The sequence below is a fragment of the Capricornis sumatraensis genome, chromosome 11, assembly GCF_032405125.1.
Source record: "Capricornis sumatraensis isolate serow.1 chromosome 11, serow.2, whole genome shotgun sequence".
NCBI classification, from domain to species: Eukaryota; Metazoa; Chordata; class Mammalia; order Artiodactyla; family Bovidae; genus Capricornis; species Capricornis sumatraensis.
This window is the reverse complement of record NC_091079.1, coordinates 41,177,095-41,321,273: the sequence shown is the minus strand read 5'-3', so window position 1 is coordinate 41,321,273 and position 144,179 is coordinate 41,177,095. Positions and strand designations below refer to the sequence as shown.

The window sequence follows — 144,179 nt, the reverse complement described above, 5'->3', positions numbered from 1 at the left end:
ACAGTAACAACAACAACTGACCTAAGTAACTTCAGAATGAGTGGAGTCTATGAGACAAAAGGCAAATAAACTGTATAGAGTAGTGTCCTCTGGTAACGTGGTTCCACATGGAGGTGCAAGCTAAAAATTCTGATGCTGCTATACACGTACACTGGAACTGAACGATTAAGCAAGTGGAGGTCAGGCAAGGGGACATGGCTCTCACTGCTAGAGCCAGAGTTGACAGAGAAACCAGAGGAAGGCACGGGAGTAACTGATGTGGTGATATAAGGAAGTTGGAGACTTCAGGATGAACTCACATTCAGTTTCACTACAGGTACAGACGCTCGCATGGAGAAGTGCTTACAGATATATGTACACACACAGCTTAGTGTACACGTGGCTGCTTCCCTGCTCTCTCAGCTAAAAGGACCCATAGGCAACGAAACGTTGATACCAACAAGCATACCAAATGCCTGGATCCTAGCTTCTGACATCTCTCACCAGTACCAGGAACTAGAGCTTCCGGGAGAAACAGCTGCTTCCAGGAGCCGTGGGGTAGGGGGAAAATGAGATAAGTCTGGAGTATTCCATAACACCAGGAAAGAAGGAAATGCTTGAAAAACAAAACACCAAACCCACATTGATGGGAATACTCTAAAGGAGCCCAGTCAAAAGCTCTGGTGGCAAAAGTTTGAACAATTTCAACCATGAAGCAACACACAGTTAATAGAAAGCACCAGAACAAAAAATTTTTATATGAAAGGATAATAGGGGATGTTGTTTGCTTACTGAAGTAACTAATAAGTTCTTTTCCAGAGACTTTGATACTGGCCAAACACCAAACAAAACAAACCACCAGACTCAAAGGGCTTTGTTAGATACAGTATCAAATATTGACCCAAAAATAAGATGATAAAAAAATGTTGAAAGTATTGATCCCCTGTCCAGGCTCTGATGGCATCACAGATAAAAAGACATCACCCTCAGAAGAAGGTCCAGAATCCAGGAGAATTTTTTCCCTAAACTTTAAACTTTTTAATTTGTATTGGGGTATAGCCAATTACTTCCCTGGTGCGTCAGAGGGTAAAGCATTTGCCTACAATACAGAAGACCTGGGTTCGATCTCTGGGTAGGGAAGATCCCCTGGAGAAGGAAATGGCAACCCACTCCAGTACTCTTGCCTGGAAAATCCCATGGATGGAGGAGCCTGGTAGGCTACAGTCCGCAGGGTCTCAAAGAGCTGGACACGACTGAGCGACTTCACTTCACTTTCACTATAGCCGATTAACAATATTGTGGTAATTTCAGGTGAACGGTGAAGGGACTCAGCCATACATACACATGTTTATCTATTCAGGTGAATGTTTTTAATGAGCTTCCAAAAAAAGACTCCAAAGCTGATGTGGAAAGATTTTGCACATAAAAAATAGAAAGTAGAAAAAGCCTTGGAGGAGGATTTTAGGTAACAAAGACAAAAAGTCTGGAGAGACCATGGAGAAAGGGGCTTAAGGGTGAATAGCTGACCCAGATGACCGGCTCTGTTACCCAAACCCAGAGCCGCCCAGCTCGCCCACTCCGCTCCACGAGGAGCTGTCTTCTCCTCTGCCCCTGTGAACCCGTAACAAGATTTTTTTAAACCCACTAATTTCATCATCATTTCTGGCTCTAGTTTCAAGGCTGTTTTCTAGGAGACTTGATTTTGGTTTTCAAGAGAATGACAGATACACACGTTCTACTGAGGATCCCTGACTGCCTCCCAGGAGAGACTGTAAGTGTTCCAAGAGAAGAGTCAGACGTAGAATAATCAATTCGAAAGTGGGTGAGATACTTCCAAAATCCAGTCAGTAAACATTGTCTTCCTTTTTTTTTTTCTTTTAACTAAATAACATAAAAGGAGGGAGGGGAAAAGTTCCACAATTCAGTGATTCCTAAGATTTGACAGACTAAAGCCCGCATTTCATTTCCATCTAAAGAAGTCTTGTTAACATTTGCAGTAAATATGAAATACTTCTATTTGATAGCAGTTTCAGGATTTACTCAGGTTCAAAATACCAATTTTTGCCTTACAATGGAGCAAAAATGGTACATCAACCCTGAGAAAAAATAGACCTAAACTAGAAAAACAGTAACAAAACCATAACAACAACAACAGTTGAAAATGAATAAGCTGCAGTCATGAAAAAGAAAATTTTCTCTCCCCGTTTCCTACACACTCACTCCACATTGACAGCATGCCTTTTTTAGCCAGGTGGCACTGGTGGTAAAGAACCCTCCTGCCAATTCAGGAGACATAGGAGATGCAGGTTCCATCCCTGGGTTGGGAAGATCCCCTGGAGGAGGGGATGGCAACCCACTCCAGTATTCTTGCCTGGAGAATCCCATGGACAGAGGAGCCTGGTGGGCTACAGTTCACGAAATCGCAAATAGTCGGACATGACTGAAGTGATTTAGCTAGCATGCCAGTCCCTACAGAGGTAAGAAACATCTCACTGGGGCAAACTAAATCCCACCTAAAAGTAAGCAACCAGCTTCTGAAACCTGGAACTTCTGCTCTGTGTGTGGCCGGAGCCCCTTGTTTCCCTCCCAGGCCAGTGGTGATGGTCATGCCTCACCGAGTGCTGGGGTAGGAGGCTGGAAGGGCAGAAAGGTCCCTGGGACTGGAACAGGTATGACAGGTTTCCACGGGAACCACCACAGAAACAAGGCACCCAGAGTGAGTCACATCCCAAGGACCGTGCCTCCGGGTCTGGATTTTTAATAGTTCACATTTCCTAATATTTGCAGGAGTGAATGAGCGCACCAGGCCTAGAGCAGGGGAGGCAGGAGAGGGCAGGCCCCCTGTGGACTGTCTTCCTGGACTACGTGCCACAGTTCCCCAAAATGATCAGTGACTTCTTCAAGAAGAGGTCAGATCCACTGGAGACTGTTTAAAACCCAAAGAGTTCTCACCATATTGTCAAATGTTTGATGCAGAGGCGGGGAGGGGTGGGGGTGGGGTACAGGTGGCGATTAGCCAAGCCAAGAATGGAAACGTCTTTAGAAGAACTGAGCACCGTGCCTTGCAGGCTCTAAACAGAAGTCTTAAGATTATTAACATTAGTCTGGATGAGTTGAGTACCTGGACCAAGTTACGGACATCTCTGCCCAGGAAAGCACAGGGCAGTTCCTACCCAGGCATCCCAAATTGGTTTGGAATCAAGGCAAACTCTCCTCTGGCCAACCTCTTTCCCACCCGCCTAGCCTAGTCCTAATCCTCATTGTTAAGCTTCATTAGCAGGATTTAAACTGTCTACCACCCTTTACTGGGCGGAGACTGCTCTCTGCAATTGCCTTACACAAAATAAGCCTCCATAAATGTTTGTTCTAAAGGTCTATCACATGGTATCTGATCCCTAAATGGTCCTTATCCTGCCTTCATCTCTAGCCAGGTGGTGTGAAAATGGAGTGCCTTCTCTTTGGAGGTAGAGGGTCCCTCCAGACAGGCAAGGCTGGTTGATGGATGATGTGGAAAGGAAGCATCTTCAGTGGGGACCAGAAATCTGCACCTGCTGGGGCACTCCTGGGAGTGCTTGCTTTCCAAATGGGGCTGGGGGGAGAAGTGGAGCGGGGGGACTCTGAGCTCCCCTGTTCTCAGGAGCCCTGGGTTGATTTTTGCAAGCCTCCACACCTTGCAAAATCATCTCTTCATCTTGCACTGTAGCACATTTCAAATTCCATTTCTGAGTGAATGAGAATAAATAAGGAACTAAAAATCATCCAATGACAAGGAGACCAGGGAGAACAGCATTGTTTAAATCCAGAGCCCTCAGAGGTGCACGTCTCTGCAGCCTGTAGACCTGGGGCCAACATGGGTAATGTGGGCCAAATTGTGAAACCAAAGAAAAGCTTGAAAATGACTCTTAGATAATAACCTAGAATAATGGAGATACTGTAAACCCCAGTGCTTTGCCCTCCAGAGAGATGCTAGAGTGCAGAGTGCAGGGGTGAGAGCAGCTGGCAAACTGTCTGGGTTCAAGTCCAGTCCTGCAGCTCTGGGGCTGTGAGTGGCGACACATCACTTTGTCAGACACACACACACACACACACACACACACACACACATACACACACACACTGTCTATAAAGTGAGAAAAGTGGTGGTAGCTGTCCCATAGGTTTGCTGGAAAGATTGATCAAATTAATATATGCTAACCATTTAGAACTATGACTGGCATTACCTGTGTTTGGCATGCTAGCTTTTTAGTCTGTGACCTTTGTCTACCTGAGTTCTTAATCTGTTACAGGCAACCAGTGTCATTCCTTACGCTCCCAAGACAGCCCAGGTTGCAGACAAATACATGCCTGGAATCACAAATCTGCAGCCAGTGAATTGGCATGAGATGTATATCTTTCCCCAATTCTCTGTTCAAAAATACACATGGATCATATGTGGCTCAGCTATAAAATGACCCTGCTGAAGCTCAGAGATGTGGGAGGAGTGGAGGGGGGCGTTGGTTCCTGAGCAGGAGGGGTAGCACCTGAAGTCTTTAGAGACAGCAGTGCTGGGCGATGGCAAAAGCCCCGGGACTAATTGGACAAGGAGCTGGAAGACGAGAGCTCTGTTACTCTGTACATTGACCTGGCGTAATGACTGACCTGAACCCTAGAAACTTGGAGAACAGACAGAAAACTTTAAAGTCTAGCCTTTTGGTGTGTACAAACACAGAATTTTTCAGTGGGAACAGTTTTCCTCTTTGACTTCACAATCATGCAATTGGAGTTCCACTTTAAAAAAATAACCTCTTTTCAGGGAATTTATGAACTCCTTATTGCCAAATTCAGGTTTAAATTGAAGAAAGTAGGGAAAACCACTAGACCGTTCAGGTATGACCTAAGTTAAATCCCTTACAATTATACAGTGGAAGTGAGAAATAGATTCAAGGGATTAGATCTGATAGAGTGCCTGAAGAACTATGGACGGAGGTTTGTGACATTGCACAGAAGGCAGCGATCAAAACCATTTCCAAGAAAAAGAAATCCAAAAAGGCAAAATGGTTGTCTGAGTAGGCCTTACAAATAGCTGAGAAAAGAAGGAAAGATAAAGGAAAAGGAAAAAAAGGAAGGATACATCCATCTGAATGCAGAGTTCCAAAGAATAACAAGGAGAGATAAGAAAGCCTTCCTCAGTGAGCAATGTAAAGAAATAGAGGAAAACAATAGAATGGGAAAGACTAGAGATCTCTTCAAGAAAATTGGAGATACCAAGGGAACATTTCATGAAAAGATGGGCATAATAAAGGACAGAAATTATATCGACCTAACAGAAGCAGAAGATATCAAGAAGAGATGGCAAAATGCACAGAAGAACTATACAAAGAAGATCATCATGACTCAGATAACCACGATGGTGTGATCACTCACCTAGAGCCAGACATCCTGGAGTGAGAAGTCAAGTGGGCCTTAGGAAGCATCACTACGAACAAAGCTAGTGGGGGTGATGGAATTCCAGTTGAGCTATTTCAAATCCTAAAAGATGATGCTGTTAAAGGGCTGCACTCAATATGCCAGCAAATTTGGAAAGCTCAACAGTGGCCACACGATTGGAAAATGTCAGTTTTCATTTCAATCCCCAAAAAGGCAATGCTAAAGAATGTTCAAACTACCACACAATTGCACTCATCTCAGACACTAGCAAAGTATTGCTCAAAATTCTCCAAGCCAGGCTTCAACAGTACATGAACTGAGAACTTCCAGATGTTCAAGGGGATTTAGAAAAGGCAGAGGAACAAGAGACTAAGTTGCCAACATCTGCTGGATCATAGAAAAAGCAAGAGAATTCCAGAAAAAAAATCTACTTTTGCTTTATTGATTATGCCAAAGCCTTTGACTCTATAGATCACAACAAACTGTGGAAAATTCTTTAAGAGGTGGGAATACCAGACCACCTTACCTGCCTCTTGAGAAATCTGTATGCAGGTCAAGAAGCAACAGTTAGAACTGGACATAGAACAACAGACTGATTTCAAATTGGGAAAGGAGGACATCAAGGCTATATATTGTCACCTTGCTTATTTAACTTATATGCAGAGTACATCATGCAAAATGCCAGGCTGGATGAAGCACAAGCTGGCATCAAGATTGCCAGGAGAAATATCAATAACCTAAGATGTACAGATGACACCACCCTTATGGCAGAAAGTGAAGAGGAACTAAGGAGTCTCTTGATGAAAGTGAAAGAGGAGAGTGAAAAAGCTGGCTTAAAACTCAACATGCAGAAAACGAAGATCATGGCATCCAGTCCCATCCCTTCATGGCAAACAGATGGTGAAACAATGAAAACAGTGACAGATTTTATTTTGGGGGGCTCCAAAATCACTGCAGATGGTGACTGAAGCCATGATATTAAAAGATACTTGCTTCTTGGAAAAAAAGTATGGCCAACCTAGACAGCATATTAAAAAGCAGAGATATTACTTTGCCAACAAATGTCCGCCTATTCAAAGTTGTGGTTTTTCCACTAGTCATGTATGGATGTGAGAGTTGGACTATAAAGAAAGCTGAATTGATGCTTTTGAACTGTGGTATTGGAGAAGACAGTAAGGAGATCAAACCAATCAATCCCAAAGGGAATCAGTCCTGAATATTCACTGGAAGGACTGATGCCAATCCTTTGGCCACCTGATGCAAACAACTGACTGATTGGAAAAGCCCCTGATGCTGGGAAAGACTGAAGGCGGGAGGAGGAGGGGACGACAGAGGATGAGATGGCTGGATGGCATCACGGACTCAATGGACATAAGTTTGAGGAAGCTCCAGGAGTTGGTGATGGACAGGGAAGCCTGGCGTGCTGCAGTCCACTGGGTTGCAAAGAGGTGGACGTGACTAAAGGACTGAACTGAACTGAGGGAATTCCCTGGTAATCCAGTGGTTAGAACTTGGCATGTTCACTCCCGCGGGGCCCAGGTTCAATGCCTGGTCGGTGATCTAAGACCCCACAAACTGCATGATGAAGCCTAATAAAGAAATAAATGCCTCTTCCCTTGTCGCTTACATGTGGAATCTAAAAAAATACAACGAACTAGTGACTATAATTAAAAAGTAGCAGACTCACAGATCTAGAGAACAAACTAGTGGTTACCAGTGGGGAGAGGGAAAAGGGGAGGGGCAATTTAGGGGTAGGTGAGTAAGAGATACAAGCTATTAGGTATGAAATAAGCTGCATGGATATACTGTACAACATGGGGAATGTAGCCGATATTTTATAGCTGTAAATGGAGTTTAAACTTTAAAAACTGTGAATCCTATATTGTACACCTGTAACATATAATATTATATAGCAACTATGCTTCAATTTTTTAAATTAAAATAAAAAAATAACCTCTTTACTCTGGTACATTTTCTCTCAACTGGTAAGTGAAATAGTTGAGATTCATTCCAAAAGAATCCTTATATATAAATTCACAGTTTTGTGTATTTTGAAAACTATTTATTAGAAATTTCCCACATTGGGGGAAAATTGTTTCTTTGCCAAAGTCAAGCCTTATCATTTGATGTAATGTAGTCATAATCATGTCTATCAAGGTGCTTGTTTTCTTTACAAAATTATAAAATCTTAAAGTCCTTTACTGGATGCAGCTAGCTACATTTCAGTTAGTAAACATAAAGTGAAAATGTATCAAAGATACTTGAAATAGAGGTCACAAAATAGGCAAAGAAAATAGAGCACTGGTCAAATTCTCTTATTTTATGGAAATATTGCTGCACCAACTATAGTTCCAGTAAATTAAACATTTAGAAATTGGAAGACTTCTCTGGGGGGCCCAGTGGCTAAGACTCCAAGTTCCCAAAGCAGGGGGCCAGGGTTCAACCCCTGGTCAAGGAACTAGATCCCACATGCCACAACCAAGACCTAGTATGGCCAAATACGTAAATAATTTTTTTTTTTTTAATTAGACATAGGAAATGTAGTGTTTGGAAAGGTGTGTTGTTCACAGAGGTGATGCACACGGTGATCTCTCAACAGTTAGGCAGCACCTGCTAAGTCTCCTCCTGGGAGATTCCCGCACACCACAGGTGGGTCCACCCGCTCGCCACAGGTGGGTCCACCCGCACACCACAGGTGGGTCCACCCGATGGGGACATTGTATGGAGATGCAGAGCTTACAGAGCAGGGCAAGCCCATTGTTCGACTCCAGCTGCATCCCAGCCGGGAAACCAGGATCAGACAGCCATGGAAACAAGACCCTGCACAATAGCCGTGAAGAGGGGGGAAGTTCACAGGGAGAAGGAGAGATGGTCTCATGGCACCTCCAGCTGAAAGAAAGGTAGATGCCAGCTGCTTACCAGGCCGTGCTCCGCAGCCGCCTTCTGGTTTCTGTGATGGGGAAGCATGGTGACACAGTGAAGTTCAAAATCACTGATGACCGTGGAGCTGGGGATATCACTGGGGTCCTCACAGGCGGGTTACACAAGTGTGGCAAGATCAGCCCCAGATTTCATGCTCAAAGATCTAGAAGAATGGTAGAAAACCTGCTTTCATCTCTTCAGTGTGGTTTCACTGTGCTAACAACCCCAGCTGGTATCATGGACCGTAAAGAAGCAAATCGAAAATATACAGCAAGGGGACTCCAGGTGGTTACGGCTCTGCACTTCCAATGCAGAGGGTTCAGGTTTGATCCCTGGTGGGGACATTAAGATCTCACATGCCTCACAGTGTGACCAAAACATAAAAGTTAGGAAAAAGAACCCACAGGAGGGAAAATCCTGGGATTCTTTTTCTAGGGATATAACACATATGAGCAAATAAAATTAAGTATCTCAGTGGAAGATAAACAAAATTGTCCAGTGTAAGCAGCACCTCCCAACTGTACACAGGTTGTTCACGGAACAGTCTTTCCCATTGTACACGGGTTGTTCACAGAACAATCTTTCCCACAAAATTTGGCAGGATTCCAAGCACTTAGGTAAAACACCTTGGGGAACATAGAGAATAATATTTTTCCAGGTCATATTTTCCTTGATATGAAAACCCTTCGGTATTTCAAAGAAATTATATCTTGTCTCTTCTTAATCCATTTCCCGCCCCCCCTCCCCCCGCCAAAATCAGTAGATTTCTGTTAGTGTCCCAAGGCTTCACTGCTCAATACTATAGACACATATATGGGCTATTTATACTTAAATTAATTAAAATTTAATATGACTTTGAATTGTGTTCCTCAGTTGTGCTGACTGTATTAACAGTGCTGCTCCTGCTAAGTCGCTTCAGTTGTGTCCGACTCTGTGCGACCCCACAGAGGCTCTACCATCCCTGGGATTCTTCAGGCAAGAACACTGGAGTGGGTTGCCATTTTCTTCTCCAGTGCATGAAAGTGAAAAGTGAAAGTGAAGTCGCTCAGTAACTGTCTGACTCTTCGTGACCCCATGGACTACAGCCTACCAGGCTCCTCCGTCCATGGGATTTTCCAGGCGTGGCTAGTGGCTACCATATGAAACTGAACGGGTATCCATCAGAACAGAAAGTTCTATTAAATAGCACTACTCAAAAAGCAACTTCTTATGTTTTCTTCTTCTTTTAACCAGAAAGTTACATTTTGGTATGAAATAAATAATTTTCGAAAGGCTAGAGGTTTTAAATTACAGATTCAGTCTCAAAATCAAAACCAAAGTAATTAGAACTATCAGTTTCCAGAACAAATGAAATGAAGTGAAAACAGTGAACTAATACAAGACTTCTCTGTCCTTCTCTGCTGGTTGAGTACCGAGTGATCTTTCAAGGCTTTCACCCCCAAGATGCTGTTGGTTAGTCACTCAGTTGTGTCCCACTCTTTAGTGACTCCATGGACTGTAGCCTTCCAGGCTCCTCTGTCCATGGAATTTTCTAGGCAAGATTACTGGAGTGGGTTGCGATTCCCTCCCCTAACGGATCTTCCCAACCCAGGGATCGCACCCACGTCTCCTGCATTGGCAGGAGGATTCTGAGCCACCTGGGAAGCCATAACAAATACAATAAAGACTTTTAAAAATGGTCCCCATAAAAAAAAGATCTTAAAAAAAAAAAGAGCATGGACGCTTGATCATTATCCCCCCAACTCACACATACCTAGGAGGGACGTAATGAAAATAAACCAAGGCACTACTACACCAGCCTTCAGTTTGTGCCAGGAACAGAACTAACGCTCATTTCCAGGGTTGCGAGTTCATTACAGGAAGTAGACCCACCCTCAAGGAGCTCATAAGCAGGCATTTACTTTCTTAAAACTGATTTAAATTGCTGCTGGCTTGGACAATAAAGAATCTGCCTGCTAGGCAGGAGTCCTGGGTTCGATCCCTGGGTCGGGAAGATCCCCTGGAGAAGGGAATGGCAACCCACTCCAGTATTCTTGCCTGGAAAATCCCCATGGACAGAGGAACCTAGAGAACTTACAGTCCCTGGAGTCACAAAACAGTGGGTACAACTGAGCAGCTAAACAACAGTGACAGTGAAAAGTTCATCATTTGAAAATGTTGAGAGTGTTGAAGTCAGGAGTGATTGGACAAAACGTTAAGTTGGTGGAACTGGGGAGGTCTTGGGTCTCCCACTCAGAGGTGCACGCCAGTCTCTGGGGGAGTGTGTGGAGATGCTCCAGCAGGTCTGGGGTGTAACCCAAAGGTCTCTGCCGCAAGCTCAGTGATGCTGCCGATGCTGCCCCTGCTGGTCCCCAAGCAGCACTCAGGGCTCTGCAAGGACCAAGGTGGGAGCCCTTTAAAGCTTTGACCTTTGGGGCTGCAGTCCCTGCTCACTGTCCACAGCCACCGGCGGGGACCCTGCCAGCTGCGCTGCTCTCTCCGGAGGGACAAACCTGAACTGGACCTGTCCCTACGGGCACACGTGCTCCTGCACACATGCACACACATCCAGGCACACAGACACACACGCACACATTTCCCTGGTGGGCTTCCCTCCCTGTACACCTGTTGCTGCATCCGCAACAGGTTCCGGGTGCTGGAGTGAGGCAACCAGACCTGCTGCCCAGAGCCCACTGTCCACAAGAGGCCAGACTGATGGCGACCCAGCACCCTGAGTAAGATGGGGCAGGCAGGGATGCTAGAACCATGTGCTGCACATGCCCCTTTGGTCCAGGAGACTCAGTCTGTGCCAGGCCATCCATGGCACCCAGCATCGTTTGCCAAGAGTTGAGTATCAGCGTCCTCAGAATTACTCTGCACTGCCTAAAACTGCGTGAATACAGAGAATGTTTCATAGTGTAGGGTGCAGATCTGTTTGAATTGAATAAAGATGCAAATACTTTGCCTGGCATCTGTTCAGTTATCATAGGAAGGGGGAACCATCCTTAGCAAGTCCCGGGTGGTCAGAGAGTACCCCAGAGAAGTTGGCCTTGAAGCTGAGAACTGAACTGCGGGTGGGTGGCACCCAGTGTGAGCTAGGAAGAAAAGGGCTGGAGAAAGCCTTCCCGTGGGGAGGGATGAGCTGCTGTAGCACCTGGAGGGAGAGATGGGGGGACCTGATGCCTGTAGCCACCGCAATACAGAATTAGAAAGGCCAGCCCCCAGGTCCAGTCTCATCTCCCCCACATTCTCACTCATCAGCTCGGTTCACAGTCATTTCTTCTTTGACTAAATCTCACATCAATTAACTTTACAGCTCATGTGTTACCTGGATTTCATGATTTTTGCAAATGTCTTACATAGATGGGAAGCCCCTAGAGGAAAAGAGGGTGCTCTATTTTTTTTTATGACACCAACCTCCCCTCGAGACTGTTATCAGACTCTCTGCTTTGTGCCATAAGATGGCTTCAGCAGGCTTCTTTGCCCTCGAATTTCTATTTCGGCTTGGCCTGTGGAGTGGGACAGAGGAGCGGAGTTGAGGGAATGGAAGAAGAAATAACCGTGAACTGAGCTGATCTGTAAGAATGTGGATAACTGTAGCAGCTTTATTCATGATTGCTAAAACTTGGAAGAAGCCAGGATACCCTGCAATAGGTGAATGGATGAATAATAAATGGTGGTTCATCTGGGAAATGGAATATTACTCAACATTTTAAAAAATATAAATAAATGAGCTCTCAAACCAAGAAAAGAATGGAGGAAAACTTACATGCCTATTACTAAGTAAAAGAGGGCTTCCCAGGTGGTGATGGTGGTAAAGAACTCTCCTGCCAATGCAGGAGACATAATTAGACATGGGTTTGTTCCTTGGGTTGGGAAGATCCCCTGGAGGAGGACATGGCAACCCATTCCAGTATTCTTGCCTGGAGAATCCCATAGATAGAGGAGTCTGGCAAGCTATAGTCCATGGGGTCACAAAAGAGTCAGACATGACTCAAGTGACATAGCATAGCATGGGTAAAAAAAGCCAGCCTGAAAAGGCTACATATTGTATGATTCCAACTACATGGCATTCTTAAAAAGGTAAAATTATGAAGACAGTAAAAAGATATTTGTTTTCCAGGGGTTTAGGGGTGAGTAGAAAGGGATGAGTAGGTGAGCACAGAGGATTTTTAGCAGAGTGAAAATACTCTGAATGATATTGTTATAATGCATGTATGTCCTGAGACATTTGTCCACAGCCACAGAACACATACCGCCAACTTGAATCCTGATGTGAACTGTGGGTTTTGGGTAATTGTGATGTGTCAGTATCAGCTGTAACAAATGAACCAGCTGGTGGGGAAGATGGATAATGGGGGAGCTAAGGCATGCCAGGGCATTAGTATGGTTAGGATTATGGGGAAAAAGGAGTGAGTGTTCAAGACTATGGTCATCACCAAGCAAAGACAAAATCAAGAATAACTTGGAGAATGGTGAACAGATAAAGGTCTGGTCCAGGGTGGGTTCCTGTACCAGCTGCTGCAAGAGAAATGCCCTTTAATGGATTCATCGCTCTCACAACAAATCTTTATTGTGCCCAACGTGTGTCGGGCATGGTACCAGCTGCTGGGCTGCAATGATGCTCTGCCAAGGAGTCCACAGGCAAATGGACAAGAGACCACAAGACAACGGCAGGCAATCCGCTCGGATTTCCTCCTATTTCCACTTACTGACCCCTGACCCCAGAAAAGAGCTGATCACAGGTTAGGCTTTTAGAGATGTTTCCTCATGAAGTCCAAAATAGCATTAAGAGGATGACAGGACTAACACAAGACTGAGCCCCGCTTGCTATGAAAACATCCGGGGGTGTCTCACTCAGTCTTAGGGAGGCAGGAAGACTTCCCAGAGTGGGTGGCTTCAATGGACTTGAGAGAGATCAAGTTCTGTGTCTTTTCAAGTCTAAAATGGACACTTTGTTACTTTTTGACACACCTGAGATTGGGATATATCTCAAATTCACAGTTGAATTGGAAACATGTTTTCCTTTGTCAGAGGCATACACATTTATGGGGCACCTTGTGGGCAGTCACATTGTGAGCTTGTTGAGATGTGATCCTGAAGCCAAGCCAGAGTCCTTCCAGAAATCTGCATGGCCATTAACATCACGAAATCTCAAATTCCACCTCCCTAAGGACCTTGTGAGGGCTTCCCAGATAGTGCTAGTCGTAAAGAATCCACCTGTTAATGCAGGATTCACAAGAGACGCGGATTCGATGTCTGGGTCAGGAAGATCCCGGAGTAGGAAGTGGCAACCCCCTCCAGTATTCTTGCCTGAGAATCCTATGGACAGAGGAGCCTGGCGGGCTACAGTCCATGGAGCAAATGATCACACACAAGGACCTTGCATGAACCCACTCCTCACCAGCCTCCACAGTGGACTCTTCAGCTGCTGGTTCTGCTTCCTCTGAACCTGACCGTGTGCTTTCTCACCTTCTAATTCCCCCTCAATCAGCCACAACTTTCCAAAACCAGGTCTGCTCAGGTGACTTTCCTTCATGACAAAATCATCTCAGTAGCAGGGTGCCCAAGTCCCTTTGAGACCCGGTCTTCACCAGCTGCCTGTTTCTCCACCTCCCCCACTCTTGAACTTGGCTGACTCCCAGCTAATTTTAAGGAATCTAAGATGCCATCAGTGGTAAGTCACACCTTCATTTTATGGAACATTAAGAAAGAAAAAGAGACACTTAATCAACTGGTGACGTGCTGTCTCAGGCCAGGTCCCCAGGAAAAAGCCTCTGAGGAGACATGAGTGCAGGAGGTTGACAGGGAGGGCTCCCCAGAACAATAGTGGTGAGCAGGTGAGGGCCCAGGAGGCTCAGCAGCCCCACAGGGAGCCCAGTGGCAGGTGGGGAGCAGAGGCTGGAACCCCACGTGGACTAGGCACTGAGTGTGGGGGGCAGCCTGGGGTCAGGCAGCTCCCTCCCTCCAGCTGACAGCTGCCCTCTGTCAGCCCCTGAGAGATGAACTTGACAGGGGATGTGGGCAGAGCCTACCTCATCCACTACAGACGCATGCATCGTGAGGTGGTTTCTGATGTGATGTGTTAGGAGATGAAAAACTGGGCATCTTCCAGTTAAACATACTGTGTGGGCAGTTGATTCCTTTTCTACTGACGGACGTTATTTGGTGTTAGTTTTGCTGACTTGCAACAAAGAGTTTTCATAATCCAGGGTAGGAGGGGCCACAGGGGAAAATGATACACCTGTTTTTTTTCGTAACATGGCTGTTGCTGTTCAGTTGCTGCCGCTTCAGACTCTTTGCAACCCCATGAACAGCAGCACGCCAGGCTTCCCTGTCCTTCACTCTCTCCTGGAGTTTGCTTAAACTGATGTCCACTGAGTCAGTGATGCCATCCAACCATCTCCTTTGTTGCCCCCTTGTCCTCTTGGCCTCAATCTTTCCTAGCACTGGGGTCTTTTCCAATGAGTCGGCTCTTCCCATCAGGTGACCAAAGTGTTGATAATCAATTTTATGTATATAGTTCAGTGATGTTAGGTACATTCACCTTGTTGTACCACCATCATTGCCGTCCATCTCCAGAACTCTCTCATCTTGCAAAAGTGAGACTCTGTTCATTAAACAAAAATTCCTCCACTCCCACCCCCATCCCCTAGCAACCACCGCTCTACTCTGTGAATCTGATACTCTAAGTACCTCCTAGGAGTGAAGCTGTACAGTATTTGTCTTTCTGTGACATTTCACACGGCATAATGTCCCCAAGTTTCATCCGTGTGGTAGCATGCAAGAGAATTTCCATCCTTTTCAAGTCTGACTTATATTCCATTGTATGGACATTCCACCTTCATTTATCTGTTCATCCATCAATAAACATTTGGGTTGCTTCCACTCTTGGTATTATGAAAAGTGCTGCTATGAACCTGGCTATGTAAATATCTCCTTGAGATTACTTTCAATTTTGGGGGGTACGTGCCAGAAATAAGATTGCTGCTTCATATGGTGATTCTGTTTAACATTTGGAGGGACTGCCACGCTCTTTTCCATAGAGGTTGCACCATTGTACAATCCACAAACAGTGACAAGTTGGCTTTTCCAGTTCTCCACATCCTTACTAACACTTGCAATTTGTGTGTGTGTGTGTGTGTGTGTTTGATAGTAGTCATTCTAGTTAGTGGGCAGTGATATCTTACTGTGGTTTTATTTGCACTTTTCTGTTGATCAGTGATGTTGAACATCTTTTTCAAATGTCTTTTGGCCATTTGTCAATCTTCTTTGGAAAAACTTCTATTCAAGTCTTTTGACCATTTAAAAAATCAAGTTATTTGATTTTCTTTGCTTTTGAATTGGAGGAATTCTTTATATATTCTGGATATTAACTTCTCATAGGATATATGATTTGCAAATTACACCATCAACACTTGAACTTCATACTGTCCTGCTGCCTCAACAGCTCCACAAACAAGCTGTGACACTCAGCCCAGGAGACAGGTGCATCCGTGAGATAAGGCTGGTCTCTCCCTTAATAACTTTACTTACCTTCACTGTGACCAGTGACCTTCACATGCACCAAAGCCTTTCTCTTGTGTACTCCATGCTGACCCCAAGTAGTCTACTTGGGGTCAGTAAGTAGACACACTTACTGTATCTCTCAGCTCTCCACTTGCACTGGTTCAACACAAATATTTCTCCCATTCCATAGGCAGCCTTTTCCCTCTGTTGATAGTGTCCTTTGATGCACAAAAGTTTTTAAGTTTGATGTGGTCCCATTTGTCTATTTGTTCAAACACCCATTTGTTTTGGTGCCATATCTAAGAAATCACTGGCAAATCCAATGTTATTAAGATGTCCCGTATGTTTTCTTCCAGCAGTTTTATAGTTTGCAGTCTTATGTTTAGATATGTTTTTTATTTTGAGTTAATTTTTTATTCTATGTAAGAAAAGGCTCCAACTGCATTCTTTTGCATGAAGACAGCCAGGTTTCTGATCACCATTCATTGGAAAGATCATCATTGCACAGATGAATGATCTTTGCAGCCTCATCGAAGAATATTTGACCATAAACACAAAAGTTTGTTTCTGGGCTGTCTGTTCTACTCCATCAGTCTATCTGTCTACATTAAGTTTATGGTTCCTATAGCGTAGCCAAAACCTGTAGGTAGTTGGTTTGGAACTCAGAAAGTACAGAGTTTGGGACTGACATATATACAGGACGATGTATAAAATAGGTAACTACTAAGAACAGTTAGAACTGGACATGGAACAACAGACTGATTCCAAATAGGAAAAGGAGTACGTCAAGGCTGTATATTGTCACCTTGCTTATTTAACTTATATGCAGAGTACATCGTGAGAAGCGCGGACTGGAAGAAACACAAGCTGGAATAAAGATTGCCGGGAGAAATATCAATAACCTCAGATATGCAGATGACACCACCCTTATGGCAGAAAGTGAAGAGGAGCTAAAAAGCCTCTTGATGAAAGTGAAAGAGGAGAGTGAAAAAGTTGGCTTAAAGCTCAACATTCAGAAAACGAAGATCATGGCATCCAGTCCCCTCAATTCATGGGAAATAGAAGGGGAAACAGTAGAAACAGTGTCAGACTTTATTTTTTTGGGCTCCAAAATCACTGCAGATGGTGATTGCAGCCATGAAATTAAAAGACACTTACTCCTTGGAAGGAAAGTTATGACCAACTTAGATAGTATATTCAAAAGCAGAGACATTACTTGGCCGACTAAGGTCCGTCTAGTCAAGGCTATGGTTTTTCCAGTGGTCATGTATGGATGTGAGAGTTGGACTGTGAAGAAGGTTGAGTAGTGAAGAATTGATGCTTTTGAACTGTGGTGTTGGAGAAGACTCTTGAGAGTCCCTTGGACTGCAAGGAGATCCAACCAGTCCATTCTGAAGGAGATCAACCCTGAGATTTCTTTGGAAGGAATGATGCTAAAGCTGAAACTCCAGTACTTTGGCCACCTCATGTGAAGAGTTGACTCATTGGAAAAGACTTTGATGCTGGGAGGGATTGGGGGCAGGAGGAGAAGGGGACAATCGAGGATGAGATGGCTGGATGGCATCACGGACTCGATGGACGTGAGTCTGAGTGAACTTCAGGAGTTAGTGATGGACAGGGAAGCCTGGCGTGCTGCAATTCATGGGGTCGCAAACAGTCGGACATGACTGAGTGACTGAGCTGAACTGAACTGAACTGAACTGAAGAACAGAGCACAGGGAACTCTACTCAACAGTTGTGTGGTGACCTAAATGGGAAGGAAATCCAAAAAACGGGATATATGTATACGCATGGCTGATTAACTTTGCTGTATAGTAGAAACTAACACAACATACACAGCATTGTAGGGCAATTATACTCCAATAAAAATTTTAAAAATAAATTTTAAAAAGGAAGGCACTCATTAAAGAGCTTTGGGATAATTCTGTGAAAAATAAAATAGGTTAGGAGGGTAATAATTTCACACATCAAATTATGTAAGCTAGGCATTCTTATAGGAGCTTCGCATGCACTGACACATTTAATTAATGGAGCTATGAAGTGTGCTCTTCATAGCCCTGTTTTATACAGGTGGAGATGCAGGCACAGAGAGGCTGAGCAACTTGCCCATGGTTGTGCAGATGCCAAATGGTGTTTGAGGCTTGAACACAGTATGTTTGGCTCCAGAGTCTGTGCTTTTACTCAGGACGCTGTGACATCTCTCCCGTGGGAGTGGAAGATCATGGAAAGCTTCGTGGAGGAAGCGGCATAGACCATGAAGCCATGGGCAGCAGGGGATAATAAATCCCAAAGGAAGAGAAGCTTCTGGGTTGTCAACATTTGTCTTACTTCTCTTGTTCATCCACAGAGTCTATGCCCAGTAGTTTTTGTTAAAATCATTTGAGCTGATTCTCCTCAAAGAGAAAAGATAAGACTTTGGTAAATTTGAGGGAAATCACACTCTGTGAAGCAAGGCTACTGCTGCTGATAAGTTGCTTCAGTTGTGTCTGACTCTGTGCAACCCCACAGATGGCAGCCCACCAGGCTCCCCCATCCCTGGGATTCTTCAGGCAAGCATATTGGAGGGGGTTGACATTTCCTTCTCCAATGCAAGGAGGAGGCTCCTTTTCACCCTACTCCTTCCATCTGACCTGGGTGCTATACCCAGTGCCCAGATACACCTGGGCAAGGTTGCCCAGGATGGGCAGCCAGCTGCCCAGACCCACCGAGGTCTGAGGACACGGCCCCAGGACCTGCATTATGACCCAGCTCCCCAGACATTCTTCAGCAAATGAATATTTGAAAAATGTTGAACTAGAGCAAGTAAAAGTTTTACCTAAAGGAATTCAACTCAGAAAATAATGATCACCATAGAATAGTAAAATTCTTCCATAATTATCAACGTACAATCAGATATTAATTCACATAGTGGAGCATTTTATGAGTGTAGCACATGTTGACTGTTCCTAAGACTCTTATCTCCTCATTTCTATTTAGATTTTTTAAATGTGAAGCTCATTCATAAAAAAATACAATCATACAAATCTGCCTTCACTGTGCTACTTACTTTCTCTTTAAGACCGAATAAAATTCCCAACCATGTTTGATACCGTGATTCTCCTACTTGGGAAATCCTTTACACTAACTGTTAAAATCATTAAGCCAATGTCCTCGATTTAATCTTTAAGGTTGACCAGCCAGCATTGAGTCACTGTAATCTTCTAGGTCAGACAGGAAAAGAATTGACGTCGTTACAAAGTACCACTGCGTAAGCGTCTTTGAGAAGATGGCAGCCAAGTGTACACAGTTGGTTAATGAGAGGTGATAGCTAACAGTCCCTGGGCAGGTGAGTCGGAGGGCCTGGCCCCGGGCATTGCAGCCCTTGTGGGGGCATCTGTGACACACTTTCTCTGACATAACACATCTCAGGGAGGTATCAAGATGTTTCCTCTCCACAGATAATCCGCCAGCCTACGAGGTTTGATGGTTTGGCACGTGCTATGCCCAAGGGACTGATGCAGTAAGGGATGTTTCATACAAAGGGACTTTCACCATGAGCCAGCAGTGTTGATCTGCAGCTAAAAACAGAGATGCATAAAAATAACCCTTCAACTTCTCACCCTGAACAATGAATATGTTTTCCAGAGAAACACATATGATCCAAACAAGCCTCATTTCTCCAGCTTTTACTTTTTAAAAAAGGAAAGATAAAAAAGGAGATCAGCTGACCTCACTGGTTTGCCTCACTCATCTGTGACACGGACCACCCAAAAGAGAATTATAAACATGCCTGAAAGGTCTTGTCACATTATGTCTAGCTTTCAGCAATAAACAAAGAAGTTGTTCCTAGCCATGAATTTTAATATCCTAGTTAGCATAAATACTTCCATGTCACAAGTTAATGTGAGTATTCCTCTCAATTTTAAAGAGAGATGCCAGGAACTCAGCTCCCTTCACACACCATCCTCTCTGTCGCCCCTTCTCTTCTCCCAGCCTAAGTCAGAGGGAGAAGGAACATGGGGCAATTTTTGGAGAACAGAGAGGTAGACAATCACAAGGTCCAAATCACCCAGGACCCGTGTTGGGCAAGTCCAGGAGCCAACAGCAGCCTAGGGGACTGAACGCTAAAGACAAGGCTAATGTCAGGTTAATTCTCATCAAAAAAAAAATTTTTTTTAATCACTCACTCCACTCCAGGGTCCTGATCATAAGACAGGAGGAAATGAGCCTGAGAACCAGAGTTCTGTCAGAGTGAAAACTGTGGTTAAAGAAAAACAGAGAGAGAGCCCCTCGAGGCCCCAGGCAGTGGGGGAAGGACGGGGAAGGTGGGCACCTGACATTTGGAGCAGTGGCCCCCCTGCTGCTCCACGTGAGTACACAATGTCCCCGTCACTGCCACCCTCCTGCCGGTGTCCCTAGACCAGCTCCATCGCAATAAGTTTCCCCAGCCCCGTCCAGTTTCGTACATAATGTTTATACACGTCTGCTGTAGAGACTACATTCTACTCACACCTTCCTTCTTTTTCTAACCATAACCAATCCAGATTCAGGCAAAGACAACATCCTATGTGTCTCCAAGATTCGGTTTTTTGGGGGGAGGGGGCTGCGCCAGCTTGGCTTGCAAGGTCTTAATTCCCTTACCAGGGATTGAACCCAGGTCCCCTGTGAAAGCAGAGTCCTAACCACAGGTCTATCAGGGAAGTCTCTTTCAGCCACTGGTCCCCAGGGGTTGGAAGGTGAGGTTTGTCCTGTTTCCCCTCCCTCAACCGTAAATTCACCCCCTACACACACACCCCAGGCCTATCCACAGTGTGAAAGCTCACACCTAGTTCTCCTCACTTCCCACCTTCCTGGGGGCCTCTGACCAGACCTGTGGGTATCAACAGAAATAATCAATAAACAGTCAATCAAAGCAATAGAACAGAGCTTGAAGAAAGTGAAGTCGCTCAGTCGTGTCCGACTCTTTGTGACCCCGTGGACTGTAGCCCACCAGGCTCCTCCGTCCATGGGATTCTCCAGGCAAGAATACTGGAGTGGGTTGCCATTTCCTTCTCCAGGGGATCCTCCTGACCCAGGGATCGAACCCAGGTCTCCCGCATTGGGGCAGCCACTTTAACCTCTGAGCCACCAGGAGACCTTAGTTTAGACCTTAGACCTTAGAACAGAGCTTAGTTTGAGCCAAACAGGGACCCTCTAGCCTAGGAGACAGAGACTCAAGACTTGAGCTATATTGTACCTGAATACAAAATGGGGGTAGCTTGTAATAAAGAATCTGCCTGCAATGCAGGAGACCCAGGTTCGATCCCTGGAGAAGGAAATAGCACCCACTCTAGTATTCTTGCCTGGGGGATTCCATGGACATAGAAGCCTTGCAGGCGACAGTCCATGGGGTCACAAAGAGTCAGACATGACTCACTGACTAACACTTGTAAAGGCAAAAACCATAAAAGAAAAATCAGGTAATGTAAGTTGTTTTTCAAGAATTACACTTGGAGCTAGGAAGAAGCAAGGGTGCTTATTCAGGAAGGATGGGGTGGGGTCTGAAATGGTTACAGAGCCTGGGAGGGACCTTGGGATCATGAGGTGGCCGCAGGCAGCTGGCCACATGCACTGTTTTGAGAGCGGCTAGTGGTGTCCTTTGATACAATTCAAAGTTCAAGTTCTTGGGGAAGCAGGAGTGTGTCTTGAACCCACATCCGCAATGACCACCAGCCGCACACTGGAGTAACTACAGTTACTCCATTAAATATATATGAATCTATTTATTTTTGGCTGTGCTGAGTCTTCATTGCGTTCGGGTTTTCTCGAGTTCCCATCTGTGGGGCCTGCTCTCTGGCTGTGCTGTGTATGGGCTTCTCATCGCTGTGGCCTCTCTTGCTGTGGAGCACGGGCTCTGGGTGTATGGCCTTCAGTAGCTGCAACTCCCAGACTCTAGGGCACAGGCTCAACAGTTGCAGCACAAGGGCTTAGTCGCTTCCCGGCATGTGGGATCTCCCTCGATCAGGGATGGAACCCGCGTCTCCTGCCTTGGCAGGGGGATTCTTTACCACTGAGCCACTATAGAAGACCCCACAGTTACTCCGTTTTGATTTTTAAATGCATTCTTCTCTTTCATGGTTAAAGCAAATGTATGATGACCATTTAAAAGGTCACAAACTCTCTAGTTTGTTGGCATAAAGCCTGAGTTAAATTGTGTACAAGCCAGAATGACTTCCCCATCCTCAGTGTGTGAACATTCCTATTGTGTCAGGGACAAAGGGAGACAGCAACCACTGGGCCCATCTTCAGTTCCAGCATAGCTCACCCCTGGCCATGGCTCTGCGGCGTGTCTGTGCTGGTCGGAGGCCACGGGAAATGATTCCATTCCCAGGGCACTCTGCTCCTCTGGAAATCCCGGCGCTGCCCGGGGCTCAAGGAAGCTGGGTGGGCAGGAGAGAAGGGTGGTGACTCTACACAGGGAATTCTAGGAAAGCAGTACTTGGGGACACCCCTAGGCAGTGTCTAGGCCAGAACAATTGTCCTTATCAGTGTTGCAAGAATATGAAAGCTATAGTGGCCCTGAAAGTCAGAAACACAAAATGCCAAGTGTCAGATTCCTAAGACTGTGACTCACAACAGCCCATTTCTCCACTCTTATTCATTCTCTCTTGTTATTTTCTCCTCGGTAAACACTTGCTGGGCACCTGCTCAGTGTCCAGGGTCATGCTTTGTACTGGTTGTAGTGGCTTCTGTGACTTACTTCAACTTGTTTCAGTACAGTCAGTGTGCAAGTGTGTGTGTGCGCATGCACACGCATACCAGCTAGTTGCAGCTCGAATTCACACATATGTGATCAGGAAAGCATGCCCGGGGGCTGTCCACTCGCTCGCTGCACATCCTAGACACCCCCCCCAGAGCCAGTGCTACCAGGCTTCAGCCTACAGATCTCAATTGACACTGAGGATTCGCTTTTCAGCATCCTGACCATCGAAAATAGATATCGGTTGCAGCACTAGTGACTTACTAGTTATCATCATGAATGTGAGAAGGGGCTTTGTACTGGTGAAAACATCCAAGACAGGGAAGATGGTGTAAAAGGTTTAGACATTCAGTCTGGGGAGATGGAAACACGATAGAGGTGGACGGTGGCTATGGTTGCACTGCAGTGGGATTATACTTCATACCACCAAACCGCACACTTAAAAATGGCTACAATTTAACTTTCATGTTACACATCATTTTTGCATTTCAATAAAATGCAGTGCCTTTTATCACAAAATTTCTTTAAGGTTTAGACACTGCCCATACTTTCATGATGGCTTCCCTGGTGGCTCAAATGGTAAAGAATCCACCTGCAATGTAGGAGAACTGGGTTTGATCCCTGGGTGGAGAAGATCCCCTGAAAAAAGGAAAGGCAACCCACTCCAGTATTCTTTCCTGGGAAATCCCATGGACTGAGGAGCCTGACGGGCTACAGTCCATGGGGTCACAAAGAATCGGACACGACTGAACACAACTAAACAGCAAAAAAATCTTGGGGGTCGAGCGGTCAGACAAGGATTTCTGGGCGGGATTATCTGGAAGGATGACTTGGTGTTCAACCAGCAGAGAGGGACAGAGAGTCTTGTATTAGTTTATTGTTTTCATTTGCTATGGAAACTGATGATTGGAATTAATTTGGTTTAGATTTTGAGACTGAATCTGCCATTTCAAACTATCTGGTAATCTCTAGCTTTTTGAAAATTCATTTATTTTATATCAAAATGTAACTTTCTGGTTAAAAGAAGAAGGAAAAATAAAAAAGTTGTCTTTTGAGTCATGCTGTTTTGAATAATGTTACTAAACAGAAGCAGATTTGTAGACATAGAGAACAGACTTGCAATTGCCAAAGGGGAGATGGAATGTGGGGCAGAGCTGGGGTGGGAGTTGGGATTGGTAAATGCAAACTATTACTTATAGAATAGAGAAACAACAAGGTCCTACTGTAGAGCACAGGGAACTCTATTCAACATCCTGGCATAAACTATAATGAAAGAAAGTATATATATCCATTTGTATAACTGAATTATTTTACTACACAGCAGAAATCAACCTGACAGTAAATCAGCTATACTCACCAAGTGAAAGTCACTCAGTAGTGTCTGACTCTGCGACCCCACTGACTATACTGTCCATGGAATTCTCCAAGCCAGAAGAGTGGAGTGGGTAGCCCTTCCCTTCTCCAGGGAATCTTCCCAAGACCTGTTCAACCCAGGTCTCCTGCATTGCAGGCAGATTCTTTACCAACTGAGCTATCAGGAAAGCCCATACTCACTAAAATAAATTTTCTAAATAAATAAATAAATAAAAATAAAACAAAGCATTCTGCTTTAAAGGAATAAGACCTACAAGGAGGTAGAAATGAGTTTCTCAGAGCGGAGATGGGAGTGCTAACTTTGTTTCTCTAGGAGGTAGTGGATTTCCTGGGGCGCGGGGGGCAGGTCGGGGGCAGGCACGTGATGGACATGCTAAGTTGTTTCAGCTGTGTCCGATTCTTTGCGACTCCATGGACTGTAGCCTGCCAGATTTCTCTTTCCATGGGATTTTCCAGGCAAGAATATTGGAATGGGTTGCCATTCCCTTCTCCAGGACATCTTTCCAACCCAGGGATCAAACCCAGGTCTCCTGCATTGCAGGCAGATGCTTTACCGTCTGAGCCACCAGAGAAGCAGAGGTGAGCTTAAACCCCAGAGAAAATCACTGTTAGCTTATGTCCGTAATAAGTTTCAGGCACTTCCCTCAGAGAATCTATCCTTTAACACCTTTTTCGGTGAACTAGAGCTAAAAATAAAGGAAGCCTTTGTATTTGTTTATTTGTTTTTTCCCTCCTACTTGCCTTAGATTCCAGAAATGGGGAAAATGTATATTGCTGGTATTTCTTTTTGGCACTTCTGATATTCTGGGGCCAGACATTCAAATCCTGGCTCCACCACACACAAGCTGTGTAACCCAGGCAATTTTCTAGTTCCTCTAAGCCTCAGTTTCCACTGTAAGATGGGACTGGCTATGGGGTGAAGGTTGAGAATATCCACCAAAAGCGCCTAGCATCATGGTTTCCTTGACTGTTACCCAGGCTGGCACCACCCTTCCGGCCAGGGCACTGGCTGTTCGGAGTCCTCCCTGGTGGAATGGAGTGGACTTCACTGGAGACAGAGGAGAATGTGCTCTTCGTAAACATATTTGGGGCAGCTTGGTGTATCGTGGGAAGAATGTGGCCTTTGGAGCCCACACTTGGGCTCACATTCTTGCTGTATCTGCTCACTGGGTGACCTTGAATATTAATTAACATCTGAATCCCCATTTCCCCTCCTCACAAATGAATATCTAATACTCATTGGATTGGAGATAAGGCTGGTAGGGCATTATCTGGATGGACTGATTCTTGTTAATTTTCTCCTTCCCCCTTGTAACAGCTTCACAGGAAGGAGAAAAGGTAAGCCTCTCTCTGGGGCCCTTCACTATGCATTCCAGGAGTCCTGGGTGTGTCCCCAAAGTCGGGATTGGCCCTTGGTCCTGGGAATATGGTGGAAGGAAATACAACTTGCAAGAGTAAAGCAGTGTATCCCATGCAGTGAACTCGATTCCAGACCCTTTGAACAAATCATCACTCCCGTGGGAACCGTCCTCTTATTGGAACATTCTTCTTGATAAAATTATTTCAAATGTTAAAAGTAAAGATTTTTAAAAGCCATGATTCTCCTTCCTGCTACAACTATTTTTTGGTTTTAGCTATTACCTTGCCGTCTTTGGCTGGGGCTTCCCAGGTGGCACAATGGTAAAGAATCGGCCTGCCAGTGCAACAGACTCAAGAGATGCAGGTTCGATCCCTGGGTTAGGAAGATCCCTTGGAGAAGGAAATGGCAACCCACTCCAGTATTCTTACCTGGAAAATCCCATGCACAGAGGGCTACAGTCCATGGGGTCCAAAAGAGTCTTTGCCTACCTGCTGATACGGTTTATTGTAGCTTCTGTCAATACAGTAATATTTATATTCTACTTTTAGAATATAAAATACGGTATTATAAACTATTTATTTTTTACTTTTCTATGTAATACTATTCATTTGCTAGCACAGATTTCACATGATTCTATAAAATAGCTACATAATAGACCTACGTTGTAAAAGTTTTACAATACTGGATATGAATATTACATGACAGTTTATGCTACAATGGCCTCTTTATGACCACAGTTTAATCTTTCTCATTTTTCTCCTTGGTAGATTATATTCTTTGCAAAAAATTATGGCGGCTTTGATGCATTATGGGCCTCCCTGACAGCTCAGTTGGTAAAGGATCCGCCTACAATATGCAGGAGACCCCAGTACGATTCCTGGGTCAGGAAGATTCACTGCAGAAGGGAAAGGCTACCCACTCCAGTATTCTAGCCTGGAGAGTTCTGGACTGTATGCTCCATGGGGTCGCAAAAAGTCAGGTGCGACTGAGCAACTTTCACTGATGCTTCATGTCTGTAAAGCAGTCCCCTATAAAAATGAGAAGAGCTCTTTGTTACCAAATAGTAGATTCTTCATCCAATTACAGCCAGGAATTTGTTTTGTTTGTTTAATTTTTATTAGAGTATAGTTGATTTTCAATGTTGTATTAATGTCACATGTATACCAAAGTGAATCAGTTGTACATAGACATGTACCCACACTCTTTTTAGATTCTTTCCCCATATAGGTCATTACAGAGTGTTGAGTAGAGCTCCTTGTGCTATACATTAGGTTCTTATTAGTTATCTGCTTTGTATATAGTAATGTGTATATGTCAATCCCAATCTACCCAATTTATCCCCACCTTTTACCCCTTGGTAACCATAGGTTTTGTTTTCTACATTTGTTGTTGATATGATACCTGACTCTTTGTGACCGCATGGACCGTCATAGCCTGCCAGGCTCCTCTGTCCATAGGATTTTCCAGGCAAGAATACCGAAGTGGGTTGCCATGCCCTCCTCCAGGGGATTCCTGACCAAGGGATCAAAACCATGACTCTTTCATTGGCAAAGTGAAAAGTGAAAGTGAAGTCGCTCAGTCGTGTCCAACTCTTTGCGACCCCATGACTGTAGCCTAACAGGCCTCTCCATCCATGGGATTTTCCAGGCAAGAGTACTGGAGTGGGTTGCCATTTCCTTCTCCAGGAGATCTTCCCAACCCAGGGACTGAACCCACGTCTCCCCCATTGTAGGCAGACGCTTTACCCCCTGAGCCACCAGGGAAGATCTGCTTTCAATGGCAAGCAGATTCTTTATTGCTGAGTCATTGGAAACTGTTTTCTACATATAAGTTTCTATCTGTTTTGTAAATAAGTTCACTTGTACTGTTCTTTTTAGGTTTCACATATAAGTGATATCATATGATGCCTGTCTTTCTCTGTCTGACTTACTTCACTCAGTACAACAACCTCTAAATCCACCCATGTTGCTGCAGGTGGTATTACTTCATTCTTTTTTATGTACAGCCAGGAATTTGATCAGTGGGCTGATTTCACACTCGGAGAAACTGGGGTACAAACACATTCTAACAGATCTGCCCTTAGAATCCATACACCAATGTACTTATCTCTCTCTCTTTTTTTTTTTTTTTTTGGATCATGCAGCACAGCTTGAGGGATCTTAGTTCCCTAACCAGGATCGAACCCAGACCCCCAGCCATGGAAGCACAAAGGCCTAACTACTAGACCACCAGCAATTCTCTCATCTCAGTTTTCAGTGACAAGGAAAAGCAACGATGTACATTTCAGCAGTGGGTCCCTTGACAAATCACCCGGCATTTCCAGAGAGAAAAACCACCCTGGACTCCCTGGAAGTCTGGAGAAGAAAGGTGATGGGGGAGGGGGGAAGGAAGAGAATTAGGACGAATAATCTGTTACACATACACTGTGTGCAGCAAGAACAAACTGAAAGGGCGCCCAGCCTGCCCCAAGGCACAGGATGTAGCTGTCCTTCTGAATGGCTCTTCTGTCCTATCGAGGTCCATTGTCTCATGGAACCCAGGCCTAACAATGTCCCATTGTGGCCGTGCAAAGACAAGGTGGTTAAATCCCAGTTTTCCAGCTATCTGTCTTCATTTTCAGTCTCCCAGACTGGTCCCCTGAGGATGGCTCTGTTCCACTGCCTGGGCTCCACGCTGCCAGCCATGTAAGTAAGGATGATTTACAGGCTCCTGGATCTGCCTTGAGGATAATTATAAATCTCTCATCTTGCTCTGGCTTTTATAAACATGTAAAGATGATAGCACACGTTTCCAGGGTGATAACAATGGGAGAAACTGTCTCTGCATTTGCCTACCCGGAGCCTGCTGTCCATCGCAAAGCCACGTGTGTGGAACCATGCGGATGCTTCCCATGGACAGAAGATGCTCTTAAGGGCTTTATACAAATCAGTGACTGGATCAATACTTTCATTTTAAAGGAAATTTAAGGACCAACTTCAGTTGCAAGAGACTGTTTTGCTTTAAATAAGCCTGGAATGAGTGTTACTACCATGTGGATTTTAAAATCCCTACACTGAAACAATTCCTAATGGCAGCCAACTGTTCTTGTTGCCCCAGATTCTGGGTCATGTGACATCTCTGCGTTGCCACCGGTGTGGAAGGACCGCATAACCAGCCAGCTGCAGATGGTTAATAAGGAGGCACTGGAGTGATGGAAAGTTCCCTGGAAATCACCTGCTTCCTGTGTCACCTCCCAGATGGAGAAGGTACTGGCTTGCTGACGGTGTCTGCAGAGAAATGAAATCCCAGGTGTTTCAGAGAAGGCGAAGCATTGTCATCACCATATGCTCTGTGGTCCTGCCTTTGTCTTTTCCTTCCTTTCTGGATCAGAGGGTCTTGGTTGATGGACTTTGCTCTAAGAGCCCAAGCAAGAATGCCTGCTGGGTATGGAGGTGCACAGAAAGAAGAGGCTGATTCCTTGGAGAGGGATGGGTTGCAGGGTCTAAAACGTTCTCTTCTGTATACTCAACGAGTCTGTGGGCTGGACATGGAAGGAAAGCACCCCAGCCCTGACTCTGCGTGCACCGGGCAGCCACAGGCTGGCTGCCCCATCACTCTGCTGCCTCCTCTCCCGCCCGTAAGATGGGATGACTGCTGTGCCATCCTCACCAGATACAAAGAGCTTTAATGCAGGCAGAAGTACCTTATGAAAGTAAGTTCCATCTTTTGTGTGGAGTAACAAGCAATCAGGGAAGGCTGGTACTTGGCTGTCACCAACAGTGTGTGTCTTCAGGAGCTTTTAGAAACAGGTGTACCTCTTTTAGCAACTCCCCCCACCCCTTTACACTGACTAGCTGAGAACTGCTTTCCATATCTGTGAAGCTGTATTTCCTTCTGTCCTCCGCGGGGGTCGGGGTGTCAGGACTACTGATAACTTGTTGGGGCTTAGCAGGGAGCTTGTTAGGTCTAAGCTCGGGGTGAAGAGGGAAGGGGAAGGTGGAAATAGGCTGTGGGGGAGGAGGTTTGGGAGACAAACCATAATCCACATTTTTTCCTAACAGGATATTCATCAAACCTAATTTTGGATAAAAGTGACATAGGTGACATTTTCTAAATTGTGTTACAAATTTCTTAACTTGAAATGCCTGCTTTTTACATGTTTAGCTGTGCTGTGTGTTGTTAAGACTCTTTGGATCCAGTTTGGGGATCTAAACTTATCCACTAACATTAGAGTGTTGTCCTTTTCCTAGCTGACTGTAAAAGAAGAGAAATATGTATTTTATTGGAGAAGAATGGATACATATATATGTGTGGCTGAGTCCCTTCGTTTTTCACCTGAAACTGTCACATTGTTAATCGACTCTACCCTGATACAAAATAAAAAGAGAAAAGAAAGAGATGCATATTTTATCTCAGTGGGTCTGAACCTCTTCACCAGCCTCAGTGAATACTTAGCGGGTGGCGTGACTGAAGGTTGCTTGGAACCTCCGTCACGAAGTTCGTCATAGAAAGAAGTAAGTTTAGTGATAATCTTTTCTGCAGTTTGTTGGAGCTCTGTTTCCCAGTCTGTGAAATAAGAAGCTTAGATTAGACGCTCCCATCTGTTAGCACAGAGTAAACAGCATCCTTTCAGGACGAATTTCTCTGCTCCTGCCCCACCTTAACCTTGGGGCCTAGTAAATAGTCAACCCATCCACAGGGATGGGAAGGGGAGGGGTCCTCAAGGGTTCTTCTGGTCCACTCTACCCTCACCCACCATTCCAATATCTACCAGCAGGAAAACCCAAGCTTTCTCCAAGCCAGTTGAGTTCAGTCAGCAATCCTATGGGGACTGATGTACGAAACAGAATCTGTGCTAGGTTCTGGGAATACAAAGCAAGTGAACGCCTGTCTTCCAATGGTTTTTCCATCTTGGTGCGGCGGGGGCGGGGGGTGGGGGTGGGGGGTGGGTTGTGTGGGGAGGACAGAGCCAGGGAGACAGAACAGTGAGATAATAAGGTCAGGGCTCTGCACAGTATGAGCTCAGGTGGGGAGGAGCATGCAGGGGAGGAAAGAGTCCCCTGGATCCCGCCTCCCTGGATGGATCACACAGTAACTCAGAGTCAGGTCTGTGGGGCTCTGTGGTCAGCTTAGACCACCAGAGTCCACCATAATGATCTCACCCTCTGAAGACTACGGAGCCACTTCCAAACATTCTAATATAATCAGAGTTCATCTGTCAGAGGTGAGAGACCAGTGGCGGGAGACCCCCCCTGCCTCCATCAGTCTTCACACAATGGGCCTGATAAAGCCCCCTCTTTAAACAAAGTGCTGGCAATCACTTTATCAGATGTAATTACATTTTCTAATCTCACAGCAACTTCCTTGAAGCCACTGAGAATCTCAGGTGAAGGATCTTCCCAGAGGTTATCTGTTTAGGTTCTGTCCAGTTTACGTCTGCAGGTCTAAGCTTTATTAAGCATTGTCCTGGCCCCGCAGGTGGTGTCACACCTAAACCCAGACAGACTGACCCCCAGCACTAGGGGCCATCGACTCTAAGTCTGTCTCTGAACCATGTCATCCCTGAGGCACCCAGGCCTCTCCCTCCTGCTTGGGAGGCCTGAGAATGATGGAACCTCAAAGGCATTTGGTGAAATCCGGGCTGAGATGGTGCCTGGTTCATTCAGTGTGATGCCCTGAGTGACACACACCTCACAGGTGAGGTCTGGGTTACACCTGAGGCTCTTGATTGCTGGACCCAAGATTTCATGTGCAAGGAGGCTGTCAGTGTGATGGGTGATTAAAGACAAGTGGTGCAAAAACCCGGTCTGAGATTGTATAAACATCATAAGTAGGGAATTCTCCAGCAGTCCAGTGGTTAGAACTCCAAGTTTCCAAGGCAGAGGGCACAGGTTTGATCCCTGGTTGGAGAACTAAGAGCCTACAAGCCCGATGGCGAGGCCAGGAAAAAAAAATCATAGGTAGACAAGTCAAGCACACAGGTGCAAAGAGACGACTTATTAGAAAAGAACCCGATGCTGGGAAAGATTGAGGGCAGAAGGAGAAGGGGATGGCAGAGGAAGAGATGGTGGGATAGCATCACTGACTTGATGAACATGAGTCTGAGCAAACTCCGGAAGATGGTGATGGACAGGGAAGCCTGGTGTGCTGCAGTCCACGGGGTCGCAAAGTCAGACACAACTTAGCAACTGAACAACAGCAAAGACAAGTGGCCAGTTTGTCATCCAGGTCTTCTTATTTGTAACTTGATTAAAGAGAAGAAAAACTTGGGGTGGGGGCAAGGAGGGACAAAGGTGGCACATATTATCATCAGCCCTAAATGCCTTCAAGTTCCTCATGTCTTTCAGTGAGTTCTTCTCTTTTGGGGGGAAGTATTTTCCTAAGAGCTTTAGGATTTCTCATCTCTGACTGTGCTGCTTGCTGAGGACTGATTTGGTCACAGGTTCCCTTATCCTCTCAGCAAACAGTACAGACAGTTACCACCGCCCCACCCCCACCCCCCCCCCACCATACCTAAGGCTACGATGCCATAAAGCTCAGTTTTTCTCTCTTGTCAAGTTAGAACCTTGAATGTCTGTCTGGTTAAACAGTATAGCTGTGTGGGTACGTTCTTCAGAAATAACTGTGCAGTACTTCCATCCCAGGCCCTCCTTGAAAAGAGTTCTCTGTGATTGTTACTAATTTGCCCTTTTCCGAAGTGATAAATGCCCATTAATTCAAGCACCAAGAGATGGTAAACGGTGCAACAGTATAAATTAACCACTTGGTCCAGGTGATCAGGGAAGCCTCAGTGGCTCAGAGGTAAAGAATTGGCCTGCAGTGGAGGAGAGATAGGTTGAATCCCTGGGTCAGAAAGATCCCCTGGAGAAGGGAAGAGCAACCCACTCCAGTATTCTTGCCTGGAGAATCCCATGGACAGAGGAGCCTGGTGGGCTACAGTTTTGGGGGTCACAAAGAGTCAGACACAGCTGAGCATGCACATGCACCCCAGGTGATCAGAGGAGCCACCCCTGAGGCAGGTGGGGAGCCTGGTATGTGGGGAACAGCACAGCCAGAAAGCTCACCACAGCCCTGCCTGGAAACCAGCTCTGTAACCAGGGGCCCCTCTGCAGCCTGAAATCTACCTTCCCCTGAGGGACCTGCTCGTCCAGCAGGAATGGTCCCTTGCGACACCAGGACTTGATCTTGCGCAAGGAACATCCTTTCTCTCTTGTACCACCTTTAACCCATAAGAACTATTTAGTCTGGTCTATTTAAAGAAAGTGGTGCAATCATGCCAAGGTGAAGACTCTGCCAGAAAAAACAAAATCCTAATCACTCCTTTAAAGTTATATGTATTGCAAGTGCTGGGTAAGCCGTTCACAAAGCACCACAAGGTTAGACCTCACACCAACCGCACAAACAGGCGTCACACCCATTTCTGAGATGCGGAAACTGGGGCCAAGAGGTTGGGAAGGTGCTTGGGTCACTCACTGCTACACAGGGCAGCAGGGAGGGATGAAGCCAGACCTCATGTTCTTTACTGTTACTCTTGGCAACTGAACTCATAGAGCTTTGAAGAGCATCTTGTCTGGTCAGACACAGCACATGGGGCTGGGACTGGGGCTGACCTAAAATCCTCCTGTGTTTACATGAACTTGAGTTTTAAATCTTTATTTAAATTTCATTTTACTTCATTTTTCATTTAAATTTCACTTTTCATTTAAATTTCCTTTATAGACTTCTATAGTTAAGTCTGTACGTTCTTGAATGAATCAAAAGAAATTTTAAAAAAAAGAAGAAGATGGAATCTGTCTGTAGGACATATGTTGTTAGTTGCTCAGTTCTGTCCACGGCCTGAAGTCAGCCATGCACCTCTATCCCTGGAATTCTCCAGAAAGAATACTGGAGTGGGTTGCCATTTCCTTCTCCAGGGGGTCTTCTCGACCCAGGAGTAGAACCTGGGTCTCCTGCACTGCAGGCAGATTCTTTATCTCTGAGCCACCAGGGGAGCCCAGAACAGATATTATTAATACAAAAAATGTATTCCTATATACAGTTTTTCTGTATACAGCTTTTCTATACACAGTTTTTATATATAAATGTATTGCTATATACAGTTACAAATAGATGGGGGAACAATGGAAACAGTGAGAGACTTTATTTTCTTGGGCTCCAAACTCACTGCAGATGGTGACTGCAGCCATGAAATTAAAAGACGCTTGCTCCTTGGAAGAAAAGCCATGTCCAACCTAGACAGCATATTAAAAAGCAGAGACTTTACTTTGCTGACTAAGGTCCATCTAGTCAAAGCTATGGTTTTCCCAGTGGTCATGTAGTCATTTCCTCAGACATAAAGCTGAGGGCCAAAGAATGGATGGTTTTGAACTGTGGTGCTGGAGAAGGCTCTTGAGAGTCCCTTGGACTGCAAGGAGATCAAACCAGTCCATCCTAAAGGAGATCAGTCCTAAATACTCATGGGAAGGACTGATGGTAAAGCAGAAACTCCAATACTTCGGCCACCACATGCGAAGAACTGACTCACTGGAAAAGACCCTGATGCTGGGAAAGACTGAAGGCAGGAGGAGAAGGGGAGAACAGAGGATGAGATGGTTGGATGGCATCACCGACTCGATGGACGTGAGTTTGAGCAAGCTCCGGGAGTTGGTGATGCACAGGGAAGCCTGGCGGGCTGTAGTCCATGGGGTCACAGAGTCGGACACAACTTGACTGAACTGAACTGATATACAGTAGGTACGGACAAGCACTGTTTGATTCCACTTATACGGGGTGCCTAAAATAGTCAAAATCAGAGTCAGAAAGTACACTGGGAGATGCCAGGGGCTGGGAGGTGGTGGTCGGGGGAGCAGTGGGGAGGGGAGATGAGGAGTTAGTGTGTGATGGGGACAGTTCCAGTTTAGGAAGGTGAAAAATTTGGGAGCAACTTGATGGTGAGAGTTCACAGCCATGTGAATGTGCTTGGTGTCATTGAACTGTAGAGTAAAATATGGTTAAAATAGTATGTCTTATATTATGTGACTTTTACCACAATCAAAAACATTTAAAAAATTAACAAAGCAGAAGAAAATGTCAAAGATGCTCATGAGAAGAGGAAGAGTGAGGAATATCACAGATGGTCAGAGGAAACGATCATTTTCAAGCTGCTTGAATCAGCTGAATTGCCCTCTATTTGTACAACTCACGCTCCTGTCTTCAGGGCGTGATAGTTGTGTAGGGTCGGTTCCTGAAGATGTTTTAATCATCCCTCCTGCCTCCACTGCCCTCCTCCCCACAATAAGGCAAATCAAACCGGGGATCCAGGACCCGCCTCTGTAACACGCAGAAGTGGGAGAGAGTTGCATGTGAGCCAGCGAGCTATGCAAGGAATTTGCAGAGGACACAGGAGTTCACGAATGGAATGGCCTCCAAGCTCGCCAAAGCATCTCGTTCCTAATCTTCCTCTGTGTTATCGGACTTGGGTGGAAGCCCACAGCCAGCCAGTGTGGAGAGACAAAGCTCATTCTCCAGGAGGGAGGGGAGGGAGGGGAGGGGAGGGCCCTCGCCCCGCCCCCCGCCCCGTGAGGCCCCTTCCTTGTATTCTTACAAGACGGTGAGCCGCTGGCCCACTCAGCGTGCAGTCTCCCTTAACCGCCTGCTGGCCGCCCTACCTGGCAGCCCACACTGACCTCTCTGATGCCTCCTCTTGTGAGGGAGCCACGGACAGGCGGCCAAGAGAGGAGGTGGGAGGGGAGATTCAGGCCGAGGGAGTCCTTGTGCAAAGGCCAGGGAGGCGAGAATAGGGAAGCAGCTCAGGGCTCTCAGCGGAGGTCCCTCCAGTCAGGGGGCTCGGAAGGTGCCCAGGCTCACAGGTGACCCTAGATTAATAAACAGGACCTCTGCGGTCAGGACACAGACACCCGCGACCCCAGAGGCAGCCATGGCTGAGCACCAGGGGTGCCAAGGTGAACCCAGAGAAAGGCAGGGGTGAGGCCGAGGGCTGGCATTGGGAAAGTGTGCAGAGTGGATGGTGGGGTCTCTGGTGAACCCCCCATTTCTTAAGCACGAGGAGCAGAATCGCCTGTGAAGAGACTGCTATGGCTCCCAGACAGGAGACTGTGATGTCGGCCCTAGTTCTGGATGCAGGAAGGACCCAGAGCACGGGGAGGGTTTCAGAGATCAGAGGGAGTTAGGTGGGGAGGGTCAGGGGGCGGGGCGGCTACGTAACCAACGGGACGCAGAAGCGGGGAGTGGTCAGAAAGGCCTCTCTGCTTTTTATGGGAGTATGAACACAGGGTATTTACTTATCTATTTTGGCTGTGCTGCATGGCTTATAGAAACTTAGTTCCCTGACCAGTGATTGAACTCACACCCTAGGCATAAAAACGTGTGGAGTCCTAACCACTGGCTGTGCTGCTGGGCTCAGTCACTGAGTCGTGCCTGACTCTTTGTGACCATAGTCCACCAGGCTCTTCTGTCCATGGGATTTCCCAGGCAAGAACACCAGAATGGGTTGCCATTTCCTACTCCAAGGGATCTTCCTGACCCAGGGATCAAACTCTGATCTCTTGCATCTCTTGCTTTGGCAAGCAGACTCTTTACTACTAGTGCCACCTGGGAAGCCCCCTAACTCCTGGACCACCAGAGAATTCACAAAACAGGGTTTTTAAAATACGACTATTCTGGAAAACCCTAGAAGTATAATTTCTGGACTCAAATATTTCATTGTTTTGTTTACAAAGTATTGTTTACTCTGTAAAAAATAATTTTTAATGTTCATCAAAAAGGAGTACATCAGTGTCTGCAGTAATGAGCTTTCTTATTCTTACAAATAAAATCAGAAGTGGTCCTCAACATAGCCACCCAACTTAATTCAGCTCCACTCTGGGCTCTCCATGGTATTTTTCATCACTGGCTTAGTTTTACAGAGGGAACATCAGCATCACCTTCTGAAGTCTTTCAGAATTCAGATCTACACAAAGTTGTTAGGAGAGAGCAAGAGAGGCGAATAATAGAGGAGTATGGGGAAATGATAAAATAAAAACAAAGTCCTATGATTATGTCTATCATAAAAAAATTTATGTTATGAAATAAAGCTATGAGGAAGATACTCAGGCCCACAGTTGCAAATGTAACTAAGCATTTAGCACTCGATCCATTTTTAGGTTTATTTCAGTTGTAGACACTGAACTGCTTTTCCACTGTGGTGTTGGAAAAGACTACAAGGAGATCCAACCAGTCCATCCTAAAGGAAATCAGTCCTGAATATTCTTTGAAAGGATTTCAGCTGAAGCTGAAATTCCAATACTTTGGCCACCTGATGAGAAGAGCTGAATCATTGGAAAAGACCCTGATGCTGGGAAAGATGGAAGGCGGGAGGAGAAGGGGATGACAGAGGATGAGATGGTTGCATGGCATGACTGATGTGATGGACATGAGTTTGAGTAGGCTCCGGGAGTTGGTAATGGACAGGTAAGCCTGGCATGCTGCAGATCATGGGGTTGAAAAGAGTCAGACACTACTGATCAAATGAACTGAACTGCTGCTGCTGCTGCTGCTAAGTCACATCAGTCGTGTCCGACTCTGTGCAGCTCCATAGATGGCAGCCCACCAGGCTCCCCCATCCCTGGGATTCTCCAGGCAAGAACACTGGATTGCCCACTGGTTGCCATTTCCTTCTCCAATGCATGAAAGTGGAAAGTGAAAGTGAAGTCGCTCAGTCGTGTCCAACTGAGCTGAGACACTGGTAAATCATGACACAGAGCACAGTGGACAGAGCACTAGTTTCCATGGCCTGGCTGTGCCTCCCACTTTGCCTGGGACCCCAGCTGTCCTGTCTCTGTGGGCCTCAGATGCCACTCTATCTCATGAGCCCTTGGAATAAGGAGTGTTTCTCCACCCAGTTGCCTGTTAGAATCCCCTAGGAAGAGTTTACACATCAACGCCCCTAGAGATTTCTGGTAGTAGGTCCTTGACATCAATATTTTTTTAAAAAAACTCCCCAATATATGGTTTAATAAAACAAATATTGTATTTTAACACATATACGTGGAATCTCGGAAAAAATGGTACAGTGAACCTATTTGCAAAGCAGAAATAGAGACACAGACCTAGCGAAGAAATGTATGGACACTAAGGAGGGGAAGAGGGAGTGGGGTGAATTGAGAGATCGGGACCGACGTATGTACACTACTATGTACAAAGTGAAAGTGTTAGTTGCTCTGTTGTGTCTGACTCTTTGCGACCCCCTGGCCTATAGCCACCAGGCTCCTCTGTCCATGGAACTCTCCAGGCAAGAATAGTGGGGTGGGTTACTACTCCACTTCTCCAGGGCGTCTTCCCCACCCAGGAGCAAATCCAGGTCTCCTGCATTGCAGGCAGATTCTTTACTGCATAAAATAGGTAACTTAATGGGGAACATGGTGGTGACCAATATGGGAAGAAAATTTAAGGAGGAGAGGGTATATGTGTACGTGTGCCTGATATACTTTGCTGTGCAGCAGAAAACCACACGACATTGTAAAGCAACTAAATTCCAACAACGAAAAAAAAAAAAAGAAAAATCCCCCCAAGTGGTTCCAATGCATTGCCCAAGCTGGTAATTATTGGATGATCAGGACGATTTCTATGCTCTCTTCTAAAAATCAGGTTTTTCAAAAACCTAATTTCATGGGACACTTCTCCCTCAGTCTCTCATTCCAAAAAGAAAATCCAGAATAGCACAAGCTTCCTTTTGTTTCCAGGGAGCACACACAGGCAAAGACGCAGCAGTCAAGACCAAGGTTTAAGTATGGCCTCAGCACTGGGATGGTTTGGCTGATTTTAAGGAGAAAGTCTCCATAGCTTCTGAAGGGGGGGTGCTGTTTCCAGGTGCACTGAGAGGTCCCCAGGTGAGCAAGAAGGAAAGGAAGTCAATGGAGCCCCGGGCCAGCTCTTGGAACCGGCCAAGCCGTGGTGGCCCTCCAGCCACTAACCTTTACGCCAGTGGAGTGAGCCGTCCCTGAACACAATAGAAGCTCTGCCACTTTGAAGATAAGCTCACACAGCCTGCTTGAAACAATAATTCTGTACTTTCTTTCCTGTTTCTAGATTTATTTTAAGTATTAGTATAAAATGTCAGAGCAGCTGATAGCAGCTAGATCAGTTTGTATAAAACTCGACTGCCTGTTTGTGGTATATTATGGCTATATTTGACACAGGAAAGCACTTAATCATGCAGGCTATCAGCAGACCACACCCACCTTTGTGAGGACCCTCCGAGGCCACAAGATTTATCACTGTGAACTTGAACTGGATGGACAGGCCCTAATGGATAACACAGGCTACTTCTGAGAAGTTGGGGCTAGAAGGGTACCATCCACAACCCAAGGGCCAGAAGAAGGTCAGGAGCACAGAATCGTCTCCCATGAAGGGCCTGAGCATCTCCCACCTATGCTCTGGCTTTCATCTTAGGCCGTTGAAATCTTCGGAGTGGAAATCTGATGTAGTGGCAATTGCGGCAACCTCCCAAAGCCCCATTTCGCTCCAAAATATCTTTTTCTGAGGCTGCTAACCACAGTTTTCTCTGCACACCAGCTAACCAGTGAACAGTGAACCTGTTTACAGAAAAAGCCTAGCATCTCCGTTGTTCACTAGTCTCTCTTCCAGTGGGTTACTCTGTTTGCATATTTGCAGGTCACAGCAGTTGGGAGGCTAGCACGGCAGTCAGGGGGTGGTGGGGCCCCTTCTCTCCTTTTCACCTACTGGACACCTGAGGCCCATAAGAGAAGTAAGTGAGGGCTTCCCTGGTGGCTCAGTGGTAAAGAATTCACCTGCCAATTCAGAAGACACAAGTTCAGTCCTTGGGTTGTGAAGATTCCACATGCCATGCAGCAACTAAGCCCATGGGCCATAACTACTGAGCCTGCACTCTATAGAGTCTGGGAGCCACAACTACTGAGCCCACACACCACAGCTATGACGTCTGCGCACCCTGGAGCCTGTGCCCTGCTACGAAAGAAGCCCAACACTGCAACTAGAGTAGTCCCTGCTTGCTGCAGCTAGAGAAGAGCCCACCCAGCAACGAAGACCCAACAGTCAAAAATAAACACATAGAGAAAGTTACTTCTTAAAATGTGACTAATGCAGACAGAGAAACTGAACCTTTATAAGCAAAAAGTAAGTGAGCTGGCATGGCGAGGTGTCCACAAGTCTCCGCAATCCAGAAACCCCAGCCCTAAATCCTTCTGCTTGCATGCGAAGCACTCAGGCCATTCCATCTGGTGCTGGCATTTGCCCAGAGTCAAAAACTCTGAATTCCGCTCCTGGTTTCCCCTTTCTGTAGTGGCAGTGTGGCCTTTCACAAGTCACCTGTGCTGTCTGCTTCTACCTCTGGGGGTGATGGTCCCCAGATACCCAGGGTACTGGGATGTACCCAGATGGGAATGTACACCGCAGAGGACTAGTGTCGAATGGATGGGAAAATACTATTATGTTGTCATTAAATATTAATATTCTTAAATACCTGTTTGGAATTACACTCTGGGGCCAGTCTCACCGCTCACAGCTCAGCTCTTCCAAGTTGCTTACCAAACTCCTCCCAGCCTCAGTTTCCTCATCTGTAAGGCAGCAACAGTAGAATCTTATAGCTTCTTTTTCTCATTATTATGGACATATTCTGACATATTTTTAATGGTAGAAGGAGAGGGAGAATCAACTACAAAAATCCGTGCATCATCTAGGCCCAAACATCTTTTCTCTGATTTCCTCCAAACCAAGTCCCAGGCAGCAAGCCCTTTCCCAGTCTCAGGCTAATTAGCTTATGTTTTCTAACATCACCACTGTGCCATGTCACACCCAACAAAACCAACAACACTTCTTTATCATCCAATATCTAGGCCACAGCCAATTTTCCCTGATTGTCTCAAAGATGTATTTTTACAGTTGGATTATTCACTCAGAATGAGAGTAAGGTTCAAATGCTGAACATGGTTACTATATATCTTAAGCCACGTTTATTCAGTAACAGTCTTCCCCACCTCACCCTACCCCCGCCTTAAATCACAGCATAGTTATGTTGGAGAAATTGTATCATTTGTCTCCTGGAATGTTCCACATTCTGGATGAGGTTGATTGCTTCCTTCTACTGATATCTAACTCTCTCTACCCCATCCTTAGTACAGATGTCCTGGTAGGTTTATGGGAAGGATTACATGAGTTGATACCTATAAAACAGTGCTATATTCATTTGTAAAGGCTGCTGCAACAAAGTATCACAAACTGGGTGGCTTAAGCAACAGACCTTTACTCTATTACAGTGCTGGAGGCCAGAAGTCTCTCTTTGGCTCCTGGCTGCCATTTCTCCCTGTGTCTCTTTACCTCCTCACCCTTGTATTTGATTCTGTCTCCAAACTCCCCTTTCCTAAAAGGATGCCAGTCATATCAGGCTGGGACCTACCTCAGTGACCTCATCTCAGTTAACCACACCTGCAACAATTGATTGCCCAATAAGGTCACATCCTGGAGTGCTGAGGGTCAGGACTTGAATATACCAGTTTTGTGGGGACACAGTTCAACCCATAAGAGCACAAATACGTAGCAGATGGTAAAATTTCTATAAATATTAGCTATGTTGTCAATAATTCCATCATGACCATGTTATATTGTTACTTATTTAAGGATTCAGTGAGTCAATTCATGTAAAACATTGAACACAATACCTAGTCAGTAGTGAAATTTCTATAAATATTAGCTACAAAGTTGTAATGTGTTACAACATTACTTATTTAGTGATTGTTTCTGTACTAATGTATATTCATGTTAGAGTGTTTCTTCTTTAGTAATTTTGATACCAATTTAAATTCACTCTTGTTGTTCAATCGCTCAGTCGTGTCAGGCTGTTTTCAATCCCATGGACTGCAGCATACCAGGCTTCCCTGTCTTTCACTGTCTCCTGGAGTATGTGCAAACTCATGTCCATTGAGTCAGTGATGCCATCTAACCATCTTATAAGCCTCAGTAAGAATGAGCCTCAGGCCAAATCAGTTTTACTAGGTAGGGGCACAGGAAAAGGTCTGCCGCTTGGGAGAGAAGAGGGTAAGGGGACCCCGTCTATGGCCACCAGAGCAGCCGGAAGCCCCCGCTGGGGAAGGTCAAGTCCTGGCTCTCCTGTGTCACTGGCCATACCGTCTGGACACGCTGCTTCTTCAGACTGAAGTTTCCTTCCCTCCGAAGAGAGCAAACGTTTGATATACTCCAAGAGTCTTTCACTTTTGCTATTTCTAGGTTCTATAAAGAAAAGGATGGAAAAGGGCATAGCAGACAACTTCACTTATAACATTAAGAAAGCTATTTCTCTCTGTTTATAGTATCATCACAAAATTTACCAGTTATTAGGCAACTGGTAACTATGTTTATGACCAACCTAGATAGCATATTGAAAAGCAGAGACATTACTTTGCCAACAAAGGTCCGTCTAGTCAAGGCTATGGTTTTTCCAGTGGTCATGTATGGATATGAGAGTTGGACTGTGAAGAAAGCTGAGCACTGAAGAATTGATGCTTTTGAACTGTGGTGTTGGAGAAGACTCTTGAGGGTCCCTTGGACTGCAAGGAGATCCAACCAGTCCATTCTGAAGGAGATCAGCCCTGGGATTTCTTTGGAAGGAATGATGCTAAAGCTGAAACTCCAGTATTTTGGCCACCTCATGTGAAGAGTTAACTCATTGGAAAAAACTCTGATGCTGGGAGGGATTAGGGGCAGGAGGAGAAGGGGACGACAGAGGATGAGATGGCTGGATGGCAGCACTAACTCGATGGACGTGAGTCTGAGTGAACTCCGGGAGTTGGTGATGGACAGGGAGGCCTGGCGTGCTGCGATTCATGGGGTTGCAAAGAGTCGGACACGGCTGAGCGACTGAACTGAACTGAACTGAACCATGCTTAAAGGCTTCCCTGGTGGCTCAGTGGTAAATAATCTGCCTGCCAATATAGGAAACATGGGTTTGATCCCTGGGTAGGGAAGATCCCCTGGAGAAGGAAATGGCAACCCATTCCAGGATTCTTGCCTGGGAAATCCCATGGACAGAGGAACCTGGCAGGCTACAGTTCACAGGGTTGCAAAAAGTTGGACATGATTTAGCAACTAAACAACAACAGTCAGTTTAAAATGCACCATTAAAAAATTGTTTTTTTTTTTTTTTTTGTGAAACTGGTCAAGTAAAAGGTCAGCCTCCTTTTGTTAGACAATCTTCTTCACTTTGGTTGATCATTAGTTGTTTTTTGTTTTCTATCTCACAGACCATTTTTATTTTCTTTTTATAAGTGAATTTTCTTTGCTCTCAGTGTTGTGGTTATTTCTTTCTCATTTTTAAGCCTCTAACTAATTACTTTCTTTTTTAACTTTTTAAAAGTTTATTCTGTATTATAGTATAGTCAATTTACAATGTTGCATTAATTTCAGGTGTATAGCCAAGTGATTCAGTTACACATATACACATATCCATTCTTTGTCAGATTCTGTTCCCATATAAGTTATTACAGAGTATTGAGTAGAGTTTCCTTTGCTATACAGGAAGTGCTTGTTGATTATCTAGTTTGTATATCAACTAGCTACTTTCTTTGTCTTCCTTATTCATTTTTTCGTCACTAAGCTCTCTTTCCTGATCTGTGTTCTCTTTTATTCCCCTCCTTGGTACGTTTTCTTTCTTCTTCCACTCATTTCTTCCTTCTTCAGTCTGGAGAAAGGAGTCCACATTTCTTGATACAAAGATAGAATCCCAGCATTCCAGGGAGAGCTCATCCTGAAAAATCTACTTACTTTTTTCAGATGAGACCAATAACCAAGAAAGCTGCTGCTGAGGAGAAAGCAGCAGGACTCAGCATAGAACTGCACAGTTCTTCACAGCTTTACACAAGACTCTGCCTCACACCCCATAGAAAGCCACTGTCCCTGCTGGATAACCCTACCCAGGGACAACTCTCCCAGGGAGCTCAGATTCACTGCCCAGGAGCCTGTTGGGAAGAATGGTGGGCAGGCGTGATGCTCAGCCAGGAGGGAGCCTGTTGTGCAGCCAAAACACTGCCTTTGAGATGCTGACATCGTTAGAAGAGTGAGGATTCATGTCTGGATCATCAGAAATGATCACTCATTGAAAAGCAATCTGGAATCGACCGAGGGCTCTTAACAGCTTCTCGTAGGTGTACCCACAGCAAGGGGGACTCAGGGGGCAGCTGTGTGGGTATGTGGGGAGAAGCGGGCAGTGGGAGCTGCCTAGACCAGGAACCAGCATCCAGGGGTCTGTCCATCATGATGGGCCCTTCATTTTCTGTCCCCACCCATCCACCAGGCAACATGTCCTCCTGGTTTTGCTTCCCTAATAGACTTTTCTCCTGAAAAACACAGTTCCTGTTAGAAAAAAACTACATGAGTTTCTGTCTCAGACCAATTTCACTTGGTTGGACAGTACAAGCCAGTTTTCCCCTAAAACGCGATTACCCTGGATAAACTGAAAGGCCAACGTAATAGAACCACAGGTCAGCAACACTTGTGACTCGAGGAATAAACAATAAGGAAGGAGTCAAAGTCCGTTTCGAACGTGTAAGTCAGAGTGTGCAGCAGGGTGACACACCACAAGCACAATGAGGTGGAATCACGCGTAACAGCCTGCAGCCTGGCCTCCGCACCGGCCGTCTCTACCACCGTGTCAGGGCCGAGGGTCCCTCAGACACCGTCGGGAGCCTCAGGGCCGTATCCCACATCCATGTTTGTCCAACAACGATGTGTCATGTGACATGCATGACCCTGAGAACGTGCTACACGATCTCACAAGGATGAAACACACAGGGCCGAGTGTGCAATATAAGACACGTGTAAGTGGCTGCAAGTGCAAATGTATTGGTTATTTGTACCATGTGTCACTTAAGATGCTGTTGGCAGCAAATACTAGAAAATTACAGCTTCTCATTTGGTTTAATGAATAAAATAATTGTATCATCTCACTGGGGCTTCCCTGGTGGCTCAGACAGTAAAGCACCTACCTGCAATGCAGGAGACCCGGGTTTGATTCTGGGGTCAGGAAGTTCCCCTGAAGATGGGAATGGTGACCCACTCCAGTATTCTTGCCTGAAGAATCCCATGGACGGAGGAGCCTGGTGGGCTACAGTCCTTGGGGTCGCAAAGAGTTGACATGACTGGACACTGACATGCACACATTACCTCACTAAGAAGTCTAGAAATAGGGTGACTGTACATTGGTTAATGCAACAGCCAAGATGTCCTCCTGGACTAGGGTCTCTCCTTTTCCTTGGCTGCCCGGGACACTGGCCTTGTCCCAGGGCTGTCCCCTCGCAGACACAGGAGGAGAACAGTCACTACACGTGACACATCAAATGGAAGACCAGGGCCCAGTGTGTCCAAGTGTCAGGCCTTCATTTTTATGGTCAATCATCTTTGGCTCTGCCCCTCCCCCACCCAATGTTTCACTTCTCAGAATTCTCAGAATTATGTCACCAGCCAGACAAATATTAACCTGAGCACCTGGACCAATCAACACTCAACATTCCAGACCTAAGGAAGGAGCCCAGGACGCAAGACAGTGAAACAAAGTCTGGACTCTGTTATCAAGGGGGAAAAGGAGGTGGGGGCTGTCAGGTGGGTGTCTATGGAAACACACGCCTAGTTACTGGAAAGTTTACTTGAAGCTGTTCAGCCCCATCCCACAGACGTGTAGACAGATCTAAACCTGGACTTCAAGGAATCTGAGAGTCTCCCACTGCTTTGCAGGAGAAAGGAAAACACCATGTCTCCCAGAACCGAGGCCGGCGCTGGGGTCAACATGGCTGCATCTCCTCACAGCCCTACTGTGCGCCGGAACCCGCGTGCAGGTCTGTGCTGAGCATTCCACACCCGTCAGTTCCCTTGCTTCCTCCCAAGTCCTGCTGAGGGAATGTCTTATCCCCGCTTACACTGACTAAAGGAGACAAAACCAAAAACTTTGCTTCGAAGAAGTGAAGACATTTGGAGTCACACAACTGAGCGGTGACACAGGTGAGGGTCAGCCCCGCTTCTGGTCCCCACCTCTACTGCATCTTGCTGGGGTGACCAGGGTTGGGGGGAGCACGGCCGCATGCCCCTCACAGGCTCTGCGCTGTCTCAGAACCTGGGGCTTGGGGCTGGACGGAGAGAAGCCTCAGGGGCTTGTCCAGGGGGCTTGCTGGTTGTCTAAGGCCACCTGGGAAGCTGGTAGCTACAGAGATAAGGCTTTCCTCCTCTCTCTCCCAGGAAAGAGAGCTCATCACCCTGGTGGCTCAGCGGTAGAGAATCCACCTACAATGCAGGAGACCTGGGTTCAATCCTGGAGTCAGGAAGATCCCCTGGAGGAAGGCATGGCTACCCACTCCAGTATTCTTGCCTGGAGGATCCCATGGACAGAGGAGCATGGTGGGCTACGGTCCATGGGGTCGTAGAGGCAGACATGACTTAGCGAATAAACACAAACAACATCGCTGTGGATGGTCACAGGAAAAGCAGAGCTGCCTCGTGAGAGGACCGAACGTGTACCCTAGAGCCACATCATCCCATCAGACTTCTCTTCAGGAAATCTGGGAAGCCCTCTGCCTCCACCCCAGTCAGCAGTGACACACGTGTGCTATGCTTCACTGTGCACAGGGTGTCCCCCACTTGCCACCTCATCTGATGCCAGAGATGAGACAGCCCAGACCAGCGCCGTCCCAGAGAACTTCCCAGGACGGTGAGGAGGTTCCGGATCTGCCTGCCCGAGGCAGGAGCAGCAAGCTCCCTGGAGCTGGTGAGCACGTGAGATGTGTCTCCATGACAGAGGAACTGCCTCTTTAGCAGTAACTAATTTTAGTTTAAATTTAGAGAGCCACATCTGCCTGGCGGCTGTGGGGGTGAGCCGTGCAGGTGCAGGCGTGGCATGACTGCTCAGGCTCACTGCTCTAGTAAGCTCCACTCCTCCATTTGTGGTAACCGGTTGTGACCAGAATTCCTCCCCGGTTCCTCGAGTTAATCATCAACCTGATCTCAATGTTGGAAATTAAATTCTGTGACAAAAACTTCTCAAGTATGAGTTCAATAAGGGGAAGGGACCAAGAATAATTGACAAAAACTTTCCCTTATGTCAGGGAGGTCTGAATTTGTTGGGCAATGAGTATATATATATATAAAATCAGGGCAAATATGAATATACATATATTATCATATAATGATATATATATATATATAGTCCCTCGTTTGAGTGAAGTTTTCCACTTGGGTTCTGGGTAATAGGATGAGCTGCTGAAGTCAATAATGTAATACCCCAAAAAAATCTACTGATGAAGGGGCATGGCCATAGCTGTCTTTCCCCTCCTGGGAGAAAAAAACAGAACCTAAGCCTCTGCTGTGAGTCACTCGTGTGACCATCACTTCTAGAAAGTTCTAGGCACCAAACAGAAATCCTCATCTGACAGCGGTCCTGCTTGTCATCCCTGGGCAGGCCTGTGAAGGGGACCTGGGGGCTGGAGGACAGGAAGGGAGGGACTGCATCAGTGAAGAGTCATGCTTGAACAGAAAAGAGGCACAAGGGTGAGAGCCTGCCCCCCCCCGCCTCCCCGGGAAGATTTTTCTTGCCTTGTGAGGCTGTGGGTGTAGCTCCCTGTTAACCTGCACAAACCCTCCATCCTGCAGCGTGTTCTTCCAGGGCCCTGTAAGGTCATGGATGGCGTTTCTCTGACTGGCTCTCTGCCCACTAAGGGATCTTGGAAATGCTTGAGAAGAGCTGCCAATGACAACATCCCCACCCAACCCCCACCCATGGCCCACGGCCTCGGCCTCGCTGCTGCGTGAGGCTGAGGCCCATGGGCGTCTCTGCCGTCTCTGCCATCTCCACCGCCCACCTTCCTGGACAGAGAGAGGGGCAGCTCAGCCGGGCAGATGACCCTCACCTCCACCCCGGATCGAGTCCCATGGAGTCAGACACTTCATTTCATCGTCATTATTAATAGCTGGGTGTGGGGATGTTTCCTGGAGCACACGATAAGAACCACATGGAATCAGGAGGAAACGAAGTCATGACTCAGCACTTTCCCCCCTCCCATCCAAGGGCTGGGGAGAGTTTCCTGTTCGACCTGAGGATATCTGGGGGGTCTGGGACGACTGCCCGGTGTCTGCTTGGAGATCTAACATTGCATGGGGTCAGGGTGGGCAGCCGCTGAGATTTGGAAAAATGGCAGCTAGCCTGTGACGGTCACCCTCCAGCCCTTGGGTCTGAGGCCTATGAGCAGAACCGCCTCCCTCAGTTCATCACTGTGCCAGCTTCTCTTTCCTGCACTCCAACCAGTCTGTCAAAGGGCGGGAACCTAACATATACAGGATTTTGTTCAAGGTCTCTCTGTAAATATAGAGGTATATCAGATTAGCCTCTTTACCTCCCCATGAGGTAAGAAAATATTAACCTGTTTTGTGGGTGTCCCAGGTGGCTCAAGGGCAAAGAATCCACCTGCTAATGCAGAATATATGGGTTTCATCCCTGGGTCAGGAAGATCCCCTGGAGCAGGAAATGGAAACCCACTCCAGTATTCTTGCCTGGAGAATTCCACAGACAGAAGAGCCTGGTGGGCTACAGTCCATGGGGTCACAAAGAGTTGGACACGACTGAGCGACTGACACTTTCACTTTAAGGTTAAATGAGGTCATGAAGGTGGGGCCCTCATCCAATAAGACTGAAGTTCTTAGAGAAGAGGATAAGCCTCCAAGATCTCTCTCCTTCCATGGCCACAGAGGAGAAGACTTCATCTTGAGCCAGGACATTGTCCTCACCAGAATCCTCTCTCTAGGCAGCGTGACTTCAGACGTCCAGCCTCCAGCATCATGAGAAGATGCTCAGCCCCTGTTGAAGCCGCCCAGTCTGCTGGGGCCACCCTCGCAGACTCAGACACCCAGCTTGGGGCTTTGAGAACTTTCTCTTAAAAACTCTCCACGTTAACACTCAGAAAAATGCCATGCCCTGAAACTATGCCCCACCGCACCTTCCTTGCCACCGACCTGCCTCACCAGCACGGCCAGGACACAAGACACATGGTAATTTCCCAGAAACACCAAAAAAACTTAGTAATTAAGATAAATGCCATCTTATTGAAATATTCTTTCAGTGAGTGAGTGTTGCATGCTCAGTCGTGTCCGACTCTTTGCGACTACATGGATTGTAGCCTACCAGACTCCTCTGTCCATGGGATTCTCCCAGCAAGAATACTGGAGTGGGGTGCCATTTCCTTCTTCAATTCTTTAAATAAATAAAAATTAATACCAACCATTCCATGAAGCTTTGGCCCCTTCTGTTCGGCCCACAACTAGCCAGGGTGAGAACTGTCTGTCCTGGGCTCTTCAGGGTAAGTGGAACCCCTGTGGATGGACCCCAGACTCCACTCTAGAGATGAAGGAACAACCATTCTTCCCAGGACAGATGATTGTTATTAAGCTATTACTGATAATCAGCACCTCTGGGCTGACCACTGGTGTCTCCCAGACTTGGTCCTGGGTGCAGCATACTCAGTGATGAACAAGGGGCTGGGGGCTGCCGTCTGCATAGGGGCAGAAGCAGGTGAGGGGCAGTAACAGTCCACAGGGCTTGGCACAGGCAGCCATGTGCCAAGAAGAGAAGATGACAGATGCAGGAGGAAGACACCAAAGCCTGACCAAGGGCATCAGGAATGGCACCTGGGCAGGTGACATCTTAATTTACCAAACACAGGGGCAAGGTAACATGAGCGTGTGCTGCACAGCAGCTGCTGTTCACTGAATATTCATATTAGTTGACAAATGGCAAACATCACGGCCAAAACTAAGGATGTCTTACAGGAAATCTGTGCTTCTTTCTCGAACACTCCCATCTAATCCATCAACAAATTCTGGTGGTTTCACCTTTAAAATGCACAATCCAACCACCTCTTGACAAGTCCAGAGACCGCCCCGCCCCCCCCGGCTGAGCCCCTAAAGCCCTGGCTTCCTCCTTTTCCTCCTCACCCATCTCTCAGTGCTGGTTCCAGAGCCATCTTGCACATCTCATCATACCCAGACCTGCCAACCATTTCTCCCTCTTTTCTTTTCATTTTTAAATTTTAATATATATATATATATATATATTTATTTGGCTGGGCTGGGTCTTAGTTGCAGCATGTGGGATCTAGTTCCCTGAGCAGGGATGGAACCCGGCACCCTGCCTGGGTCCTAGCCACAGGACTACCAGGGAAGTACCCAATTCTCCCTTTACTCAGAAAAGTCCAGTGAGTCAGTACTTCTGCTGCATGGTTTGCAGAAATCCAGGGGACCCATGAAGAATTATTTATGTCCAAACAGTATCCACCCCTCATTTCTGTACCATCTCGGTTTCTAGTAGACTTTCCTGTAAAAAGTACCACTCTGTCATTCTCTCCAATTTATCTGACCACAGAGGCTGGGGCTAGGCCTCCTCAGTTAGTCTCATACAGCAATTAATTAAGGTTAAGACCTCCTGGACCCTGAGCAGTAGAGGGAGGCCAGACTGAAGTACAGACCCCAATCATACCCCCCAGGGTCCTGGATCCAACCAGCCAAACAAATCCCACAAACCATCAGGGTCTCCCTTAGAAATCAAAGTGGCTTTTCCCTTAACTTTCTGTGTTAAGGAAACTTAACCCAATGCAAAAAGGCAAAACGGTTTTCTGAGGAGGCCTTACCAATAGCTGAGAAAAGACGCAAAAGGCAAAGGAGAAAAGGAAAGATATATCTATCTGAAAGCAGAGTTCCAAAGAATAGCAAGAAAAGATAAGAAAGTCTTCCTCAGTGATGAATGAAAAGAAATAGAGGAAAACAATAGAATGGGAAAGACTAGAGGTCTCTTCAAGAAAATTAGAGATACTAAGGGAACACTTCATGCAAAGGTGGACATAATAAAGGACAGAAATAGTATGGACCTAATAGAATCAGAAAATATTAAGAAGAGGTGGCAAAAATACACAGCAAGAACTATACAAAAAAGATCTTCATGACCCAGATAACTGCGATGGCATGATCACTCACCTAGAGCCAAACATCCTGGAGTCCGAAGTCAAATGGGCCTTAGGAAACATCACTACGAACAAAGCTAGTGGAGGTGATGGAATTCAGCTGAGCTATTTCAGATCCTAAAAGATGATGCTGTGAAAGTGCTGCACTCAATATGCCAGCAAGTTTAGAAAACTCAGCAGTGGCCACAGGACCGGAAAAGGTCAATTTTCATTTTAATCCCAAAGAAAGGCAATGCCAAAGAATGTTCAAACTACCACACAATTGCACTCATCTCACATGCTAGCCAAGTAATACTCAAAATTCTTCAAGCCAGGCTTCAACTGTACATGAACCAAGAACTTCCAGATGTTCAAGCTGGTTTTAGAAAAGGCAGTGGAACCAGAGAACAAATTGCCAACATCCACTGGATCATAGAAAAAGCAAGTGACTGCTTGCTTTTTCCAGGAAAACATCTACTTCTGCTTTATTGATTACGCCAAAGCCTTAGACTGTGTGGATCACAACAAACTGTGGAAAATCCTTCAAGAGATGGGAATACCAGACCACCTTATCTGCCTCCTGAAAACTCTGTATGCAGGTCAGGAAGCAACAGTTAGAACTGGACATGGAACAACAGACTGATTCCAAACTGGGGAAAGAGTATGTCAAGACTGTATATTGTCATCCTGCTTATTTAACCTACATGCAGAGTACATCATGTGAAATGCCGGGCTGGATGAAGCAAAAGACGGTATCAAGATTGTAGGGAGAAATATCAATAACCTCAGATATGCAGATGACACCACCCTTATTAAAGAGATGAAGTGAAAGAGGAGAGTAAAAAAGTTCGCTTAAAACTCAACATTCAAAAAACAATGACCATGACATCCAGTCCTATCACTTCATAGCCAGTAGAAGAGGAAACAATGGAAACAGTGAGAGATTTTGTTCTCTTGGGCTCCAAAATCACTGCAGATGGTGACTGCAGCCATGAAATTAAAAGACGCTTGCTCCTTGGAAGAAAAGCTATGACCAAACTAGACAGCATATTAAAAAGCAGAGACATTACTTTGCCGACAAAGGTCTGTATAGTCAGAGATATGGTTTTTCCAGTAGTCATGTATGGATGTGAGAGTTGGACTATAAGGAAAGCTGAGTGCTGAAGAACTGATGCTTTTCAACTGTGGTGTTGGAGAAGACTCTTGAGAGTCCCTTGGACTGCAAGGAGATCAAACCAGTCAACTCTAGAGGAAATTAGTCCGAAGTATTCATTGGAAGGACTGATGCTGAAGCTGAAACTCCAATACTTTGACCACCTCATGCAAAGAACTGACTCTTTGGAAAAGACACTAATACTGGGAAAGATTGGAGGCAGGAGGAGAAGGGAACGACAGAGGATGAGATGGTTGGATGGCATCACTGACTTGATGGACATGAGTTTGAGCAAGTTCCAGGAGTTGGTGATAGAGAAACCTGGTGTGCTGCAGTCCATGGGGTTTCAAACAGTTGGACACAACTGAGCAACTGAACTGAACTGAATACAAGCCCAAGGCACTAATTCTGGTCCAAGAGAACATGTAGGACATTTTATTAGCCACAACGATCCTGACCAATGAGTGTAGCCCAGCTTAACTGGCCTTCAGGGATGCGGTCACAGCACTGACTACTTCAGGTAAAACCAGGGGCAGGTTCCACACCACCTCTCCTAACTGGCTGCTTCCCATCACAGGAGAAAGTGCCCACAGCAGTGCATAAATAACAAGCCAGCATTCCTCCACAGTGCACCCGAGACCCAGCGTACAGCTGCTTTGGGAAAGGGCCTCCACCACCATCCAAAGGCCACATGATCTCCTGGTGGTATTTTCCTAAATACCTTCAGGTCTCCTAGAACCACTCCTAGAAGTCAGGCCCCGAGTTATCATGAAAAAGGAAGATTACCCCTGGGCTTCCAGATTTGATGCAGAGCACTGAGCGCACACTAGGCCCCTGGAGAGAATGCCCACAGCTGTGGGGGCCACTCAATAGAACCCACATCACCAGGTGAGTGTGAGAGATGGACAAGGCCAATGCAGTGGTATGCTGCTCAGCTGGTACGTCTGTGGGTCCCAGTTCAGCCTGAAAAATGGAGTCTAGCCCTTATGTTTAGAATGACTGGGGACTTCCCTGATGGTCCAATGTTACAGGGCATGTGAGTTCTGTCCCTGGTTGGGGAACTACGATTCCACATGCCACAGGGCAACTAAGCCCAAGCACCACAAGTAGAGAGCCTGCACACTGCAACAAAGATCAGTGCAGCCAAAAAAGCAAGTAGAGTGACTGCCTGAAGAGCAGCCCTTGTAACCTGTTAAGTCTGCACACGTTGCCCGTGGGCAGCCTCCATTCACCCTACTGGGTGGTGCGGCCATGGCTACAGTAGCCAGAAACGAGGTAGGGGACAGGAAGACATCTGGTGGTGCCAACAGGATGCTTTTGTCTTTGCACGTGTGGGCCCCTCCACTGCTGTAAACATGTCTTCTGCTGGCAGCGCTAGAATGATGAGGCTAGGCTCTCAGTTTGCAAGCAGGAGACATGCCTCCTGGTTCTTAATGGTCACCCTGCTCCTCCTGCTCATCCTGGTTACTGCCCTGGAAGCTGAGAAGGGAGACAATTCCATCCCAGGAACTGCGAGATCCAGTGAGCAAATGGCCTCCCTCAGGTGTGTGGACCAGGAAGAGAGGAGGGCGAACAGTCAGCTTTGGAGGAGGCTATTTTCACCCCCGGCCACACCGGACACCTGTGAGTGGGGGAGAGTGAGCTCCATCCAATGCTGGACTGTCAGAGCCTTCTGCGTTAAAACCTCACCATTGTTGAGATGCCAATGGTCCAGAAAACCAAACACAGATGCGGGTCAGTGTTCCACTGACCAGGGCAGCCAAGGGTGCATCCCACGTGATGTGGCCCCACTTTGTGCAGATGGATGAAGAAGGGGAGAGCACACACAGCTCTGGAATAGCTTCCTTGAGGCTGACAGAGTCCTCGCACCAAGGAGGCCTGTCTGGTCATCCCTGGAACTGGCCTGAGGACCCCTGGGAGCCCTCAGGCTGGGCTGCCTGCCCTCCATGTGATATGGAGATGGGGTCAGATGTCAGCCGATGGAGCTGGGTCCACCCACACTCTCTGAGAGCAGAAACCTTACAAGGTGCATCCTTGTGACCCCACAATCCTGTGCAGAACAACAAGAGTCCATAATAAATTATATTATGAGGAGGCAAGGGATTAAGACTGAAGCAAAAAAATAGAACAGCAAAAATTAGGTACATATTCAGTATGTATCTATATATATATATGCAAGGATAGTGAATAGAGAAAAGGAAAAGGAGTGTCACACAGAGAATCAAGTTTGTAGTGTGTAAATATTTATACTTTAAAAAGATTCTATGAAGAACCAAAAACCATCTTTTAAATCCTGCTGAGAAAGCCATGCTAATCTCTGTAAATTGTTCAGTGGGATCCATCATGTTTTTCCTTTCTCCATAACCAAAAGCAGCCTGAGGGACTTCTTCTTTTATGTTTGTGGGACTCAGTCAGGTAGGAGGAGGGTATGGGGGGCCTCCCCTCTCACAGTCCAGCTGGAAAAGGCCTCCCTGTGGTGGGCGGGGGTCAGCATCGGGGTGGGGAGGGGAAGGCAGTGTGGGGTGTGGGAGGCCCAGAGTGGCCACTCCATCTTGTCTCATCACCTCCCTCCCTCCCTCCCTGCACGTCAGCTATGTTAAAGACAAATTGGGATAGAATTTACCCCCATGTAAAAAATTCACCCATGTAAAATACACCGTTCAATAGTGTGAGAATATTCACAGAGATGTACACTGTCTCCACGGTCTGAGTTTAGGATAACGACACCACTCCAAATGTCAAGACCCATGAGCAGCCATTTCTCCAACCACCCCTGACTCCAGCCCGAGAAAACTGCTGATCTGCTTTCTGTCTCTTGCTCTGCTTGTTCCCAACAGTCCACACAAACGGGATCACATGGTATGTGGTCTTTTTGCCCGGCTTCCTTCATGAAGCTCAGTGTGTTCGCGGCTCCTCCGTGTGTAGGGCATGTCAGCAGGCCATCCTGCTTTACGGCCAAATAACACCTGTCGTGCACTGCACATGGATGCACCCCTTGGTGTGTATCTGTTCACTATTTAATGGACACTTGAGTTGTTTCATGTTTCGACTATGATGAATAGCTAAGCACATTTATGTACAAGTTTATGTGTGGTTGTATGGCATCAATTTTCTTGGGCACGTACAAGAGGAGGCATATAGTAACTCTATGTTTAACATCTTGATGAACTGCCAAACTACTTTTCTTACCCACTGCACCAGTTTACATTCTCACCTGCATTCTAGGAGGGTTCCACTTTTTCCACCTCTTGGCCAACGTTCACTACTGATATTTTTATTATACTTATCCTAGTGGGTTTGAAGTGGTATTTCTTTATGGTTTTGATTCATGTTTCCCTAAATTCCAGAAAGACACCGAATTCTGCTTCATTGACTATGCTAAAGTCTTTGACTGTATAGATCACAACAAACTGTGAAAAATTCTTCACGAGATGGGAATACCAGACCACTTACCTGCCTCCTGAGAAATCTGCATGCAGGTCAGAAGCAACAGTTACAACTGGACATGGAACAACAGACTGGTTCCAAATTGGGAAAGGAGTACATCAAGCCTGTTGTATATTGTCATCTTGTTTATTTAACTTATATGCAGAGTACATCATGCAAACTGCCAGGCTGGATAAAGCACAAGATGGTATCAAGATTACAGGGAGAAATATCAATAACCTCAGATGTGCAGATGACACCACCCTTATGGCAGAAAGAGAGGCAGAACCAAAGGGCTTCTTGATGAAAGTGAAAGAGGAGAGTGAAAAAGCTCGCTTAAAACTCAACATTCAGAAAATGAAGATCATGCAGTCCCATCATTTCATGGCAAATAGATGGAGAAACAATGGAAACAGCAAGAGACTTTATTTTCTTGGGCTTCAAAATCACTGCAGATGGTTACTGTAGCCTTGAAATTAAAAGATGCTTACTCCTTGGAAGAAAAGCTATGATCAACTTAGACAGCATATTAAAAAGCAGAGACATTACTTTGCCAACAAAGATCTGTCTAGCAGTATGGAGACTCCTTAAAAAACTAGGAATAAAACCACCATATGACCTAGCAATCCCACTCCTAGGCATACATCCTGAGGAAATCAAAACTGAAAAGACACATGTACCCCAATGTTCACTGCAGCTCTGTTTACGATGGCTAGAACATGGAAGCAACCAAGATGTCCATTGAGAGATGAATGGATAAAGAATCTGTGGTACATATATGCAATGGAATAGGACTCAGCCATAACAAGGAATGCATTTGAATCTGTTCTAATGAGGTGGGTGAAACTAGAGCCCATTATACAGAATGAAGTAAGTCAGAAAGAAAAATATAAATATCGTATGCTGACATATATATATGGAATCTGAAGAGACGGCACTGATGGACTAATTTTCAGGGTGACAGTGGAGAAACAGACGTTGAGAATAGACCTACGGACAAGGTGGGAGGAGAGGGGGAAGAAGGGGAGATGTAAGGAGAGAGGAACATAGAAATCAGCAATACCATGTGTTAAAACAGAAAGCCAATGGGAATTTGCTGTATGACTCAGGGAACTCAAACAGGGGCTCTGCAACAGGCCGAAGGGTGGGGTGGGGAGGGAGTTGGGAGGGAGTTCTGGGAGGGAGGGGACATGGGTATACCTATGGCTGATGCTTGTTGATGCATGACAGAAAACCACAAAATTCTGTAAAGCAATTATCCTTCAATTAAAAAAAAATTTTTAAATGTCCGTCCAGTCAAAGCTATGGTTTTTTTAGTAGTCGTGTATGGATATGAGAGTTGGATGATAAAGAAAACTGAGCACTGAAGAATTGATACTTTTGAACTGTGGTGTTGGAGAAAACTCCTGAGAGTCCCTTGGACTGCAAGGAGATCCAACCAGTCCAGCCTAAAGGATATCAGTTCTGAATATTCATTGGAAGGACTGATGCTGAAGCTGAAACTCAGATATTTTGGCTACCTGATGTGAAGAATTGACTCATTGGAAGACCCTGATTCTGGGAAAGATTGAAGGCAGGAGGAGAAGGGGACGACAGAGGATGAGATGATTGGATGGCATCATTGACTCGATGGACATGAATTTGGGCAAGTTCCAGGAGTTGGTGATGGACAGGGAAGCCTGGCATGCTGCAGTCCATGGGGTCGTAAAGAGTCGGATATGACTGAGCTACTGAACTGAACTGAATAAAATGCTAAAGATGTTGAGCATATTTTCATGTGTTTATTGGCCATTTGTATATCATCTCTAGAGAAATAGCTGTTCATATCTTTTGCCACCTTAAAAACTATGTAACTTGTCTCTGTTGATGTGAAGAGCTATTTTTATATTCTGAGTACTGGTTTCTTATCAGATATATGATTTCTAAATGCTTTCTCCCATTTTGTGGGTTGTCTTTTCACTTTCTTGATACATTATCTGTAGCACAAAAAGTTTAAATGGTGATCTAGTCCAATTTACCAATTTTTTTCTTTGCTTGTGCATTTGGGGTCACATCTAAATGGACATTAGCTAACCCAAGGTCACAGAAATTTACCTACATGTTTTCTTCTAAAAATGTAATAGTTTTAGTCTTGACACTTAGGTTTATGATGTATTGTGACTTCATTTTGTATGTGACGTTAAGAAAGGGGTTAGTGTTCACTCTTCTACATGTGGATAGCCCTTCTCCAGGCACCATGTGTGGGAAAAGACCCTTCTCACTCTATGGAACTCTTTTGTCAGTTTTAAGCAAAAATAATTCTGTTTTGCTCTGACCACAGCCTGAGCAGAGGGCAATGAGACCATTCACATTCCTGAATTTCCAGTACTGGGTAAGTTGTGACACAAACCTCAGCCAAATGCATTTGTTAACTAAACAAACACAAGAAGCGTACTTAACCTTGCTGAACTACCTGACAGCTTGACCACTTCTGTTTGCTATAAATACTCAGCACTGTGGAGGAGGCCGTGTTTCTATTGAAACTCGATCCTGGAGTATTTGTCTGAGAAGCAGGGGGACTGATTTTCCTGTTTTACCCATGACCCCTCCCAATAAATGCATTTATTAATTTCCATGAATTGTTGTGGCTGCTGGGAGGTGTAGAGCAGCCGCCAGTGGGGGCCCAAAATCCCAGGCTGCCAGCTGAAGGCCACATAGACAGTGGACTTGCTCCTTCTCCACCCACCATGGTCTTAGTCCCTCTGGTTCACGTCCAGTTCTTGCCTGACCTTGGTCTTCCATCTGACTGCAGAGAATCTTGGGCACATTCAAGTTCTCCAGGCCAGTCCTCTGATAGCGCCTCAAAAACATCAAATGAAACCTCAGCCTTCAAAGTGGACCAACTCAAGCTACTTGGCCAGCTCTGTGTGCTTAGTGGCTCAGTCGTGTCTGATTTTATGCGACCCTGTGGCATGCAGCACGCCTGGCTTCCTTGTCCTTTAGCATCTCCCGGAGTTTGCTCAAACTCACGTCTACTGAGTTGCTGATGCCGTCCAACCATCTCATCCTCTGTCATCCCCCTCTCCTCCTGCCCTCCATCTTTCCCAGGATCAGGGTCTTTTCCAGTGAGTTGGCTCTTCGCTTCAGCTGGCCAAAGTATTGGAGCTTTAGCATTAGTCTTTCCAGTGTATATTCAGGGTTGATTTTCTTTAGGATTGACTGATTGATCTCCTTGCCTCCCAAGAAACTCTGAAGAGTCTTCTCCAGCACTGTAGCTCTAAAGCATCAATTTTTTGGTGCTCAGAAGCTGAGGCCCAGAGAACCCAGGGGCTGGCCTGTGTCACACAGGGAACTGAGGTTTTAGAGAAGGATTGTAAACTTTTGGTGCATGTTAATGTTCTGGGTCAAAAATCACTGATCCGAGACAGCTTTCCAGTCAAAGCTGATGCTTCCAGCATGCCACTGGCCCACCCAAATGATGAAGGTGAGATTTGGATAATCAATGTCAAATTAATTGGGTAAAAGATGGAGGAGGGGGATGGGCAGTCACTGCAGCCTCAACAAACCAAATCTAAATCTGATTCCCCACAGCACGGCTGAATAGAAAGGGCCTCCTCTGGTACATTTTTCTCCGCGTGAGATGTGTGACAATGAGAGGTCAGCTGACCTGGGTTCCTGGGATTATGTTGAGATTGTACAAAGAGCCTCCCAGTCTGTGTCTCGCAGGGCCCAGGTGCTGGCCACCCCTGGACATGGGTCCCCAGACCTCACTGTCCACTGCAGCAATTATGCTCTCTCTCTGCAGCTGCAATCGGAAGAGTGCTTTGTGGACCACCAGGCATTTCCTGTGATAGAATATCAGAACGCCAGCGGTGGCTGGGAGGAGGTGACCTCACAGGGCAAAAGTTCCCTTTCTACAATAAACATTCTCAGCGTGGCCATGTCAGAGACTTCCTACACAGACCCCACACCTATGAGCCACTTGTCATCGTGACACTGAAGAGCTGGAGAAAGAAACGCAACCATTTCCAGCAGATTCTCTTTCTGGAAAGGGACCTGGCCTCTGGGTTCTGAGTACATGAGCATCATCCTGAAAACCGGTGAACTTACAAAACAGAAAGAGACTCAACAAACGTAGAGAACGAACTCACAGTTGCCGGGGGGAAGGGGTAGTTAGGGTGTTTGGGATGGACATGCACACACTGCTGTATTTAAAATGGATAACCAAAAAGGACATACCACACAGTACAGGGAACTCTGCTCAATGTTATATGGCAGTCTGGATGGGAGGGGGCTTTGGGGGAGATTGGATACTGATGTATATGTATGCCTGAGCCCCTTAGCTGTTCATCTGAAACTGTCACAACATTGTTATAAGAGAACTTAGGGGTTCTACAAAGCAAACAGTCAGTGGTTCATAGGCGAGGGATAGAGGCCTGAAAACCTATGACCCTAACGCCCTTTAGCATCTTGAGGGGAGAGGATAAGGGGTGTTCGCTGTGCCCCACGGAGAGCCTGGGAGCATTGTGGGGGGTAACCAAGGCCATTGACCCCAAGGCTTTATGTCCTCAGCAGCCGCCATGCAGAAGAGAGTCACTGAAGAAAGAAGTCAGGGCCGTGAGATGATGCGTCGTCAAACTCGGTGTCCAGGGAAGACACGCCCCGGGGGATGGCAGTCCAGGGAAGGGGAGCTGGCACGCTTGCCCCAGCCTCCTCCTCGGACCCGCACATCTACCACCAGTGGAGACAGCACCACAGGCCAGAGGGTGACGTTCTCTCCTCTCTCTCAAAGACCTCTCTCTGTGCCTGACTCTGCCTGTGTGTGTGAACAGAGTCCCGGGTCCTCGCCAGCAACATCTCCCGCTTAGGGGCTGCATGTGTCCCCACTTGTAAATGAGGAGCATCGTTGTGGACGGACTGGTGTGCCAGCTCGAGAGCAGATGGACCTGTCAGAGCTGAAGGTTAACTTCAACCCTTCCGAGGGTCTTGTGAGGAGCCACGTCCTTAGTGAGAACCCCTGCGAACACACCCACCTCTCTCCAGCTTGGAGCTTGGACCCTGACTTTCACCTGCTTCCAATGAGTGATGCTTCCCACTCATATGACCAGACCCCTCAGTAGCTTCCATCCTTCTTGTAAAACAGGATGCAACGGTTTGACTAGGCTTGTGTTCTCCTAGGCTCTGTGGCTTCTAGCCTCTCTCTCTCTCTCTTTCTCTCACACAGAGACACACATGTCTAGAGTTCTTCCCATCTTTCTATAAGAAGGTGACCACAGCTGGGTTTGGCTGGAGGCGGGATGGTCAGCTGTTCTCACCCGTGTCCTGAGCTCCAATCCTAAGCATCCCCAGGCCCACGTCCCTGAGGTCAAGTAGGAAGCACGTGAGACCAGCGGCAAACCCTGCACAAATGTTTAGTGCGTGTGCTCAGTTGTGTCGGACTCTGTGTGACCCCATGGACAGCAGCCCACCAGGCTCTTCTGTCCGTGGGATTCTCTAAGCAAGAACACTGGAGTGAGTTGCCATGCCCTCCTCCAGGGATCTTCCTGACCGAGGGATCAAACCCCCATCTCCTGTGTCTCCTACATTAGCAGGCGGGTTCTTTACCACTAAGCCACCTGGGAAGCCTACGTATCTTTGCGCAGTCAGATTCACCCTAGTTCTCTAGGATCCCCCGTGTCCGAGAAGAGCCCTGAGCCCTGGTCTTTTTCTCCTCCTTGTTCCATGTGAACCAGAATTATAGGCAGGACGTTGGAGCAAAGTGTTGGCCCCTCTTACACCTTTCCTGAGCCCACATCCCACACAATTTGCCTTTGATGCTACTGCCACTGTGTCTGTCTGAGGATTGGACAGAGGCTCCTTTCAAGACCACAGTGTGGGTGACCCATGCCCCTAGTCCAGGGACTCTAGTCAAGCTGCTGTTGTTCCAGGGGCAAGGTTGGGGGATACACTCGCCCAAGGACAGGGGTTCCAAGGCTCCGGTCTAGGAAAACGAGCTGGCAGGTCCATACAGGAGGAGGAGGGATTTCAGGCTCCAGCCTGATGAAAACAGCAGCTACATCAGAGATGCCTCAGAGCCAGGACCCTCCACCCAGCAGCCCAGACAGCAGGCACTGCCTCTGCTGAAGCAACACAGCGCATATTCATAGGTTTGGGGAACGAACGGGGCAAAGAGGCGCATGTCTCCCGCTTCTGAGCAGCTCCTGAGAGCTGAGACACTAGCTTTCTGAGCGGGGACCATCCCTGCCCCGCTGCCGAGCAGCCACCAGGTTTTCTTCTTGCTCACCCTGCTCCTGCCCGGGGTGCCCGGGTTCACCCTCGACTCACCCATTGTTCAGTTTCCTCCGTCAGCCTCCTAACCCACGGCTGAACCACGGCAAAGTGACGTTTACAAACACGTCTGTTTGGCTCTAATAAATTGGCACTGACTTCTTCTCTATAGAATATTCAGGAAGGATGTATACAATGGGGCCCAGACAGAGACCCAGGCCTGGCGGATGGAACTAGGAGCTGGGGGTGATGTCATCTGGGTCCCGGGGAGGACAGTCCCTCCCCCGCGGTGACAGAGGACCAGGAGCGTCATCGCCCCAGACCCCAGCCCGCCCCACGTCTGTGCATCAGCAACGCTTGATCGAGGGCCTCTGAGGCCCTCAGGCTCTAAAAGTTCGGGTCATGGATATAGTTTCTGAGCACTCATCTGGTAGCAGGCCTAAGACAGCCCAGACTCTATCCCTTTGACTTTGACCTAATGGGGCAGGGAGACACCCAACGAACAATTATAAAGAGAGGAACACTGTGCGCTCTCCAGGTCAACATGCAGTCTGGGCACCATGACGGCGTGGATTTTTGCAGGCTTAAGGAACATGAAGAGGAAAGCTACAGAAAAAGCTGGGGTGCATCTCAGTTGGAAATATGGAAGGCCTGATGGCAACCCCAAGACATGGAACTTGAAGGGAAAACAAAAGCCAAGGGCTCTCTAGCACAGTTCTTACTCCCCATGCCCACAGGGCCTGATCAGTCCAGGTGAATCCACACCAGCCGTCAAGGCGTCTCCATCAGCAGGAGAAGCTGATCCTGGCAGATTCAGGCTCAACCTACCTGGAGACCCGGATTCAGAAGACTGGTAGGAACAAAGACAAGCTGGACAGCGGGAGGCCAGCCAAAATCTCAGCAGGACCATAGCACACACACCACCCCACACAGTGGACCAGCCTGGAGGCAGGTTGTTTTGTTGGGAAGACCCGATGGAAGAGGAAATGGCAAACCACTCCAGTATTCTTGCCTGGTCCCATGGACAGAAGAGCCTGGTAGGCTGCAGTCCATGGGGTCACAGGAGATGGACCTGACTAACCGATGAACACCAACTAGCTGTGCAGCCTTGAGCTTGTTGCTTAACTTTTCTGTGCCTCAAACCTTCCTATGTAAAATAACCTTAAAAATACATTGCAATAAGCCTAAAATGTTGCCAGTTCGAAGATGTGCTATTTTATGAGCCACTAAGCAGGAAGAAAAAAAACCACTATGACCTAGTGCTTTCTTATTGTTCCAATTTTTGATTTTATATTTTGTGAAGAATCCATCTTATGTCTTTTAAGATGCAGGTTTTTACTATGCCACTCTTACACAGGCATTAAAAGGAAAAATAAATCAATTAGGAGACTTCTGCTGTTGTTCAGTCACTCAGTCCTGTCCGACTCTGTGATCCCGTGGACCGCAGCACACCAGTCTCTTCCGTCCTTCACCATCTCCTGGAGTTTGCTCAAACTCATGTGCATTGAGCTGATGAAGTGGGAGATGTCTAGCCCATTCTCAGTTCAGAGCGCAGCTCTCCACCTTCCCCACGGCCTGCTGGCCTGGCCGTTGGCACCCCGGGCACTGCAGCCCCAGCAGCATTTCAGCAGAGCGCTTCTGCACCATTTCCTCCTGGACTTGCGACAAGCCTCAGACACCACTCCTCCAAGTGTCGCTTTCTTACTGCTGCTTTCTTGATCTCCCAGAAGTGTCCAGCTTCCAGAGCATGGCCACGGGCCTTTCCAAGTCCAAGTGACCCCCAATCCGTCCGCCCCCCTGAGACAGCGAGGGTTTCTGTATCCTCCAGGCCACCAGGAACTCGTGAGCATGCATAGCAAGACCAGCCTGGGGTGACCACAGCCGGATGCAAAATGCTGGGCAGGCAGTGCCTCGGGTCCCAGCAAGGAGTCACATTCCTGCTGGGCCCCAGCTGAGGGTCGTGACCTTGAGCTCACTTCTTTACGGAGCCCAGTCCTAGTACACCATCAGCACTCAATAGACATCAGTTCTTTTCTGCTTAAAAAAAATTTTTTTTAATAATTTAGTTTTAAATTTTCGGCTGTGCTGGGTCTTCGTTGCTGCTTCCTCTAATTGTGGCAACTGGGAGCCATTCTCTAGCTGGTTCTCCGGCTTCTCAGTGCAGTGGTTTTTCCTGTTGCAGCTCTGGGCTCTAAAACACAGGTTCAGTAGTTGTGGCACGTGGGCTTAGTTGCTCCGCGGCATGTGGGATCTTCCTGGACCAGGGATTGAACCTGTGTCTCCTGCCTTGGCAGGTAGACTCTTTACCACTGAGCCACCAGAGAAGCCCAGTTCTTTTCTGCTTTTAAGAAACACTTGCAGCAACAGGGCATGATACTCAATATTTTATAATAACCTCTAAGGGAAAACTCTGAAATATACACATATACATATTTCTTCAGCTCTGCCAAGTAGCCTGAGGTCTGCTCTCCTCAGGATGAAGTTCAAAGATGTGTATCCAGCAGCCAGGACTCAGGTCGGCTCAGAGGCATCCCAGCAAGGAAGGCACATTCTTTATGGGTCGGCACAAGTGCATACATACAGTTTTTTCCATCTCTAATTATTTCAGCTTAGCTCGGTGATTGCGTATGTTCTTGGGAGCCCAGAACAGCCTTGATGGTTTTCTTTTGTGTGATAACGGACTCGGAACACTGAATCCTATTCCTGACCATGATGGGTCACACACCCTCCCCCATATACAAGCAGAGTGGGAGATGGGAAAGGCCCTCCTCTGGGTGGGGTCCTCGGAGGAGCCTGTGGAACAAGGGCCAGGACACCCTCTTCCAGTGTCTGGTGCCTACTGTATGAGTGACCGGGGGCCACGAGGAGGCAGCTGATGCCCCACTGGAAAAGCCATCATTTCACAATCCTTTGTGAAAAATAGAAGACCTTTGACCCTTTACAACCACCAGTCCCTCTCCTTGCATTTGCCTCTGGTGCAATTTGGTGTTTCTAAGGGAAATACTTTGAAATCTTGATTTGACGAGTCATTAGCTACAGGGACCAAAACTCTTTGTTTTGTCTGTAAAATGAGAATCAACAGCACAGGCCTGGGCGGCAGGCACCCAGGAAGAGGAAGGGGAAGAGAGGCACTTGCCTTCCCTTGAAATGAAAGCTATGACAAACATAGATAGCATATTAAAAAGCAGAGATATTACTTTGCCAACAAAGGTCTGTCTAGTCAAAGCTATGGTTTTTCCAGTGATCATGTATGGATGTGAGAGTTGGACCATAAAGAAGCCTGAGGGCCAAAGAATTGATGCTTTCTAATTGTGGTGCTGGAGAAGACTCTTGAGAGTCCCTTGGACTGCAAGGAGATAGAACCAGTCAATCCTAAAGGAAATCAACCCTGAATTTCATTGGAAGGACTGATGTTGAAGCTGAAGCTCCAATAATTTGGCCACCTGATGTGAAGAGCTGACTCATTAGAAAATATCCTGATGCTGGGAAATATTGAAAGCAGGAGGAGAAGGGGGTGACAGGATGAGATGGTTAGATGGCATCACGGATTCAATGGACATGAATCTGAGCAAACTCCAGGAGAGAGTGGAGGACAGAGGAGTCTGGCGTGCTGCAGTCCCTGGGGCTGCAAAGAGCTGGACACGACTGAGTGCACAACAAAGCATCCCCAGGTCAGCATCAGATGTCAGGTTTCAAGTGTTCCAACGCTGTTGACGGCTTAGGATGTGGCTTTGAGCCCAAAACATGAGTATTTGGCGTTTCAGTAAATACCACCCAGCTGTGCCCAGATGCAGTCCCAGCACGGAGTCAGAGAGAGCCAGCTCCACACTTGCCCACAGCCCCCAGGTTCTTTGGTTTTTGCTGCATCGTTGGTGAGTGCTGCAGGCGTCATGCAGTCATGAACAACTGAACTTCTCGTTTCTCTCTCAGGTCAGGGGATAAGGCTTCATTTGTATCTTACCCCAGCAGCAAAGAGGTGAATATCCGCTCGGACTGAAGGAGGACCAGTCGCTGATTGAAACTGTTGTTCAGTCACTGATTGTGTCCAACTCTTTGTGACCCCATGAAGTCCAGCATGCCAGGCCTGCACTCAGGTTCATGCCGGTTGAGTCAGTGATGTTGGTAGAAGAGAGCCTCTCAACTCTCCAGGGCAGTTGGGCTCAGAGAGTTGGGAACCTCTCTCCAAGGAACCCGCTTCTGAAACCTTGAGGTGGAGAAGAAAAGTGCTCCAAGGAGCTCCCAGGGGGCCTAACTCTGCCCAGAGGGCTGGGCTCCCATCACAGGGTGGCCCAGGAGTGCAGGGCAAGCGGCTGCTCCACGCTTCCTCTCTGTCAGTTAGCCCAGCCACAGAGTCCCCGGAGCTGGTAAGCCTGGAATCTCAATTTATAAATTTCTTTGTTTATTCTGAAGGAAAGAAGGGGGAAGTTCATTTTTACCGGTGACCTTGACTAGAAGTCTTTGATGAGGAGGTTTCACGGGTTAAAGGTTCATCATGGTTTATTTATGTCTTGATAAAATGACGCCATCCTTCTTCTTACATTTTTTTCCACATTTCTCTGATGGATGTACTTCTTGAAATAAACTACACACACACACACACACACACACACACACACACTCTCACACAGGACACCTGTAGTTAAAAGCCAAAATTCTTCAATTTACTATAACTATTTTTATTGTAGCGCCATCCCAAACTATCATACAAACAATGTCATGTCATTTCCGATATTTGCCTGGACTTTTAGGGCAAACATTGTGCCAGTCTTTCTAAAATATTTTAGACTTTAAAATATTCCTTCTCCACAATTATTCCTCAAATACAACTTTATATGTTGTACATAACAGTTTTTGCTACTATATTTGTTTTCTCTTCATTTAAAGAGCAAAACGTTATTTCAGTAGAGGAAAATAACATTATTACAAAAAAAAAAAAAACCACTAAAAAAAAAGATAGCTATGGGTCTAAAGTCGCCCTTAAGTATAAAAATCTTGAGGAAATGGCTCCTCCCAGTGGTCTTGAAGAGATACTGCAACATGCAAGCTCCGTATCTCGTACCAGAGCGTCTCAAACTTGAAGGTGTACGGAAATCATCTGGGATCTTGTTAAAAGGAAGACTCTTACTCAGCTGAAAGGACTGGAGGACTGGAGATTCTAAACTGCTAACGAGCTCCCTGGAGATTCCAATGCTGCTGGTTCATGGAACTTGCATGATTTTGACGATGTCTAGTCGCTAGTAAAGTGATGCTCAAAATTCTCCAAGCCAGGCTTCAGCAATACATGAACCAGGAACTTCCAGATGTTCCAGCTGGTTTTAGAAAAGGCTGAGGAACCAGAGATCAAATTGCCAACATCCACTGGATCATCAAAAAGCAAGAGAGTTTCAGAAAAACATCTATTTCTGCTTTATTGACTATGCCAAAGCCTTTGACTGTGTGGATCACAATAAACTGTGGAAAATTCTGAAAGAGATGGGAATACCAGACCACCCGACCTGCCTCTTGAGAAATCTATATGCAGGTCAGGAAGCAACAGTTAGAATTGGACATGGAACAACAGACTGGTTCCAAACAGGAAAAGGAGTACGTCAAGGCTGTATATTGTCACCCTGCTTACTTAACTTATATGCAGAGTATCATGAGAAATGCTGGGCTGGATGAAGCACAAGCTGGAATCAAGATTGCCAGGAGAAATATCAATAACCTCAGATATGTAGATGACACCACCCTTATGGCAGAAAGTGAAGAGGAACTAAAAAGCCTCTTGATGAAAATGAAAGAGGAGAGTGAAAAAATTGGCTTAAAGCTCAACATTCAGAAAACAAAGATCATGGCATCTGGTCCCATCACTTCATGGGAAATAGATGGGGAAACAATGGAAACAGTGTCAGACTTTCTTTTTGGTGGCTCCAAAATCACTGCAGATGGTGATTGCAGCCATGAAATTAAAAGACACTTACTCCTTGGAAGGAAAGTTATGACCAACCTAGATAGCATATTCAAAAGCAGAGACATTACTTTGCCAACAAAGGTCTGTCTAGTCAAGGCTATGGTTTTTCCAGGGGTCATGTATGGATGTGAGAGTTGGACTGTGAAGAAAGCTGAGCACTGAAGAATTGATGCTTTTGAACTGTGGTGTTGGAGAAGACTCTTGAGAGTCCCTTGGACTGCAAGGCCATCCAGTCAGTCTATTCTACAGGAAATCAGTCCTGGGTGTTCATTGGAAGGACTGATGCTAAAGCTGAAACTCCAATCCTTTGGCCACCTCATGAGAAGAGTTGACTCATTGGAAAAGACTCTGATGCTGGGAGAGATTGGAGGCAGGAAGAGAAGGGAACGACAGAGGATGAGATGGCTGGATGGCATCACTGACTTGATGGACATGAGTTTGAGTAAACTCCAGGAGTTGGTGATGGACAGGGAGGCCTGGCGTACTGCAGTTCATGGGGTTGCAAAGAGTCGAACACAACTCAGTAACTGAACTGAACTGAACTGAGTCGTCTAAAAAGAATTAGAAGGTTGTAATTATATGTAAGGACTTCCCTGGTGGCTCAGACAGTAAAGAATTTGCCTGCCATGTGGGAGACATGGGTTCAATCCCTGGGTAGGGAAGATCCCCTGTAGAAGGGAATGGCAACCCACTCCAGTATTCTTGCCTGGAGAATTCCATGGACAGATAAGCCTAGTGGGCAACAGTCCCTGGGGTCACAAAGAGTCAGACATGACCAAGAGACTAACATTTCACAAAGACCTTTTCCTGGTAAAAATTCTAAAGTCAGACTCATTTCCTCCGTTTTCTACAAAAGGCACTGTATAGTTGAACTGGTGATATTGATTACTAATTGCAGAAAAGCTTATTGCCCTAAATGAATTCCCATTAATGCTCAACCCTTATTTTGTTAATACCATATGTCCCCTACATACGAACAAGTACCATTCTGAGAGGATATTCTTAAGTCCAACAATGTTAACCCAGTATAACCAGCACAATTGGTCATATAGTACTGTACTGTAACAGGTTTATAAGATTTTCCACACAAATAATACTCAAAAACAAACATAAAAAATAAAGAAAACATTTCAAGTCCCTTTACAGTACAAGGCCCTTAAAAAGTACAGTAGTACAGTACAACAGCTGGCATACAGGGGCACGTATGCATCTTTGAAAGTTCAAACGTGAAGAAGGTTCGTGTGCAGGGGACTTACTGTACAACATTTAGAATGTGTTCACTTGTTCCTGCGCCCGCTGCCTTACTATGAGCAGCTCTGAGAGCAATCTTTCTGTGTTCTATTTCACCTCCCTGGCAGGCGTCATCGGCTGAATTATAGCAGGTGCCCAGCCCACTGATCTTGGGAGATGAATTTTCCAGATGAGGGAACTAAAGCAGGTGGGCACACAATGAACCCCTTCCGGCAGGCATGGACCCAGTGAGTGTGCACCTCGAGGTTCTGCTGTGTCACTGGGTCCATCCTCCCTGAAGCCGTCCACCCGATGTCTTCACAAGGAGAACGAGCTCCCCTGCTTCCCGGACCTCTCCTCTGCCCACCACCTGCCAACGATGCACATCCTCTCTCTCACCAGCACCACGGCCGTCTGAGGAGGGGATCATGCTCTTGCTGTCTGGCAGGGGAGGCCGCTGAGGTTTGAGTTTTGAAGCCCCCTGGGGAAGCAGCCCCCACGGGGCCACCTCATCCAAAACCTGTGGCTTTAAACCACTTTGCCACCACGTGTAACCCCAGCTCATGAGCACACACTTCCTGGGACATCTCTTTTAGGTAGTCTGCAGCCAGCTTTCAAATGTGAGTGAGGATATACAGTCCTAGAAATTAAGAGTTTGTCTATTCCGTACCCTTAAGATGTTAGGAGGTGCTGTGAATGTCAGTGTTGGAAACAGGCAAGCAGACACCTCAAGCTTTACAGGACCTTAGGGAGAGCTGAGTGAGAATCAGAGTGCATCCTTTGCTGCCACTTTGGGTTTGGTTCCCCCTTCCCTCCTCCCTCCTCCACCTCCTCCTCCGTCACCAACTGCAGCCAAGGAAGAGCTTGGGTTTGCTGTGCCCACATGCAGGTCTCAATTCCTTTAAAACTCAGGAAGAACTAGAGTGTTGGGAGCAGGCTACGTGTGGCACTTTGGGCTCTGTGATTTCATTGCTCCTTCCCTTAGCTCCCCGTTCCCTTCTACTGGTCTGTGTAGGCCAATCACTCCGCCTTTCTCACTGTCGCAGCCCCAGTGCCTAGCGCTGTGCCCGCTGTGTGAATGCTTCGGGTGTGCTGAATGCACAGAGCATGAGTACATCCTAACTAAGGAGGACCACACCCCACTCCAGGACTCTTGCCTGGAGAATCCCATGGACAGAGGAGCCTGGTGGGCTGCAGTCCATGGGGTCGTGAAGAGTCAGACACGACTGAGCGACTTCACTTTCACTTTTCACTTTCATGCATTGGAGAAGGAAATGGCAACCCACTCCAGTGTTCTTGCCTGGAGAATCCCAGGGACGGGGGAGCCTGGTGGGCTTCCGTCTATGGGGTCGCACAGAGTCGGACACGACTGAAGCGACTTAGCAGCAGCAGCAGCAAGAAGGACCAAGGTCACACCGGGAAATGCCTGCAGTCTCACATGTGGTCACTAGGTGGCAGTCTTGCTTCATTTTTGAAGGCTAAGGATGTGTGGGGGTGTGTGTATATGTGTGTTGGGTGTGTGTATGTGTGGTGTGTGTATGTGTATGTGTGGGGTGTATGTGTGTATATAGGTGGGGGTGTGTGTGTATGTGTGGTATGTGTGTATGTGGGTGGTGTGTGTGTATATGTATGGTGTGTGTGGGACGTGTGGTGTGTATGTGTATATGTGTGGTGTGTGTGTGGTGTTTGTGTCTGTGTGGTGTGTATGTGTGTGGTGTGTGTGTGTGTGTGTGTGGCATGTGTGTGTATATGTGGGGGGGTATATATGTGTGTGGTACATGTGTGGTGTGTATGTGTGGGTGTATACGTGTGGTGTGTGTGGTACATGTGTGGCGTCTGTGTATATGTGGGGTGTGTATATGTGTGTGGTGCATGTGTGGTGTGTATATGTGTGGTGTGTGTGTGTATGTGTGGGGTGTGTGGTACATGTGTGGTGTGTATGTGTATATGTGTGGTATGTATGTGTGGGTGTGTGGTGTGTACGTGTGAGTGTGTGTATATGTGGGGGTGTGTATATGTGGGGTCTGTATATGTGTACGGTACATGTGTGGTGTATATGTGTGGTGTGTATGTGTGGGTGTATGTGTTGTGTGTGTGTTGTGTGTGTGGTACATATGTGGTGTCTGTGTGTATACGTGGGGGGTGTGTATATGTGGGGGATGTATATGTGTGTGGTACATTTGTGGTGTGTATATGTGTAGTGTGTATGTGTATATGTGTGGTGTGTGTGTGTGGTGTGTATGTGTATATGTGTGGGTGTATATGTGTGGTGTGTGTGTGTGGTGTGTACGTGTGAGTATGTGTATATGTGGGGGTGTGTATATGTGGGGTCTGTATATGTGTACGGTACATGTGTGGTGTATATGTGTGGTGTGTATGTGTGGGTGTATGTGTTGTGTGTGTGTTGTGTGTGTGGTACATATGTGGTGTCTGTGTGTATACGTGGGGGGTGTGTATATGTGGGGGATGTATATGTGTGTGGTACATTTGTGGTGTGTATATGTGTAGTGTGTATGTGTATATGTGTGGTGTGTGTGTGTGTGGTGTGTATGTGTATATGTGTGGGTGTATATGTGAGGGGTGTGTGTGTGTGGGTGTGTATGTGTGGTGTGTGTGTGTATATGTGGGGGGTGTGTATATGTGGGGGGTATATATGTGTGTGGTACATGTGGTGTGTATATGTGTAGTGTGTATGTGTATATGTGTGGTGTGTATGTGTGGGTGTATATGTGGGGGGTTGTATATGTGGGGGTGTATATGTATGTGGTACATGTGTGGTGTGTGTGTATATGTGGGGGTGTATATATGTGTGGTACATGTGTGGTGTGTGTGGTATGTGTGTTGTGTGTGTATGTGTGGTGTGTGTGTGTATATGTGGGGTGTGTATATGTGGGGGGTATATATGGGGGGTATATACGTGTGTGGTACATGTGTGGTGTGTGTGGTGTGTGTGGTGTGTGTATGTGTGGTGTGTGTGTATATGTGGGGTGTGTATATGTGGGGGGTATATATGGGGGGTATACATGTGTGTGGTACATGTGTGGTGTGTGTGGTGTGTGTGTGAGGTCTGCAGTGACCTCTCCCAGGTCTGGACACATACCCTGTCTCAGAGACCGCAGCCACGGGTACACACCAGGGGCCCACGTGGAAGCGAGACAGGGGCTCTGACAAGAGCTTCTCCAACTTCAAACAATAGCCGGCAGTGCCTGGGCTTTCTCTGGAAATCTTCCCTCCATTCCTGGAGATGTGAGCATTTCGGATGCGTTAGGACAGCTCCCTTTCCAATAGTAGGGGATGAGTTTAGTTCCAGTCAATGTGACTCCACAGGGGGACTGGGCTCAGGACCAGCATCCCCAGGGGGTTGGGCCAGGCCTAGTTCTTCATAGATTCTTAAAAAAAAAAAAAAAAAAGACAAGGAGGAAATACTGTCAAATCATTCTATTTGCCCAGTATTATACTGATACCAAGCCAGACCAAGACATCACAAAAATCATGAACAAAATACTAGCAAACCAAATCTAAGAACAAAAAAAGCAAGTAGGGTTTATCAATGATCTGCAAGGCTTGTTCAATATATCTGAAAATCAATGTAACACCCCCAAAATAGAATGAAATACAAAAACCACATGATCATTTCGAAGACACAGAAAAAGAAATGGACAAAATTCAACATCAACCGATGATGAAAACACTCAAGAAAACAGCTGAGGTTTCTTTAACTAATGCCATAAGACCTATTACAAGAGTCAGAACTGAACAAGCTGGCCCTGCAAGTGGTGAGAACGAGGAATACATGGGATCTTGCTCAGGGGTGGGAGGGGGATGAGAGATGGTTAAAAGACTTTAGACAACAGCCTGGTATGTGATGCAGGCGTTTACCCATGAGCAAAGGAAGCACACACCCAGAGACTGGTACACAAATGTTCGTGGCAGCTTGATCTGTGATAGACAAAAACTATAAACGAGGCAATTACCCTTCTCCAGCTGGATGAGTAAGCAGATTGTGTAATGGAACACGTGTGCTGCAGGGGGAAAGAACCACTACTTGTACACACGTCAGCGTGCAGAGATCTGAAGCTTACCATGATGGTGGCAGGCCATGGCACAGCCACGAGACGGAGAAGCACTCAGCAACCAAAGGGCAGAACTGCCTGCAGAAACACTGGTGTGGCTAAGCCCTTCACAGGCCTTGTGCCAAGCGAAGAAAGCCACACTCAGGATGCTACAAAGCCTGGGAGGGAAATTCTGTAAGAGGCAAAATCATGGGGACAGAAGTCAGATCACTGGTTCCCAGGTGTTAGGATATGAGGGAAGGAACTGACTAGAAATGGACAAGAGGTAACCATGGAGAGGGTAGTTGAGTGTACAAATGTGTCACAACTCAGCTGGACACCTGAACACCTTTCTTGGACAAAACTCATGTCTCGATAAGCCAGAGTTCTTAGGAAAAGACATCGGCAGTATTTATTGGAGAGACACAGGCGTCAGCCAGGCCACAGAGGAGGAGGACAGAGTTGACTCTACAGTGGAAAGGGCCCTGTGGAAAGTTTTGCCAGCAAGTCCACAGCTGTGGACTTTGGCCACCTGATGCGAAGAGCCAACTCATTAGAAAAGACCCTGATGCTGGGAAAGATTGAAGGCAGGAGGAGAAGGGGATGACAGAGGATGAGATGGTTGGATGGTATCACCGACTCAATGGACATGAGTTTGAGCAAGCTCCGGGAGACGGTGAAGGACAGGGAAGCCTGGCGTGCTGCAGTCCATGGGGCCACAAGGAGTTGGACACGCCTGGGTGACTGAACAACCACAGTGGTGGGAAGAAGGCAGACGGTACACACAAAGCTGTGAGGACGCCAAAGGAGAGGCCTGAAGACACTGACAACACACACACGGCCCCCAACTGGCCTCTCCTGTCGGGGACGAGAATTCCTTTCCTGCAGAGGGACTGTACAACGCTTTGAGCCTGGGTTTACAAGGATTAGCAAGATCATGGCTACTTCTGTGATTGATTCAGAGCAGTGAGCGCTGCCAGGCTCTCTGATGAAAGCGTGCACTGGGGCTTAGGCTTAGTGGATGACAGACATCTTATCCCAACCCACTTAACCCACCAGGTTTTGCCTTTTGGTCTCAAAAGGATTTATTCTTTGAAAGATGCAAGTGTCTAGAGCTCACTAAAACAAACAGAAAAACTTCCTCTTTAAAAACCTTTTAAAATGCTTTCAATGTGAAAGTAATTATTTAAAAAATGCAACCTCATAAAACCTAGACTAGTAGCATTCAAATTTATTTACGAGATAAGAGATCAGAAGGCAAAACCTAGTATTTCTTGATGTCTTCCAACAGTACCCAGGTTATTCTGTACTTCACAAGGAACTTAAATCCTGAGCCAGAAATGCTGACAACTGCTCTGCCCAGTAAATGTGTTTCCCATTTCCCATCTGGGGAAACTCAAGTGTCACTACATCCTCTGTGGTGACCAGCACGGAGCAGCATGGGTTAGAAGGTCAAGTGCAGTCTGATCTCTGCCCTTTGGCCAAGTGAGCAGGTCAGGAAGATCCCCTGGAGAAGTGAATGACTAAGTAATATATTTATATAAAAGAAATTAAAATCACTTTGATGCTTATAAAGCCATAAGATATACACAGGGCTTCCCCGGAACCTCAGAGGTAAAGAATCTGTCTGCAATTCAGGAGATGAAGGTTCGATCCCTGGGTCAGGAAGATCCCTTGGAGAAGGAAATGGCAACCCACTCTAGTATTCTTGCTTGGAAAATCCCATGGACAGAGGAGCCTCGTGGGCTACAGTCCAAGGCATCGCAAGAGTTGGACCTGAGTGACTGAACAATAAACAATCACATAAGAGGTGGGCCACGTAAGATGCTTAATTCATGAACACTTAAAAGGCACTTCTGTGCCAGGCGCAGCGGGAAGTGCTTCACACACTGATTTCTCTCAGTCCCCATCATCACCGGATATGTTAGGCTCTGTCATTATCCCGCATTTTTCAGATGGTGAAGTGGAGGCTCAGAGAGATTAAGCAGTGGTCACATAACTAGTACTAGATTCTCAGCCCAGGAAAATTCTCCTGACCAGTTTGCACACTGGCCTCCACGCCTGGAGCCTCTGCCCAGGTAACTGGGTGAGTCCCTGGCCACAGAAGGAGTGGGTGCTGCAGTTAGAGGATGTGCCCCGGGTCAGCTGGCTTCCATGAAAGCCTATATCAGCACCGAGGTTCACAGGCATAAGGCTGCGCCATGCACGCCATAGCCAATCCCCCGACACAGCACAGGGTCTACGCTCACTGATGCCAGGGAGTGTGCTTTCCTCTGACACATACTCAGCTGCTGCTGTCAGACGCTTGCTCTGCCACTGCAGTCTACCCGCAACCCGAAGGACAAAGGGGCATTAAAAGAGGAAAAGGGGAAACCCCTGACGTGCCAGTGGTTAGGACTCCACGCTCTCACTGCCAAGGGGTGTGGGTTCGACCTCTGGTCGGGGAACTAAGAACCCCCATGCCAAGAGGCACGGCCAAAGAAAAGGAAAATAAGCCAAAGCAATCCACAGTAATTACTTTCAGGCACTAAAAGATCTTCTCTAACCCATATAACTGAAGACTTCTCTGCAGACAAGCACAGGCCACGTCCGGTGAGAACAGGCTTAAGTCACACCAGGCAGGACTGGGATGTAGACGGAGGGCATGTGGCTTTCCTACTTAGATCTGCTGTCTTGGAAATGACCTGGCACAGGGCACTGTTACATAACGCGGCTCCAGTCTGCTGACCCGGATGAGAGCAGCGTGGACAGACTCTGTGGAACGTGCCTGTGCTGGCTGAGAATGAGCTGCAGGACTACGAGATTAAGGCCAGGATACAGCTGTTTGTGACTAAGCCCCGCGCCCCGAGCAAGTGCTCCCCAGCATGACGCATCACCGGGCACCTGTTTCCTGTTTTCATTCTTCCCTTTATCGTTCTCTCCTGACTTCCCTCCACCTGGAGGGCCCGAGACCACCAGCTTCAGCAAGTCTGGTGTCTGCCGGCCTCCTCCTCCACTCTCACTGTGGCTCCGGGTAGCTGAGTCATTTACTGGGTGCGGGGGACACTCTAAGGGCCTCTTGAGTACTTCCTGGGGCTGGAAGCTGAGATCCCATCGTCCACTTGCCAGTGATTACCTCCTCCCTTCACGTCTCCTGAAGAACTGCCTGTTGGGGCCCCTCCAACACGGCTGTGAACTGAATCGCAAGCCAAGCTCCGGCAGCACGGCCAGGGGGTGGGGGTAGGTGGTGGTAGTAGCCCACCCACAGCGAGGTCCACTCTGCAGAGACAAGTGGTCTGCTCCAGATGGACACAGGACAGGATGTGCTTAAATGTAAGGAAGTTCATTTCTGCACAAAAGGTTGAGGTCATAGAAGCCTTCCTCAGCCCAAGACAACTCAGTCATCATGGTATTTGAGCCTGTGCTACAAACAGTACGTATCACTACACTTCAGCCAGGCAGGCGAAGGGACTTATCTGATGGACCCTGTGTGAACGAACGGCTTGTTAGTCACTTAGTCCTGTCCGACTCTGCGACCCCATGACCCCAAGTTTGGTCAATACCAGTATCCGGCCAGGCTCCTCTATCCATGGGATTCTACAGGCAAGAGCACTGGTGCAGGGTGCCATTTCCTTCTCCAGATCTTCCTGACCCAGGGATCGAACCCAGGTCTCCTCATTACAGGTGAACTCTTCACCATCTGGGCCACCAGGGAGGCCTATGTGAATAGCTTAGTTAAGAATAAGAGTAGACATCATTTAGAAGTGGACATTTAATTTCCAAATACATGGGGTTTTATACGTTTGATATTAATTTCTCATTTAAATGCTTTCTTCTCTGCAATCACCCTGTGTTTTTTCAGTCTAACTTCACTGAGGCTTTCAATGGCTGAGTCAAGTATCTCTCTCAGTAAAGGCCACATTGCACTTGAAAATATGTGGGTTACTTTCAAGTTACTTTTGATATTGATTTCTAAAACAATTCCACAATGACAGAACAGACTGTAATGTTTCAATACTTTTAGACTACGACACTTAATGCACCTTTATGTCCCTGGGTATGTTCCAGTGTCTCCTAGCTTATAGTCTATGGAAACTTCAAATTTGTATCCTATTGTTGTATGAAAACTGTACAAATCTTTAAAACAGACTGGTTCCAAATAGGAAAAGGAGTACATCAAGGCTGTATATTGTCACCCTGTTTAACTTCTATGCAGAGTACATCATGAGAAACACTGGACTGGAAGAAACACAAGCCGGAATCAAGATTGCCAGGAGAAATATCAATAACCTCAGATATGCAGATGACACCACCCTTATGGCAGAAAGGGAAGAGGAACTAAAAAGCCTCTTGATGAAAGTGAAAGAGAGTGAAAAAGTTGGCTTAAAGCTGAACATTCAGAAAACAAAGATCATGGCATCTGATCCCACCACTTCATGGGAAATAGATGGGGAAACAGTGTCAGACTTTCTTTTTGGTGGCTCCAAAATTACTGCAGATGGTGACTGCAGCCATGAAATTAAAAGACGCTTACTCCTTGGAAGAAAAGTTATGACCAACCTAGACAGTGTATTCAAAAGCAGAGACATTACTTTGCTGACTAAGGTCCATCTAGTCAAGGCTATGGTTTTTCCAGTAGTCATGTATGGATGTGAGAGTTGGACTGTGAAGAAGGCTGAGCGCCAAAGAATTGATGCTTTTGAACTGTGGTGTTGGAGAAGATTCTTGAGAGTCCCTTGGACTGCAAGGAGATCCAACCAGTCCATTCTGAAGGAGATCAGCCCTGGGATTTCTTTGGAAGGAATGATGCTAAAGCTGAAACTCCAGTACTTTGGCCACCTCATGCAAAGAGTTGACTCATTGGAAAAGACTCTGATGCTGGGAGGGATTGTGGGCAGGAGGAGAAGGGGACGACAGAGGATGAGATGGCTGCATGGCATCACTGACTCGATGGACATGAGTCTGAGTGAACTCTGAGAGTTGGTGATGGACAGGAAGGCCTGGCGTGCTGCGACTCATGGGGTCGCAAAGAGTCGGACACGACTGAGCGACTGAACTGAACTGATTGTTGTATGAAAACTGTACAAATCTTAATTATGTTGAATTGGTTCATAGCGCTTTTCAGGTCTACTATACCCACTTTTCTGTATATTTCTTCTATTAATTTTTGAGAGTTTGACATCAAAACTAAAAATCTACTTAAAAATAAATCGTAATTATGTAGTGGAATTACAAGTAACTTTGGTCTGTATTTTCCAAGTCTCCTATAAATGTGTTATCATACTTTCATAATTAAAAAAAAAAATAGAAAGAAAAAAGGTGCTGTTTACCCTAATGGAAAGTGTTTTTGAAACAGTATTAGATGTAACAAGGTAACTGCCTTTATTTGCTGTCTTATGCTGTTTTGATTAAAAAAAAAAAAAAAAGACTCCAAACAAACCAACAGTTCTCTCACCTCTGGGAAGTAGGTCAGGAACCAGTAACAGTAAGACAATATGGACTTTCACTTTTTAGACTTCAGTATTACATAATTTCAAAACAGGCATTGGCTATTTTCATGACAGAAAGTTTTTGAGGACCTTTCCCAGTGACTTTAAAAAATGAAAATGTATTCTCTTAATCAATCACTGTAATCATCAAAAACATGTTTTCTGTGTACCTTGCTGTTTTGCTTTGCAATCTATCACCTCTCTTCTTCCACATGCAGTATTCCAATATAACTTTTTGGAATCTAACACAGGAAGCCTAAGACAGCTTGACGGTCAAAATGTTTAGAAAAAGGAGGCATGGAAAAAAGTAGATGCTGTCTGGTTCTTTATTATTACTCTCCTTCAAAAACATCGTTCTTACCCAGATTGATGAATTAATCACTTAGTTTTATAACTTACTGAACAGAATAGTGAATATACCATTAAGCACATGCTTTTGTATGCTCAGTCATGCAAACTCTCTTGTGACTTCACGGACTGCAGTCAACCAGGGTCCTGTGTCCATGGAATTCTCCAGGATAGAATACTGGAATGGGTTGCCCTTTCTCCCTCCGAAGGATCTTCCTGATCCAGGACTCAAACCCACGCATCCTGCACCTCCCTGCATTAGCAGGCAGGTTCTTTACCACTGAGCCACCTCAGAAACCCCTACTATTAAGCACAGAAATAATGAATTCTGCACTTTTTTTGATGTTTGTCTAATTTAAGTCAATTAACCTCAGGGTTGAAGTTTGGTCAATACCAGGAGGCGTCAACCCCCACTGCTGGTTGTCAACATTCCCATTTGTGATTCACCCATCACAACAGGGTTTTTCAGCTGAGAACACAAGCTGCCAAAGAAGACTTCAGCCCCTTGTGTTAGAAAAGGGCTGTAGCCAAGCTCTGGCCAGGGGTATAGGTGTAGTGCAGGTTTTGTGTGGCAGCTTCCAGACTCGTCTTGGGGAAAGCAGCTCCGTGTGGGTTCTATTTGGGTCCTAAAGATGCACCTCTCTCTAGGACTGGGGGAAGCCAGCGACTGAGAGACCAGTCAACCCTACAGTGATTGCCACACTTCCCTTGAGAGAACAAGAAACCTGATCTCATTCAAGCCACTGAGACCTGGGGCTCCAATCAGTGGAGCCAAATCTAATCCCAACACTGCCAGCTCTTGTCACTGGGTCTCCTGGAAATAAAAGCATGTTTTACAATTGTTGCCTATCCTCTGAAATTCACAGGTGACTATCAGAGAAGGTATCCTAGTACTGATTCTTATGAGTTCTGGATACTATGAAATGGCTTAATAACAAGCCAAACTAAATAATCCTGCATAAACTGAAATATCCTCTTGGTATATAAATTACTTCATTGACTAAATATTATACCAGCAATATCTGAGGTAGATAAATTGACAAAATAATGCACTGTTTAGGTTTTTAAAAAAAATTTTAATAAAATAAACAGGAATCATTTTAATTCTACTTTAGAATTACCAGGAATTATTCAAGATTTAATTGCATCAGGATAAATTAAGCTTCCACATGGTTTAGATACAACAGATATTTGCAAAGCTAAAAAAGCTCACTGACTGCTAAACCTTTTACATTAACAGTTTAATTTTCACGTTACCAACTGTTCTTATTTCTTATATAACCACTGACCGTTTTCTTCAAAATCATTTAAAATGACTGCAAAACAAAGGTTTCCAAAGTCTAGGAAATAAGTAAAATTGTATCAATTGGAACATTTACCTTCTTCAAAGAAAAAATGTTAATGGCTTGATCATTTTTGACAGCTTTGCCAGAGCTGAGAAAAATGAATTCACTTGGAATTTTCATTTCAATCTTGCCAGCAAATACTGCAATACTTAGAAACTATTCACCAGCCTTACACTCACATCCAGCAACTTCATCAGTCTGGGTTGAAGGCTTACTGTCTCGACTCTGGGTAAGAGGTTCCTCAGGGCTAACCAAGAGGCACACCAGCTCAGCAGCAGCCCTCGGATCCCGACCGACCGAGAGGACAACAAAGCAAGCCCAGCCCATCTGCATTCATTCTGATTTGCAACAATAAGACAAGACCTGAATGGGAAGATGATGGAAAACTCAAGGGGAAATGGTCTAAGAGCTGCCCACTCCCTCGGGCAGTGTGCCAGCGAGCTTGGGTTGCTGAGACACACACAGATCCACATCTTCCATGTGGTTCTTGCTTACTGTATTTTTAATTTTGATTTAAAAAAAAAAAGACGTGATTACACAGAAAACATCCTCCTCCTCAGAAATACAAACCGAGCCGATGCAGTGGGAGACACGTGTCACCCCTCCTTCCAGTGCCCTCCGACCACTGGCTCCCCTGGACGGAGCTCAGGAGCTGTAGTACTCCAGCAGCTTCTCATCCGTAGGTTTCAGAATCTTCTTGTCTGCCATGTTCACCACCCATCCGGGAGCCAGACCAAAGAAAATCTGCCGTGGATCCTTTCGAGTACTAAGCATTTTGAAGAGTTCGTCTTTAGTGATGTCGGGTAAAATATAGCCATACTTCTTGGCAAGCTCCAGTCTCGCTTCGGGAAATCTGGCAGGATCCGCCAGGTAGCCTCGATTCCTCGCGTCAGTGTAGTAGGGGACTAATGCCTCGGGGGGGAGCATCCGCTTGGGAATGGGTTGTCCACGGAGAAAGAATGGGATGGGTTTGCATAGAATTTCTAAAAAACATTTTTAATAAAGAGAGAGATGCAAATACTGGTGATATATATACTGGTTTTCTCTTAATGATATTCTTTTAATTATTAAATTATTTCCAAAATGAGAGCTTAATTCCAAAAACTTTTTTTTTAACTTAGTAGACGTAAGTAAACAAATGGAAACACTTGATCTTCAAAAGTTTGCATCTTGAAGGTCAAAGTCACTCCTGGGTTACCAACAATTAGTGAATTTCTAAACATAGGGCATTTGAGCTCCAGGTTTTTTTTTTTTCTAAAAAATTTTAGGACATACTAGCTGAGGTGTATCAGAAGACAGAGCCCCACCAGCCACACCACTAGCAGAAATTCCCAAAACAGGAACCGAGGTGTCTGAACAAGTCAAACCCTGGTGAGGCAGTTGACACAAGGCCCCGAGACGACAAGCTTACCCAGGCTTCGTGGGTCGTAGAAGGCGGTCGTGATGACACCCCCGTTCTTCTCAATGGCAGCGATGGCCAGCTCAGAAGCCAGCTGAACTTCTATGTTAACTTTTGCCTTAAAGGTGTCAGCGCCCTGTCATCCGTCAAAACAAAGTGTGTGAGGCAATGGCTGTGCTGCCAGCAAACTAATCATTAGGGCCTCCTCCCTGCCCTGTTTTCTCCTCCGGAGTGCTTCCAGCCCAGCAGCTACTCCTACTTTAACATCTCTGCTTTGAGGTCCTATTAAACACCACCAAATCGTTCCTCATTTCTTTAGGCCACCCTATTTTCCTAGTTTTCGTTCCCTAAGAGCAGGGATGATAAGACTTCCATTTTACATATTCAGCAGGCACCATCGTAAGCACCCATTCCCAACACCTCCTTAATAGCAGATTGTTTAGCCCTCAAAACAACTCTAAACCAACAGAATTACTGTGACTCCAATGCCATAGATGGTGGCACAGAGAGCCCGGGCAACCTGCCCAAGAACATAAAGCAAGGGAGCCTAGTCTCAGTGGCTGTGTTCCTAACCACAACATTATGTCATGTGATACAGACAGAAAAGTTACCGGAAATTCCTGACCTACAAGTAAGCAAGAGGCCAAGAGATGGTTTAAACAGGGGGACAAGCATGCTGGAGCCAACGGAAGAACAAAATAGCTGAGCTCTGGAGGGCCAGCCCTCTTGAGCAAAAGAGGCAGAGACAAGAGAAGTAAAAATAGTTCTGAACTTTTTTAAAGTCCTGTCTTTGGTCAATTTCATTAGGCCTAATTTCAAAACAGATTCTGACAAAAATAAAAAGATGGTGGCACTACCATTCTTTTTGCAGTGGTAAAAAGTTTTCTGCTATTTTCGTGTGGTTTAAACAAGGTGGTTCCCAGTTTCAAAATATTCCATCAATTGTAAGACACATTTCTCCCTTCTCTGATACTGGCAGGGATTTTTACAATCAATGGGACCTTTGACTCAATAAAACAAGGTCTTGCCACGTTACGTGACATTTCTCATTACTATCCATAGACTGCTTAACCATTTCCCTGTCTCTGGGCACTAGTGTTAGTTCCAGCATTTTCAGTGCTGTAAGAAGCCTATTTAGTATTTCTTTATATCAATTAAGCTTCTTTTATCTTGTTTTACCTTAGGACACATGTTCCTAAACTGGTGATTTTATGCTGAAAAGATCAAAACCATCTTATTACCCAATATTGACTGCAAATCTGAAATCCAGAAAAGGGCAACTGGTTTACAAAGCTGTAAATGATGAATAACTGTACATACTCAACCAACAGATTTCAGAATGATTTTTGCTAGTTTAATAGACATATGTCCAAAGCTGTTGGGATGTGCAGTTTAAGGTCTCATGAGGTCATGGGTTTTTCTGTATGTTACTTTATAACCATGTTCCTTGATATGCCTAAAGTAGAATACTAAGGCTTAATCCTGTATTTGGTATTCTCTCTTCAAATCATTAATTTGGAAAACTTTTATCGACAAGTTTACTTTTTCAAAGATCTGAAAGGTTTTCCCATAAACTATGCTTCCCTCTAGTGGACGCTAAGTCACTTACACAGCAATCAACTGTATTATTGACACAGAAGGAAAAGGGGGTGGGGGGGCATTAGTTGATTAGCAATGTACAGGTTCATTTGCCTATAAAACTCCTGGCCAACTTCTCTAAATAGAAAACCTCTTCCCTACAATCATAACTGGATTTCATTCATCCCTTTCTTCCATAAATACTGAGTGACTATCACAAGGCAGTATTTCTAATGTTGAAAATACAGCAATGAGTCAAAGCACCTGCACTCAAAAGAACTGACATTACAGTGAGGAAGACAATGAAAAATGCCTGCACTGCCTGGTAATAAATATCAGGTGTTCATATATTCAAAGAAAAACCCTTTTGGGCACAATAAGGCACACCGTCAGATACCAGAGTGTTCCTTTATAAAGAACATCTCCATAATAAAAATAATTTAAGCCTCAAATAATTTGGAAGGAAAAAAAAAAAGTTAAAAAGATCCTCCTACTAGGATGACATCTGAACAGAGAACCAAAGAGAGTGAGGGAGCAAGCTGAATGGATACACAGGAAGAACACCCAGGACAAGGGAACAGTGGCTTTCTAAAACCACAACTGAATATAACACAATCAACCACTACAGAATGGTTACAACTCGAATGAGATAAAAATGAAGGAGGCACAGTGTTGATTATATGGAAATCAGAAACAGTCATCCATGAAACTTACCAAAAAAATGTAATTCAGACTTACCTCCTCTACCAGCTGGACTCCATAGTCCCTTTTAGATGGCTGGATGGTAACACCTCGCCCGTTGACCAGCTGGGTTAAGTCAATAGGTTGTGTGGGATCGACGCGGCCCAGGTCAATCAGGTACTGCAGCCTATTGAGACTCAAAGGCTGATACTGGCGTCTGAAGCTACGAAAACAAGCAGCAACAGATGGAAAACTCAGCCAGACTTATCTTCCTGTAAGACCTCAAGATAAACGCAGAGTTCTGTTCCGTCCTTTCCTGCATCAATTTAGTTGGTTTAAAATAAAACTCCTACATTTACTTCACTCATTTATACAAATAAATATGTGAAAAATTTAACATAATATCTGAATTATGCATTAATGGATCTCAAAGTAAGAGCAGTTACCATTTACTGGGTGACGACAGTGGGCCAGAGTTTTAAACATAAAATCATTCTAAACCTCCGGAGCATACACCATTACCTCCATTCTGCAAGTCTGGGTGTAACCTCTGGCTTTTTCCCTCTACTAAGTCAGGCTAAACTTCATTACCAAAAATGGTTCAAAGGAAGGGTAGCAAAAGTTTGCTTTAAAGAAGTGGATTTAAATTTCTACCAAGCTATCATTTGGTGATTCTCAGAATCACAAATTTTTACACTAAGAAGCAAAGCAAAGCAAAAAAATTAAACCACAAACAAAGCAAACTTACCTGTGTCCTTCATTAAACCCGTATTTGGGGATTCGAAGGTAAAATGGAGTCTGGCCTCCTTCAAAGCCCAGCCGGGGCCGGGTTCCTCTCTGCCGTTCTCCTTTGTGGCCCCTGCCACACTTCCTACCTCTTCTCTGACCTCTTCGCCGTCTTTCCTGGAAGGAGAGAAGAATGTTTTATGAGCTGCAGATGCACTTTTTAAAGTATATTTCACCTCTGCGCTGTCAGGTGGTAAGGCCCTCATTCATCCTTCCAGCCAGCAACGAGCCAAACCCCCTACGTGCCAGGCACTATTAGAACTGCTCTGAGGTCAAAACACCAAATTATAAAAAAAAAACTTTTTTCTTACTTGGCGAATGCAACGAGTTGATTTTTAAGGTGACAGTATGCCCATAACAGCTTTTCTGTGTTCAGTGACTTGCAGAAAGTAAAATATCTTTCCCCTTAAGATAAACGTATAATGGAAAAGCACTTCATGCTAACCCAATATTGAATGACACAACCATCTGCACTTCCTGCGACCTCGCTCCCCGCCCAGGTTAACGCGATTACTCCTCTAAACCCGACCTGAGAGCTGGGACTACCGGGGCAGGCTTCTCGCATCACTCAAGAGCAGGGGCTCGCAGGCCCCTCGTTCCCGCAGCGCCTCTAGACCCGCGACCCCAGGACTCCTGCGCCATCCCCAGCCTTACCGGTTTCCTGGAGCCCGGGTTCGGCCTCAGGTTAGCCAGGCTCACACGAGGCAGGGCCCGAAGCAGGTCCAGGGCCCAGGGCCCTGCTGCGCCCCGCACCGGGCCGGCCATGACCCGCTTGCATGAGACGCCGCAAGGGCGCCTGGCACCCAAACCCACGTGATCTCGGGCGCTGCTTTACGGCCGCGGCCACGCCCCCGTCGTGCAGCAGGAGCGCAGCGCCGCCGGCCTCGGGGCACGCCGGGAGACGGTCTCCATCCAGGCGGCGGCGGGTACGCTAGGCTATCTCCTCCGAGCTAAGCTGGCTTTGTGTTTAGTTCACTGGGGATGAGACCGTATTTTGAGAGATCGTGCCTTGTTCTTGGCTTGGAATGTGCTGCGTTTTCTTTCGCCGCACAAACACCTGTTGAAACGCTGCGCGTTGTACGACTTGGTGTCTGCTGAGCTGTCTCACAGTCTGGTGCTTAGAGAGGCAAGGTCTCCGAGCGCCACGTGGAGCCCAGAATAGTATACTCGGAGCTGAAGTTCCGGTTTGGAGCTGGGAGCTGGGCTGATTATACGCCCTGTCAACTGAAAAATTGTACAACACAGAGCTGTGAGTTATTTGGGGCAAAATGAGAGCTATAGCCTAGAAGACAACCACTCAGCTCTGAGAAACAGTTCCGGGGGGGAGGGGGGGGAAGGTCGGCTTATATGTTATTTTAGTGGAGTCAGGAGTCATTGGAAAAGACCCTGATGCTGAGAAAGGTTGAAGGCAGGAGAAGGGGACGACAGAGGATGAGATGGTTGGATGGCATCACCGACTGGATGGACATGAGTTTGAGCAAGCTCCAGGAGTTGGTGATGGACAGGGAAGCCTGGCGTGCAGTTGGACACGTCTGAGCAATTGAAATGAATGGAGTCAAGCACATTTTGCAGAGGCTCCTGCTAGTAAGGAGGAGCAGGTGTCCCCATTAATGATTTCACTGCTTTTCTAGACACAAGGAAAGTCAAGAATTTGGGCTTGTAAAATCTGAAAGTGTCTGAATATATGAAGGCCTGTTCTGTCAGTTTTTCCCAGAACACAGATGCCTCACTCCTGATCTCAGACCTGAATTCTGAGGTGAGGGGTTTGTTGAAAGACAGGGGCTGCAGTGGCTCCTGACTTCGTCCTTGTAGAGGCAGATAGTGAGTGCCTTTCAGTTGGCAACCCTGAGATATAATAGTACCCAGAGTTGAGCTATTACCACTGGCTGGCTAGTACCAACCTGTGCTTAAGACTCAAACTCTGCACCCCACCCAGGTGCACTTGTGGTGCTCTGACCAAGTCAGATGCTGACTTCACTTGCTGTTAATGAAGGAGCCACCCTGGCTTGATTCATTAACAACCCCTTGTTGGGTAGATGTTATTACCTTTGACAGACTTGGCAAGGCTGGTTCAGTTCAGTTCAGTCACTCAGTCGTGTCCGACTCTTTGTGACCCCATGAATCGCAGCATGCCAGCCCTCCCTGTCCATCACCATCTCCCAGAGTTCACTCAGACTCACGTCCATCGAGTCCGTGATGCCATCCAGCCATCTCATCCTCTGTCGTCCCCTTCTCCTCCTGCCCCCAATCTCTCCCAGCATCAGAGTCTTTTCCAATGAGTCAACTCTTTGCATGAGATGGCCAAAATACTGGAGCTTCAGCTTTAGCATCATTCCTTCCAAAGAAATCCCAGGGTTGATCTCCTTCAGAATGGACTGGTTGGATCTCCCTGCAGTCCAAGGGACCCTCAAGAGTCTTCTCCAACACCACAGTTCAAATGCATCAATTCGGCGCTCAGCTTTCTTCACAGTCCAACTCTCACATCCATCCATGACCACAGGAAAAACCATAGCCTTGACTAGACAGACCTTAGTCGGCAAAGTAATGTCTCTGCTTTTCAATATGCTATCTAGGTTGGTCATAACTTTTCTTCCAAGGAGTAAGCGTCTTTTAATTTCATGGCTGCAGTCACCATCTGCAATGATTTTGGAGCCCCCCAAAATAAATTCTGACACTGTTTCCACTGTTCCCCCATCTATTTCCCATGAAGTGATGGTAGCTTAACCAGATTCTAATAGTAAGCAGCCAGGATTCATACACTGCCTCTTACCACGTAACTAGTATTTTTTTTTAAATAGTATAAAGTTGAATATCTGCAGCCCAAAGTACATTATTTTCACTCAGAAATATCAGCTTCCTTATTTTTGTCTTAAGTGAGTGTGATACAGACCATGCCCTGTTCCTGTACTGTTTTTTTGTGTGTGTCACCCTCTTGCTGGGGGTTTGTTCCTACTGGTGATCACAAGTAGTGAAGGTGGAAATAAAATTTTGGAGGGCAGCTATTTCTATGTTTAACTAAACCTTTTTGAAGTTATTTTAAATCAAGTGTTAAAAAATAAAAGGGGATTCCCTGGTAGTTCAGTGGTTAAGATTCTGAGTTTTCAACTGCTGGGCCTGGGGTTCCAGCTTTGGTCAGGAAACTCAGATCCCACAAGTTGCATGTGTCAGGGCAAAAAAGAAAAAAAACTACAGAAAAAGTTTCATTCATTCCTTTATTTGAGCAATATTTGAGCAAGGTACTGAACTTGTTACAAAAATATACATGGAGGAAGTCAAAAGTTTTGTTTCCAGATTATTTGAAGGTAAGGGAGATCTTCCAAAAATGAGTACTTTTGAAAAGTTTAAAAAAGCCTTTTATAAAGCTAATAGCACAAATACTTTCAAGAGGGAGAGGACATATGTATACCTGTAGCTGATTCATGTTGATATGTGGCAGAAAAAACCAAAATTCTGTAAAGCAATTATCCTTCAGTTGAAAAATAAATTTAAAAAAAAGAAATACAAATATATGAGTTCCGTAAAACAGTGTGAAGATACAAGACCAGACTCTATTTAGAAATATAGAAAGAAATACAGTGAAAAAATAAAAGCTAGTTCCTGACCTTAAGGCTTCTCAGTTCAATATATTTCATCATCTTTCTGTTAGAAATTTCATACTTCTGGGAAGAAAATTGCAAAATATGTTGCAAAATGTGTCCTAATCTCCAGAAAGAAGCACAATTTCCCCGCTTATCTAGAAAAATCATAGTTTTCACTAAGTAATGAGCTTCTGGGTGAGTGTTCATTTCCAATATTGTTTATCATCAAAAAAATTTCTATTGAATAAATGAGATACAGGAAACATAAAACAGTGTGCTGCACTTCTGGGAAGTAGATGCTTTCTGTTGTATAGGTTATGTAATGTTATTGGTGGACATCAGTTAATAATAGTATAAGTAATAATTATTTGTGTTTAGCTGTAGACTCCAATTTATCCCATAGCAACATGTTGACCAAGCATATAAAAGTGAAAATAATTTGATGAGTCTCACCTGTGTTTTAAGAATGTAAAATTAAGGATGTGTGGTGAATAAGTCATGAGTCATTGATCTTTATGCCTATAGAAGTTTTTCATCATCATTATCATTGCAAGATAATGTTTATGAACCACCCACATGCTTGGGGTGTTGTGCTACCCCTGTTTAAATCACATTAAGGAGACCTTGTAATAAGAAAACGTCTCAGCAACTATTTAAGTTCATCCTGACTCCAGCCCTGGTTAATAGTGACCATTGAGTCATGTAAAAGAATGAAGTGGGACTTCCCTGGCAGTCTGGTGGTTAAGACTCCATGCTCCCACTTCAGGCAGCAAGGGTTTGATTCATGGTGGGAGAAATAAGATCCCACATGATGATCATTAAAAATTAAAACAGCATTAAATATGGATTTTGAGGGGACAAATTTGACAAAATATTAGGCCAGTGGGGCTTCCCTGGTAGCTCAGTTGTTAAAGAATTTGTCTGCAATGCAGGAGACCCCAGTTCAATTCCTGGGTCAGGAAGATTTCCTGGAGAAGGGATAGGCTACGCACTCCAGTATTCTTGTGCTTTCATTGTGGCTCAGCTGGTAAAGAATCTGCCTGCAATGCGGGAGACCTGGGTTCGATCTTTGGGTTGGGAAGATCCCCTAGAGAAGGGAATGGCTGCCTACTCCAGTATTCTGGCCTGGAGAATTCCATGGACTGTATAGTCCATGGGGTCGCAAAGAGCTGGACACGACTGAGCAACTTTCATGCTATTCAGGTCTATATGATAAAAAGTATAAAACATTACTGACAGAAATCCAACATTACCAAAATTAATATCTATCAGTTCTTAGATCAAAAGTTTCAGTTGTCAGATTTCCTCAAATTGGTCTGTAGATTCATGAACCTCTCAATGAAAATCCCAAAAGCCACACACCCCCTTTTTTTTTTAATCAGCATCAATTTAAGAGTTTTGAGAGCCCACAAAATTTTAAGCACTCAGATTCAGGACAAGAATGATTGAAAAAAACAAAAAAAAAACATGTATAAGACCTTCAACTCAGCATTCTGGCCATCATGTGAGTAATGTGAAGTTTTTTGGTTTTTTTAAAAATCTTTGCTCACTATCTTCCTTACCCTGGACTCCCTAAGGACTGTTAAAAACAAAATTCAAACTGGGGCTCCGTAACAACCTAGAAGCCTGGGATGTTGGGGGAAGGTGGGAGGGATGTTCAAGTGGGAGGGGACATGGGTAAACCTATGGTTGATTTATGTTGATGTTTGGTAGAACATCAATACTGTAAAGCAATTGTCCTTCAGTTTAAAAGAAAAACACATAACTTCAACTGAGTAAATTAAAAACTAATGGCTTTATGCAACCATTCATAAATTGGGCAGCATCCCATATGGCAAATAAAAAGGAGGTCTGAAGAGCTGCACAGACAGAGGACTTTTAGAGGTAGAAAGAAGGTGGGAACAAGAGTTCAGTCGCTCGGTCGTGTGCGACTCTTTGTGACCCCATGGACTGCAGCATGCCAGGCTTCTCTGTCCATCACCAACTCCCAGAGGTTGCTCAAAATCATGTCCATCCAGTCAGTGCTTCACCCAACCAACTCATCCTCTGTCGTCCCCTTCTGCCTTCAATCTTGCCCAGCATCAGGGTCTTTTCCAATGAGTTGGCTGTTCACATCAGATGGCCAAAGTATTGGAGTTTCAGCTTCACCATCAGTCCTTCCAATGAATATTCAGGATTGATTTCCTTTAGCATTGACTGGTTGGATCTCCTTGCAGTTCAAGGGACTCTCAAGAGTCTTCTCCAACACCACAGTTCAAAAGCATCAGTTCTTCAGTGCTCAGCTTTTACATCCATACGTGACTATTGGAAAAACCATAGGACGGACCTTTGTTGGCAAAGTAATGTCTCTGCTTTTTAATATGCTATCTAGGTTGGTCATAGCTTTCTTCCAAGGAGCAAGTGTCTTAATTTTATGGCTGCAGTTACCATCTGCTGTGATTTTTGGAGCCCCCCAAAATAAAGTCTGCCACTGTTTCCGTTGTTTCCCCATCTATTTGCCATGGAGTGATGGGACCGGATGCCATATTAGTATTTTGAATGTTGAGTTTTAAGCCAGCCTTTTCACCCTCCTCTTTCATCAAGAGGGAGCAGATTAACTCATTTTTGGGGGGAGATGGAAGGGATCCTACCAGGCTCTCTAACACCCTCATGCCCACCAGGAAACTCCAGACTGGTTCTGACATCTTCTTGCCAGAGACTGAAACCGACAAGTTCAGGTAGTGAGTTTCAGTTTGGTGACAATGCGGGCCTGGCAGAAAGGGCTTGGTTCCATTTGGGGCTGGTTGTTACTCTTTTGACAGATTGCATATATCTTTTAGGGCTTCCCCGATGGCTCGGTTAAAGAATCTGCCTGCAATGCAGGACACACAACTTCGCTCTCTGGGTCAGGAAGACCCAGACCTCCTCCTTAGAGGAGGAAACGGGCAACCCACTCCAGTATTCTTGCCTGGAGAATCCCATGGACAGAGGTTCCTGGCAGGCCTCAGTCCATGGGGCCGACTTAGCATCTAGACAACAATATAGCTTTAAATTTCTCCACTAGATTAAGACAATGTCATTTGCCGTCTGGTTCTACAACAATGAAGTCAACAGTCCCTGACCTTCAATACCCCCTGAAATGAGTTCAGGGTGGAGATCAAGAATGAGGCATCCAGGGACTTACCTGGTGGTTCAGACAGTAAAGAAGGAGGCATCTGTGTTTCAGGAGAAAACTCAAAGAACAGGCCTTCAGATAGTAGATACTTCCAGGGGAAAATTTTTATGAACCCAAACTGGTATCTTCCCACCTTCAGAAAAGCACCAAAACCGTATTTTCTCCTGACTACCAGCAACCTACAGAAATGCTGCTTGACCATCTCAACACTTGGACCAAAATCGTATAGAAGCTGACCTCGCCCACGCCCCCCTTCCAGAGATGCTCCTCAGCCCTCAGAGGCTTGTGTCTCAGGGTACAGTCCTTAGTGAGCTCCCAAACAAAACGGGACCAGAGCTCACAAGTTGTGGCTTTTCACCAGTGGTCAGTTGTAACCTTCCGAAGGTCAGGGCATTCTGACTTTTAAGTGTGCCCATCTCTGCCCCTCCCAGACCTCACCAGGTAGTAGAGAGGCACTGGGCCCCCTCCCGTGGTAGGGTGCCTAAATCAGTATTAACTCCACATCCGCCCACTGGTGAACCGTGGAAACCCGGTGACAACCGTTTCCCTCTCCAGCTGCAGTTTAGAGGAGGAGGGGAGCGGCCCCCCGAAGTAAACAGTGGAGCGGCCCCTAAAAGAAACGCCGCGAAAGCTGCCCCAAGTCCGCACCTTCGCAGGGCGGAGATCCGATGCCCGGGGTCGGCAGCGACCGCGCGCCCCGGCCCGCCAGGCCCTCCGCCCACATGGAGCATGCGCGGCCCGCGCGCGGAGGTCAACTCGGGCAGCCCTCGGCCGCAGCTAACCGGACGCCACTCGGCGGGACATTGTGACGCGCAGGCAGCGGCGCGGAGGGCAGCAGGGACGCGCGGGGCCGGGGGGCGGCGCGGGGCCGGGGGGCGGCGCGGGGCCGGGGGGCGGCGCGGGGCCGGGGGGCGGCGCGGGGCCGGGGGGCGGCGCGGGGCCGGGGGGCGGCGCGGGGCCGGGGGGCGGCGCGGGGCCGGGGGGCGGCGCGGGGCCGGGGGGCGGCGCGGGGCCGGGGGGCGGCGCGGGGCCGGGGGGCGGCGCGGGGCCGGGGGGCGGCGCGGGGCCGGGGGGCGGCGCGGGGCCGGGGGCCGCGCACGCGCACGCGCCGGAGCGCGCGCCCGTGGGCGGGCCCGACTCGCCGCTCGCACGCCCTTGGGCCCGGCCGGGCGCCCCCTCCGCCTTCCGCTTCCGACGCGCGGCCGCTGGAGCCGGTGTATGTGCGGCAATAACATGTCGGCTCCGCTGCCCGCCATCGTGCCTGCCGCCCGGAAGGCCACCGCCGCGGTGAGTGCGGTCGCGGGCGCGCGCCGGGGAGCCCGCGGGCTGGGGGGAGGGGGTGGGACGCCTGGCTGGTGGGTCGGGTGCGGTCTGGCGGGGATGATAGACGCCGCCTGGCCCGGGTGTTTGCGGAGAGCGCGGGGTCACGGCGAGCGGGAGGCTGTTTTCCCACCCTCGAGCTCCCATCCCCATCCTGAGCCCCCGGCCCCGTGTACCCATCCTGAGCTCCTAGCCCAGATCCCCGTGTCCCCATCCTGAGCCCGTGCCCCGATCCCCTTGTCCCCAATCCTGCGTCCCCAGTCCCGATCCGCTTGTCCCCATCCTGAACCTCCAGCGCGAACCCCCATCCCATCCTGAGCCCCCCGCCCATATCCAGAGTCCCCCACCCGCGCCCCGGCCCCGGGACCTCCCCCACCCCTCCCGGCACCCCACTCCCAGGCCCCCATGTGAGCAGACGGCGCCCCAGCCCCAGGCAGCTCTGGAGCAGGTTTCTGCCTGTCTGTGGATGGGAAAGGCCTTAAGCCCCCAGGAACAGGACTTTATTTTCGCATCTCACACCCCTTATCTCAGAGTTTGAAGGCTTAGTGTCGTTTCCGATCAGGGGTGGCACTGCTTAGGAAACTTGTGCATGAGGATCTCAAACTTTTACCCCGGGAAGCTCCTTTTTTGTGATGGAAAAATTCTACCGTGTAGGTGAGACTCTCATGGTCTGACCTGAAAGAGACAACTGTGTTCTGTAGAATGTGATCGTTTGCCCAGAAGCATGTCTAACTGGAACCTCAAGAAGTGCTAAAACCCCACGTAAGTTATCTGAGGAGCTTTAAAGAGAGAAGTTAAGTATTTTTGCCGCTTCAGCGAGGTCTGTGGAGATAATTAACTTGCTGAAGGCAGTGTTCTGTGACTCCTGGTATCCAGCTTAACCAGAGCCCCGGGCTGTGACATTCTGGTGGTTTCTTGGGGTGTTAATCAGTCATTGCTCTTTTCTCTTCTAGGTGATCTTCCTTCATGGATTGGGAGACACAGGGTAGGTACCATCCTTAGTACCCTGATGAACGAGGTCATGCACCCCTACTCGAGCAAGAATTCACTGTTGAAGAACTCTAGGACTGTATAAAAAAGACTGCTAGTCATATTTCTTACACTTGGGTCATGAGATAGAATCCTTTCTTTTTTGATTCCCAGCCCCACCCCCTGCAGTTTCCCCCATCCTCTTAATTTGTCATGCATCAACTCCTGTTTCTGGAACATATTATAACTGCAAACTCCTCCTTGAGTTGCCATGGGTACTGGATGCCAGAGTTGGGAGGTATGTTTGTAGGGCTTGCACTTGAGAACTTTCTGGAGGTGAAATTTCAAGGCAGTTTGAGAAGAACTGGTGGATTTTGTGTAGTGAGATACTATCAATGTGAGTATTCTGAGTGAAATCTTAGATGTTCTGTTCAAAAATCAGTTGAAGGGCAGAGGATGCAGTGTAAAGATTTGTTCGGAGGCTTATCAGACACACGGCTTTAGCCCTGTGGTTTATCTGTCACTCAGCTTTTCTCTGTATTGAGAGCTTTTTTGGGGGGGGAAGCCGGGGAGCTACGCCAGGTCTTAGTTGCGCCGACCCAGGATCTTTGTTGCAGTGTGCAAGATCTTCCTTGCTGCATGAGGACCTAATTCCCTGAACAGGGCTCAAACCCAGGCCCCCTGCATTAAGAGCTCCAAGTCTTAACCCCTGGACCACCAGAGAAGTCCTGAGGGCTTTTTAAAATTTAAATCCTGGATTATCTGTTTGAAATGTCAGTCAAGTTGTTGTTATAAAATTGTTACAAAATTACAGAATTGGAGGGAAAGTGAAACATAAATTTTGATAAAGGAGCCAAGACACTATTGAGTCTTTACAAGGAGGCACTGGGCTAGATTTAGATTAAGTCTTAAAAGCGATTGATTCCTAGTATCCTTTTAGGCCTCCCAAGTGGAGGTCCATGCCTTACATGGAGTTATGGGAAGGGTTATAGGACTTTATGGTCAACAGGTAGTCCTATGAAAAAGACAGACTTGTTTTCCTCTTTATTTATCCATCTATCTATCTAATCCAGAGGTTTTTAGAGAAGTCCTATTTCATTACCTGACAGACAGAGAGCATCTTGGTCCCCTGCAACTTTCCCAATAAAGAGCTTTGAGGCCTGAAGAATCAGGCCAAGAGAAAAAAGCTTCATTTGGAGGAAGGTTCTGTGTGGACCCCAGTGTAGCCAGATACTTTAGACAGAAGTTAAGAGTGAGATGGTGACGAAAATGACCACCGTGAGATTATAAAGGCTGAGAGCAGCTGTGACATCTTGACTAAGAGTGAAGTTTATATAAAAAATTAGAAGTCTGAAGGACAAAAATTAGAGGTCTCAGTTCTGACAGTGCTTGGTGGGGTGGCACCAAAGAAAGCTGACATTTAACTGGTTCCATTAACACGTGAGAAAATTCAGCACCAGCTTGTCTGACAAATGGTAATTCAGTGTTTAAGATAGTTTTTGGAGAACTGAAGTTCTTTTGTCAGGTTGACTTGCAGGGTGAAGAGGGTTAAGCGATTCAGTTTGTTGCTATAAAAATGGGCAGCTTTTTTTTTTTTTTTGGTTAAGGTTCTTTTTTGCAGGGCCAGCCAAGGTGTGCTGTCTTAACTTGGATCTAGCAGTCTATGTCCTGTAGATTCCTCATGAAAAGTGTTTGGTGGCCAAATGAGATTGGGAGACCTTGTGTAATTCCATAGTTTCTCAATTCCCATATGTCATTTTCCCCACATTTTTATGTTTCTGAGATTGGTATTCATCTTATATGTGTTTATTGTGATGGTGATTTTTTTTTTTTTTTATAAAAAGATTTTTTTCAGTGGTGCCACTTAGATTATGTCTTAGTGTCAAGGGAATATGATATGGCTTATTCTCCCTTTGAAGCTTTACTGTGTGGGCACTAGCATGTTTAAAGCTCTGAAAAGTTCTGCAAGAAACACATTTGACCACATGTTCCTCTGCATAACCTGTGTAATAAAATGTGTTAGTCCACACTATATTGCTTGAGATCAGTTTTCCTTCCAAAATAAAGATAGCTTTTGTTATGATTATGGAAATGTTACATTTGTCTTGTAAAAAAAAATTCAGGTTCAGATATATTTGAGAAGAGAATGAAATCAGTTGAAATCCTACAACCCAAAAGATAAATACTTTTGAGAGTATTTTTAAACTGTTTTTTTTTTAAATACGTTCAAAGGTATAGAAGAGTTGCAAGAATAAAGGGGCTTCCCAGGTGACTCAGTGGTAACTGAGTGACTCAGTTGTGACTCAGTCAGGAGTCAGTGATTCCTGACTCCACCTGCCAGGAGAGGAGACTGGTTCGATCCCTGGTCGGAAAGATCCCCTGCAGGTAGAAATGGCTACCCACTCTAGTATGCTTGCTGGGATAATACCACGGACAGAGGAGCCTTGTGGACTCCAGTCTATAGCGTCGCAAAGAGTTGGACACGACTGAGTGACTGAGCATATGCTAGAATAAAACAGATTCCTCGATTCCTTCTACTCAGATTCACTGAGCTCTATCTAACATGTTACTGTGTTTGCCTAAACTTGGAAAAGTTGCCAGTACCATGACTTTTTACCTCCCAACTTCAGTACTTACCTGCTAAGCACGAGCACAGTCTCCTGTATAACCACAGAACAGTGTCTGCTTCAGGAAGTGTAGCACTTCTTTAATGTTCTTATCGGTCTACCCTGTTACCTAACAGACCTTGGCAGCTGCCCCAGTAATGTCCTTTGTAGTAATCCTCTCCGCTTGCCCTTCAGTCCCTGCCACGCTGCCCTGAGCAGCTGCAGCGTTTGAGTCTCTTTTAATCTGGGACAGTCCCTCTGCTCCTCTCTGGTGCTCAGGATGTCTACCTTTCTGCACGGATGGGACTGGCCCCTCGTTTAGGTTTGTGTGGCACCTCCTCACATGGAGGTTCAGCCCCATTCATTGCCTCACGCTGGGAGCCAGATGGGGTCCTCTGTCCCATTACTGATGCCGCCCCGGGTCACTCGGTGAAGGCGGCCTCTTCGTTTCAGGCTTCTCTGCCGCCGTATTTTCCCTGTGTGGTAAGCGCAAGTCGTGAGGAGGTGCTTTTAGATGATGCAAATCGTACAACGGACTTTCACCCAGGGCTTTTTGCATGGGTGAGTCTCACTGGAGGCAGGTGTTAGTGTGTCGTGGTTCTCTAACTGCCACTCCCCTGGTGTTTTTGGCTTGACCCTCCTCACTTCTGTCATGTGGACTCATAGAATCACTTAACAGGTTATGTTCCATCATTGTGTAAAATTTTAGCTGCTTCTATTAAAATAACTTTACAGTTACATGAAAGTTACAGAAGTAGTATTTGGAGGTCCATGGCAACCCACTCCAGTACTCTTTCCTGGAGAATCCCATGGACAGAGGAGCCTGGTAGGTTACAGTCCACGGGGTCGCAAAGAGTCAGACATGACTGAGCGACTTCACTTTGCCCTTCACTCAGATTACCCAGTTGTTAACATTTCTCACACGTTCAAGAATAAAGTTGCAGGCCTGTTGCCTCGTTACTCCACGGAGCTGCAGTGTGTTTTGTAAGCAGAAGGCACGGCCATGTGGCCACAGCATACCCATCAGTCAGGCCATTCGTGTTGACCTGAAGCTCCCATCAAACCCACTGTCCACAGTCACATCCCTCTGCTCTGACCAGCAGCGTCCTTTGTAGGTCCAGATCACAAGTGAGCTGGTCAGGTTGAGCTGTCAAATCTCCTGAGGCTCCTTCAGTCTGGATCGGTCCATCTTCTTAGCTTTGGTGACCTGGACCCTTCTCCCCGACGAACCAGTTTCTGGGTGGGGTGGCCCTCAGTCTGGTTTATGTGACTTCTCGCTTTTGGTAGGGACACCACAGAGGGTGCCATGTGGGTCCCGGGCCCACACTGGGTTGATTTTTGTGCCTCTGATGATGATTTTATGTTTCACTACCTGGTTAAGATAGTATCTACCAAGTGTCTCCAGAATAAAATTAGTAAGTATAATTGCACTTTAAAAGTATTTGGTGGGGAGATGCTTTGATTTCATAAAAATGTCTGTTTCTCATCCATTTTTCACCTTTGGATTTAGCATCCATTAATGATTGCTGTCTGCATCTGTTACTGTGATGGTTGCCAAATAGTGTTCTTCTAAAACATTCCTTCATTCTGTGTGTATTCACTGGCAGTCTGCAATATCGTTTCAGCCCTGTCTGTGTTTGCCTTTTCAGTCAGGTTTCTGTGTCCTTAACCCTTTTGGGGAAGGTGGATTAAAATAGAGAAGTAGTTAACAGAAAAGCAGGTAATGTTTATTTCAAAACCATTTTATCCAAAAAAGTCTTAAGTTACTTTTATTTTACCCTTTAGTAGAGGTAATGGGGCTTCCCTGGTGGCTCAGTGGTAAAGAATCCACCTGCAGTGCAGGAGCCACAGGAGATGTGGGTTCAATCCCTGGGTCGGGAAGATCCCCTGGAGGAGGGCGTGGCAACCCATTCCAGTATTCTTGCCTGGAGAATCCCATGGACAGAGGAGCCTGGCGGGCCACAGTCCATAGTATCACAAAGAGCTGGACACAACCTAAGCAACTGTGCACACAGAGGTAACATGTAGAAAGTACCAGGTGTAATGTCAAGTGTAAGCAAGTAGGGAGCTGTGTGTTTGTAGTGCGATCCCATTCTTGTTAAATCTGTGTTTACCTCTCCAGAGATAGCATGCAGAACTTGGAAAAAAATATGTTAAAAGATTAACTGTTTATTTCTGGCTGGAAGGATTTTGATGATGTTTATATTTTTCTAGTTTTTCTGTTACTCCATTTTGAACATACATATGTCCACATCTGCACAAGGAGCGAATGTTAAAGTTGTTTTACTTTCGATGGTGTAGTAGCAAAAGAGAGATAGCAGACAGTTGCTTTACCCCTCTGAGGGTTTTTTCTTCGTATAAAGTGAATTATATCATCTATCTTGGCTATTTTGTTAGGCACATGGTTGGGAGATTATAGAGTTTAAAAAAATACACTTTGTAGATTTGAAAGCCCAGTGAAGTATATGAAAGAGAAAACACTGCTCTCTAGGAAACATTAGAGAGCTTCTCATGGTAAAGCTGAAATCACATGCTTTGGGTTATTTCTAGGTTGGCAATGATTTTTTAAGGGGTGAAAATTTGTCCTTACAAATGTAAGTAACTATTTATTCTGTTACTAACGGGACTGTAAAACAGTATCTAATGGCATTACTTCTCCACCAGGCATGGATGGGCCGAAGCCTTTGCCGGGATCAGAAGCGCCCACATCAAATACATCTGCCCGCATGCGTAAGTGTTTCCAGTTTTCAGGCTTGCGATTTGGAGTCCAGAGAAGAAGAAGCATGATAGCTTTACTTTTCCAGAAAAGCATTTGTATACGTTCAGCTTAAGTTCTTTAAAACATAAATGTGACCTGGTTACCTTGATTTTTTCTTCCCTTTTTTTTTTTTAAATTGAGAAATTTAAAATAATGTTCTCTTGGAGATTGATTGAACTCACAGCCAGGAAAATTCCTGTAGATACACAGATACTTGTTAAGTTCCGAGGATATCCATGAGCTGTCTCTGAAGGGGATTTACCTGTCAGGTTTGTGACTACCTTGAAAACCCTTTGAAATTCCATCAACTAGAGACAGTATGATGCAGCACAGAGAGAACACATACTTTGGAGTCTGTAAGATTTGGCTTTGAATCCTGAAAATATTTTTAGGTGTCCAAAAGATACTAGTAAGTTTTGAGCAAATTCAGAAAGTCCCTGAGATGAGCAGGTCTTAGATCAGAGGCTGCTGAGGAGGGGTAGCCGTGGAGAAGCCAGTGGGATGAGACGAGTGCTGACGGGTCAGTAGTTCAGCCTCGGAAGTGGTCATAGCAGCAGAGTGGATAAATACGAAAGAGGAAGAATATCCAAGACTAGGTAAGAAGAGGTTCCCTCCTCTTCTTACCCTGTAGTACAGGCTTCATCTTAACCATTGTCAGCGACAGCTGCATTATGTGGCCAGAGTTGCCGTGTGCTTCTTAATGACTCAGGCCAGAGACAGGATTCTTGATGCTGTTGGAATTTCTGCTCTATTGTTATTGGCCCCCAGATTGAATTTGGTGTAAACCTATCTTTGAACCTAGGGAAGCAAGTTTATGTCCTCAAGGAAATTTTGCTAAGATTTTGTGACATCTAAGGTGGACTTGTTTCTCAAGTAAGAAGGATGGTGGTGAGATGCAGTTAGAGTGTGTCTGTTCTTTCCTTTGGTACCTGGCTGCAGGCGGGTGGTCCAACATTGTCAGCACAGAACTGAGTTGGGTATAGTGGACACTCAGGCAAAGCTTACGTTTTCCTTATTTATTTAGAGGTCTTGTAAGCAGGTAAGAACTAGAAAATCAGCACTCATGTCATTTGAGCCTACGGGAATCGATGTCACCTTTTCTGTGCAGTAGATTGCTTGTATCCCTTCCCCCCCACCCTTAGCCAGTCTGACATTTCCAGCCATGTTGGCCACTGTTTTCTTTCTCACGTCTGGTCTGAAAGTATCGAGTAAAGGTGTAGATAAAGAAAGATATTTGTTTGCCAACTTTAGTCCATCCCAGTGGCTGCTCTTGTCTCAAGAACCATTTGGAGAGTGTGGAGCACAGAGTTGTACAGGTGTGGTAAGCAGATCATCTGTTTAAAATTGCACACTCGATGTTGTGTGAGCGTCAAGTAATTATCTGCAAAAGATGATGTTGACTAGGTTCTGTGCTATGGTGTATTATTCTTGTTTTTCTTTTTTCTTCCCCATGTAGGCCGGTTATGCCTGTAACATTAAATATGAACATGGCCATGCCATCATGGTAAGTAAGACTTCACTAATTTACTAAGAACTTTTTACTTAGGGTTTTTTTTGTGTGTGTAAACTTTTCTTTTCTTTTTTTTTTTATCAGAATTGCTTTTGCATACATCAGTTTTTAATGAACTGTCTTTAAGTTGCAAAGTTCTAAAGTGAAATGTAACCTTTATTTCACTGTCTTGGTTCTCATGATTTAGATTCAGGGGTAAACTTAAGGAGCTGCGACAGCAGATAGAGGAAGAGGAGGGAGTGGGTGGATAGAAATGCCACGGAGTCTCAGCACTTGACACACCTTTGCTCACTGCCGTGACCAGACGGGGCGTCCACCTCCCGCCTCGGCTTCTTGGCAAGCTGGTGGGTGTGTAGGGAGACCACTTCCTGATGAGCCCTCTGGGGGTCTTCAGGGTGCCAGGCGTTCCCTGTGTGCTTCACAGTCGCTCCTTTGTTCTCTGAGCCGCGTCCAGGCCACGTGTTCTTCCTGCAGCTCTGAGAGCCCTGCCCTCAGTTCTGCTCAGAAATGACGACTCCGACCCCCGGGTCCTGTTTTCCTTCTTACTCCAGCTAGCTCCTGCCGACGTCTTACCTTTCTGGTGACCGGGGGATCCAATGTCCATGGCCCGTTCACAGCCTTGAGTGGCTGTTGCCTCCAGGACTCTTCTTTTCCCGCTGACCTTTTCCTCTCTCAGCCTCAGGCACCCACATCTCCCCTGGGCTCTGCCATCTGGAGCTGCCCCATCTCTGAAGGGACTTAGCCCAGGCCTAACCAGCAGGCATACTTGCTCCCCTGTCTCCACACTCCTGTCAAGGCATCGTGGGGACTCTGGTGTGTTGCCACCTTATCCTCTGCTTGTCCCCACCCCCTCTAACCCAGCTGAACGTTCATCTGTGTCTATGGGAGATTCCTTGGCGACTCTCACAGGTTCCTGCCCACGGTGGCCTCTGATTCTTCTGTCTTCCGTCTCTGACAGAATCCCTGTCTGGCACCAAGACTTCCACCTCACATTGCTCCTGACCGTAGTCTGAGCATGTAGTGGATAGCGGGGCAGACCCAGATTCAGGGTCAAGTGATGATAGGCTCTCCAGACTGTGGTCAAGGCGGCCCGAGGGCCTTGTGCAGCAGGTGCAGGCCTTGCGCACGAGGTGCCGCACTGGTGCAGGGCTCTCCAGCCAGTGTGACTAGGAGGGAAGTGAGGAGATGGCATCTATTCGGGTGTCCCAAGGGCTGAAGATTCCTCCCCAGGTGTTAGGTTAGCCTGGGTCATTCTGCAGGTGTTTCTAACTTTAAATTATGTGACAGTGACTTTCTAATAGTATCTGCATCTACTTAGTGCAAAAGGAACTCACAGGATATCAGATTCACACATTTAAGTTGACTCTTTGGCCTGCAGAGACAGTTGTTATTTAGTCATTAAGTTGTATCTGACTCTTTGTGACTCCATGGACTGCAGCCCACCAGGCTCCCCTGTCCCTGGAATTCTCCAGGCAAGAATGCTGGAGTGGGGTTCCATGCCCTTCTTCAGGGGATCTTCCTGATCAGGGATCAAACCCATGTCTCCTGTGTCTCCTGCATTGGCAAGTGGATTCTTTACCATCTGAGCTATCTGGGAAGCCCAGAAACAGTTTAGTTTGAATTTAACGTTCTAGAGAATATTTCTGGTTAGCGTTTTTTCTCTGAAGTTACCATCAAAGGTAGTTATCAAAGGTAGATATTCTTAGAATCAAACAATTCTTTTAGGACTTTGCTTTGTTTTCCAGGTTTGACATTATTGGGCTTTCGCCAGATTCACTGGAGGATGAAACTGGAATTAAACAGGCAGCAGAAAATGGTAAGTAAGGAAAGTTTTATAGTAGATTCGGTTGTTGTATTGCTGTTGATGAAAACTATGCAGCTGTCTAAACTCAGGTGGTGGCACTATGCCACTCTTTTCTGATCACTCTTACCTTGTTGGGCTATTAATTATGGTCCATGAAGATGAGGTGGATGGGGAGGAATGGCGTTTTATCAAACTTGAATACTGTCAGATGCATCATTTTGCTTTCATTGATGTAGGCAAACAGAAAGTCACAGAATATTTCATACTTGTGGCCAGTTAAATTTGGAAATTTTCATCTTAAAAAGGTGAAACTCTTACATATATATCAAAAGTGAAAGGAGGTAAATTTGTAAAAGGTGCAGTTATTCTCATAGTATTATAAAGAAAAATGGAATTATAGGGAGTTACTGAGTAATATAGTTGGTGGTATGTGTTGAAATATTTTGCGGAAACAAAAGAATTCATCTGTTTCCCCGCACCCCCTCCCCCCCATTATTTACTGGCTATAGGGAAAATTAATACTGTGTTTGGGGGTTTTAAATAATAAGGCAAATTATTCAAGCACTGTAAATCACGACCCGCGTAAAGTACTTAACTATCTATGATTTTAAAATAACAGCTTTTAGGTACAAATGCCCATGGACGGAGGAGCCTGGTGGGCTGCAGTCCATGGGGTCACTAAGAGTGGGCCACAACTGAGCAACTTCACTTTCCCTTTTCACTTTCCTGCATTGGAGAAGGAAAGGGCGACCCACTCCAGTGTTCTTGCCTGGAGAATCCCAGGGACCGAGGAGCCTGGTGGGGTGCCGTCTATGGGGTCACATAGAGTCGGACACGACTGAAGCGATTTAGCAGCAGCAGCAGCAGCAGCCTGGGGTTCATTGGAGAGAAAGAACTATAGAATGTATATGAGCAGAATGGACCGTGGATAAAGGAATATTCATATCCCTCTACACTGATGAGAGAAAAAACTGTTTTACAAATCACGTAACAGATAATTGAACAGTTTAAGCAGTGCCTACAAAATTGAGTTCTTGAAAATACATTCTAATTTTGTATTTTAAGAGAGTGCTTCAAGTTGTTCACTTGTTTTGACCTTTAATACACTGATACAATTTAAACAGGAAAAAATTAATAATGGAAAAGCACATCAGTGGACTTATCTTTGAAAGTATTGGTGATTTAATTTTTGGTGATTTTATTTTTTATGTTGTTTTTAGTAAAAGCTTTGATAGATCAAGAGGTGAAGAACGGCATTCCTTCTAACAGAATTATTTTGGGAGGATTTTCTCAGGTAAGATAAAAGTTTGTGTGGTGTGTCATTGGTGTATTTGTCTAGAAGTCTCGATCCTTTTTTTATGGGAGTCCTGTTTTTAGAAGATGTTACAGAATATGATGTACTCCTTACCTTTGATGCGGAATTAAGTTTGATTGGACTGGGAAGTTCTTTTTTAGTTTTCTCTGTCAGTGATAGGCTTTACTCTAAAGATTACGACTTGAAAGTCAGTTTATTTAAGGAAATCAGTTGGAGCCTGGAATGTGTTTTTCTTGAGTAACCACAGCGCACATGTAGCTGTATCTGTTAACAGCTACATGATAACAGCTCTAGATAAAACTGCTGAAACACAGGTATGAGGCCCTGTCCCAGGAGATGACTGATGGGAAATAAGGTCAAAGAAGACAAAAATCCCTTCCTTCTTTTTCTCACAAATTCCAAGTAGTCGAGCCCCACGGACCCCCTGGAATCCCAGTCGGGTGGGATCAGAGTAGGGGCTCCTACAAAGGGGACCCCAGTTGGGGGCTGAGCCAGCCACTTGACCACCCCTGTGTCTGTGCTGGTCCCAAGGTCGGGGCTGCTCCAGCCACACCCTGTGTTCGAGAATCCCTCTGTGGTTCCCATTCTGGAGTAGATGGTTCTGGTGAGGGGAGCCAAGTCAGTCTTGGTGATATCATTCTGTCCTCTTTTTTCTTGTCATGCAGAACAGGTTTTAGATGAAAGTGTATGATGTTTACTTTTGGCATCTTTCTTCTCTTCCTGTACTTTTTCTCCCACCTGCGGTACTTTTTCTACAGTTACGACATACTGACATTTACATCTTAATTTCAGCTCATCACCTGTTTGCCATGTCACCCCCCCCACCCCCTCAAACTGCCCTCACTGCCAATCTGTAAATCCTCCAAGGCAACAGTTTAGTGTCCAGACGACCTGAATTAGGGCAGTGTCAGAATTATGGATCATTTAGAAGTTAGAATTCAGTGGAAACATAGGTTGTTGATATGATACAGTAAAAAGACGTGCTGTTGATGTGGTATTTGTTGGAAGTCACGGGTAATGTACGTTGTAGTGCACACACTGTGACATAAATGTGGTTATAGGAATGAACACTTGGTTCAGACAGGAGTCTGTCAAGGAGATTCGTAGATTAGAGCAGACAGAAACTAAATCCTAACATCTTAGGCAAGAAAGAGTAAGTTACGAGTCTGGGGTCACATCCCAGAAGCCAGCGATGAGAATGAAGCCAGGCTTTCAGAGGCAGCTCAGACTCAGGTAGCTCTCCCCCGGCATCTGCCTCTCTGCCCGTCGGCCTCACTTGCTTCGCCATCTGTGGTTGGCCTCTGCTTCCTCTCGCTTTTCCCATTCTTGAGCTTCCATGTTACATGTTACAGCCACATAGACCGTGACAGTCACTGAATTTCTCAGATGAGAAAGGCTCTCACATCCTTGTGTGGCCCTGGAGGCTGTGGGCCAGAGTGAATACAGGCTTCGGGCTGTGGGGGCGGGGGGGTGGGGGGTGTTGTGAGCTCCCAGCTGGTGCTCCCGAGGTGTCCCCCCAGACAGTCCTTATCATCCTGAATTCTTGTTTTGGAAAGTAATACCAGTTTAAGACCAGATTTGATTTTCTACCCAAGACTTTGCAGAGAGGATAGTGACTATAAATTTGGACTACCCCTCAAGCATTGTCAGGGCAGCCATGAACTCTGCCGTTCAGACTGCATCTTGGCTGGTTGGGGCGTCACTGGGGCCTCATGACTGTCTTCAAGGTGGAGAGTCAAGTCCTGGAGGATGTGCTGCTCGGGGGTGCGTGTGTTTCTACCAGTTTGCCTGTTTCATTAGATGTCAGCCATCCAGTGTGACTTTTTTCCTAACAGATGGTATTGATGACAAGAATCACTCCCACCGCTCTTGGCAGCAGATCCGCCCCACTGACTCTGCCTGTTGTCTCTCCAGGGAGGAGCTTTATCTCTGTACACGGCTCTGACCACACAGCAGAAGCTGGCCGGGGTCACCGCTCTCAGCTGCTGGCTGCCACTGCGGGCTTCGTTTCCACAGGTGCCTGACGCATGCGTGCAGTGGGGCATCGCTGAGCTCTGAGATGGCAGATATTGTTGAGAATAGCCCCATATTAGTAGTAGTAATATACTTAAATTTTTAGGGCGGTTTTAGGTTTACAACAAATTCAACTGGAAGTACAGAAAGTATCTGTTTACTTTGTGATCTATTTATTTAGACTTTATCTGCACACTACACTGCTTTTACTGTGGATTGCAGAAAATGTAAGAAATGAGTGAGTCCTTAAAACAAGAAAGAAAGAAGTCCCTGCTGTCATGAATTCTATATTTGATGTCTTTGGTACACTGTAAGATTTATATCAAAAATTAGGGCTATTTTTAATACATAGAAATAATGTTTTTGGAATGCTCAGTATGCTCACTGCTTAACAGCAGAATTTTGCCAGAGAATGTAGTTTTTAAATACTCAATATGTAAAGCAGTACATAATACACACAAAGGATAAGGACATTTTCAAATTCATCTTTAAATCTAGCGTTTTCTTTTTTCCTTGTCACTATATAGTAACTCTTTGGTGTCTTGCACATAGTGTTGTTTATTAACCTTCTTATTTAAATCAAGTAAGAGCTGAGAAGAACATGATTCAGCTAAAACATACTGAGTCCAGACTCTGGACATATGACTAGGATACAATGTGCTTTGAGGAACTGATTCATTAGAACGTTTAATATAAGCAGGGTGATCCTATGTCCTTTAAATGAAGAGGTGGGGGGCACAGGGATGGAGGGAGTTTCATTTCTGTGGCCAGATGTCACCTGTGATGTAAGAACATGCCGTATGATACGTGCCTGTCTCTGGTTGTATGCACCTGACACAGCGCACCACCCCTTTGAGTGAATAACACAGCTCTGTCATGTTGTCTGCAGGGTCCTATTGGTGGCGTGAACAGAGACATTTCTATTCTTCAGTGCCACGGGGACCTGGATCCTCTAGTCCCCCTGATGTTTGGTTCTCTCACTGCTGAGAAGCTGAAGACATTGGTGAATCCAGCCAATGTGACCTTCAGAACCTACGCAGGCATGATGCACAGTTCATGTCAACAGGTAAACGACAGGAAGCAGTGATGACAGGCATACCTCTGCAACTTTTTGCATGTGATATTTTTAGGATAAATAACATTTGATGGCTTAGGGGTTTAAAAGAAGTTAATGAATGAATTCACATTGAACCATAGGTTAGTAGGACTTAGATCAAAGTTTATTTCATTTAATTCAACATCCATTCATCAACTTCCCACTTGCAAACATTGTACGTAATTCAAGGACAAAAAACATTCCTTTATTAAAATCTAAAGTAGATTAACTCAAATGAGAATTTTTTTTTTTTTTTAATTTTTACTTTATTTTACTTTACAATACTGTATTGGTTTTGCCATACATTGACATGAATCCACCACGGGTGTACATGTGATCCCAAACATGAACCCCCCCTCCCACCTCCCTCCCCACAACATCCCTCAAATGAGAATTTTTAATAGGGGAGAAGAGTATATATCCAAGTGACTATATAGCGAGCAGACTGTGATGTATGTTATGTTAGAAGTTTTTTAAAAGTTCTCTGAAAAGCTGAGAAAGATGATCGCTTGTTAAGAATGAAGGACGTCAGGATAGGTTCAGAGGCTCTAAAAGGCTGAGACTAAAAACTGACTGCTCAGCACCAAGGCAGTCCAAGTTAACATGTTTTGCACCTGTCAGCCTGGCTAAATCATCTACTTCTAAGGGCAGAGAAGGCAAGTAGTAAGATTTATCCAGAAGGACGGGGGACCTAGGACTCTAGGTGTGACTGAGAAGGCAGTTGAACCCCTGATGACGTATCAGATTTGGCAAGGCTGGCAGCCAGATCCCAGGAGGGAGGGGCTGCAGGTCGAAACCAGTGGTCTTCATAGCAGGCATCCTGTCACAGGTGCCCTGAGCTTAGCACACACACACCCAAGCCAGGACCCCAAATTCAGTGCCTCTAGGTCAGCACACTGAGGACTCGGGGGTGCACCTGGGCACTTGTGTTTGTGTGGAGGGGACCTATGCACTAAATGGGAGGACAGTGGATGGACAGCTTGAGGCAGAAAGTGAGAGGCGGTGGGGCTGGAGGAGGTGGCATTGCAGGGACCTTTGGGACCACAGAGGATGTACAATAGGCTGGAGGTGATACCGGTGAAGGGTCTCTGTGTGCTGGGGTTTGGATCTGTGAGGTCAGACACCAGGGGTAACAGCAGGGAGCCTGTTCTGGGGCAGTGATAAGGTGGAGCCGCAGGTAGGAGGCATGGAGCCATGTCCTCGGGGATGGGCTCTCTTCCACGGCTCTCTAGGCCTGTCTTGGGCACCTGCCCTCCCTCCTTCAGGTGGCTGGTTGTGTGTGATTCCTCATGAAGGCACAGAGTGTTTGGTGCTACTGGTATAGCATCATCGTTTTAGTGGGGGTGTGTTAGAAGCTGGGCACTGATGCTTAATTGACAATAGTTGTGTGTGTGTATCATGTCTTCTCCAGGTGGTTATTGTCACTTCTCAACCCCCCTTCCCCCTGACCCCCAGCAGAACAAAGTACATACCATTTTCCTGGGACTTCATAACACTAGAGCAGTCATTGAATGTATTAATACAATCATCACTATCATTGTAGAAAGTATTCCCAGATTTCTGTTGGTGCTTCATTTCTCTGTCACCACTTTTTATGTAACTGTCGTAAAACCGTGGTTTCACCTTATCTGTGCACACCATGGATTTAGTTAGCGGAATTTAGTAGGGATTTCATTTCTGATTTGTGTAACTGCTTATCAGACCTCTTTATTCCAAACAGGAAATGATGGACATCAAGCAGTTCATTGATAAGCTCCTACCTCCCATTGACTGACACCGCCAAGAGGCCTTGTGTAGAAGTGCACACCAGCATCGTCCAGTGGAGCACACACTTCTTCCTGTGCCCGACCTTGAAACCTCTAATGTTTGCAGTGTTAAAACGTTTTGCAAATATACACCAATGACACAGACTAAATAAATCTCCTCGTGGGAAATGTATGATCTTTGACATTTCTCTATATGTATTTGTATGATATGATCCAGGATACACTAGTATTAAAATAGATGAAGCAGCCAGCTTCTTTCTCCCAAATGTAATTCAGCAAAATCATAAAATACTGCAACTGGACTTTTTTTTACTAGATCACTTGAAAATTACTAGTATGCTTAATGAAAACTTGTTCAGGTGTAAATGAGGATTTAAGACATAAAGGGTTTATACGTGCTGTGACTTAGGACTATGGTCATATCCCCAAATTACATAGTCACCATGCAGTATCCATATTTTTATATGTGTGTTCTTATATACTTAATGATTATACTATTAAGAATGAGGTGTTATTACATTATTTCTTATAAGAGGGATAATGCTTCTAAGTGTCCATAAAGAGTAATATTGCTCTCTAGAATTAATGGCCCTTTTATTTTGGGGACCAGGTTTTTCTTTGCTGAATATGATTTCTGTTCTATTTAATATTCTTTTTTCCTCTCTAGAAATATGTTCTTCTTTTTATCCTTCATAACAGACCAAATATTGCCTCCTTGCCATAGACACTTGCAGTCAATATATGCTGTAATTTGACATTCTGAATCACAGAAGAGGTGGAATAAAAATGTACTGATACTTATAGAAAGAAACCTGACATCCCTTCAGAGTTTGTACACTACTTCCTAAACTGGAGTTTAGTCCACATTTTGGACCTTCAGAGTTACTAGAATCTTCAGTGCAGGAAATGAAAATAATTCTGTGGTTGTATTTTCCTGTAATTAACTGAAAGAATAGTTCATATTCTAGTATGTTCCGGAATATTTAAAACTGATCTTAAAAACTGTAATCTCTAAGATGATTAGCTCTAAGGTGATTCTCCTCATAGCATAGAATTTACTTATTCTGCACATATGTTTGAAACCGACTGCTGTAGGAAATGAGCAATCATTTCAAAAATTTTGCTTTATTCTTCTCTGCCAACAGACTCATTTTAAAATTTTCACTGTAGTCAAATGATATTTTTAAGTTAGCTTTTGTGCAAATGTAAAAATAGCAATTATTTGATTTTAAATAATCAGATTTTTCAAACTATCGGTTAAAATTACTTGAAAATAAATTTATGGGTAACAAAAGTTAGTCAGAACTCAATACATGTGGTGTAGTTACCACACAGTTTAATACATACCAAAAATGTACACTTGATATTTCTGAGCTGGTCATTTTTCTGCTGTATTCCAGCTGACTAGGACAGTGTTAGGATGGCATCTTCATAAATGGGTGCTATTTGATGATGGAAGTGACTTGGTATGGACTACATAGAGCATGTGAATAATGAAGCCATATGTTTATGTCTGGATTCACAGTTTTTAAACAATCATTTACTAAGTCATTCTGCTTTACCTTGAAGAATATAAACTGTTGTTTCACTGACACAAATCAGCAAGATCTAACTTATGGCAAGAAATAGTCCATTGAAATACTGTGCTGTAACGTGGGAAAATGTAAATCTTTTTCACGGTTTCTATCAATGTGAAATAAAATTGAATTCTGACTTTGCTGTGACTGGCTCTTTGGAATATCTTTGACTTTTGAATTTGCCTTGGAATGGCTGTACGGAAAAGGAGGAAGACAATGATGCAGTTACAGGAATACAGGTGGAGAGAGCAGATCGATAGTGGAGTGGAGTCAAGTGGGAGCCAGTGTTAATGAGCTAAAAAAATCTCCAGTTTGATCTTAAGGGTTCCTGGCCTATTGAAGTTTTCTGTGGTGTGTCCTTCTGTCTTCTCCTTTCAAATAGTTTCACGGGATTTTAAAATTAGTGTCATAAATCAGTTATCCAAGTGGTTTTTTCTCCTTTTATTTCACTGCTATTTCTTTCTTTTCCCTGTAAAGGAATCCTGTCTGCCTTTTAAACAGTCCTTTGGCTTTTGATTTTGAATCAAGTGACCAGCTCACCTTTTCGTGAGGCTGCTTGTTCCATTTGAGGGTGGCCTTCCTGCTTAAGAGAGTTCTGTGCTGAAGTCTTGTCTCCAGCTTTAGCTCTTTCTTAGATTTATCCTTCACAGCAGTGGCTTATTTCATGTGATAACCTTTTATTTCACCATCCTTTTGAAACTCTTGGTTCAAAAATAGGTGTGGTCCAAGCATGATTTTAAATCTATCTACAGATAACAACAGTGTCTTACTAAAACTTAAGTGCTTAGTCCGTTCCAGGCAGGCACTGTACTAGGCATTTTATATCCTTTACTCATATAGTCCTCACAACCTTATCTTCATTTTCCAGAAGAGGAAATATACTTGGAGAGATGAAGTGTTTGCCCCTGGTCCCAGAGCTGATATGTGTAGAAGCCAGGGTTCAAAATGATGTGTTTTCCTTACCCTGTAGTCCCCTGCCATGCTCTGTGCCCCCAGGAGGTAATTTAAATGCTTCTAAACATTAGAAAAAAAAAAAAAAACGTTTCATATCATTCAAAACACCAAGTAATGCCGAATAGACTGGGGTAAAATTCAGCTTGCCCTAAATAAATTGCATCCTCCAAAGCGCAGAAAGAACAGAAAAGGAACCTAAACCCCAGAGGCCACACCTAATTTGGGGGCTCAGAAATAACTCATCATGATGAAGCAGGCATCCTTTCAGGGGCTCCACTCTGTCACCGGGGGAACCGGAGAAAAATCTGACTCCTCGGAAGGGATAGGAGGAATTTGTCTGTCTTGGCTTGGGCTCTGACAGTGCAAAAGAGGGGAGCCCTTCCCTTGAAACCACAAGCTTTCCTCACAGATACTTGGATTCTGAATTTGTACTGTTAATGTGGCCTGGAAACACATAAGCTTCTAATGAACAAGAATTTCCCTGGAAAGGTCCATGGTGGTTCAGTGGCTAGGACTCTGTGCTTTCACTGCCAGTGGTCAGGGTTCATTCAAATCTTGGTCAGGGAACTAAGATCCCACAAGCCTCAGGGTGCAGCCAAAAAAAAATTTTCCTGGGACTGTGTCTGCCCCTCTGGTACCTGGAAGAAGCAAACAGATTCTCCCATAGACAGTGATGTATTCTCAGCCCAGGTTGGTTAGTTAGCCCTGCCAAAAGTGAGCTCAGCATCCCTAAAGGACAAACCTGATGAGAAGACTACCTGCACAGGTGAGTACCAGGTGACACAAAAGGCAGAGGGATCACTGGGTTCTCAGGAAAGTGAAGAGACTAATGGTATAAGAGAGTTCAACCAACCAGAGGAAAGGACAGACAGGTGAAAGCACACAGTATCAGAAAAAGCAAACTTGTAGACACACAACATAAACACTCCAGTGAGAAATCTTCATGGAGAAGGATTATTTATGATGGTGTTTATGATGGGGTAAAATACTTGAAACAACCCTATGTGGAATAAAAGTTGCCCAGCTAAATAAATTACTCTTCACTTGTACAATGGCTTGTTACACAGCTGTTAAAATTAATTTGGGAAAGATTCAGAATACATTACTGATGAAGAAGTATGAAACACAAAGGGGTGGAGAAAATAACACTGATATATTTCACTTGGCTAGGATTTGCATGAAAAAAAAAGAAACCCATATGTGAGAAAGATGTGAAGGATCTGATAAAACAGGTTACACAGCATGACTGGGGCAGGGATGCAGCCGGTAAGGACAGGAAGGGAGCAGGCCAGGCTTGGATATACTTTTTTTTATTCTTCAGATTTTTTTAAAAATTGTGGTTAAATATAACAAAATTTACCATTTAAACCACTTTCAAAGTATACAGTTCAGTAGCATGTGCAACCATCACCACTGTACACCTCCAGAACTTTAATCAGCTTCCCAAACTGAAACCCCACACTCCTTGAGTTTAAATTGTAACATATGACCTACAAAAAATACTCAAATAGATGAGTTAAACTGCATATTAAACACAGAAGACTTGTATGCATGAAACTGTGTATGAAAGAAACTCATTAGAAGAAATTCGAGGGAGCAAAAGGAAGGGTGAGAGACTGGAAAAGCAAAATGAAGAGGTCCAACCTAAAGTTTCATGGAAGCTGCAGAGCACAGAATGGCAGAGAAGCAATACTTGAAGATAAAATGACTTGACATTTTTCCAGACTTCATTCAGGAAAGGTAAGAAATCTTAGATTCAGGAAGCAACATGAGTTACTAACAGAAGACACAAAACTAAGGCTCTAGGGGCTTCCCTTGTGGTCCAGTGGTTAAGAATCCGCCTTTCAACGCAGGGGATGTGGGTTCCATCCCCGGGCAGGGAGCTGAGATCCCACATGACACACGGCCTGCCTGTGTGCCACAACGAAGACCCAGTGGAGCCAAAAAAGAAAAAAAATTAATAATAAAAAAAAAAACCCAAAGTTTCTAAAGAGACATTTCATGGTGAGAAGCAAAACTGAATACCATAGAATAAGATTCTTTTTTTTTTAGAAAAAGATCTTAACAGCAACCAGAGAGAGCCTACTTGAAGAGTCGCCATCACACTTTAACAAAACACCACCACCAGAGATCAGAAGATAAAGGAATAACATAAAAGTGGAAGAGAAAGGATAACTGATAAACTTAGAGGTGAATTCATCTTACAGTGAGGGCAAAAGAAAACCACTTTGATATAGAAAGTTTATGAGAAAAAAGAAAAAAATGAATTAGAGGAAAGGAGAGATGCAAAGAATGGGCAGAGTGATAAACATTTGGGTAACTCAACAAGCAATGGCTGCATGAATCTAACTAACTTGGGAGATGAAACAGTTAAAAATGACCTAAAAGTCAAGGAACTAGCAAGGAACATGTGAAATCCAAAATTAAAAATACAATACTATTTACCATTGCCCAAAAGAAAAAAGAATACCTAGGTGTATACCTAAGTAGAAATCAATGATGAAAAGATAATTTTAAATCTAAAACGAAATAAAGAGAAAAGGGCATGGTTCAAATTACTCTTTCACCCAAATAACTGAGCTAGAACGATATCTGACATCCTAGTATAGAGGAAACATTATAAGGTGGTGAGTTTTGATTAGTGATGGTTAAATTGGGTGTAGGGTATGTCTGCAAACTGCACAAGATGGTTCAGTTCAGTTCAGTCGCTCAGTCGTGTCCGACTCTTTGCGACCCCATGAATTGCACCACGCCAGGCCTTCCTGTCCATCACCAACTCCCAGAGTTCACTCAGATTCATGTCCATCAAGTCCGTGATGCCATGCAGCCATCTCATCCTCGGTCATCCCCTTCTCCTCCTGCCCCCAATCCCTCCCAGCATCAGAGTCTTTTCCAATGAGTCAACTCTTCGCATGAGATGGCCAAAGTACTGGAGTTTCAGCTTTAGCATCATTCCTTCCAAAGAAATCCCAGGGCTGATCTCCTTCAGAATGGACTGGCTGGATCTCCCTGCAGTCCAAGGGACTCTCAGGAGTCTTCTCCAACACCACAGTTCAAAAGCATCAATTCTTCAGCACTCAGCCTTCTTCACAGTCCAACTCTCACATCCATACATGACTACTGCAAAAACCACAGCCTTGACTAGACGGACCTTTGCTGGCAAAGTAATGTCTCTGCTTTTCAATATGCTATCTAGGTTGGTCATAACTTTTCTTCCAAGGAGTAAGCGTCTTTTAATTTCATGGCTGCAGTCACCATCTGCAATGATTTTGGAGCCCAAAAAAAGAAAGTTTGACACTGTTTTCACTGTTTCCCCATCTATTTGCCATGAAGTGACGGGATCAGATGCCATGATCTTCGTTTTCTGAATGTTGAGCTTTAAGCCAACTTTTTCACTTTCCTCTTTCACTTTCATCAAGAGGCTTTTTAGTTCCTCTTCACTTTCTGCCATAAGGGTGGTGTCATCTGCATATCTGAGGTTATTGATATTTCTCCCGGCAGTCTTGATTCCAGCTTGTGTTTCTTCCAGTCCAGTGTTTCTCATGATGTACTCTGCATATAAGTTAAATAAGCAGGGTGACAATATACAGCCTTGACGTACTCCTTTTCCTATTTGGAACCAGTCTGTTGTTCCATGTCCAGTTCTAACTGTTGCTTCCTGACATGCATACAGATTTCTCAAGAGGCAGGTCAGGTGGTCTGGTATTCCCATCTCTTTCAGAATTTTCCACAGTTTATTGTGATCCACACAGTCAAAGGCTTTGGCATAGTCAATAAAGCAGAAATAGATGTTATTCTGGAACTCTCTTGCTTTTTCCATGATCCAGACGATGTTGGCAATTTGATCTCTTCTGCCTTTTCTAAAACCAGCTTGAACATCAGGAAGTTCACGGTTCACGTATTGCTAAAGCCTGGCTTGGAGAATTTTGAGCATTCCTTTACTAGCGTGTGAGATGAGTGCAATTGTGCGGTAGTTCGAGCATTCTTTGGCATTGCCTTTCTTTGGGACTGGAATGAAAACTGACCTTTTCCAGTCCTGTGGCCACTGCTGAGTTTTCCAAATTTGCTGGCATATTGACCTTTTAGAACTGACACCCAAAAAGGATGTCCTTTTCATTATAGGGGACTGGAATGCAAAAGTAGGAAGTCAAGAAACACCTGGAGTTAACAGGCAAATTTGGCCTTGGAATGTGGAATGAAGCAGGGCAAAGACTAATAGAGTTTTGCCAAGAATGCCCTGGTCATAGCAAACACCCTCTTCCAACAACACAAGAGAAGACTCTACACACGGACATCACCAGATGGTCAACACCAAAATCAGACTGATTATATTCTCTGCAGCAAAACAAGACCAGGAGCTGACTGTGGCTCAGATCATGAACTCCTTATTACCAAATTCAGACTTAAATTGACGAAAGTAGGGAAAACTGCTAGACCATTCAGGCATGACCTAAATCAAATTCCTTATGATTATACAGTGGAAGTGAGAAATAGATTAAAGGGCCTAGATCTGATAGAGTGCCTGATGAACTATGGAATGAGGTTCGTGACACTGTACAGGAGGCAGGGATCAAGACCATCCCCATGGAAAAGAAATGCAAAAAAGCAAAATGGCTGTCTGGGGAGGCCTTACAAATAGCTGTGAAAAGAAGAGAGGTGAAAAGCAAAGGAGAAAAGGAAAGATACAAGCATCTGAATGCAGAGTTCCAAAGAACAGCAAGAAGAGATAAGAAAGCCTTCTTTAGTGATCAATGCAAAGAAATAGAGGAAAAAACAGAATGGGAAAGACTAGAAATCTCTTCAAGAAAATTAGAGATACCAAGGGAACATTTCATGCAAAGATGGGCTCGATAAAGGACAGAAATGGTATGGACCTAACAGAAGCAGAAGATATTAAGAAGAGGTAGCAAGAATACACAGAAGAACTGTACAAAAAAGATCTTCATGACCCAGATAATCACGATGGTGTGATCACTCATCTAGAGCCAGACATCCTGGAATGTGAAGTCAAGTGGGCCTTAGAAAGCATCACTATGAACAAAGCTAGTGGAGGTGATGGAATTCCAGTAGAGCTATTTCAAATCCTGAAAGATGATGCTGTGAAAGTGCTGCACTCAATATGTCAGCAAGAGAAGGTAGTCCAGGGTATTAACTGGGCAAAGATCTACGGAAGGAGCCTACACTCTCCAGAATTGATTATTTCCATTTTCTACCTCGGTTTTGGGTTGTTAGTCATAACTTTTTACATTTCAACTTCCTCACTTATCTTCAGAGCAGGTGAGACGCCTTCATCAATTTCCTTGATGAGAACGTTACTGTCAACGACTATTCTACTATATTCAAGGTACAGCGACCAACATTCTGAGTCAGGAAACAAACAAGATTGGGTCCCCGTCGTCACGGCGTTTACAAACGACTTTAAAGAGGAAACTCTTACAACGGCCACATCCTTACGATACAACAATCTACTGAGGGGGATGGAGAATCCTATTTCCAGGCAGCGGTCGAAGGCGGGAAAAAAGCTGGGGTTCTCACCACGTTCCATCCTCCAAAGCCGCCGGGGGGACCCCGGGGGATGGTCTCTGCGGGCGCCACGGCTCGTGGACGGGAGACCAGCAGACCAGGGGGACCGGAGCACCAGGGAACCGCGGTGGGGGGCGTGGGGGCGGGGCCGCAGGGCGCGCGAGCGAATCTCCGCGGCGCAGCCCGCCCACTTTCACGACAGCCGGAGAAGACCTGCGGCCCGTCTGGCCTGTAGCCCAGCTGGTCTCTGTCGATTGGTGACGCCTGCTCGGCGCGCGCGCCGTTCGATTGGCTCTGCCTGCGGGGGAGGAGCGCCGCCGCCTCTGCTGCCGCCGCCTCTGCCGCCGCCGCCGCCGCTGCCGCCGCCGCGGGCTCGGTCGGTGAGGAAGCGCTTGGGCACGGCCTGCTGAGGCGCCTCGCAGACGCCTGGGCTCGCCCGCCGCCCGCCAGCTTCGCGTACTTCCCGTCCCACACGGCCGGGCGCGGGGCAGGCCCGCCGGAGCCATGGAGGACGAGGTGATCCGCATTGCCAAGAAGATGGACAAGATGGTGCAGAAGAAGAACGCGGTGAGCGCGGCGGGCGGCGCGGGCCGGAGCGAGGCCGGGTGGCGGGCGGGGACCGGACGCAGGAGCCTGGCGGCCTGACGGGGTTCGCGGCCCGCGCCGCCCGCCCTCCCTGCTTGACCCCGGCGAGGCCTCGTCCTGGGGCGGGGGCCCTCGAGGGAGTCCTGACCCGCGTCCTGGGGAGAAAGTCCCGGGGTAGGGGTCCTGTCCCGCGTCCTTGGTAGGGAAGGCCTGGGGAGCGAGTTCTGTCCCACGTCGCGGGGAGGGGGTCCCGGCGTGGGAGTCCTAACCCGCGTCCTTGGGAGGGTGTCTTGGGAGCGGTGTCCTGTCCCGCATCGCGGGGAGGGGTCCCTGGAGAGGGAGGTCCTGGGGAGGTGTCTTGTCCCGCATCCTGGGGAGGGGTCCCGGGGCGGGAGTCCTATCCCGCCTTCTTGGGAGAGGGTTCTGGTGGAGTGGGGTTGTCCTATCCTACATCTTGGGGAGGGGGTCACGGGACGGGAGTCCTATCCTGCGTCCTTGAGAGGGGTCTTGGGAGGGGTGTACTGTCCCGCATCGCGGGGAAGGGGCCCTGGGGTGGAGTCCTGGGAGTTGTCCTGTCCCACGTCCCGGGGAGGGGGTCCCAGGGCAGGAGTCCTATCCCGTGTTCTTGGGAGAGGGTTCTGGTAGCGGGGCGTGCTCTGTCCCACATCCCGGGCACAGGGTTTCGGGGGTGGGGAACTCCATCCCGCGGCCGAGGGCCCGCTCTGAGCGCAGAGGCCCCTGGGGCTGGTGCAGCAGGGTGAACTTCATCGAGGCGTTCTCACTATAAACTTGACGGTGGCCGAGCCTCTTGGCTTAGCCCAAGAGTACAGACAGCCCTCGCCGTTTGAAAGAATCCGTTCTCATTTTCCGGGCTCGTTGGCTAAAAACGAGAAAACTTCGAACAGCGGTTTGTGATCTGTTTCAGACACGAAGCTGATAAAGCAAAACGTGAAATTCCCGGATCATTTTTTTTTTTTTTTTGGAAAGGGCTAAACATGCCGTGGATTATCTCAACTGTCTTCCATGTTTGTTTAGCAATTAAAAAGGTAAACGATGCCAGTGTGTTTGGCAAGCTGCTAAACTTTTTTTTAAGTGGATCTCCTTAGGCAGTAGAGTGCAGAAGGGCTGTGTCTAAGGCACACACCCTGACGAGAGTGTGCTGCTGGGCGGGTTTGCACAAGTGTCCTGGCTGGGCCTCTCTGGGCGCTTTACTGTTGATGCCAGCAGCGTTTTCTGTCACTGATAACGTGTTTATGTGGATGTGTTCTCTTGTGGTTTGTATGAGAAGTCCCAGTTTCTGCATTTCTGTCCACCTGCCTGTGCCACTTTCAGTCCCTTGCTTCAGAGCTGTCTGTTCTGTCGCTCAGTCGTGTCCGCTCTTTGTGATCCCATAGACTTCAGCACTCCAGGCTTCCCTGTCCTTCACTGCAAAGCCGTCTTTTTTCAGCTAAACTGAATTCTCAAACTAACTGGAGAGAGGAAAGGGGTGCTCTGGTTTGTATAGCACTTTAGAGAAAGCACTTTACAAAGCATCTGTGCAGCGGCATTTTGGGACTCCAGACACAGCTGTGCTGCATCCATTTTACAGAGTAAGAAACCAAGTCAGGCCAAGTAGTTCCTCAGCTTCCATGAAGGGTACACTGTGGATTAAGCCAGGAGCTGAGTGTTCTGCTGGACTGCATGCCAAAGCAGGAAGCAACCTTAAACACTGAATTCTTCAGGCTTCAAACTTAGTCTCTTCCTCTTTTCCTTTCACAGGTGCATTGCCTAGCATGTGATTTCATAGCCTGTTAATCTGCATTTGCAATTTTGGACTTTTAAAGTATTTCCTGTTTGTTTTCTGTTCTAGACAGTTGCCTTTGCTATTTGTTTTTTCACAGGCCATTCATTGCCTGATGGAAGTGATGAATTCTGGGTATTTCATTGGCTGAACATTTCTGTTATTTTGCTTAAATTGGCAACTTTTTCTCTGTCTGGGGAACGCTCAGTTCAGTTCAGTCGCTCAGTCGTGTCCGACTCTTTGCAACCCCATGAATCGCAGCACGCCAGGCCTCCCTGTCCATCACCAACTGCCAGAGTTTACTCAGACTCATGTCCATCGAGTCGGTGATGCCATGCAGCCATCTCATCCTCTGTCGTCCCCTTCTCCTCCTGCCCCCAATCCCTCCCAGCATCAGAGTCTTTTCCAATGAGTCAACTCTTCGCATGAGGAGTTTCAGCTTCAGCATTAGTCCTTCCGATAGGGAATGCTGTTGCTGTTAAGTCGCTTCAGTCGTGTCCAACTCTGTGCGACCCCATAGACGGCAGCCCACCAGGCTCCCCCGTCCCTGGGATTCTCCAGGCAAGAACACTGGAGTGGGTTGCCATTTCCTTCTCCAGTGCATGAAAGTGAAAAGTGAAGTCGCTCAGTCGTGTCCAACTCTGTGCGACTCCATGGACTGCAGCCCACCAGGCTCCTCCGTCCGTGGGATTTTCCAGGCAAGAGTACTGGAGTGGGGTGCCATCGCCTTCTCCGACAATAGAAGCGTAGCCTAGGGGAAAAGGCTGTTAGTTGGATAATTGTTTTCTCTAACTTGGGCTATATAATCTATCCTTTAATCATCTAGTGATGCTTGTGTTTGTTTCCTTTCCTTGTAATAGATATTTCCTAAAAATGAGGAATTTCCTAGTGAGCAATATTGAGAAGACCAGTTTATGCTTATCTGCAGTTCTCAAATTATAAGGACATAATGCGTCAACAGTAGAATGAGAAGTATCACAAATAAGCCTCAAGTCTCATTTTTCTTCTCAAATCTTCTATTTTTCTAGTAGTACAAAACTTTACCAATATAAAACTTGCCCCCCCCCGCCCCGCCCTCAAGGAAAGGTAAAATTAACTGGCTCTTTTACTTTTTTCCTTCTCTCTTTTCCTGTCTGTGTTACAGAAATTCAGATAGGCAGATGAAATAAAGAAAGGGAAACAGTCTAAATGACTCTCCCTCCCGGCCCACCAGCAGCCCATGAAAGCTTTTTAAGTTGTTCAGTAATTTAACAGAAGCTGTTCTGGGGAATTGTAGGATTATGATAGATGTTTCTTTTTCGTATGTGTGGCTCCCAGATTTTCTCTACCAGCTATTTTTTATACTGTTTTCATACTATGAAAAAATGAACTTTGCTAAAAAAATAATAGTTTTCCTCTGAATTGAAGTTTAAGTGCTGTTGTTAGATAGTGCTTTACTATCATAGTAAAAATCATAGGTGTCGCTTTTAAGTAATAGTAAAAACAGCTTCCATTTATTGAGCTATTACTCTGAGCTAGGAATTCTTCTCAGTACCTACCTTATCTGATTTATTCCTCAGACAGTTTATTGAGCTAAGTCTTAATCTCTATTCTAAAAATGAGGAAATTGGGCTTCCCTGTTGGTTCAGTGGCTGAGACTCCATGAGTTTGATCCCTTTTGGGGAATCTAAGATCCTACATGCCATGCAGTGCAGCCAAAAAATAAATAAAAATATATTAAAAAAAAAAATAAAAGTGAGGAAGTGTTTAGGCACTTGAGTGAATTCTCAAGTCTAATAGCTACAGAGTGGCCAAATGAAGATATAAATCTGAATCTGTTTTGTGTCAAAGCCAGTACCACTCTGTTCAAGCATCTACCACTCCAAGCATCTCTCTAGAATCTGGGTCTTGAACCTTGTCTGGGTACATTGGGCAACCAGGGTGTTTGCTGTTGTGGGGCAGACAGGTTTCTCTAAATATCCCCAAAATATCCTGACCCTGGTGCTGCCCAGAATGTTGCCCCGTCTGTGCACTTGATCTTAAACAGGGTGCACTTTGAGGCCATGATGAATCATGTGAATTAGTTCTAAATTTTCAGATATTAGCAATTTTTTATATAGATTTTCTTTTTCTTGCCATTTTGACTTAATGTCAGTAAGCAAGTCTGTCTCCTAATCTTGGTTCAAATTCTGACTCTTCTGAACTTTAGCTGTTAGGGTCTAAAATGTTTTTTTGGTAGTAAATTGGATACAATTTAGTTAAGATTAGATGAATATAAAACTCTTGGCAGTACCTAGGATGTGAAGGACTGATGTTGAAGCTGAAACTGCAGTACTTTGGCCACCTGATGCGAAGAGCTGACTCATTGGAAAAGACCCTGATGCTGGGAAAAATTGAAGATGGGAGAAGGGGACGACAGAGGATGAGATGGTTGGATGGTATCACTGACTCAGTGGACATGGGTTTGAGTAGACTCTGGGAGTTGGTGATGGACAGGGAGGCCCGGCATGCTGCAGTCCATGGGATCTCAAAGAGTCAGACATGACTGAGGAACTGAACTGAACTGAAAAACATCTTCTGGTTTGTCTTTGTAAAGGATTTGTATCACTAGACTTAGAGGAATCAAGTGAGAACTTAGAATTGTCAAGTTCATGGACACATTTAATGAGTGATGTTGAGATTTGTTTATTTTTTTCTTCACTGAAGGCTCAGGGCTGAGTAGAATTAAATTGCAAAGAGAGAATCTAGGTGCAGGGATACCTGAAATATGTACATTTCTAAGTCTTAATCTTACCTTGGTTGGGGAAAAAACAAACAAACTGTGGTTTCCATATCAGGGTTAGATTAATTAGCATAAATCAGAATTTAGAATGACTACCCAGTCTTTGTGCTGCTATTCATGGGGTTGCAAAGAGTTGGACATGACTGAGCGACTGAACTGATATGAACACAATCTTTTATAACAGCTTTATATAGCTGTACAATACAGTTCACCTTTAAAGTATACAATTCAGTGGTTTTTAATATATTCTCAGAATTGTACAGCTATCACCACTATCTAATTTTAGAACATTTTCATCACTCCAGATGGAAACTTATCTGTTAAATAGCCTCTTACATAGTCACCATATCTGCCCCCAACCACTAATCTACGTTCTTTCTCTCTTGATTTGCTTATTCTGAACTTTTTGTGTAAATGGAATCATACAATAAGTGGCCTTTTATTTTTCTCACTTGCTGTTTTCCAAGTTCATCTGTGTTAACAGCATGTCAATACTGTGTTCCTTTGTGTTGTTGAATAGCATCCCTTTTTTCTGATGGATATATCACATTTTGTTTATTTACTCATCGTATGATGGACATTTGGGCATTTTCCACTTTTTTACTATTATGAATAATCTAAGCACATTCTTGATCAAGTCTTGGTGTGGACATATATTTTAATTTCTGTCGGGTGTATGCATTTCTGTAGGAGTAGAACTGCCAAGTCATCTGATAACTGTGTCTGTGTAGCCTTTGGAGGAACTTCCAGACGATTTTCCAAAGTTGAACTATTATTCTACATTATCACCAGTAGCGTGAGGGTTCAAATTTCACCACATCTTCATCAGTACTTGTTATTTCGGCTTTTTGATTATAGCCTTCGTATTGAGTATAAAGTGGTATCTCATTGTGGTGATTTGCATTTTTCTGATGACTAATGATGAACATTTTTCAGTACTTGGTGCCCTTGCATATTGGAGAAATTTCTGTTCAGATCCTTTACCCATTTTTTAAATTGAATACTTGTATTACTAAATTGTGAGAGTTCTTTATATTCTGAATGCTGCTGCTGCTGCTGCTAAGTTGCTTCAGTTGTGTGCGACTCTGTGCGACCCCATAGATGGCAGCCCACCAGGCTCCACCGTCCCTGGGATTCTCCAGGCAAGAACTCTGGAGTGGGGTGCCATTTCCTTCTCCAGTGCATGAAAGTGAAAAGTGAAAGTGAAGTCTCTCAGTCATGTCCGACTCTTAGCGACCCCATGAACTGCAACCCACCAGGCCCCTCTGTTCATGAGATTTTCCAGGCAAGAGTACTGGAGTGGGGTGCCATTGCCTTCTCCATTATATTCTGAATACTAGACCCTTATCAGAGATAGGGTTTGCATATATTATCTCTCATTTTGTGGGCTGCTGTTTCACTCTCTTAATAGTGTCTTCTGAAAGATAAAAACTTTTGTTTTTCTGGCTGCACTGTGTAACTTGCAGTATCTTACTTACCCAACCATGGACTGAACCCAGGCCACTCCATGAAAGCACTGAATCTTAACTGCTGAACCACCAGGGAATCCCCCAAAGCTTTTAATTTTTATAAAGTTGAATTTATGTATAAATTTTGTACCTTACCAACCATCTCTCATATGTCAGGCACTCTTAATTTGATACTTCTTAGGTGTTATATTACCTCATTTGATCATCTTAACTAAAGTTTAGTGTAATATGCTCATCTACACATGAAGAAGCTGAAGCTTGAAAAAGCAAAGTAACATGCCCAAGATCTACAGTTGGGAATTGACAGAGCCTGGATTTTAATCTAGACCTACCATGTACATGTGTGCTCTTTGTGTTCTGTGTTGCTCCTTCCCTCCTCCTTGAACAGAAGGCTGTTTGGATCCTGTACAGTCTTGTATATACTGGGTTCTCATCATACCATATTTTATAAAGCACTTCTCTCTGATGACAGGTAGTAGTACCAAGGGTGTAATAAAGTAGTCTGTAGCTGTTTATCTTTTAGCCAGTACTGTGAACTAAATTTGACTCTGGAAGTTGAGGCAGACTCTTTCTTTCTCTTGCATCATTGTCTGTAGGAGATGCTGCAATCGAATAGACTTGACTTTTAGAAGCAGGTGATGATTAGGGACTGTTTAGTAGTGCTGTTTGCTGGAGCTCACACGGAGCAGAACTGCCCCAAGGGTGGGGCTGTAGAATGGACAGAGCAGTGAGGTAAGGCCAGGAAACTGGGCTCTTGTCCCTTTGCAGTACCCATCAGTATCGCCTCGGGCAAATTACTTACCTTCTCTGAATTCAGGGTTTTGGTTTTTTTTCTTGTTTAATTGAGGGTTTGAAGTGGAGGCTCAAAGATTTCTGCTTATTTTTAGATTTCCTGAGGTCAGAAAGGGTTTCTGTTTTGCCCATTGCTGTGTCCTCAGCACAGCAGAGAGCTTGGCATGTGGTGTAAATGGGTGTTTATTAAGGGGGAGTGTGTCATTTGACAGAATGGGGTAAATCTCACTTTTTCTGGTTAGTAAATCATGTGACCTTGTGCAAGTTTCTTAACTTTTCTGGGCTTTTAATTTCTCATCTGTAAAATGAGGATAATAGGATTCCTGCTTCCATAGGATTCATTGTAAAGATGAAATGAGACACTCTATGCAGTGCTTGCCACATAATAACTCTCAAGTTTAATTTCCTCATCTGTAAAATGGGAATAATAGGATTCCTACTTCCATAGGGTTCCTTGTAAAGATGAAATGAGACACTGTATACAGTGCTTGGCACATGGTAACCCTCAAAAAAGTTTTTGTCACTGAATTAATATATGATTGTCTCTTTTTTGCCCTTTTCACCCATCCAGATCATCATATTAATAGTTGTTTATTTCCTAAAGAACCTTGATTGAAATATACATCTTATTTGGTTAGAACACACTGTAATTCTGAGAAAGGTCATACTTTTATCCCATAAGTGTTATTTAACTTTTCCTTCCTTCCATAGCCTATATCTCTAACCCCAGTCTCACCAAAGAGATCCGAGTGAAAAAGGAGAGTGTGATGAAATTAATGCAAATCTGTTGCTTCCTTTTGTTTGAAAAACAGCTTAGACCTTAAGCCACATTGCTGATGTGTTAGAAGAGTCAACTTTATATGCAGCCCAGCTTTATGTAAACCCAAGGAGACCCTGCTTTTTAAGGGACTCTTAGAATTGTGATTCTCTTCACTTTTAATTGATCTTAGGTCAGAAATTTTTCAAAAAGAGTAGAAGAAATATATCTACGGTAGATAAGGGTGCAGGCAAACAGTCTCGTAATCAGAACCTTCAGAGTCTTTTACGTATTTCAGAACTCCAAATTTTCCAGGTTTATAAAGGTATTGGTATAGTACAAACATCACATATTTCATAGTATCGTCAGTGGGAGCTGGGCAGTTCCCGGTAATCAGACATTGGCATTTCTATAGTGAAATGTAACATTCACAGATTAAGTAGGATAAATAGACTAAATAGCTCTGTACATCTGTTGAAATTAGATGTTACTGCCAAATGAGTCTGTTGAAAATCTATGGGAAATCTTTTGGTTTTTAAAGGATTTTGGTTTGGGGATTTGCAGATACAGGATTAAAGATACTTGCTCACAAAAATGGCATGCATATAAAAATTCTTGATTAACAGTAAATTTAAAGTCAGTGTTTTATTTTTTAACAACTCTAATGTTTTACAATTTTTAGTTGTCTCTAAATAAAAAGAAATTATAGAATTTATGGTCTGGAGGAATCTCTAAGAGGTTGATCCTTAAAATCCTTTATAATGACCTGTTTCATAATTTCTGTTGAACTTGTTTTTAGCTAGGAGGTTCTGGGTTAAATTAAAAGGATGCATCTGTTGCCAGAAGAAAATTTAATACTGTTTTATTCTCCAGGGCCATATCTGTCAACTTTAAGTGGAAGAATTTTCTGGCTAGAAACCTTTGCTTGATTTTAAACTTAAGAGATAGGGTGATACCATGAGGTTCCATGCTTGTTCCGTGCTCTGGGCTTTCTGTTTTCCCAGGGTGTGGTGTGTTTCACTGGTTCATGGAGTGCCTAGTTTTCATATTTTAGCATTTCAGAAAGCAGAATGAGTTACACGTGTTGCTGGCCAGATGGATGTTGAGATGTACTTTCACAGACAGAACATCCAGCCCAGCATCGACATCGTGGAGCAGGTGTCAGTGACTTGGAAGGAAATCTGAGAGTAGTGGGGTGCTCTTGGCCCCCCGAGAAGCCAGTGGGAGCAGAGCAGTTTGGTAAAGGCAGCAGGCTCACACACCCAGAGCCCACCCTGGTGCCTGCAGAGAGCTGATGGTTCAGAGCTGGGAGCTCTTTTATGAATTCTTTTGTGAAATGTTGTGTTACTAGTGTTTTGACACAGCTTTTTGTGGGCTAAAATCCGATATTATGGAATCTGAGTCAATAGGCAATTCATAAGTGTTAAACTCTGCAAAATAGTTTTAGAACCACCACCTTAGCTAGTTTTGATTATATTTTTGTATATGTAAAAGATAATTTGACAAAAATTCCAAGTCTAAAGGAACTGCAAAAGTAAAAAGAAGTGATAAGAAAAGTTTATGACAGTTTAGTAGTTTTTTTATTAGTGGTATGTAGAATAATGATCTGTCCAAATATAGTACATTGTCACTATTAGACTAAATGAAATATGATTGATTAAGTTAAATGTATTAGATGAACTGAACGGAACTGAACTGAAATGTGGTTGATTGAATGAGTATCATGTTGGAACGTTGGCCACAAGCTGTAGGTGGCACTGTTGCCTCTCATGAAATTCTAGCCCCTTAGCTGCAGTGCTAAGTCGCATGTCATCAGCTGCATGGGAGCCTTTGATTCTAGATGGGAATCAGAGCCCTGGCAGAAGATGGGCCTGTGAGCTTAACAGAGACCTCACTTCTGGATTTCCTTTCAGAATTTGCTTCTTACCTTGCAAGAACCAGGTAGACAGCAGTGTCCTTGAGTCTGAGCTGTGAAGTGCAGAGGCATGGTGAGAATTGTAGAGAAGCGGTGCCCCCACCACCATTCTCCCACTCCTGCTTCCATAGCTAATTGCCCTACATGGAAGTCTGGGGGTATTGTACCACCACAGTGAGAAACATTGCATATTTCTAGTTGGGACATATAAACAAATACTACTGAAAGTAAACTTTCACACGACAACACGTAGGTGCTGGTTGTAACCCAATAAATGGATTTTATGATCCTCTAGTGAGTTGCAGCCTATTTGGAAAACTCTTTCCTCTCTCTTCTTTTCCTCTTTCATCTATGTATCTGTATCTCTATATACCATTCTCCTCCCATGAATAAATGACTCTCAGTGAATTGTGGATAGGAAAATACACATTTAAATCTCTGGTTACTCTTTGCTTTACTCTCTGGAGAACTTAGTTTGAAATTATTTTATTTTATAGGCTGGAGCATTGGATTTACTGAAGGAGCTTAAGAATATTCCCATGACCCTGGAACTATTACAGGTATGTGCTAACATATGTCATAATTTTTGAATAGGTAATTGTCATAAAATAACTGAAACATCTTCAATACCAACATAAGTTTTTTATATTTTCCTCTTATAGTGTAAAACATTATTAACTTGTTTTTGTTTTTTTTAAAGGTGGTAACATAAATTAGTAATCTACTGAGTTACCATCATAGAAAAATGTTGCCTGCTTTTTTGAAAGGTTTTCTGCATTCAAGTGCATGCCCCACCGGCTGAGAAGGCAGTGCTTTAGACAAGTTGTAAAGCATTCTAAAGTTCTAACAGTTTTTCTTCACTGAGAAAAGTTCTTAGAACATACTATCTTCTACAAGAAAGGAACCACTTTCTGTGGGGAAAATGTCCCCCAAATGCTGATCTCAAACCACCTTGGGGTTTTAGAGTGGTGAATCCCCTGTCTGTGTCTGCTGTGAAAACTCCCCCCGCTGTGCTCCATTCTCCGAGAGAGAACACAGGACAGTCCAGTCAGATACATATTCTAGATTCTTCAACAGCTGCCCTACATCTCTTTGTTGAGTGCATTGAATAATTTAAAAGGAAACCTTAAGGATCCATTTATTTCTCAGCTTTAAAGTTTATAGCTGGGGCTCCCTTTTGTGTCTCACTAACAATTCCTTTTGTTATTTTATTTCTTTCTATAACCATATTTTGAAAGATTGTCTACTGACAACCTGAATTTACTAATTAAGTCACCATTTTTTATCTATCATCCATAATTGGCCATCAGAGCCTTTATGTTCTCTCAGCACAGTTTGAAGACAGTTAATGTGTGGGAAAAGAGCATGGATTTTGGAGGTGACAGACCTGGATTAAAATCCCAGTTTTGCCATTTAGTAATGGTGTGCTGCTGGCCAGGTTATTTATTGACACTTCCAGTCTCTTCATCTTTAAAAATAGGGATGATGATCTCGATTTTAAAGGATCTTGGGATGGTTGATGAATATGGGCGTTCCCAGCACGCCCCTGAGCATGTATGTCACCGCAAGTTAAGTTTTCTGTATTCTGTGAAGTCCATTTTTAGTATCTGTGATCGTGTGCTGGTGTTTAACCTCGTGTGGACGGTTGTATTTGTTTAGGTGTCCTCCTTATAAGGTGCAGCGCATGATGCATATAGTCATCTGTACAGGAGAATGTGAAGAGGCAAAGTGGGTGTGTGTGAGCCATGGTTGCATCTGCCTGTCTTGTCTACACACACAGACACTCTTTGTTCTGTTCTCTTGTGAGAGAGACTGACTTCATCTTACTAGTTGACCAGCCTCACTTCAGTAGTGAGTTAACATGCCTGCAGATCTCGGTGGTGAGGCCCTTGATGTGTGTGTCTTAAGTCGACAGTCTGCTGCTAAAAGAATTGATACAGTTGATGTTTTTTCTGTTCTAAAATGAAGAGGCATCTGGAAAACAAGAAAATCAAACAACGAATTGCCTGAAATAAAATTGCTTGTGTACATAATTGTCATTGCCTTGCAGTCCACAAGAATTGGAATGTCAGTGAATGCTATTCGCAAGCAGAGCACAGATGAAGAAGTTACATCTTTAGCAAAGTCCCTCATCAAATCCTGGAAAAAGTTATTAGGTATCTTCCCTTATATATATTTATGATCTGGTTTATTCAAACATTGAGTTGATGAATTTTTTTTTTCTTTTAATGAATATAGGTGTTTTGAAATCTGTACTTTATAATCTGGGAGGGGGCTTTAGTCTGACCTTGAGGGTTCTGCTTTTTAAGCTAGTCAGATTTAACTTTCTTGGTTTTTTTAATACTTATAATTGGATGGCCTTTTTTTCTTTTTTTGCCACTTTATTTTTTAATTGAAAGATAATTGCTTTACACAATTTTTTTTTATTTCTGTCATACATCAATAAGAATCAGCCATCTGTAGACCCATGTGCCCTCTCTCCCCATCCCACCCTTCTAGATTGTCACAGAGCCCCCGTTTGACTTCCCCAAGTCATACAGCAAATTCCCATTGGCTATCTATTTTACATATGGTGTTGTAAGTTTCCACATTACTCTCCATACGTCTCACCTCCCTCCTCCCCTGGATTGCCTCTTTAAGAAGAAAATTTTTCCCCAAGGGGAAGGTGTCCCACTTTTTGAAAAAAACTATTTCTAACTTAGAGAAAGTTTTCAAAAATAATAAAAATAATTCATGTGTCATTTTTCTAGGGCATTCATCTTTAATATTTTCCATGTTTCTGTTGTCATAGTCTCTCTTCTCTTTTTCTCTTTATGCTTACACTTTATTTTTTCCAAACTACTTGAGAATAGTAGTTCTTTATTGACTCTTTAAAACTTAAGCGTGTGTTTTCTTGGAACAAGTTTATTTTCTTACGTAATCCTAATACAGAAAATTCGGGCAATTTAACATTGGTACAGTTACCTTAATCTGCAGTGCGCTGTCGTTCCAGTTTTGTCAGTTATCCCAGTAATTACTTTTCCAGCTTTTTCCTCATCCTTGAGCTTTTTTGTGTCTTTTAGGACATTGACTTTTGAAAACACATGCCCCCTCCTCCCCTCCCTCTGTTGCTGTGTGTAAGGGCTTGTCTGGTTTTGGCCTGCGCAGTGCATGTTGCAGGCTCTTAGTTCCCCAACCAGAGCCTGGATGTGGGCCCACTGCAATGAACGCGCTGAGGTCTAACCAGGACTGCCACGTTCCCTGTTCGGGCTTTATCTGTCATTTTCTCCTGACTAGATCCGGTTGTGTGTCTGTAGTTGGGGTGCTGCACTTGTGTGTCATGTCCTTCTGGGGTGTGTGGCGTACAGAGATAGGACCGTGTTATTTCTGAGACTCAGCCAAGGTGTACAATGCATCACTGATGATTTTTCCTCGTGTCTAATAGGAGTTCTGTGGCAATCACTTTAAGACCCTGAAACTATGGTGCTCCCTGTCAGACCTTCCCCCACCCCCATTTGGTATCCCCCGATTACTGCCCAAACCATTCTTTCCAGTGACAGTTGCAAAATTATGATTTTCTAGTTTTTCTACTTTTTCTGTTTTCACACATCCTCATTCTGTAGGAAGAACCCTCTTCTTGCCTCCCAGTTCTTTTTCTGTTGTGAATGTGGACGCATAGGTTCCTGTTCTATATAATGGATTATAATCCATTCCTGCTCATATTTATTTTGATATTTACATTGTCCTAGGTTTGACCAGTGGGCAGCTCTACAAACTGGCTTCTGTGTCTCTTTGACAAGCTCCTTGCTTTTTTTTGTTGTTGTTTTTTAACCTCTTTCCTGCATTCTGGCACCACGCAACATGCTGGGCTTATCTGTCCTAGCCCTGGAACAAGCCATCTCCTGAGCAGTTACCATTCTCATGTGGAGGAGAAAATAAAAGAAGTGAAGCTTTTAAAACTTCATAGATAGCAGCAGTAATAATAAAAGACCTATTACATATAAGAGCTTGGGAACTAGTAATCAAGAATTGTAAAGCCTGTGAAATTTAGAAAGTTCAGCCTTAAGAAAACTAACTAAATAGACGATCCTGTATTAGATTCCAAACCAGAAAGCATTGTCGTTTAGGTTGTTAGCTAGATTTCTGGGAGATTTCCTACTGCTTCTGGTTAGCACAGTTCTGAATACTTAAGACACACTGTGTATGGGCCTGTATTAGTGCACTTAGTCCTCCCAGCTGTCCTGCGTGCTCGGGGCTGCTGTAACCCAAATTCATGCTGAGACAGTCGAGGGGCTGCTGTAACCCCACTTTGTGCTGAGACAGTCGAGGGACTGAGAGATCAGGTGCCTTGTTTGTGCGCAGTAGGAGGAGTGCTGACCGGCTGAGCTAGGGAGTGGTCTGAGCCCTCTGAGCCGGGCTTTGCTGCGTGGCTCACCACCCTCTGCTCAGAGGTTGGAGACCGTTCCTGCCTCTTACTGCCCTGCCTTTTCAGAGGGCCACCCTAGTGCTCACTGCACCATGGCAGCGTTACAGCTCCCCCACCAGCACTGGACCTTGTTAGACGGTACTGCCTGATTGTATTACCTGTCCCTGGTGGCTCAGATGGTGAAGAATCCACCTGCAGTGTGGGAGACCTGGGCTTGATCTCAGGGTCAGGAAGATCCTGGAGAAGGAAATGGCAGCCCACTCCAGTATTCTTGCCTGGAGGATCCCATAGACAGAGGAGCCTGGTAGGCTGTACAGTCCATGGGGTTGCAGAGAGTTGGACACAATGCATCATGTGACCTTTCTGAAGCCTTCTACACATCTTGGAAACACGTCTTGGTCCTTGCTCTGTTCTGAAATGTCATCGCTGATCCGTGCTTTCTTCCTCACGATACCATAGCATCTTCAGGCCTTCCAGGGAATTATAGAGTAAAGGGGACAATACAGTTGGTCTCTGAGAACTGACATGTGTCATGAGGACTGGATTCCCATGATAGTTCTGGAGTTGTGCTTGGGACTGTCTTCCGTCAGTCAGTCCTGTCCAGAGTGGCATGTTAGCGTCGTCTGGGGACGCTCAAGCCCCCTTCTGGGCTGGATGGAGTGTTGGGGTGGGAGCTTAGAGCTGCCTGGGCATTCCTGCCTCAAGGGTGAATGTTCTTCCATGTTCTGTACAGAGGGCAGTGGAGAACTGAGTTATTCATGCAGCTCTAGGACTCGTGTACGGATCAAAAAGTAGACCAAACTGGAGTAGTTCAGGGGCCAAATATTTCTGAACCCAGCTTCACAGCTGTTTTGGTTGATATAAACGTGAATGTTTCTTTCCAGTGTTGCCTTCACCCAACCTATTTTATGTACTTTATTTTCCCGTGTCTGATGACTCACTTCTTTAAGTCTTAAAGCTTATGCTTTATTAGTATTAATAACCTGTATTAGTTTTCAGAATATTTAAGATAGAGGAGATGCTAACTCCTAGGCCTAACTCATAATCCTGAAGTATATTCTATGAAAATCTTCTTTGTTTACTATCTCTGAAATATTTATTTGTATTTTGAGTACCACCTCAAATTTTTTTACTTCATGAAAAATTATCAAAACAACATTGTTATATATACTTTGCACTTTAATTTTTTTTAATGTGCAGTGTTTTTTCCATGTACATTGGCTAATAGAATAGCTTGCGTAAACTTCATTTACTTGTTAAAAACTTAGGATTTTATTGGGTTTTTGTTTTCTTTTTTTGGTTGCATAAATAGCTTGATAACATGTAGTAGTCCTGTTTTTTGTTTTGTTTTAACAAGTGCTGAAACTTAGGAATTTCATAAATTTTCAGATGGACCATCAACAGATAAAGACTCTGAAGAAAAGAAAAAAGATACTGCAGTTACGTCACAGAATAGCCCTGAAGCAAGAGAGGAAAGGTATTTCACTTCATGGAAGCTCGTGTGTTTTGGGAGACAGGGGTCATGGAGGCTTCAGAAAACACAGGACTGACCTTAGAAGGCCTGTGGAGTTGCCGCCAGGTCCATGCAGGCTGTGTGTGGAGGCCAGCTGGGTTACCGGCAAGGGCAAGGGGCTGCCTGCCGGTAGAGAGCACCAGGTGATGTCCATGGAGTGAAAGGCAGGATTAGTTTGGCAGAACTAATTGGCGGAAATCTTTACTGTGGTAAAAGTTAACTGAAACTAGTCTGAAAATATTTCAGTAAGAATCTAACACAGCAAGTTAAATCAGGAGTGTTTGAAGTGATTAGGTTGACTGGAAGAGTTATTAATTGTTGGAATGGTATTGATGGTTTTAGGGAGATATTAAGAGATGTTTGTATTTTCACAACTCCTCACTCCATGTAGTTTTTATCCTGAAGCGGTGTCTCATGTATAAGCCTCACTGGTTGTCTGATTGGAGCAGGGTTTGCCAGCGTTTCTCTCTGGTTTTGGTCGAGAGCAATCATAGTCTTTGTGCCCTCCCCTCCCACCTCTGCTCATAACTGAGATCCCATCTTTTCATGTGCTGTATTGAGGCGTAACGTGTATTTTCTGTATTAAAAATATTGTTTAACATTTAAAAGGAGGATCAAAGTTAAAAAAATAAAAGACTTGTCTCATCTTTACTAAAAGTTTTAACTTCTTTTTAATCTATATACAGGCAGGTTTTTTCTTTTCCCATTTAAGAATCACTGGAATATTATTTCATTTATTTAGGCCCAGAATTACTGTTTTTAGAGAGTAATGGTAATGATACTCACTTTAAGAGAGTTTTCCTGACTTCTCTTTTTGTTTTTTTGTGTGTCTGTGTGTATATTCTAGCAGCTCCAGTGGCAACATGAGCAGCAGAAAGGACGAGACCAATGCCCGGGACACGTACGTCTCATCTTTCCCTCGGGCGCCGAGCACTTCTGATTCTGTGCGGTTAAAGTGCAGGGAGATGCTCGCTGCTGCTCTCCGAACAGGAGGTAAATGTTGTTGCTCAGTCCCTTGACCAAGGCCACCGCTGCCCTGTCCACCTCGTTTCATCCTCTGGGTGGGACCCTGATGGTCGCTGCCCCTCACCGCCCAGCCTAGGGAGCGGCTCTTGTGCCGGACGTTACTGAGAGCAGTGAGGCGCAGGCATCCAGGCCTCTGCTTATTACATGTGATTCTCAGAAACAATAGGTTCCTTCCTTCTGGTGTATGTTCCCCTGAGTCGTAGTTATTTAAACTTTTTCACAATCCTTTTTCTCCTCACATTTAATCTGCAAACTCAGTATCTGCCCCCCTCAGATTGAGAGTTAATGATACATATTATTGTCCTGTTGTTAAATGTTACTATGACATATAATAAGTTTTATATTCATAATTTCATTTCCTACTTTTTTAAGTGGGAAAGAGATTTTGGTTTATATTTGGGAGCTCTAATTTAATCTGGAGGTATTCATTCCTATGTAAAATTTGGCTTTAAAGTTTCATATATAGGAATATATATTTATTGTCTTCTAAAAATGCATCCTTTTCTATTATCCTGAGCCCTAGTTAGTATGACCTATTTTTCTTCTTACTCTGCCTTTTCTTTACTCTGATTCCTTTATTATCTCTTTATGTATATTTTCTTGTTTCTTTCTAGTTTCTTTTTGTTCCTTCTGTTGCTTTGAATGTTTGCCTAGAAGTCTTTTGAGTGTGTCCATATATGTGATTGGCCGATGAAATGAATGGTTTCTTTGCATGGAAGTCTGAGGCGGGAAGGAGACAAGACAGTACTTTGCATAAGTTTCTCTGCTCTTCTGTGGGAACAGCCAGAATTTCTGGAGTTGTGAAATGAGGGGTTGCCTGCTGGATGCGTGACTCCCCGACTCCTGAGGGATAAGGCATCATCCATGCAGGAGCCCTGTGGACACTAGCTGAATCCAGAGGAGGAGCCGAGGGAGTCACAAAGAAGACCAGATTCTAAGGAAACTATACTGAAAGGATTCTTTGTACAGGGCAAGTGGGGCTGAAGAAATAGGAATATAGTTTAATTGGCTCTGTACTGAAATTTTCTTTTAATGTGTGGTAATCATTCATTCATGACACTTCTCTGTGTCTGTGTTTAGATGACTACATCGCCATTGGAGCTGACGAGGAAGAATTGGGATCTCAGATTGAGGAAGATATCCTTTGCGTGTATATTCACAATGGTGTCAAGAATCCACTAGATTATTTTTTCTTCCTGTAAAGAAGAGAAAATCTTATTCTACAGTTTTTGTCTTGATTGTTTTGGTGGGAAAGGGAAAGGCTGTCTGTGACATGTTATTCTTGTTTTCCTCTTATGCAAAAGTAAGACACGTAATGGTGATAGTGCTTTTATTTTTCTGCCTTGCAAATTGAGACTGTAACGTCTCATGGACACGTGCTAGTGAGTGTAAAGTGGGGTCTCACCTTATGGAGAGGGGGGCCCTCAGCAAAGCATAGAAATCCCCTGAGCTCGTCATCCTGTGCGTTCACGCTGGTTGCTTCAGAAAGAACTCTGGTTGGGGAGAGGGAGTCTTGCACATGGGTCCGGCAGCAGGGACCATCTGGTGACAGGTGACAGTGTACCACAGGCCTGTCCTGGCTGAGGGGTGGCTGCTCTAGGGCTGGGCCTCTGTGCCTGTCCCAGGTTAGCCTGTCCTGCTAACCTGGCTTCTTGCTGAGCTGGAAGGAGATGAACCTCCAGGCCACTACGAACTGGCTGTGTGGTCTTTTTGAGGCTTTTAGGATCCTTGGCGGAATGCAGATTTGGGCCAGGGAAAGCATGTATAAGTTCAAGCTCTTTTTCTAAAGTTTTCTTACTCAGATTGAATACCTGAGTTACATTTTTAAACCCTTTTAATCTGTGTCACTTGGCATTAAACATTGAGAAAGTTTAATAGCATTCATAGCATAAAATCACTATTTTTTGCCAGGTACTGATCAGGAAATCAGGCCTTATTAGGAAAACAGTGCCTTATTAATTTAATCTGAATTGGAAATACTGCTTAGAAATTTCAGGAATTCTTATCATGGCAGAGTTTGAAAAAAATGATCTTAGGACCTTTATAATTTAACCTTTTTCCTTAACGGCCTAGTACCTATCTATCAAGAAATAAGGAATACAGACATGAAATACAAAAATAGAGTACGAAGTAGGATATCAAATCTTAAGGATGCCAAAAATCCAAATTTAAGGAAAAACGTGCTGTGTGGGAACATTCCTCCTGACTTGTTTGCTAGAATGACAGCAGAGGTGAGTGTATTTGAATAGAACATTTCTGTGGCGGTATTCCATGATGTCAAGTGTAAAGTCTGTTTAAATCATGAAGTACTGAATAAATACTAGATCTGTAATAGCTATCCTAGTACACTTTTATACACAGTATATACAGTATACTAGACAAGAACTTAGGTGATTGAATCTGTTAGCATTAGTACTTTGTCCCTTTCATAACTGTACCGTGATCTTTGAGTGGTTGCCTTATTAAATTATTGTCAAAAAATAAAAATGTTTTTTATTGTAGATTCATGTAGAATCAGAATTAAATTTCTAATTGCAAACAGACTTTGTAACCTCTAAGCTCTTTTCTTGGTTAAATACTATAAGATTGGCTACATCTTATTGACTATCCTTATATTTATTTAGAAAGTGATGCAGAAAATGAAATTCATTGTTTGCTTTTTTAGATGTAGCAGTTCATAGATAGAAGCTGAAGTGTGTCTACAGTTTCACTGTCTTACTGAGCATCCAAGTGAATTTGTCTTTCTGTATAACTAATGAAAACTATATTTATAAAGATTCATTTTTTAAAACCTCATTAGAATAATTTTAAACTTTCCCAAAGTACAAGGCATAGTGTAATGAAGTCCTATTATCTACCCATCACCTAAGCTTCAAATATATTAAGTAATTTGTCACTTGTTTATCATCTGTCTCTTCTTTGTTTTCTTTCTTTTCCCCTGAATTATTTTCAAGCAAATTCCAGACATTGTATCCTTCCACCTCTATCCTTCAGAGAAATCTGTAAAAATCTGACATTTTTATGTAACTACACTCATAGCATCACTGCATCCAGCAAGTCTAGTGATGATTCCTTGGTGTATCTGATATCTGGTTTATAGTCATTGTATATTCCTGGTTGTACATTTACTTTGTATCAGGATCTGAAGTCTAGATGTCACCTTAAGCTTGGTCTCTTAAGACTGTATGAACGTAGTTAAGTCTCCTTTTCCAGCCCCCTTTTCTTCCATGACATTGACCTATTGAAGAAACTGGTTTATCTCTTATATATCTCACACTGAATTGCCCATTTCTTCCTCATTACACTAATTTTTCTGTCTCCATTCTTTTCTGTGAACTGGAAGCTAGTTTTGTAGCTTAGATTATATACAGGTTTAACTTTCCCTGCACAAATGCTTCATCAGTGGTCCTTCTTACTTCATACTGCATCACTTCAGGAGACATGTATCTTGTTCTCTTCGGGTGTGGAAATTTATCAGGGATTTGTGTGCAGACAGTCTCATCCCTTCTCTGTGACGTTCTCCACTGGCCTTTCATCTGCTTGTTCACCCACTGATGATCCTTGCCTGAACTGGTGATGTCATTAGGAACTGCAAAACAGATTTCTAGAATTCTGAAAGTCCTTTCACCTTTCTTAGCTAGACTTCTTTGATAAAGGAGCACTTGCTCTGAGTTTAAGGCCATTGGTTAGGATAGGAAAGGCAGGTGAATGTGTAATTCTTCCCTTTGGTTAACAGTTGTCAGAAGGAGTGGTTGGCGCCCCACTAACCCCCAATAGGGGCTTTTATTGCCATTTTTGCATGTGTTTGTGCTCTACTTTTTTAAGTGTCGTTACAGACTTGTGACTTTATTTATCCAGTGGGGTTGATCTTTTCAGTGATTTATCATGGTACCTAAAGAAATTATCCTCTGTCTGGTCAATGGAGCTCTGTCACGTAGCCCCTCTGTCCAGTGATGCGCTCACAGTGGTCAGGCAGCTCAGAAATGTGTGTTCTTTCCTTATTATTTCGCTTCCTGGCACAGGACAATACTCTGCCTTTCTTGTGCATTTCTTGACTCAAAACTGGAACCAAACATTCCTCTGAGGCCCCTGGTTCCTTTTCCGGCGAAGGAGGTGGGTGCAGTACTGGAGTCCATGGTCTGGATACGCTCATCACTATAGGATTGCATTAAATGCAGCTTTCAACTACAGACTTCTGAGTGTTTGGGAAAAATGTAAGAGTAAACAAACTGATGAGTCCTTTGAGGAAAAATATGATATTTCACTTTCAAAATTTTAAAAGTTGATTTTGATCCTGTTGTTGTTTAACTATTAGAGCATAAACAGCATTCTGCATGTGTGTAGAAGGTGCCTGTAACTGGGTGGTATTGCTGTCCTTGTGATAGGAGATGGCTAGTGATGAGCTCAAAGAGATGCGGAAAAACTTGACCAAAGAAGCCATCAGAGAGCACCAGATGGCCAAGACGGGCGGGACCCAGACAGACTTGTTCACGTGCGGCAAATGTAAAAAGAAGAACTGCACTTACACCCAGGTTTGTGACTGTTAATAGATGGACTTTCATACTAAGAGGCTTACAACTCCTGTTTCAAGACAAATACCAACGTATTTTCAGTTAGCTGGATTTGTTAGTATTAATGTATCCTTCTACTTGAGATCTCTCTCAAAACATATCAAAATAACTTTGTGTTTCTAGTTATTAGAGCAGATGTCAAGTTCCTCAGTCACAGAGGATGGGTATTGAAGGCTCTTGTTGCTGTCTGACTTTTAGAAAGGTTTTGGTAGTTTTTGTCAGAATGAAGTATTTGTAATTTTTACGTTTTTGCAAATTTGTAAGAAAACTGAGAGGTCTTTTAATTAGTATTTCTATGCTTCTTATGATTAAAATTTTTCATATTAGCCATTTATCAGTAGTATAATGTGCGAGTTTAGATGATTTTCCCACTTATCTGGGATAAAGATGAGAAGACAAGGACTTTTGTTTAGAAATGTGTGTTCTTTCCTTATTATTTCGCTAATTTGTTAATAGCTTGTTTTAGACTGTTACACATTTTATTGTGCTACCATTGTAGTTGATGTAGGATATCCTAATTTAAGTTGGATTTTCTGTAGTATTGTGAAAAGCAGTGTTTTTCACCCAACTTTGCCATAGGTACAAACGCGGAGTGCTGATGAACCCATGACAACGTTTGTCGTCTGCAACGAGTGTGGAAACCGGTGGAAGGTAGGGTGCCCGGGGGTTTCCTGTTTCACCCGGCTCTGTGGGGTGGTTTCTCCTTGGGGTGGTTACACTGGCTCTTTTCTGGGGGCTGTCCTGTGTGTCCCATGCTCACACTGCCCCATGCTGGGGACACTAGGGCTGGCGTCTGTTGTGGATCACACTATTTGGTACTCTGCTAGAACTAGGCAGTGACTTCGGACACTGCCCTCTGCGTGGTCTTGGTGCAGGAGTCAAGGTTGGATCTTAGAGGTGTAGCTACTGTGTCGCCATCCTGTGCGCATGCTGTCCTTTCAGGCGCTCCCATGCTTGTTCTTCTGGAACACGTACATGTGTGTATGGTTGCATAAATGTTTATCCTGGAAAAACTGCTGTACCTCATTGAAGTCCAGCCCACTGGTTTCAGTGTTTATTCTAGGAAATCCAGATGAGCACTGCCATGATCTGGTAGGCTTCTCACAAAGCCTTTTGTGTTGCCTGTGTTCTCCTAAATTAGCCCCACACAGGCAAATAATGTTACATGAATGATCCATTCTTCAGTGATTTCTGTGAGCCACAGAAACATCACCTAAAACAGAGGTAGGGACATGAGGAGTGTGTGACTGGGGGCTCCCACAGGAGGAAGGTGGGCTTTGGAGCCAGACACGCTTTCGGCTCCTTTGCCCCATACTGTTGCTGAACTGTGATATTCTCACAGACAAATATAAATAAGACCCACATTACAGGTCATGCTGAGTAGTAGAAATGATAGATTTAAAAGTGCCTGGTCATTGTTGATACTCCAAAAATGCTTTCTATTTGGGATTAGTTTTGTGTGTGTGTGTGAAAATTCTACAAGCTTCTTTTCAAGTTATTCTTACCTTAGACTTTTCCTTACTTTAAAACAATCACAGAGGTTAAAGCATTTCCTGAAATCGGAAGTGAACAAAAAAGACAGTGGGCGGAGGGCTCCAGCAGGGTTCCAGGGGTGAGGCCAGTGCCTGTTTCATTACACACAGAGATTCTGTTCTTGGGCCTGGAGGTTATGGTGCTGACAGTGTCTTCATGGCTTGAAGCAGTGTCTCCTGTCTGGAGCTGGCAGTTTCTTTAACTGGTCTACGGGAGAGATGTTCATACTGTTCAATCCTGTTGGGCAAACCCGGTTTTTCCAGCGCTCTCCTGGATTTGTTTAGCATCAGGAGGAGGAGGAAGACTGGGTATATCACAGTTTGTATTGAATACAGGCAGTTTGCTGCAAAGTGCTGACACAGTTCCTGTTGGATTTTAGAAAATTCAATGTAATGTAGAAAGCTGATGCCTATGGTGGCTTACTCTGGAAGTTCAAATTTGGAATTAATTTTTTTAACCTAAGAATTAAGGAGAGAAGTGCTTAATAAGAAAATATTTTATACTATTTCTTTATGTATGCTTAGCAATTCTAAATTGGAAGAGTCAAACACAATATAGGTGACTGTTCATGTCTGGAAAATACAGCATATTTTTTAAAAATGCCTGTTTGTTTAGCAGTGTCATGTGTATGCTGTGTTGAACAGGGAAGGAGGTACACCCCATTGTCTGTATTTAAAGGTCTCATAAAATATTTCTTCTTTTTTGACAGTTCTGTTGAGTTGGAAGCATTGGCAAAACATCTGGACCATTAAGAAGATGGATTTTGTAATTAGCTTTAAAGACTAGGTCAACTAGCTAGTTTTCCTGCAAATCAGACTTTTAAAGTAACTTGCCTCCCTTGGGTTAGTCTCTGGTTTTGACATAGTGTCCCTTCCTTAAACGCCTTCTGTAGTTTCAGGTCAGTAGGGAGACCACATAATGGTATCTGTTTCAAAACTTTTTTTTTTCATTTTTATAAACTTTTGGCAGTTAATTTTTACCTTTTTTTTCTTCTTAAAAGAAAATGTAACAACTTTTATACAATATAAAACATACGCAGTAGAATGTTACTCTTCTCAGTTAACACACAAGTGGAAATTACATTTTTTTTTCCTATATTGGCATGTACCTGCAAATATTAAAAAAGGATAAGAGGCAGTGTAATTATAAGTTTATCAGACATGGTGTGTATTCAAGTAATACTTGACCAGTTTATCTAAATTGTATATAATATTTGAACTAGCATATGAAATTGATTTTAATTATTCTGTTCACAAGTCTGGGATAATTAGATATTATTTTGCATTTGTAACTAACTGTGATCCTCATTTCTTGTAATTTCTTGTACATGTGTATTACTTGTTCTTAATAGATTTTAGCTTTTGGAAATATGACTTGACTTTGTTGAAATCAGTTTGGTTTGTTGTTTATTTACCTGTTTGACTTTGTAGTGTATTTTAGTTTTGCAGAACACCGTCGTAATTTGGTATGCTTTTCATAAATCCCAGACAGGCAAAGAGTGGAAAGTTTGAACCATTTTTACCTTTTGTAGGAAGACACACTGGGAGGAAGATGTTAGCATTTTAAAATAGTGTGGTTCCTGTGAACAGTTCCTGACTTGACTTTGATTTGGAAATCTGTCCTGACTGAGGACTTTAAGGCTTATATAGATCATTAAGCTGTGGTCTTTCCATATGGAGACTGATGGAGCACATTTCTGTCCTAACTGACTTGCTGCCTCTGTTACACAGGAGTAAGGCTGAGGGACAGACAAGTGTGTGGGCTATAACATGGCCCACGTTTATGGGACGGACCTTGCAGTTAAGTGTGTGCCATCTGCTTGGTTGGGAATAAGGAAGAATGATCTCACTGGCTGTAGCACATCTTGAATCTCCAGTTACGAGGACCACATCTCATCCTGCTCCATCTCCCCTCTCCAACCCCTATGGAAAGACTTCAGCACCAGCTTGCATGCCCCTCTTCCCTCCCTTTCCCCACTGCTCACCACAGGTCAGTTTGATGCAGTAGAGAAAACATCCAGAAGTCCACATGAAGACACCACATGTAAGAATTGGCCAATGGTGCCATCCCACCTCTACTTTGTCAGGTCACAGAGTAACCTTTTATCACTTGGAAAATAACATAAATTTTTGAAAGAATGAGTGTAAGAAGATTAAAATAGTCCCACTTTTAAGTGAGCCATTTTTAAATTTGTAATTCAATAAAGTTTCTTGTTATTAAACATGTATCACATTTTGTCATTTTATTTGAATATCTATACTTGCTTTATTTTTTGTTTAAAAAGTTCTGCTTTCCCAACTATTAAGGTGTTTTTAAAATGCAGTTTTAACTAATGGTTGCCTGGTTGTAGGTATGAAGGGACAGGTATCGAGCATTGGTGCAGAGCACGTTTGTTGTCTCCTCCCTGGACCCCGGAGAGGGATTCAGGCTGGTTCAGAGCAGAGTACATGCATGCATCCTCTGTGTGCACTCAGTGTGATATGAAAAACCAAACAGGGAGTCTTAGATTGGAAAATGCCAGCCAGTTATAAAGTAACTGGAAGTAAACAGTTCTCAAGGGTAATATCTTATAATGTCTATTTCTAGGACAAAGCAACTGTGTTAAATTAACATAGAGGAAGTAAGATGTTGCTCAGTCGCTAAGTTGTGTCCGACTCTTTGTGACCCCATGGACTGCAGCACGCCAGACTTGCCTGTCCTTCACCATCTCCCAGAGTTTGCACAAATTTATGTCCATTGAGTCAGTGATGCAATCCAACCATTTCATCCTCTGTCACCCCCTTCTCCTGCCTTCAGTCTTTTCCAGCATCAGGGTCTTTTCCAATGAGTTGGCTGTTCGTATCAGGCGGCCAAAGTATTGCCGCTTCAATGTCATTTCTTCTAATGAATATTCAGGGTTTATTTCCTTTAGATTGACTGGTTTGATCTTGCTGTTTAAGGGACTCTCAAGAGTCTTCTCCAGCACCACAATTCGAAAGCATCAATTCCTTGGCGCTCAGCCTTCTTCATGGTCCAGCTCTCAAAGGAAAGCTATAACAAACCTAGACAGCATATTATTGAAAGCTGAGACATCACTTTTCTGGCAGAAGTCCCATATAGTCAAAGCTATGTTTTTTTCCAGTAGCCATGTACAGATATGAGAGTTGGATCATAAAGTTAGATGTAGTGACAGTTAATGAAGAACCATCCCCGGAAGGCAGAAGATCACCACCTCGGTTTTCCAGCTCCCCTGAGAGTGATGAGTGTTCATGTGAGTGTTGGGGAGCCATGGCAAGAGTTCTGACACACAGACACATGTGCGTCACAATCTACGTGCCTCACAGATGGAACAACGTTTAAAGTGTTAGCATTAGACTTCCACAATGGTTGCCTCCAGTTCAAAGTATAATTTGGGGATTTGCGGTATCAAAAACAACAAAGTGATGAGATTTAAGGAGTTTTAGTCAACAGTTACTCTTTACTGCTCCCTGCAGCCCTCCACCTTCACCCCATTTAGCTGTATGTAGAAAATTAGCCATTCAAGAAGAATTGAGGGACTTCCCTGGTGGTCCAGTGGTCAAGACTTACCTTCCACTGCAGGAGATATAGGTTTGGTCCCTGGTAAGAAAATTAAGATCCCATATGCCATAGGATACAGCCGAAAAATGAAACAAGAATGTCCCACCACGAAATGTAAGGTGAATAGTCACTGATGTAAAAAATCCACGTGTTTCAGAAATAAGCAAAGTGCCAACGTTGAAGATGCTACTTCATAGTGGGTAGGACAGAGGTACTGCCTGACGAGTTCCTAGGTCAAACTGGTTGTGGGGGCTCCCCTCACCCCCTACGTAGTTCCTGGGATGAATGACACAGGTGAAACCAGTCCAGCGCAACAGCTGTGATGAGCAGCTGTGAGTTGGGGAAGGTGGCGCCCATGCATTTCTGTGAGAAACTTGTTCACTGCTGTGTTCAGCACCTCGGAGAATGGGTGCACCCAGTGGAGGCTCATGGAATAGTTTTCTTGCTTCTGTTTGTGTTATATCTCGACTGGGGAAGCTGAGCCATGAAGGCAGTCCCACGACTGTGGACCTGGGGGAGGGCAGCTAACCAGTGCTGGCAATGTTGTGGACTCAGTTCCAGGAAGAAGTAACAAGCTCCAGCCTTGGGAGGTCTCTTCTGGCACTCAGGTTCTGCAAAGTGGTGCAACAGGTTTATTATTAATTAAATTTTTTATTCAAACCAACCTGTGTACTCTGGTGCTTGTTTATCTAAGTGGTGGATGGAAGGTGAGAGCACAGATGACTGCCTCCAATGACTGTTCTGATTCCTCTCCCCAGTGCTATAAAAAGACAGCTAATTTTTTTTTTTTTCCTTAATGGCCCCAACTGCAGAGAGAAACAACATTTCATATATGATGTGCCATAGAGTCTGATTAAATTAGCCCAGGTGTTTCCATAATTGGAAGACAGCTGCTTTGACACGAAAGGGCTTTTCCACTCATATGCAGCTGACAGTGTGTATCCAAGTTACCTTTGTAATAATGCTGTTAGAAAGGGTAGCTGATCAAAAAGCAGAATTGTGAGAGCCCTGGGAAGGGAGAGCATTGCTATATCTCTTGTCTCTGGCGCTAGTTCCCAAACATCTGATTCATTTAAGGGATACTTCATCCCCATGTGACCTTGCTGGGTCTGTCAGTGTTCCGCCCCTCCTCACCTGTGCTCCTCCCTGGGGTTACTGTATGAAAGGTGGGATGATAGACAAGTGCTTCCACTGGACAAGCTGAGCCAGGAGGAGCTGCCCCCGGGCTCCCTGTACTTTCTACCCGCTGTGTGCAGAGACCCTCTGTGTGTGAAGAGCCAAGGGAAGTTGAGATGGGGAAGGGAGGTCAGGTAGTTAGTTGCAGGCATTGCAACTACCCTGGACTTCTGTCAGTGGAAGCTGGTCCATTTACTTTATGCTAGTTTAAGATAGACTTCTATAACAAGCAACTGAAAAAAGAAAGATGTTTTCATATTAAATGGTTTAGGATGAATACTTGAGTTCAAAGTAAATGCATGATTCTAAGTAAAAGTGAGATAATACAACATCAAAACCTGTGGGAACACTGCTAAGATTTCCAGTTAAACTACAGAAGTGTTTTTGATCCAAAAGAAGCATTGAAGTCCCAGTTTAATAGCAGGCTGATTTATCTCAAGATCGTTGCATGTACACAGATGACCCTACAGATTCACACACTGGATTTGTTCATGGTGGGCTTCCCTATTGATGCAGACGGTAAAGAATC

General features: G+C 45.0%; 2 protein-coding genes across 7 annotated transcripts; one reads left to right on the top strand and one right to left on the bottom strand.

Moving 5' to 3' along the window:
* Positions 1-79,145: 79,145 nt before the first annotated feature.
* Positions 79,146-84,642, bottom strand: MRPL15 (mitochondrial ribosomal protein L15). The gene is made up of 5 exons (XM_068983850.1): positions 84,521-84,642; positions 83,829-83,983; positions 83,138-83,303; positions 80,834-80,957; positions 79,146-80,405 (listed from the first exon to the last, which is right to left on the bottom strand). The coding sequence occupies exons 1-5, from the start codon at positions 84,629-84,631 to the stop codon at positions 80,068-80,070; spliced, it is 894 nt and encodes a 297-aa protein (XP_068839951.1). The 5' UTR covers positions 84,632-84,642; the 3' UTR covers positions 79,146-80,067.
* Positions 84,643-91,775: 7,133 nt separating this feature from the next.
* On the top strand, positions 91,776-141,103 carry LOC138088788 (transcription elongation factor A protein 1). 6 transcript variants are annotated; one of them, XM_068984117.1, is made up of 17 exons: positions 91,776-91,885; positions 92,872-92,903; positions 98,158-98,223; positions 99,708-99,755; positions 101,507-101,577; positions 102,786-102,859; positions 104,795-104,896; positions 105,783-105,959; positions 126,366-126,428; positions 127,919-128,024; positions 131,663-131,750; positions 132,634-132,779; positions 133,893-133,949; positions 134,889-135,043; positions 137,198-137,344; positions 137,963-138,034; positions 139,626-141,103. In XM_068984117.1, exons 1-17 carry the CDS (start codon positions 91,817-91,819, stop codon positions 139,632-139,634), a joined length of 1,482 nt encoding a protein of 493 aa, XP_068840218.1. In that variant the 5' UTR covers positions 91,776-91,816; the 3' UTR covers positions 139,635-141,103. The 6 variants fall into 6 exon arrangements, with proteins under 6 accessions (XP_068840218.1, XP_068840221.1, XP_068840220.1 ...); XM_068984118.1 differs by lacking the exons at positions 91,776-91,885; positions 92,872-92,903; positions 98,158-98,223; ... (3 more) ...; positions 104,795-104,896; positions 105,783-105,959 and adding an exon at positions 116,190-116,376; XM_068984120.1 differs by lacking the exons at positions 126,366-126,428; positions 127,919-128,024; positions 131,663-131,750; ... (4 more) ...; positions 137,963-138,034; positions 139,626-141,103 and adding an exon at positions 107,710-109,454 and having other exon boundaries at positions 105,825-105,959.
* Positions 141,104-144,179: the final 3,076 nt, after the last annotated feature.

Bases quoted from the DNA above. Each gene is read 5' to 3' on its own strand.
- MRPL15 (XM_068983850.1), bottom strand. From the start codon at position 84,631: ATGGCCGGCCCGGTGCGGGGCGCAGCAGGGCCCTGGGCCCTGGACCTG. The intron at 80,958-83,137 runs GTAAGTCTGAAT...GACGGATGACAG, and splicing joins GAGTCCAGCTGGTAGAGGAG to GGCGCTGACACCTTTAAGGC. The intron at 80,406-80,833 runs GTAAGCTTGTCG...AATGTTTTTTAG, and splicing joins CTACGACCCACGAAGCCTGG to AAATTCTATGCAAACCCATC.
- LOC138088788 (XM_068984117.1), top strand. From the start codon at position 91,817: ATGTGCGGCAATAACATGTCGGCTCCGCTGCCCGCCATCGTGCCTGCC. The intron at 102,860-104,794 runs GTAAGATAAAAG...TTGTCTCTCCAG, and splicing joins TTTTGGGAGGATTTTCTCAG to GGAGGAGCTTTATCTCTGTA. The intron at 105,960-126,365 runs GTAAACGACAGG...TTTATTTTATAG, and splicing joins TGCACAGTTCATGTCAACAG to GCTGGAGCATTGGATTTACT.